This window comes from Prinia subflava, chromosome 23 (assembly GCF_021018805.1).
Source record: "Prinia subflava isolate CZ2003 ecotype Zambia chromosome 23, Cam_Psub_1.2, whole genome shotgun sequence".
In the NCBI taxonomy this organism is placed as follows: Eukaryota; Metazoa; Chordata; class Aves; order Passeriformes; family Cisticolidae; genus Prinia; species Prinia subflava.
Window position 1 is genome coordinate 2,900,775 of NC_086269.1, and position 134,597 is coordinate 3,035,371.

Genomic DNA, 134,597 nt, shown 5'->3' on the forward strand with positions numbered 1-134,597 from the left:
TCATTTTGGGCCTTGGCTGTTCATATTTCACATTTTAATCGGAATATTAGACCTGCTGTTTGTTCATCTGGGTTATTTTTTTTTAAATGATGGAAAATATGAGGATTAAAAGAAAAAAAAATTCATTTTTCAGGCAGGGAAGTTCTCCAAGTGTTTTCTCCTCCTCCGTTTTTGCTCCTTTTGTCTCATCAGATAAACACGAGCTGCCAGCCTTGGTTGTTGTGGGAGAAAAGCTCCCAGATCCTGCTTTTTCCTGGGAATTTGAACCTCCTGTCCTTGAAAAGCCAACAAAAAACTTGGATTGTGTCAGAGAAAAATTCCCATTTCCCATGTTCTGCCCAAGATGCTGCGTCCTGAGCCTAAAAGAAATGTCCTTATGAAAAATTAAATATCATTTTGGGGTCATAATTTGGTTTTTTTTTTGGAGATCAGGCAGTTTGCAGCAATTCTGATAAAAAAGTTTGGTTTTGTTTCCCTAAATGCAGCAGGATTCTGGAAGGATTCCTTGGGAGGGAATTTTTGATGCTGCCAATAAATCAAATTAATCCCAATACAACGGGATAAACCAAGATCCAGGGAGAGCAAAATGAGCTCAGCCAGGGAAAAGTTGATATTCCTGAAAGAATTAGAAATGTTTGTGCTTTGTGGATTAATCCTGGAGCGAAGCAGGTTCTGGGAAAGAGAGAAAATTAAAATTAAATTCAATTTTTCCCCATTGTGGGATCCTGGCAAACAGGAGGGATGGGATTCCTTGGGAAGAGCAGCCAGGCTGGAGTTTGGGTGGGTTCCACAAATTCCCATTTTTCTGCAGTTTTTCAGCAGTTCTAAATCAGATTTTTCTGGATTTTCCCAGTGGTTTTATATCAGAATTTTTTCCTGCAGTTCTTTCAGCTGTTTCAAAGCCGATTTTTCTAGAATTGTTTTCCTCCCAGCAGTTTTAAAGCAGATTTTTCTGGAATTTTTTCCTGCAGTTTCAAATCAGATTTTTTTGATTTTCCCAGCAGCTTTAAATCAAATATTTCTGTATTTTTCCAATGCTTTTAAATCAGATTTTTCTGGATTTTTCAGCAGTTTTAAATCAGATTTTTCTGGATTTTTTTCAGCAGTTTTAAATCAGATTTTTCTGGATTTTTCAGCAGTTTTAAACCAGATTTTTCTGGATTTTTCAGCAGTTTTAAATCAGATTTTTCTGGATTTTTTTTCAGCAGTTTTAAATCAGATTTTTCTGGATTTTTCAGCAGTTTTAACTCAGATTTTTCTGGATTTTTTCCAGCAGTTTTAAATCAGATTTTTCTGGATTTTTCAGCAGTTTTGACTCAGATTTTTCTGGATTTTTCAGCAGTTTTAAATCGGATTTTTCTGGATTTTTCAGCAGTTTTGACTCAGATTTTTCTGGATTTTTCAGCAGTTTTAAATCAGATTTTTCTGGATTTTTTTTCCAGCAGTTTTGACTCAGATTTTTCTGGATTTTCCAGCAGTTTTGACTCAGATTTTTCTGGATTTTTCAGCAGTTTTGAATCAGATTTTTCTGGATTTTTCAGCAGTTTTGACTCAGACTTTTCTGGATTCCCCCCCAGCATTTTAAATCAGATTTTTCTGGATTTTCCATCCATTTTAAGTCAGAGCAGCCCCGAGTTTGTGCTCCAGGCTCATTCCTGGTGTCACTGCCAGGCCTGCAGTGCCCTCCTCAAGGACAGCACCCAGCGACACAAGAATCCAATTAAGCAATTAATTAATTAAGGGCTACAAATGAAGGGCCTTGAGGAGCAGGGGGGGCTCATTGGGCTCCTCCCCAGGGCTGATCCCTGTGGGTCCCTTCCAGCTCAGGATATTCCAGAATTCCTGACAATTCCTGAGGATTCCTGAAAATTCCTGAAAATTCAATTCCTGACAATTCCTGACAGACAATTCCTGACAATTCACTTCAGTTCAATTCCTGACAATTCCTGACAATTCCTGACAGACAATTCCTGACAATTCCTGACAATTCACTTCAATTCAATTCCTGACAGACAATTCCTGACAATTCCTGATAATCCCTGAGAATTCCTGGCAATCCCTGATAATTCCTGACTGACAATTCAATTCCTGACAATTCCTGACAATCCCTGACAATTCCTGAAAATTCAGTTCCTGACAATTCAATTCAATTCTTGACAATTCCTGACAAACAATTCCTGACCATTCCTGAAAATTCCTGACGATCCCTGACAATTCCTGATAATTCCTGACAATTCCTGACAATTCCTGAAAATTCAATTCCTGACAATTCCTGACAATTCCTGAAAATTCAATTCCTGACAATTCCTGACAATTCCTGACAATTCCTGAAAATTCAATTCTTGACAATCCCTGACAATTCCTGATAATTCCTGACCATTCCTGACAATTCCAGACAATCCCTGACAATCCCGGAGAATCCCTGACAATTCCTGACGATTCCTGACAATTCCTGACAGACAATTCCTGACAATCCCTGACAATTCCTGAAAATTCAATTCCTGACAATTCCTGATGATTCCTGATAATTCCTGACAGACAATTCCTGACAATCCCTGACAATTCAATTCCTGGCAATTCCTGAAAATTCAATTCCTGACATTTCCTGACAATTCCTGACAGACAATTCCAGACAATCCCTGACAATTCCTGACAATTCCTGACAGACAATTCCAGACAATTCCAGACAATCCCTGACAATCCCTGACAATTCCAGACAATCCCTGACAATCCCTGACAATTCCTGACAATTCCAGACAACCCCTGACAATTCCTGACAATTCCTGACAATTCCTGGCAATCCCAGACAAACCCAGGATTAACTCCAGGGGCTGGAACACCCTCAGGAATTCCCTTTCCCGCAGGATCTCTGCGGGGCTGGGATGATCCATCCCCGGGATTTCACAGCTTGGGAGGAGCAGCTTGGAGGGAAAACTTTGGAATTTTGGGGTTTGAGGGAGCAGCCCCGGGGTCCCCAGGGCTGCGGGGGCGGCTCTGGAACATTCCAGGCTCAGCCCTGAGGGCAGGGACTGCAGGGCTGGGAGCTGCTGCTGCTACACTGTGAGTAACCTGTGAGTAACCTGTGAGTAACCTGTGAGTAACCCACAGCCTGCGAGTAACCCACAGCCTGTAACTCACAACCTGCGAGTAACCCACAGCCTGCGAGTAACCCACAGCCTGTGAGTAACTCACAACCTGCGAGTAACCCACAGCCTGCGAGTAACTCACAGCCTGCGAGTAACCCACAGCCTGTGAGTAACCCACAGCCTGTAACTTACAACCTGTGAGTAACCCACAGCCTGCGAGTCAATCACAACCTGTAACTCACAACCTGCGAGTAACTCACAGACTGTGAGTAACCCACAGACTGTGGGCAAATCACAACCTGTGAGTAACCCACAGCCTGTGAGTAACTCACAACCTGTGAGTAACTCACAACCTGTAACCCAGAGTCTGCGAGTAACCCACAGCCTGTGAGTAACCCACAGCCTGTAACCCACAGTCTGCGAGTAACTCACAGACTGTGAGTAAATCACAACCTGTAACTCACAACCTGCGAGTAAATCACAACCTGTGAGTAACTCACAGCCTGTGAGTAACTCACAGACTGTAACTCACAACCTGTGAGTAACCCACAGCACCCCCTGTGCAACCTGTAACTCACAGCAGCCACTGTGGAACCTCTGAGTAAATCACAACGTGTGAGTAACTCACAGCAGCCCCTGTGCAACCCCTGAGTGACACAGCAGCCGCTGTGCAATCTGTGAGTAAATCACAACCTGCGAGTAACTCACAGCAGCCCCTGTGGAACCTGTAACTCACAGCAGCCCCTGTGCAGCCTGTGAGTAAATCACAGCAGCTGCTGTGTAACCTGTGAGTAACTCACAACCTGAGTGAATCACCTGTGTGTGAAACACAGCAGCCACTGTGCAACCTGTGAGTAATTCACAACCTGTGAGTAACACAGCAGCTCCTGTGCAATGTGTAACCCACAGCAGCCACTGTGCACCCTGTGAGTAACTCAGAGTGGCCACTGTGCAACTTGCGAGTAACTCACAAACTGTGAATAACTCACAACTTGTGAGTAACCCACAGCAGCCCCTGTGCAACCTGTGAGTAGCTCCCTGGCTGTGAGTAACTCCCAGCTGTGAGTAAGTCCCAGATGTGAGTAAATCCCAGCTGTGAGTAAATCCCAGCTGTGAGTAACTCCCAGGCTGTGAGTAACTCCCCAGCTGTGAGTATCCCCCCATGCCCCCCAGGCTCTCAGTGCTATGCAACACCCACAGGCTCCTCCTCCTCCTCCTCCTCCTCCTCCTCCTCCTCCTCCTCCTCCTCCTCCTCCTCCTCCTCCTCCTCCTCCTCCTCCTCCTCCTCCTCCTCCTCCTCCTCCTCCTCCTCCTCCTCCTCCTCCTCCTCCTCCTCCTCCTCTTCCTCCCGTCCCAGCCTGGATTCCCCGGCAGGAGCAGCTGAGGGTGCCGGGGCTGGGCTCGTCCCCCTGGGCTCTCAAACACAAATCATGGTTTTATGATTTTTTGGGGTTTTTTTTGTAAATCTTTTACTCTTTTTACACCTTGTTTTTTGTAAGCTGAAGTTTCTTATTAAAAAGAAAAGAAAAAAACAAAGGAAAAAAAAGAAAGAAATCTCGGTGAGCTGTGTTATTCCATAAACTTTATTTTATTTTATTTTATTTTATGTTTATTAAACATCTGGGGGTGAGGGGCACGGGAGGGAATTCCGTGCACATCCTCCAGGAAACAATTCCCAAAGGGATGAACGGAATTCAATTTTCCCTCTCAGTATTAAACTTTTGTCCTTGTCACTGCTCCAGGCAGGACAGGGGGGACCAGAGCAGCTCCAGAGGGATCAGAGGAGCTCCAGAGGGACCAGAGCAGCTCCAGAGGGATCAGAAGAGCTCCAGAGGGATCAGGGCAGCTCCAGAGGGATCAGGGCAGCTCCAGGTGGGATTAGAGCAGCTCCAGAGGGATCAGAGCAGCTCCAGAGGGATCAGAGCAGCTCCAGAGGGATCAGAGGAGCTCCAGAGGGATCAGGGCAGCTCCAGAGGGATCAGGGCAGCTCCAGAGGGATCAGAGGAGCTCCAGAGGGATCAGGGCAGCTCCAGAGGGATCAGAGGAGCTCCAGAGGGATCAGGGCAGCTCCAGAGGGATCAGAGGAGCTCCAGAGGGATCAGAGCAGCTCCAGAGGGATCAGGGCAGCTCCAGGGGGATCAGGGCAGCTCCAGAGGGATCAGAGGAGCTCCAGAGGGATCAGGGCAGCTCCAGAGGGATCAGAGGAGCTCCAGAGGGATCAGAGCAGCTCCAGGTGGGATCAGGGCAGCTCCAGGTGGGATTAGAGCAGCTCCAGAGGGATCAGGGCAGCTCCAGAGGGATCAGAGGAGCTCCAGGTGGGATTAGAGCAGCTCCAGAGGGATCAGGGCAGCTCCAGAGGGATCAGAGGAGCTCCAGAGGGATCAGAGCAGCTCCAGGTGGGATTAGAGCAGCTCCAGAGGGATCAGGGCAGCTCCAGAGGGATCAGAGGAGCTCCAGGTGGGATTAGAGCAGCTCCAGGAGGGATCAGGGCAGCTCCAGGTGGGATTAGAGCAGCTCCAGAGGGATCAGGGCAGCTCCAGAGGGATCAGAGGAGCTCCAGAGGGATCAGAGCAGCTCCAGGTGGGATTAGAGCAGCTCCAGAGGGATCAGAGCAGCTCCAGAGGGATCAGGGCAGCTCCAGAGGGATCAGAGCAGCTCCAGAGGGATCAGAGCAGCTCCAGGTGGGATTAGAGCAGCTCCAGGGGGATCAGGGCAGCTCCAGAGGGATCAGAGGAGCTCCATGGGGATCAGGGCAGCTCCAGAGGGATCAGAGGAGCTCCAGAGGGATCAGGGCAGCTCCAGAGGGATCAGAGGAGCTCCAGAGGGATCAGAGGAGCTCCAGAGGGATCAGGGCAGCTCCAGAGGGATCAGGGCAGCTCCAGGGGGATCAGGGCAGCTCCACAGCTCCGGTCCTGGTGGGAGGGCGAGCTCTGCTCCCGGCAGCTCCGGCTCCTTCCTGGGACAGGGATTCAGCACCGTCAGGGGAGGTGGTTCTGCTCTAAAATCTGTGTCAGGAGGGGTCCTGAGGGGTTTGGGGTGGGCTCTCCCCCGGTTTGTGTCACCTCACGTGGTGCCAGCGCTGTCCTGAGGGGTTGTTCAGCCTCGGGGGCAGGGACAGCACCCAAGGAAGGGCTGGATTTGGGAGATTTGGGATGGATTTTGGGAAAGGTTCCTCCCCCAGAGGCTGCTGGCACTGCCCAGGCTCCCCAGGGAACGGGCACAGCCCCAGAGCTCCGGGAGCGTCCGGACAGCGCTGCCAGGGGTGCCCAGGGCAGGATTTGGGGGTGTCTGTGCAGGGCCAGGGTGGGATTTGGGGGTGTCTGTGCAGGGATGCCCAGGGTGGGATTTGGGGTGTCTGTGCAGGAATACCCAGGGCTGGATTTGGGGTGTCTGTGCAGGGATACCCAGGGTGGGATTTGGGGTGTCTGTGCAGGAATACCCAGGGCTGGATTTGGGGTGTCTGTGCAGGGATACCCAGGGTGGGATTTGGGGGTGTCTGTGAAGGGCTCCCAGGGGCTCCCAGGGTGGGATTTGGGGGTGTCTGTGCAGGGCCAGGGCTGGATTTGGGATGTCTGTGCAGGCTCCCAGGGGTGCCCAGGGCGGGATTTGGGGTGTCTGTGCAGGCTCCCAGGGGTGTCCAGGGTGGGATTTGGGGTGTCTGTGCAGGGCTCCCAGGGGTGCCCAGGGCGGGATTTGGGGTGTCTGTGCAGGGGTGCCCAGGGCGGGATTTGGGGGTGTCTGTGCAGGCTCCCAGGGTGGGATTTGGGGGTGTCTGTGCAGGGCCAGGGCGGGATTTGGGGGTGTCTGTGCAGGGGTGTCCAGGGTGGGATTTGGGGTGTCTGTGCAGGCTCCCAGGGGTGCCCAGGGCTGGATTTGGGGGTGTCTGTGCAGGGCTCCCAGGGTAGGATTTGGGGTGTCTGTGCAGGCTCCCAGGGTGGGATTTGGGGGTGTCTGTGCAGGGCCAGGGTGGGATTTGGGGGTGTCTGTGCAGGCTCCCAGGGTGGGATTTGGGGGTGTCTGTGAAGGGCTCCCAAGGGTGCCCAGGGTGGGATTTGGGGTGTCTGTGCAGGCTCCCAGGGTGGGATTTGGGGTGTCTGTGCAGGGCCAGGGCTGGGTTGGATCTCTGGGGGTCCCCTCGCGCTGAGCCCACCCCAGGGCGCCCCCGGCCGGCACTGACCGTGCTAGGGCACGGGCTGCGGGGCCATCAGGTCGATGTCCGTCAGGTTCCGGGCCACCCAGACCCCCGCAGCAAACAGCCCCAGGTTCACCAGCAGGTTCCTGGAAATGTGAAATCCCACAAAAACTGAGGGTGGAAAAGACTTGGGGAAAATCCATCCGAGTCCCAGCTGTGCCCTGAGCACTCGGTGCCACCTCCAGGACGGGCACTCCAAACCTCCCCGGGCACTTCCAAGGCCTGAGCGCCCTTTCCATGAGGAAATTCCTGCTGCTGCCACCCTGAGCCTGCCCTGGCACAGCCTGAGGCCGTTCCCTCTCCTCCTGTCCCTGTGCCCTGGGATGAGATCCCAAATCCCCCCCGGCTGCCCCCTCCTGTCAGGAGCTGTGCAGAGCCAGAAATTCCCCCTGAGCCTCCTTTTCTCCAGGCTGAGCCCCTTCCCAGCTCCCTCAGGATCCTCCAGACCCTTCCCCAGCTCCCTCAGGATCCTCCAGACCCTTCCCCAGCTCCCTCAGGACCCTCCAGACCCTTCCCAGCTCCCTCAGGATCCTCCAGACCCTTCCCCAGCTCCCTCAGGACCCTCCAGACCCTTCCCCAGCTCCCTCAGGATCCTCCAGACCCTTCCCCAGCTCCCTCAGGATCCTCCAGACCCTTCCCCAGCTCCCTCAGGACCCTCCAGATCCTTCCCCAGCTCCCTCGGGATCCTCCAGACCCTTCCCAGCTCCCCCAGGATCCTCCAGACCCTTCCCCAGCTCCCTCAGGACCCTCCAGACCCTTCCCCAGCCCCCTCAGGACCCTCCAGACCCTTCCCCAGCTCCCTCAGGATGCTCCAGACCCTTCCCCAGCTCCCTCAGGACCCTCCAGACCCTTCCCAGCTCCCTCAGGATCCTCCAGACCCTTCCCCAGCTCCCTCAGGATCCTCCAGACCCTTCCCCAGCTCCCTCAGGACCCTCCAGACCCTTCCCCAGCCCCGCTCCCTCCCCTGGACACGCTCCGTGTCCTCCCTCCCGGGCTGAGGAGCCCGAACGGGACGCAGGGAGTGAGGGACAATCCCTGCTCCTGCCGGACGCGCTGCTCCTGATCCAGGGACAAACACCGGGATCCCGATCCCGGTCCCTGTCCCGATCCCGATCCCACCTCCGACCCCTGTTCCCGTCCCGGCCTCAATCCCGACCCTCACCGTGACCCTGACCCCGTCCCTGACCCCTGTCCCGCTCCCGCTCCCGGCGCGGACCTGCGGAAGTCGTTGCGGTCGGTGGCGAAGCGGAAGGCGCTCCGCAGCCAGGCGCGGATGCCCCGCGGCGGGGCCGCCACCGGCGCCGCTCCCGCTCCCGCTCCCGCCGCCGCCATCGCTGCGCCCGCCCGCCCGCGCAGTGACGTCAGCGCGCTCACGGGATGTGACGTCACCGCCGGCGCGCGGAGCGCCACGTGCGGGCGGGGAGCGGGACCCGGAACTGGGAGCGGGAATGGGAATGGAAATGGGAACGGGAATGGGAACGGGAATGGGAACGGGAATGGGAACGGGAACGGGAATGGGAACGGGAACGGGAATGGGGATGGAAATGGGAATGGGAACGGGAATGGGAACGGGAACGGGAACGGGAATGGGAATGGGAATGGGAATGGGAACGGGAACGGGAACGGGAATGGGAACGGGAACGGGAATGGGAACGGGAACGGGAACGGGAATGGGAATGGGAATGGGAATGGGAACGGGAACGGGAATGGGAACGGGAATGGGAATGGGAACGGGAACGGGAACGGGAATGGGAATGGGAACGGGAACGGGAACGGGAACGGGAACGGGAACGGGAACGGGGACGGGAATGGGAATGGGAATGGGAATGGGAATGGAAATGGGAATGGGAACGGGAACGGGAACGGGAATGGGAATGGAAATGGGAATGGGGATCGGGAATGGGAATGGGAATGGGAACGGGAACGGGAACGGGAATGGGAATGGAAATGGGAATGGGAATGGAAATGGGAATGGAAATGGGGATGGGGATGGGAACGGGAACGGGAATGGGAACGGGAACGGGAATGGAAGTGGGAATGGAAATGGGGATGGGGATGGGGATGGGGATGGGGATGGGAACGGGAACGGGAACGGGAACGGGACTGGGAATGGGAATGGGACTGGGAACGGGAACGGGAATGGGGATCGGGAATGGGAATGGGAATGGGAACGGGAACGGGAATGGTGTGAAATACAAAGTTCTGTTTCGTGTCAGGGAAATGAAGAAAATCTGTGTGATCATAGTGGTGGAACAGAGCCATGGGACAGTTATAAAGATGAGTTCTAATAAACAGCTGAGGAAAGCATGGAAGGAAGTTTTTGAATAAATCTTTTGCTTGCAATTATCTATTATAAGTCTCAAGCTATTCTGCAATAAGTGTCCTTTAATTATAACTTTAGAAGCTTGCTTTGTATTAAAGAATTTTAAACTGTAGTTTTAGAGTGCAAAAAGGGTTTTTTTAGACAAAAGAAGGAAATAAGGAGGGGGCTCAGGCCTCACACAAGGTGGGAAAACATCCTGGACATGAAGATATGACTTCAGCTCACTGATTTATGGCTCCTGGAGAGGAAAACTGGACATTGGAGATTGATGGACTTGAAAATAGAGATGGGGGACCCCACATCTGGAAGCCAGATCCCACCACCTGGAAAAACATATCCTGGAAGTACATCCTGGAGTATTGAAATATCAGAATAGATCACAATGGTCTATAGAATTATACAGGACAATCTATAGATTTATGGCTGTTAGGTATTGAATTGTGACGTTAAAACTAGAAATGGAAACTGCTGAGAAAGCTTATGAATATGTATGAATATAGCAAATAAAATATCATCAAATCCAGCAATGGGCGTGCAGTTGGAAGGGAAAACTCCTACCACTGTACCCAGCGCTGCCTCTTTGCTCACACTTTACCATGTTAATTAATTAATTATTAAATTGCTGCTTGATATATTGGCCGTGTCAAGCGTCTTATTTTTAACACATGGGACTGGGAACGGGAACGGGGATCGGGAATGGGAATGGGAATGGGAATGGGAATGGGAATGGGGATGGGAATGGGAATGGGGATGGGGATGGGGATGGGAATGGGAATGGGGATGGGAATGGGAATGGGAACGGGGATCGGGAATGGGAATGGGAATGGGGATGGGAATGGGGATGGGAATGGGAATGGGAATGGGAATGGGAATGGGAATGGGAATGGGAATGGGGATGGGAATGGGGATCGGGAGCGGGACCGGGATCAAGATGGGAATGGGCACCGGGATTGGGATCGGGACCAGGATTGGGATTGGGACCGGGATCGAGATGGGGATGGAAAGCGGGACCGGTACCGGGATCGGGAGCAGGATGGGAATGCTGATGGGGATCGGGATCGGGACGGGGATGGGGACCAGGACCGGGATCGGGAGCAGGATGGGAGTGGGGATGGGGACCGGGATCGGGACGGGGATCGGGACCCGGATGGGGACCGGGATCGGGATCGAGAGAACGACCGGGACCGGGCCCGGGAGCGATCTCGGGGTGCCGGGTGTGCCACGGTGCCGCGGGAATGAAGGAGCGACTTCAGGGATCCCTTGTGGGATGAGGGGGTTACAGTCGGGTTTATTACCATTACTGTGGTAGGAATGTCAAACAAAATCCAATCCAAACAATTGATATAGCAGCAAATAAGTTTAATTGCATTAATCAAGCAAAAGCATATATTCAAATAAAATGTATTCCATCCTTTATAAAAGTATTTTAGCAGTGATAAGGCAATAAGTCTAAAACAAACATCTGAATTTGTCTCACTTTCTCTGGACTCATCCCAAACCTGTTTTTAGCAGCTCAAGGACACCACTACTCCCTCCTAGCAGAAGTTGCTGACCTTTGGTCTTGTTCCATCCTGTTTCTCACAATATTTTACCAAAGAAGGGGGGACCCTTCTAACACTCCACCTTTATTACTGGAGTTAGTTTTACTAATTCTGTTAATATTGATTAAATATAAAGTTACAATTTAGCACTAACCTGTTAATATTAAATATATAAAGTTACAATTTAGCACGAACCACATCCATTTATCACACAATGAGGTTTATTACTATTATTATGTAAAGCTTTTAACAATAAAAGTAACTTATCCTTGCACAGAATTTCTGGAATTGGCAGAGTTCTGTCATTGCCATTTCCCTCCTCCTCTCCGGGGACACACAGGTCACCAAACCAGGCTTGGGTAAGATCCGTGGGGACATCGTGCCACCCTGCCACTGGGTTCTCTCCCCAAATCCCAGCCAGCTAATTGATTTATGGCAATTAGAGACACTCATTAAGGGACCAGCTGGACAGCCAGGCCTTGGGGAGCAGCTGGATCCCGGGGGAGACCCCCACGCCCTGCTTGGAGTTTGGGAAGGGTTTTCCCCCCTTGGCTTTGGGTTTTCCCCGCTCACCCCTTTCCTTTGTTGACATTCAGGATCAGCGCGTTCACCCCGAGCCTCCCTTTCCCTCCTTTTCCTTTTTAATTCACATTTGTGCTCAGCCAGAGCCTCCCTTTTCCTTTTTTATTCACATTTGTGCTGAGACGGGGCCTCCCTTTCCCCCTTTTCCTTTTTTACTCACTTTTGGGCTCAGCCGGAGCCTCCCTTTTCCCCTTTCCCCCCTTTTCCCCCTTTTGCCCCTTTTCCTTTTTTATTCACATTTGGGCTCATCCCAAGTCTCCCTTTTCCCCCTTTTCCTTTTTTATTCACTTTTGGGCTCACCCCAAGGCTCCCTTTCCTCCCTGCCCAGGTCCTGGAAGGTCACGCCGCGCTCACCCCGTGGGGACCCGCATGGCCGGGCGGACCAGTTCGGACCAGTTCAGACCAGTTCGTTATCGGAGCGTCCCGGCCAAACCCCCAGCGCGGCCGGGGCTGTCCCCTTGGGAAGGCGACAAATCCCCCGGGGGCACGGCCGTGCCGTGAGCCGGCCCCGCGGCCCCGGGAGCGCCGTTCCCGGTGGGAATGCGGGGGGAGGCGGCGCGGAGGGGATGAGCAGCGATTTTGGGAGACCCCGCTGGGGCGTGCCGGGCCCCAAAGCCGGGAGGTGACACCCGGACCCGCTGGGAGGTGACAGCCACCCGCAGCTCCCCCCGGCATGGCAGCAAAGGTGGGTGCGGCGGAGCCCGGTCCCGCCGGGGGTCTCCGAACCCTCCCAGCCCTCCCTGCCCCCTCCAGCCGCGGGAACGGGCGTCCTGCTCCCCCGGATATCCCGGCACAAGCTGGGAGCGCCCCGGGGACGGAGCGGGATGGTGCTGGGGGGGAGGGGATGGATACCCTGGGGGTGCCGGGAGCCCCAGTTTGGGCAGATAATCCATGTCCTGGGGGTGCAGGACCCCCTTTTTCGTGGATATTCCATACTCTGGGGGTGCAGGGACCCCCTTTTCCATGGATATTCCATGTCCTGGGGATGCGGAACCCCCTCTTCCATGGATATCCTATGCCCTGGACCCCCTTTTCCATGGATATTCCATGCCCTGGTTCCCCTCTTCCATGGATATTCCATGCCCCGGGGTGCAGGACCCCCTCTTCCATGGATATTCCATACCCTGGATCCCCTTTTCCATGGATATTCCATGCCCTAGATATCCTCTTCCATGGATATTCCATGCCCTGAGGATGTGGGACCCCCTTTTCCATGGATACCCCATGCCCTGGGGGTGCAGGACCCCCTTTTCCATATCCATGGAAAATTCATTCAGGAATTTCATACCCTGGGGGTGCAGGACCCCCCTCCCAGGGGCACTCCGGCTGCTGCTGGGTGCAGTGTGCGGGTCTTTGATCCCACCTCGCCGATGGCTCCGGGATTCCCGCAGGAATTTGGATAGCCCGGGGGAGGAGGGGAGCGGCGCCGCCCGGGGTCTGCGCGCTCCCGCCGCGCTCGGGGGCGGAATCAGAGCCGGGAGCCGGATGGGAAGAGGAAGGGAAACTGCCGGGGGGAGGGACGGGAGAGCTCCGGGAGAAATCCGGGAGAGCTCCGGGAGAGCTTCGGGAGAAATCCGGGTGAGCTCCGGGAGAGCTCCGGGAGAAATCCGGGAGAGCTCCGGGAGAGCTTCGGGAGAAATCCGGGAGAGCTCCGGGAGAGCTCCGGGAGAGCTCCGGGTGTGCTCCGGGAGAGCTCCGGGTGAGCTCCGGGAGAGCTCCGGGAGAGCTCCGGGTGAGCTCCGGGAGAGCTCCGGGAGAGCTCCGGGTGAGCTCCGGGAGAGCTCCGCAGGAGGGATCGGCTCCCGCCGGATACTGGTGTGGAAGGAGACCCGGGAGCGGGGCGGGAGGGCTGGGCTGCAGGACTGGGGTGCAGGATTGGGGTGCAGGACTGGGGTGCAGGACTGGGGTGCAGGGTTGGGGTGCAGGACTGGGGTGCAGGGCTGGGGTGCAGGATTGGGGTGCAGGACTGGGGTGCAGGATTGGGGTGCAGGACTGGGGTGTAGTTGCAAAGTTACAGGTTTGGGGTGCCAGGCCCAGGTGGTGGGGGTCAGGATTGGGGTGCAGGGAAGGATTTGGATTCAGGATTGGGGTGCAGGATTGGAGTGCAGGGAAGGATCAGGATTCAGGATTGGGGTGCAGGGGTGCAGGGCTCTCCATCCCACTCCCCAGTGCTCCAGTGCTGCTTTGCAGGACCTGAGGCTGTCACCCCGCAGTTCAGGGACAAGAGCGGGGGTTCAGCCTGGCGGGGTTGGGGTCACCCTTATCCCGACTCCGGCGTCCCTTGGGGACATCGCGGGGTGACTTGCGGGGTTGGCGGTGACACGAGGCAGGGACAGGCAGAGCCTCGGGCGGGCAGAGGAGGTGCCAAGGCATTGCCAGTCCCGTGTCACCCCCAGGGGACAGCGAGATGGTCTTTGTGTCCCCAGCTCTGCCGTGTCCTCGCTGGTGACCATGCCAGTGGCTCTGGGGGTGTCCCAGTGGATCTGGTGGTGTCTCATTGACTCTGGGGGTGTCCCAGTGGCTCTGGAAGGGTCCCAGTGGCTCTGGAGGTGTCCCCATGACCCTGGGGGTGTCCCAGTGACCCTGGTGGTGTCTCATTGACTCCGGGGGTGTCCCAGTGGATCTGGGGGTGTCCCAGTGGCTCTGGAAGGGTCCCAGTGACTCTGGAGGTGTCCCAGTGACTCTGGAGGTGCCTCAGTGTCCCTGGCATGTCTCAGTGGCTCTGGAGGTGTCCCAGTGTCCCTGGCGCTGTCCCAGCGCTCCGGGCACGGGGCTGGCAGCACCACGGGTGTCACCTGGCTGGCAGCGTCCCCAGGCCGGCAGTGACGTCCTGTGGGCCGTGCTGACCCGGCCTCTCCCTTCCAGCGGATCCCGCAGCTCCGGGAGCCCCCGGCGAGCCCGGGCCCGGGCAGGATGTTCCCCCGGCGGGGCCGCAGGAGGGGCGTCCCCAGGGAGGTACGTGGGGCTGGGGAGGGGGCGCAGGAGCTCCCCGGGACCACCCCGGGGATGCCGAGGGGGCAGGAGGGCAGCGGCGCGGTCTGGGGAGGGATTGGGGATGGGGATTTGGCCGGGTGAGCTCGGTGAGCTCCGACCTCCCCATCCCTGCGGGGCTCTCTGCTCTCTCCACAGCCCGGGCCGTGGTGGGACGGGCCACGGCCGTGTCCCCCTCCCGGCCACGAGGACACCTGGGACGGGCCACCCTGGGACGGGCCACCCTGGGACGGGCCACCCTGGGATGAGCCACCCTGGGAGCACCAGGACAGGATGGGTCAGGTAAGGGACAGGGCTGGGGGAAATGTCCCCGGGGTGTCACAGGCACGGGGGGAGTGCCCGGGTTTGTCAGGGAGAGCCCCCCAGGGACCCCCCGGGCACAGAAAGGAGCCCCTGGCTCCCCAAACTCCTTCCCCAAAATGAGTCCTGGATCAGGTCGTGCACCTTCAAGTGCTCTGAATTCCCAAAAGGAGTCTGGAAACATCTGGATCCAGCTGTGGAGCTGGCCAGCAGTTTGTGTCTAAAGGGTTCCCTTAAATCTTTACCCCCCAGGATTAAGAGTGGCAAAACAAATATATTTACATAGCTTAAATGAGTTATTTATTTTGGTGGATGGTGAAGCTTGGGTGAAAGGATCTCGACCAGATCCTTTAGTGTGAATGGTGATAGCCAGGATGCTGTTTATTAATTCAATAGTTTCAAAGTTAATTAGCAGTCATGAAGTTTAAATTGATGTTGCTCACCCAGACCCACCCAAACCTCTTTGGCTCAGCCTCCAGGAGTGACCCTAAAGGTCTCCACAAAGGAATGCACACTCACTCCCGGGAGGAAAGCTGGAAATTCCCCTGTTCAAAGTGGGCTGGAGGTTTTACAGCCTGCAGTGAGGGGGGGTTTTGGACCATTTGTCCTTAAAAAAGCAACTGCTGCCCTCCGGTTCCTCCCAGGGAACATCTGCCCCCGGTTCCTGCCGGTGCCAGTTGCTCAAGGGGTTTCACATCCTCGTGGGGTTTCGTGCTGGCATTTTTGGGTGGGGCTGCTCTCGGTGCCCTCCACGGCTGCTCATTTTCACAATTAGGTGAAATCTGAGCTGCTTCCCCCTAATTACATCCCGCAGCCAGGAGGGATTCACCGGGAAACCCAGGGCAGCCCAAAGCAGGGGCTCCCCCCGGGGCAGGACAGGCAGAAAGGGCCGAGGGGGAAGAGCAGGAAAACCTGAAAATCCCAGAAAATCCTCATCTGTGGCTGTCCCCATCGCAGCCCAGGGGCCCCGGACATTTCCCGTGGAAGGAGGAGGAGGACAGGAGCTGGGGACCCCACGAGTGTCCCCCACGGCCGCCCTGGGATGACAGAGAAGACTTCCAAGGATTTCAGGACGGCTTTGAGGAGTGCTGGTACCTGGTGAGGATTGCTGCCCTGGGGCTGGTGGCTAAAATGGGCCAGGGGCCACTCGCTGGTGACAAGGACGGTGTGTGGGGACCCTCTGCAGTCACAGCGGGTCCTGTTTTACCCTGTCCCGTTCCCTGCAGGATCCGCCGCCTGATCCCTGGCCAGAATTCCCCGAGGAGGAGCAGCGCCCACCCTGGCCCCCCGCCGGCCCTCCACGGTGGGTGCCGCGCTCGGGGGGCTCGGGGGTGACACTGAGGGACACCAGGAGCGGCGGAACTGTCCCTGCATCGCACAGGGACCCCTCCCAACCCAACCCCGCACCCCGGGGCTGTGCTCCCGCAGGAATCCCGGAGCTGTCCCGCCCTGGAGCCAGCCTGGCAGACGCCGCCCCCGCAGGAGCCGCCCCCGGCAGCTGACCCAGATCCCGCGGGCGTGGTGCCCCCGAGCCCCCCGAGCCCCCCGAGGTCTGTGCTGAGCCCGGCCCCTCGGGGCTCCCCAGCCTGGCCCGGGGCAGGCTGAGGAGCCTCTCCCGCTGTTCCCCACCCCGCAGGGCACCGGCCGCACTCCAAGCCATCTCCTGCCCCCTCCAAGCGGAGCCAGCCGGCGGCCGGGAAGGAGCTGCAGCCCCCGGGTGCCCCCCAGCCCCCCGCTGCCCCCCGAGGTGCTGCGGAGGGGCCGGAGCAGCCGCAGGTTGGGGGTTTTACCCATCCCTCGCTCGTCCCAGGGCGGGTTGTGGGGTTTTACCTGTCCCAGGGTGGGTTGTGGGGTTTTACCTGTCCCTTGCCCGTCCCACCGCAGGTTGTGGGGTTTTACCCGTCCCTTGCCCGTCCCACCGCAGGTTGTGGGGTTTTACCCGTCCCTTGCCCGTCCCACCGCGGGTTGTGGGATTTTACCCGTCCCACCGTGGGTTGTGGGGTTTTACCCATCCCACGGCGGGTTGGGGGGTTTTACCCGTCCCTTGCCCATCCCACCGCGGGTTGTGGGGTTTTACCCGGGCCTGGGCAGGTTGGGGGGTTTTACCCGTCCCTTGCCCATCCCACCGCGGGTTGTGGGGTTTTACCCGGGCCTGGCACGCTGTCCTGGTTCCTGCAGGATGTGCCAGCGGGCAGTGGGGATGTCCTGGAGCCCCCCGGGCTGGCTGGGAGCCCTCTGCAGAGCCCGGCTGACGACCCCGGCGCCGCGGAGCCGCCGGTAGGAGATCCCCCCGCACCCAGGGGTGCTCCCACCCCCGGAGCTGCCGGGCTCGGGGGTCTCCTTGGCTGCTCTGGCATCTCCTCTCTCATCCAGCCCTTCCCCTCTCCACCTCGCTGTGTCTTTGCCAGGCGTGGGATCTTTCCAGGCTCTTCTCCATGATCTCCTTTGGGTGTTGGCGCCCTGTCTGTCCCTCCCTGGGGTGGACACGTGTCCTCACATTTCCATTGCCTGTCCCCAGGTGGAGCTGGACGCTGTGGGCAGCCAGGAGCAGGATCCCTGTGCCTTGGGAACAGATCCAGCCCCTCCTGAGATCTCCACCGAGGAGATCTGCAGCTATCCTGAGATCCAGGAGCCCCTGGAGGTATGGGGCTGCTGGGAAGTGAGCAGGACCAGCTCCAGGCTCCCCGAATCCTCCCCAGCAGCAGCACAGCTTCCCCAGGGGACGTTTTTTATTCCCACCCTAAGGCAGAGCCTGGAGGGAGGCACAGGGGGACAAACCCTTTGTCCCCTGTAACGCTGGCACAGGTAGAGCCGTGCAGTCCCGGTGTCCCCAAGGCTGGCACCGGTCACGGGTCACATCCCCAGAGCCTGGCAGCCCCTCCAGAGCCTTCCACGAGGGAGCTGCTGGGATCCAGCTCCTCTGGGGAGGCAGGGGCTGAGCTCAGCCCACACTCCTGGGAGCAGCCTCCGCGTGGAGCTGGAGAAGGCGAGGCGGAAGCTGCCCGGGATGGGGTGAGTTTGGGATGTGGGGCAGCTCCGTGCCGTGTCCCCACCCCGTGTCACAGCCCCCTGAGGCCACTGCTGCCAGTGGGGCCGTGCTGGCAGCGCTGTCCCTGTGTCCCAGCACAGCCACAGCCACTCTCTGTCCCTCAGCCTCCACAGAGCCTTCAGCCACCCCAAAACCCTCAGGTCTCCCCGGGATCTGCAGCAGAGCCCGAGGCCCAGCCCAGCCAGGCTGCTCCTGCTGCCAGCACCACACCAGAGACATCCCCGTGCCCCCAGTGCCCGCCCGGCTCCGGTGAGACAAACCCGGTGGGTGTCCCCCGGGTCCTGGGGGTGTCCTGGGGGTGTCCTGGGCTTGGGGACACCGCCGTGGCCACGGGGGGATCCCTGTGGCCTGCAGGCTCCCGGGCTGGGGTTAGAGGGCAGCTTTGTTCGGAGGCAGAGCCCGTGTCAGCCCCGCTGCCGGAGGTGCTGGTAAACGGGAGAGGGCTGGGAAAAGAGCCAGGGAGGAACCAGAGGCTGGGGAGTGCTGGAGCGTGAACAGCCCAGCACTGGAGCTCTGAGGGAGCCGAGGAGAGCCCTCCAGAGCAGCTTAATCACTGCCTAACGAGGGAGAGAAATTGGGGCAGAGGGGGAGCGGAGGCAGCTCTGGCACCCAAGGGTGACAAACCAGTGGCTCCTTCCACAGGGTCCCGGGCTAGTGACCAGCACTGCCAGCCCCAGTTTGGCTCAGCCCCTTTCCCCTCTGACCCTGCCTTGCCTTTTCCACCTCCCAGGCTGGCATCGATTTCCGCTCGGCCGTCGTCCTCGCCAAGACGGCAGAGATCGAACTGGTGAGCGCTGGCAGCCCCTGCTGGAGCACCTGGGGGTGGCTGCAGGATGGGGAATCTCACCTGGGGAGCTTTGGGAGCGACGCTGGGTGGTGGGAGCTGTGAATTTGGGATTTTGGGGGGCTGTGGGGAAGGTGCTGTGGGCACTGGGGGGTTTGCAGGTGCTCAGGTGATGCTGGGGGGTTGTGGACTGGAAGCAGGGGTTGTTTGGTGCTGGTTCTGGGGTGCTGACCCACCTTGCAGTCCTACCAGCAGTTCAGCCTGATGGTTGCCGTGGTGGCCACGATGCTGCTGCAGAAGGAGCCCTCGATGGAGGCGGCGCTGGGGCTGGCACTCAGGGCCAACCTCCGGCAGCGCCGCTTGCACCACCTGCAGGAGCTGGAGGAGTTCATCAACAGCTACGACCTGGCCACCGCCAGCCTCTGAGGGCAGCCAGCCCCTCCTGGGGGCGCTGGGGGCTGTGACAGGGCAGTGACGGCGCTTTGGGGTGCTCGGGAGGACGCTGGGACGAGGTGGGAGGTGTTGGCAGCCCCGCTCTGTCTCAGGGAGAAGGAGGGTGAGCAGGGTGTGTTTGGTTTTAGCCCTGCCCAAAGCCCTGAGTGCAGCAAAGGTTTTATTGGAAGGCAGCAGTGCCTCTCCTCAATGGAGAGGTGGCTTTAGGTTTGAGGGGTGTCCGCAAACCCCAGCGAGTGTTTTTGGGTTTAAATCTGAAATAAACCTTGTTCTCTTTGCAGCCACTGTTCTGTTCCTGTTCGGGGTCCCACAGTGAACCCCGGCTGTGGCAGAGGGCAGAGGCCACCCCTGGGGACCTCCCTGCCCGGGTGACATTGTCAGTGTCACAGCGGGCCGGGAAGGAACGGGGCACACCCTGCGTTCAGATTTCAGCTGAACTTTATTGGAGCTTCGTCAGTGGCAGCAGCAGAGCTGCGCCCCAGGTCCCCTCCCCGCGGTGGCAGCGGCACCAGGTGCCACCAGGGGTGGAGAGGAGGTGGCAGTGGGGCACGGAGGGGTCCAGGGAAGGATCCCCAGCCGTGGGGTGATGCGGGCAGTGCCCTTGTCCGGAGCTGCCGCCCTGTGGGAGGTGCCGCCGGCCCCGCTCCCTTCCTGCTTTACCTGTTCCTAATTGCGGGAGGGGCTGGCAGGAACGGCAGGCTCTGCTCTGCCAGCAGCCCCCGGGGGAACCATCCCAGCAGCTTCTCCCACCGGCCTTGGGCCGCGTCCAGGACGCGCTCGGAACGTGTTGAGGCCCTGGCAGGACCTGGCAGGACCTGGCAGTGCCACTCAGGGTCCCCGCTGTTAGGACACGCTGCAGTGCTTGGCCGTCCTGCCCCTGCCCCTGCCTGCGGGCTCCCTGCCCAGGGAGTTCATCCCGGGCTTGGGGATGGGCTTCCCGAAAAAGAAACCCTCCTCCTCCGAGTCTGAGTCCGAAGATGAGGAGCAGGTGGGACACCAGGAGTCCTCCTCCTCCTCCTCTGTGCCGTGCTCTGCCCGGGGGCCGTTCCGGGGAGGGGAGGTGCCCGCTTGGACGCGTGGGTTTCCATTGCCTGCTGCCGTTTGGGGGTCAGGGCCCCCCAAAAGCGGGTGACCCAAGGCTCCAGGCTCGTCAGGCCGCTCTGGGCTGGGCTGGGGGGCCGGGGGGTGCCCGCCTGGGGGTCCCGGCACCCCTGGGTGCTCCTTGGCAGCATCGCTGCTCCTCTGCCGTGCGGCCCCCCCGAGATCCTGGGGGCTCCTGAACGCGGGGTGCACTGGGGCCGCATCCGAAAACGCCTCTGGAAGGGGAGAAATGGGCGTGAGGGAGGAAGGACAAGCTGAGCCTGCCCTCCCACAGCCGGGGCTGCCTTGGCACACCACGGCTGGCACCGAGCTCCCACCGTGGCGGGTGCACTGATGTCACACTTCCCACCGTGTGACACCCCCAGGAAAGTCCCCAGGGCTGTGCAGAGCCTGGGTTTGCCCCGCTCCCCTCCCACCCCACGGCAGCAGGACCCTACCAGCCCCTTCCCCGCGGCCCCTGCCGGCTCGGGCCAGCGGCGTGGCGTCGGGGGACGGCGCTGAGGCGAAAGCCGAGTCGGAGGAGTCGGAGGCGCTGGAAGGGGCGTCCTGGCCGCGGCTGCAGGTGTCGGAGCAGAAGAGGCGGCCGCGGCGGCAGGTGAGCGCCCGGCCCCGCAGCGGCGTGCGGCACAGGCTGCAGCAGAAGCAGGCGGCCCGGGCGTGCCAGTGCAGCCCCTGGTGTGTGACCTCCTCTCCGTCAGCTCCTGCGGGGCAAGCAGGGGTGAGGGGAAGGTGCCCAGATCCGCCCTGGCGGCGCCCTGAGTGTGGTATCCCCTGAAAAATGGTTTATTCCCCCAAACTCCATCCATGGTTCAGCGCCCATGTCTGTCAAACCCAACTGTTATCCCATCATCCCAGACCCACCTCCCAGTTCTGGAATGTTCTCCCCAACTCTGTTCCCCATTTGGCAACATGTTCAAATCACACCTTCGTGTTTTCCCTGATTTGTTCTCTCCCTATGGGGTGATCCCATACCCCACCCCTGAAAGTTATTGGTTCCTGATTTTTGTATCACCCCTCTTTAAAAAGGCTCGCATTTCTTTGTTCTGGGTCTTCTGTCGTTAGCTCCCTTTGGACAATGAAGTGCTCTGGAACTGCCAACCCTTAAGACCCCGCGTGGTCCTTTATCATCCCTCTGTCACCACCCCACTTCTTTTAGACCTTATCACAATCCCCTCCACCGAGCCTGCCGGGGTTTAGGAGTCCGGGATTGTGACTGGACATGGCACTTAAAAAGACTGGACATGGCCCTTAGTGCTATGGTCTAGTTGAGGTGTTAAGGCATAGGTTGGACTTGATGATCTTAGAGTTCTCTTCCAACCTCATTATTCTGTGATTCTGTGATTCTGTGACACCCGAGGGTGGCCGTACCGATGGGGTCCCCGCACGCCTGGCACGGCTCGGCAAAGAGGCTCTCGAAGCAGCCCCGGCAGCAGGGCCGGCCGCTCCTCATCACGTAGCGCTGCCCTCGCAGGGGCTCGTCGCACTCCAGGCAGCAGAAATGCTCCAGGTGCCAGCGCCGGCCCTCGGCCTCGATGCACTCCTCCATGAAGATCAGCTGGAACGGGAAGAAGGGCGCCCACCCTCTCAGCAGCCCGCTGGAAAAGCCGCGGTGCTTTGCTGAGGAGGAGCCCCCCCAGCCCCTGGGGCTCTCTGCAAGGCTCAGGAGGGAATATTCCTCCTCTCCTCCAGGGTGGTTCTGATGGATTTGGAGCCCCCAGCCGAGCTCGGGGGCATTTAAGAGCCAAAGGGAGGTCAAAGCCTCCCCCTGGCCGGCACCCACCTGGTCGCAGGAGGCACAGCGGGGTCGGAAGAGCTCGGCGTGGTGCCGGCCGCAGTAGATCCTCCCATCCTGCTGGAAGTAGATGAGATCCACCAGCTGCTGGTGGCAGAAGTGGCAGGAGAAGCAGGACGGGTGCCAGAATTGGTCCCCCAGGCGAGACGCCGCAATCCCCGGGTCCCCTTTGTTCAGCCTCCGGCCGCACTGCAAGGCAGAGGGACACCGGGTTTGGGGCCGGGCCGGCTTTTGGGGACGGGTCCCTGCCAGGGAATGGACGCTGGAGGGGACACCTCACCTTCCTGCAGGGACAGCCGTGGCACGGACCCGGCACGGGACACGCCAGGCCCTGTCCCAGAGCCTCCTGCCTGCGGCGGGCGCTGAAGGCTCGGAGCTGCCGCCGCTCCTCCTCGGCGAGGTCGGGGCAGAACCGCTCCTGTGGGGCACGGGGGGTCAGGGGGGCTGCGGGTGATGCCCCAGGGTTTCAGCTTTTCTGTCTTTTGTACATCTAAAATCCTGCAATTCTCACAGTGTGAGCTGCTGCTTTCCCGTTTTGACAATTCCCCTCCGGCCCTGGGAATCAAGGACACCTCACTGCCCCAAGCCCCAAGAGATGGGAGCAAAAGTGAGTGGGGGGGAGCAAACTTGGGTTAAATTACTTCATTACCTGAAGATGTAATTAAAAAATTAATCCCCAGCATGCAAATGGACCAAACTTATAAAAGTATCAAAACCCAAGTCCTCAGTTTTTGGGTGAAGCCCCTGGGGGGCTTTACTGCCCAAAATACACCTGAAGGGCCCCCAATAAAACCAACTGCTTTTTATTCTCCTAACTCTGTCTGGCCTCTGTTTTTAGGGAATCCCAAAAAGGCACGAGGTGAGAGTGGGGAGGGGGCAGCACCCGAAGGAGAGGGGTCTTACATCGCAGTCCTGAGGCGGCAGCTGCTGCAGCAGGGCCCTGGCGCGGAGCCGGCTCCGGTCCGAGGGAGAGCCCGGCTGCGGCGCCAAGCACGGCAGGACCTTGGGGGAGACAGGAGGGATTTCAGGGGGTTAAACTCAGCTCTGAGCTGCTGGAACGTGCGTTTGGGGATGGGGGAGTGTGGTGCTGCCCACCTCGGGGGGCGCGGGCTCGGCGGAGGGCTCCAGGTACTCTTCCAGGGCACAGCCGGAGTCGCTGTCGGACGAGGCCGGGGGCAGAGCGGTGGTGGCACTGCAGGGGGAGGGCTGGTCCCGCTGGGGCCATGCAGGGCTCGGCAGGGACATCAGCTGGGGACAGAGAGGCGCTCAGACAGGGGCAGGGGCAGGGATCCATCCCTGGACACGTGGCAGCAGGACAGGCAGCCCCTGGTCCCTGAGGCACGCCCGGCTGGGGTGATGCTGCAAACCAGCGCCACCTCGAGACCTTTGGCTGGACCACTGCAGGAGTCCAGGGAGTTTTGGGGAGCTCCTTTTGTCTTTAGGGGTTACAGCAAACCCACGGCGAGGATATGGGCACTCGGCAGGGCTGGGGCTTTGTGTGCTGAGCAAGGAAGGGATGGGATGGGATGGAATGGGATGGGATGGGATGGGATGGGATGGGATGGCATGGGATGGGATGGGATGGCATGGCATGGCATGGCATGGCATGGCATGGCATGGGGATGAAGCCAGGCATGGCAGACCCCAAATGCCCAAGCTCAAGCTGAAATGGGTTTTATTGTTTCCCACAACACCCACAGCAGGAGCTTTCCCACCAGCTCGTTGCTGGCTAACCCCGGGTCTGGTGGCCCATCCCTGAGTGGGAACAGCCCGAGGCTGAGCCCAATTCAGTGGAAAATAATTCCCTGCCCTGCGGCTGCCATTGTTCTGCCCGGGGCTGTCCCAGCCCACAGCGCACGCCTGGCTCGGGGTTAGGCACTGGAAATTCATCCAGTCCCGTCCCTCCTCCCCACGGGCGCTTCCCACCGCGCTTCCTTCCTGCCCTGGCTGCCCAAAACAAAGGCGAGATGCTGATGTGGTGGCTCCTGGGGTTCCCTGGATGCCAGCCCAGAGCCTGACGCCCTCAGCCCGCGCTTCCTGCCCTGGCACGGCCAGCCAGGGTGGGCTGGGGCCGAGCTGCTGCTCCCCGGGGAGGAAATCACGGGGCTGTGACCGAACCCCCCCAGGGATTCGCCCCTGCAACGCCCACCATGGATGGATCAGCCCCTCTGGAAAATGTTCCATGCCTGAAACGGTCTCAGGGATGAGGGGTGAGAACGCCCAGGCCACGAAATTTTGGTCCTGCTACACCTCTGCCTCCACGAGGACCCGATCCCAGCTCCACAGTGGGATGGAGATGGTGTGTCTCCCCTGTCAGGGACACCCCAGTGTCCCCGCCACGAGGACCTGATCCCAGCTCCACACTGGGATAGAGCTGCTGTGTCTCCCCTGTCAGGGACACCCGAGTGTCCCCCCTGTCAGGGACACCCCAATGTCCCCACTGCTCCCACCAAACCCCTCTGACACCCTCAGCTCGGCCCTGCTCCCCGTGTGCCCCTTCCTGGGCAGCAGCACCCCGGGGTGCCGGGATGTGGCACCCAAAGGGGGCAGCCCCGGGGGCGGGGGCAGGTGGGATCGGCGGGGGCAGCTCGGGTTTCCCTGCCCTGCTGCCGGGTCAATGATTAACGCTGCGGGTCGGCAAATCAGAGAGATAAAACAAGAGGCTGCTGGCTTTTTCCTGGCGTTTGGGGTCTGGAAGCCCGGGGGGACGCAGGGCTGCTTGCAGGGTGTTGTTCAAAGCTCTGCTTTGGGGTAGGGGTGAAATTACCTGGCTTGGCTGCGAGTTTGCTGCCCAAAAAGAGCCCTGGCCTCGCTGCTTGGTGAGGAGCCACGGCTGGGCCAGGAAGCAGCCCTGGCTCTGGAGGAGGAGCAGGGTTTGTGTGACACCCCGGGGATGCTGACAGGACCCTCGTGCCCAGCCCCACTGCTGCTCCCGCTTTGGGAACGGCGTCCCCGTTTCTCCCTCCCCTTGGGATGTGGGTGGCATTCCCAGGCTGTGCTTGGCTCATTAAGCCTCCAAGCTGCATTTGTGTAATCTCTTGGAACTTGGCTGTTAATTAGACCCCTCCGACGCTCCGGGGGCTCGGCAGGGCTGGCAGTACCAGCCTGGTCCTCACCCCACGAGCACAGGGACCCCATCCAAGGGCCACCAGCCCGGTGGGGTGACACCGAGGGACAGCGGCTCGGGCAGGGCTCCCGGCCGCTGTGAAGGCAGGGGATGTGCCACAGAGCCCGGCCCAGCCCGGTTTGATGTGATTAGCCCGGCTGGCAGCCGTCTGGGCTGTAAACAAGTCCCTGTAATTAGCCCCAGACGGTGACAGAGGTACGCGCCTCCCATGCTAAAGAGCCAGGCAGCCCCGACAGGTCTGGCTCCTCTGCTCGCCGGCCCTGTCCCCTCTTCCTTCCTGCCCTCCCTCGCTGCCTCCAGGCGCTGCTGCTGCTGCTGCCCTTCCCCGCTGGCCTGCCCAGGGATGCTCCAGCCTGCCTCAAACCCGGCCATCAGGCGGGGGGAGGTGGCACCGTGGTGGCACTTTGGAGGAGCTGCTTGTCCCTGCCAGCGTGTCCCCGAGAAGGGACGGGTGACAGACCAGTCGGGCAGGCTGGGTGGCACTGGCTGTCGTTTGCCTTGGCTGTAAATCCTTTTGTCCAGCCTGTGGGAGCTCCTCTGGATGCGTTCGAGCTCCTCTTGCCCTCCGAAGGATCTGAAGCTGCTGCAGCTCCGCGGGTGCAAGAGGCTGAAATTCCTGGGATCACTAATCTGATTTGGCTCCCCAGGAGCAGCCCCTGCCTCCAGCTGGCTGTGGGAGCCCGTGTGGGCTCGCAGCCCTCTGCTGCCAAGGTCACACATTAACCTGGAGCTCAGCCACCCCCAGCTCGCTCGGAATTCAGCACAGGCTCCCTGTTCCCAGCCAGGGAACTGCATCCCCACCTCTGCTTCTGCAGAGTCCCCGGGGAACACAACGCCTCCAAAAAAGCCCCTCAAAGCACCCAGCAGCGCTGGCAGCTCCGCGCTGGCCTCACCCACGGGATAACCTGTTTGTGCTTGAGCTCCCGTCAACACAGCTGCGCCGGAGGAGCGCGGAACGGAGATGTAAAAATGCAGAGAGGTGAAGATGTAGAGAGGTAAAAATGCAGAGAGGTAAAAATGCAGAGAGGTGAACATGCAGAGAGGTGAAGATGCAGAGAGGTGAAGATGCAGAGCAGTAAAGATGCAGAGGTAAAAATGCAGAGCAGTGAAGATGCAGAGCAGTGAAGATGCAGAGAGGTAAAGATGAGAACAGTAAAGATGCAGAGCAGTGAAGATGCAGAGCAATAAAGATGCATCTTTTGGGCTGAGATAAGCCGAGGTCTGGCAAGGAGAGCCGGAGCAGCAAGTCCTGCCCGACCTGGAGCCGGTCCCACCGAGGAGCCCACGGCGCCTCTTGGACCCGGGGTGGCACCAGGTGGAGCAGCCCTCGGTGCTGGGCACAAAGAGAGGGACCCTCGCTTTCAAAAAGGCCTTTGCAGCCCCCCAAAATATGGGGAAGGGGCTCAGCGCCCTGCTCTGCCACACAGCGCCGTGTCACCGGAGGGGACGGTGGCCTGCTGGCTCTCCAGGGGATGTGCCAGCGCTGCAAAGGCTTTTCCTGCTGTGTTTTCCCTCCGTCGCGCAGGGAGCGGTCACCCATTAACCCAGCCCGGCTCAGCCGTTCGTACATCCGCAGGTACGGAGCGAGACCCCCGCCACCCCCAGCCACCGGGGCGAAGATCCGCGACCCCTCCTCTCCCCGTGACCACCGGGATGAAGCCCCCCACCCCTCCCTGTGACCACCGGGATGAAGATTCTCGACCCTTCCTCTCCCCGTGACCACCGGGATGAAGCCCCTCAATCCTTCCTGTGACCACCGGGATGAAGATCCGCGACCCCTCCTCTCCCCGTGACCACCGGGATGAAGCCCCCCACTCCTCCCTGTGGCCACCAGATTTAATCCCGGCACTGTCCGAAGGGGCCCAGCTCCATCCCCAATCCCGACACATCCCATTCCCGGGGAATCCCCGCTGGAGCAGGGCTGGTGGGACCGGCCCCCCTTCCCGGAGCCCCCGGTGCCCCGGGCGCACCTGCCCGCTGCGGGCTGGCACAGCCTGGCACCATGGGACACGCGTCACCTCCTGCTCTCGGGGGACATTTTCCCGAAAACAAAGACCGCTGGGACAGCGACATTATCTCCCCGTTCAAAAAACCCCAAAAAATCTCCAAACAGCCAAAATCCCCTTGCTCTGCCTCATTCCCTTCCCCTGGCAGCAGCTCCCGGGACCCTCCCGCTGCCCCCTCCTCTCGATCTCCCTCTCCCCCACCTCCACTTCCCCACGGAGCAGGGGGAGCGGAGCCCGGGATCCCTTCCAGCCGCACGTACCTGCCCTTTCCCGGCGCTCCGGGCCCCGCGCTCCGCCGCTCCGGGCTCGGCCGCCCGCTCCAGCCCCGCGCCGGCCGCCGCCGTCCCGCCCTGCTCCGGAGGACGCCAGCGAACGGAGCCTGGGCTGGGAAAACTTTGCAAAGCGAAAGGAAAACATCCAAGCTCAGTCGGGGAAACACTCTTTTTTTTTTTTAGGTTTTTTTTTCCCTTTCCTCTCTGTCTTTTTTTTCCCCCCCTGCCTGCCCAGGCACTGGCTGCGCGGCAGCCGGGGTCCTAATTAGAGGCTTTTTAGCCTAAACCTCGGGAGCCAGCCAATGGCTGGAATTCCAGGGCAGGCAGGGAGGGGAAGGCGGGGGGGGACATTAACCCTACAGGGGAAAGAGCTGCCGATGACATCTGGCTCGCTCCTACCTCTCATTTTCCGAGCGCCCGCGCCCTTCCCTCCCTCCGCGGCTCGGTTCACCCCAGGTTGCCGTTTGATGACTTTTATGATCCCGCGCGGTGATTTATTTCCCTGCCGAGATCAGAAAGAGTTGAAGCATCATGAAAGAGGGGGAAGTGTCATTACACCCCAATTTAGAGGTGGAGAAACTTTGGCTGGGCTCTCACAAAGGAGTTAGCCAGCGGCAAGTCAGGATGTCCTAGTTTCCACAAGCCCTGAACACCTGACGAGGCTCCTCCAAGCCATTCCAGACCGGCTCCGGCTGCAGCAATTCCACCCGGGCGGGAGTCAGGGGAAAAATTTAGCAGAGCCTGACGCGAGGCACAGCGTCCTGCTTGTGTTTCCGTGGATTTCTCAGCGTGCTGTAAGATTTTCCTGTCATTTCCTGTGGGGATGAGAAGGGACACAGCATCCCCAAAAACCCCCCACATCCACGGGGACCGGGCTGGATCTCGGCCACCGGCTCATTTTGGGAGCCCCGAGGGGTGGAGATGGCTGGTGGAGGTTCAGAATCAGCGTGGGGAGTGCAGCCAAAATTCACAGGGCTGGTGATTTGGCAGAGGAGGTGCCAGGCTCCGTGACAAGGCCGTGGCACCGCTGGGCGAGGCTGGGCAGGGCCGGGTTGGGGCACAGGTTGTTGTGGTTGCCCCATCCCTGGAAGTGTCCAAGGCCAGGTTGTTGCGATGCCTCAGGATTTCAGCTTTTCTATTTTTCATACCTCTGTAATCCTGCAGTTCTTCGGTGTGTGGCTCTAAACTCCACACACAGTGTGAGCTGCTGCTTTTCCCAATAATTCCTCTCCAGGCCTGGGAATCAAGGACACCTCCCTGCCTCAGGCCTGAGAAGTGCAAACAAAAGTGACTTTTGGGGGGAGCAAACTTGGAGTAAATTAGTTCATTACCTGAAGAGGTAATTGGAAGATTGACCCCCAATATGCAAATGGACCAAACTTATAAAAGTCTGAAAGCCCATGACCTGTGATCCATTTTTTTGGGTGCAGCCCCTGGGGGCTTTGTCTGCCCAAAGTGTACCTGGAGACCCTTCAATAAACAGAGCTGCTTTTTATTCCCTTGATTTTGTCTGGCCTCTGTTTTGGAGCAACCTGGGACAGTGGGAACTGTCCCAATCCATGGCAGGAATGGGATTTTTGATGTCCCTTCTATCCCAAACCATTTGAGGATCCCCTGCAAAATCCCCTGAGCAGGGGGAGAAGCAGGAGGAAGAGGAGGAGGGATGAGCACCTCCACACTTGGCTGCTCTCCCTCCCGGTCCCACCGGGGCTGGCACTGCCCGGGGTCCCTTCGAGGTCCCCGATGTCCCCTCGCTGTCATTCTGGCTCCGCTGGGAGCTTGGTCCCTGCAGCTTTATCTTGGCGCGGCTGCTGCTCCGGACTTTGTCCCCGCGGGTGGTGACAGGGCCCCCCCTCGTCCCCTGCTCTCCCCAGGGTGCTCCATCCCTCCCCAGGGCGGAAGGATTCACGGCCAAAGTCCTCCTCGGGCACGGGGACAGAGGGGTCACTCGGGGCTTTCCCGGGGTGGCAGCGGCGCGGTGGCACCGGCGGTGTCCCCGCAGAGGGCAGGGGACAGCTCGGGAGGGCAGGGGACAGCTTGGAGGGGCAGGGGACAGCTCGGGAGGGCAGGGGACAGCTCGGGAGGGCAGGGGACAGCTCGGGGGCTCCGTGCGGGAGCACTGGCATGAGGAGCCAGGTCCCAGCCGGGGTTGGGACTGGAACTGTAAAAGCTGGGATTGCAGAATTGAAATTGTAAATAAAATCTGCAGCTGGGATGAACTCTCCCCGTGGGCTCTGTGTGTGCCCTGGGCCCTGCCCTGGTGTTCCTGGCTGGAGGTTGTGCCCCGTCCCGGGTCAGGGGGGGCATTCTGGGCTCAGTCAGGATCCGGCATGGGCAACCAGGACCCCCCCGATGGCTTCCATCCCAGACCCTGCAAAATCCCCCTGCACCGACCCCCGAGGGCATCCTTCCATCCCAGACCCCACAAAATCCCCCTCCACTGACCCTTCCTTGAGCAACCCTCCAGCCCAGATCCCCCAAATCCCCCTGCCCGACCCCCAGCCCCTCTCCCTCCCCAGATCCCTCCCCAATTCCCCTCCATTGATCCCCCAGGACCATTCCCTAACCCCAAATCTCTTCCACTGCCCCCCCCCCGCCCCTCTCCTGCCCCAGAGAGAGGGCGGGGCCCTCCCCAATTCCCCTCCACTGATCTCCATCCCCAGACCCCTCCCCAATTCCCCTCCAGTGATCTCCCTCGAACGTCCCCCCAAACCCAAATATTCCACCCATCCCCCAGCCCCTCTCCTACAGACCCCTCCCCAATTCCCTTCCACTGATGCCCCTCGAGCTTCTCCTGAACCCAGACCCCCAAACCCCTCTGTGCTGACCCCTCCCAGCGTCCTGTCCTGTCTCAGACCCCCAAACCCCCCTGTGCTGACCCCTCCCAGCGTCCTGTCCTGTCTCAGACCCCCAAACCCGACCCTGACCCCCCAAACCCCCCTGTGCTGACCCCTCCCAGCGTCCTGTCCTGCCTCAGACCTCCAAACCCGACCCTGACCCCCCAAACCCCCCTGTGCTGTCCCCTCCCAGCGTTCTGTCCTGTCTCAGACCCCCAAACCCAACCCAGACCCCCAAACCCCCCTTTGCTGCCCTCTCCCAGCGTCCTGTCCTGCCTCAGACCCCCAAACCCGACCCTGACCCCCAAAATCCCCCCTGTTAATCCCCTTACCCCGACCACGCCCACTCTGTGACCACGCCCACCCCAGGCCACGCCCCCTCGCTCAGCCACGCCCCCTCGCTCAGCCACGCCCCCTCGGCTCAGCCACGCCCCCTCGGCTCAGCCACGCCCCCTCGGCTCAGCCACGCCCCCTCGGCTCGGCCGCGCCCCCCTGGCGCCCCCTGGCGGCCGCCGGCGCTGGCGGTGTCGCTGCTCCGCCGGGCCCGGCCCGGCCCCGATCGCTGCGGGCCCGACCGGGGACCCCCGGACCCGCCGGGCCGGGCAGGGCCAGGGCCGGGCCGGGGGCCCCGACACGCTTCGGGCCCCGCGAAAGGCCGGGCCGGGAGCCTGGACACGCTCCGGGCTCCGGGGGCCCCGGGCCGCAGCTCCCGGACGGCGGAGCCGGGAGCGCCTCAGGTACCGAGCCCCGCCTGGAGCGGGGCCGCGGCATCGCCCCCGTCCCCCGCCCCTCGGGCGCTCCCCGGGCTCCCCCGGCCGCCCCTCGCGGCCAGTTCCCCGGTACCCCCGGGATTCAGGCCCCTCGTTCTCTCCCGGGCTCTGCAGGCCCGTCCTCCTCCCTCCATCCCCTTCCTCATCCCTCCATCCCCTTCCTCATCCCTCCATCCCCTTCCTCATCCCTTCATCCCCTTCCATGTCCCTGCAGCCCCGTCCTCCTCATCCCTGCAGCCCTTTCCGCCTTTCTCCATCCTTTTCCCCATCCCTCCATCCCATTCCCATCCCTCCATCCCTTTCCTCCTCTCTCCATCCCCTTCCCCATCCCTACATCCCCTTCTTCATCTCTCCATCCCTTTCCTCCTCTCTCCATCCCTTTCCTCCTCTCTCCATCCCCTTCCTCCTCCCTGCAGCTCTCTCCTGACTCCCCCATCCCTCTCCTCTTTCCTCCAGCCCCTTCCCCTCGCCCCCTGCCCCCAGAGCTGCCCTCTGCTCCCTCCTTTTCCCAGGAGGATGTGTTGGGTCTGTCCCTGCGTGTCCCGGAGGGGTTGATGCGGGACCGGGCGCTTTTCCACCCGAGTGTGTCCCTGTGCAGGGGTCTCAGGGTGTCCCGATCCTTTGGGATTAGGGGGAGCTGCTGCTCCAGCTCTGGGGTGAAGGGAAGGGCTGGCAGGAGGAGCTGGGGGTTTGGGAGGACGGGAACAGCCTGGCTGGAAACTGGGGAGAGCCTGGTCCAAACTGGGCTGATTTGGATTGGGTTGGGATCCTGGGGGTCTGGAGGGGCTGGTGGCCTTAGGAGGGACCCAGTCCTGCTGTGGGGAGCGTGCTGGGCTTTGGGGTGGTTTTAGTGCCTGGCTGAGCTCTGAACTGTGGAAATTGAGTTGGGAGTGCAGAGCAGGAGCCTGGAGACTCAGTGTCTGTGTGGAAGGGATGCTGATGAAATATTCACCAGCGAGGAGCAGTGGGAAGCGCCCAGGGAGCCTTCAAGGAGCTCGTGGTGTTTTTTTAGTCCATTTGCTCAGTTCTCAGTCAAAACTGTCCTTGCTAAGCCAAAACACCTCAGGCAGACCCCTCTGAGAGGGGTGTGGAGGCAGGGGAACAAAGAAAGAGGCAGCAAAGGCAGAATGTGTTCTCCCAGCTGTTATTCCTGAGGGAATTGCTGAGGTGGGAGTGGGAGATCACAGCCACAGAGGACACAGCCCCATGCCCAGATCAGACAGAGCAGGATCTGTGCTGGATCACTGTCCAAAGCCTGGCAGGGGAATAAATCCTGCTGAGCCTAGGAAAACAAGCAGCCTGGCAGGGTGAGGGTGGCACAGGGAAGGTGTGGCGGTGCTCTAGGGCTGGCAGGTGTGTGCAGGAGGGCAGCTGGCACCGCCTCTGTTTGTTCTCAGCTTGCACAGAAAGAAACTTTTCCTCTTCTGGGCGCTTGGCAGGGCTGGGGGCACGGTGGGGAATTCTCCAAGGGCCCAAGTGGAGGCACAGAGGTGCAGTGGGAGGTGATTTATGGGGTGCTTTGATGTGAGAATGGAATGGGACCCTTGGGCAGCTCGAGCGTGGCTCTTCCCCCTCCCTCCACACTGGAAGGGGCCTGGGGCAGCTCTGCCACCCCACGATCCGGGGGTTAATTTGGAGGAGGGGGGAGGCAGAGCCCGGCATGGCAGAGGGAGAGGCTCCAAATGGAAAGAGGTTTCCAAAGGAAAAGAGTTTCCAATTAAAAGAGGTTTCCAGTTGAGAGAGGTTTCCAATGGGAAGAGGTTTCTAATTGGAAAAGGTTTCCAATGGGGAGAGGTTTTCAATGGAAAGAGGGTCCCAAGGAAAGAGATTTCCAATGGGAAGAAGCTCCAAAAGGAAAAAAAAATCCAATTGAAAGAGGTTTCCAGTTGAGAGAGGTTTCCCATCGAAAGAGACTCCCAGTGGAAAGAGGTTCCCAATGGAAAGAGGCTTCCAATGGAAAGAGGTTTCCAAATGGAAAAGGTTTCCAGTGGGAAGAGGTTTCCCATCGAAAGAGGCTCCCAATGGAAGGGAGTTTCCAATGGGAAGAGGGTCCCAAATGAAAAAAGTTTCCAATGGAAAGAGGTTTCCAATTGAGAGAGGTTTCCTATCCAAAGAGGTTTCCAATGGGAAGAGGTTTCCAATTGGAAAAGGTTTCCAATGGGAAGAGGTTTCCCACTGAAAGAGACTCCCAAAGGAAATAGGTTCCCAGTGGGAAGAGGTTTCCAACAGAAAGAGGCTCCCAAAAGAAAAGTTTCCAATTGAAAGAGGTTTCCAACTGAGAGAGGTTTCCCATGGAAAGAGGCTCCCAATGGGAAGAGGCTCCCAATGGGAAGAGATTTCCAATGGGAAGAGGCTCCCAAAGGAAACAGGCTCCCAAAGGAAAGAGGTTTCCAATGGAAAGAAGCTCCCAATGGAAAGAGGTTTCCAATGGAAAGAAGCTCCCAATGGAAAGAGGTTTCCAGATGGAAAAGGTTTCCAGTGAGGTTTCCCATCGAAAGAGGCTCCCAGTGGGAAGAGGTTTCCAATTGGAAAAGGTTTCCAATGGGAAGAGGTTTCCCACTGAAAGAGGCTCCCAAAGGAAATAGGTTCCCAGTGGGAAGAGGTTCTCAAATGAAAAAAGTTTCCAACTGAGAGAGGCTCCCAAAGGAAAGGGGCTCCCAAATTGCCATTTACTGCCCTGGAGCTGGGCTGGGGATCCTGCTGGATCAGGTGGAAGCACTGGGCTGCTCTCAGGGCACACCTGGCATCATCCCCTGTTACCTGCCCGAGTTCCCATCAGGGACAGCAGAATTTCACATTTCTCAATACAATTAAAACAAACACAGGAGTATTTCTTACTACAAGTGCAAAACCCGGGATTATTTCTCACTCCTGCTGCGTGCAACTCCTGCCTGCCTGATCCTCACACTGCCTGGGTCAGATATCAGAATTTTTGTGTTTTCTGGGTCAGATATCAGAATTTTTGTGTTTTCTGGGTCAGATATCAGAGGTTTTGTGTTTTCTGGCCTTTTTTTTTTTTTTGCTTTTCCTACTCCAAAGCAGCTGACCCTGAAGGACCTTCCCTGCAGTGAAGGCACCTTCACATTCCTCAGCAGCAGCTGCCCCACCACCTCTGGCTGCTCAGCTTTATTTTCTTCACCCTGGTAAACTAAACCCCACTCCTCTGTAGGATCCCAAAGCCAGGAAATGAAATAGCTCTTATTTAATTTTTTAAATTATTATTTTAGCTGTGTATTTTTCATTGCCGTGCAGGGTTTTCTGCATTGATATAAATGTAATTAATTAAACACAAAACGCACCCGCTTTCCTTGGGATGTTTGAAGGGAAGTTCAGTCACTCTGCCACCCCCTGCTTTTTGATTTTCTCTGCTTTTATCGTTGTTTAATTGTGTTCTCCTTGCCAGGTGGAAGATGGGAGTGTTCCCCTCGTGTTTTAGGTGAAACCTGCTCGCCATGAAGTCCCGAGGGGGGTAGAGGGACTGCAGTGGGAATTCCTTCTCACTCCTCCACAACAAATCCAACAACTGCCTGATGGTGAGAAACCTGTTGGTTTTAATTAGCGTTCCACTCGTTAATCAAGGAGCAAAGAGCTGGAGCTCCAAACCCACTGGGATTGGGGAGGGCACAGCTGGGAGAGAGTGGGAGAGCTGGGAGTGGGATTGTGCCCAGTTTGTGTCCTGTCCCCAGGGATTGCCTCTCTGCCCGGCGTCATGGGGAGCTGCTGCAGCTGTCTGTGCACAGACAGCGTCCCAGACAACCACCCCACCAAATTCAAGGTAAATTCTTGCCCTTCCAACCCTGCCAGAGGGTCTGGGACAGCTCTGACTGCACCAGGGGGGAGCAAACCACGCAGACATCCCTGCAGAGCATTTGCAAATTCATCACTTCGGGTTTGGGTTGGGGTTTTTTTTCCCCTTTCTTTAAGAAACTCCTGCTGCAAATGTGTTTGTATTTGCTGCTCAATTGCCTCTGCTTGGGAAATGCAAGGAAATGGGGGACTGGAGAGAAAAAAACCTTTTATTGCTCAGGGCTGTGTTCCAGAGGCTGGGCTCAGCCACAGCAGCTGAGCTGCCAAGCTTGTGGGCTGCCAGCTCCTGCCAGCCACGAATCCCTGCTCTCAGCTGGGAAAAAGGCAGCAGGAAAGGGAGGGGAATCCAGGGAATTGCAGGGCTTGGAGGCTGGGCTGGGCTGGGCTGGGCTGGGTGATGCTCAAAGCACCTGGAGGGACCTCACAGCAAGGGAGACATTGAGGGGCTGGAGCATGTCCAGGGATGGAAACAGAGCTGGAGCAGCTGGGGAAGGGTCTGGAGGGTCCTGAAGGAGCTGGGGAAGGGTCTGGAGGGTCCTGAGGGAGCTGGGGAAGGGTCTGGAGGGTCCCGGGGGAGCTGGGGAAGGGTCTGGAGGATCCTGAAGGAGCTGGGGAAGGGTCTGGAGGGTCCTGAGGGAGCTGGGGAAGGGTCTGGAGGGTCCTGAGGGAGCTGGGGAAGGGTCTGGAGGGTCCTGAGGGAGCTGGGGAAGGGTCTGGAGGGTCCTGGGGGAGCTGGGGAAGGGTCTGGAGGGTTCTGAGGGAGCTGGGAAGGGGCTCAGCCTGGAGAAAAGGGGGCTCAGGGGGATTTTGTGGCTCTGCACAACTCCCTGACAGGAGGGGGCAGCTGGAGGGAGTCAGTTGAGGAATCAGCCTCAAGGGACAGGAGGAGGAATCAGCCTCAAGCTGCACCAGGGGAGGTTCAGGCTGGAAATCAGGGGGAATTTCCTCATGGAAAGCTTGGTCAGGGCTTGGAACTGCCCAGGGAGTTCTCCACCCCTCGGTGTCCAGCCAGCAACCGAAGCAGAGATTTGAACTCAGAATCCCAGAATTCACAGAATTCACAGAATTCCCAGAATTCCCAGAATTTACAGAATTTACAGAATTTACAGAGTCCCAGAATCACCAGGTTGGAGGAGACCTCCAAGATCATCGAGTCCAACCCAGCCCCAACTCCTCAATAAACCCTGGCCCCAGTGCCACATCCAGGCTTTGTTTAACACACCCAGGGATGGTGACTCCAGCACCTCCCCGGGCAGGGCCATTCCAGGGCTTTGTCACCTTTCTGTGAAAAACTTCTTCTGATCTCCAACCTGTGTTTCCCTTGGCTCAGCTGAGGCTGTGTCCTCTCCTCCTGTCAGGGCTGATTTTCCTAAATATGAATTTTAGTCTTTGTAACCCCTGATGCTGACACCAAGGCGCTGGTGTAAATTGTGGGGTCACTTCTTTGGATGAGGAGATTTTCCAGTCACAGAGCCCAACCCCACCCGAGCACAGGCACCTTCCAGGGGGATGTGAGAGTGATAAAATCATCTCTGAGTCTCCTTTTGGATAAACACCCCCAGCTCCCCGGGTTGTTCCTCACAGCGTTTGTGCTCCCAGCCCCTCTCTGCTGCTCCTTCCCATCCTCACCCACCCCGTGGCTCTGATTTTCCCCGTGTCCCCTGCCCAGGTGACCAACGTGAACGACGAGGGGCACGAGCTGGGCTCGGGGGTGATGGAGCTGACGCAGAGGGAGCTGATCCTGCACACGCACAAGCGCGACGCCGTCAGGTGGCCCTACCTGTGCCTGCGCCGCTACGGCTTCGACTCCAACCTCTTCTCCTTCGAGAGCGGCCGCCGCTGCCACACCGGGCAGGGTCAGTGCCTGGGGGGCTCCTGGGGGCTCCCTGGGGGTTCCTGGGTGATCCCTGGGGGCTCCTGGGTGATCCCTGGGGGCTCCCTGGGTGATCCCTGGGGGCTCCTGGGTGATCCCTGGGGGTTCCTGGGGATCCCTGGGGGCTCTTGGGGATCCCTGGGGACTCCTGGAGGCTCCCTGGGGGCTCCTGGGGGCTCCTGGGTGATCCCTGGGGGTTCCTGGGGATCCCTGGGGGCTCTTGGGGATCCCTGGGGACTCCTGGAGGCTCCCTGGGGGCTCCTGGGGGCTCCTGGGAGATCCCTGGGGGCTCTCTGAAGGCTCCTGGGGGCTCCTGGGGATCCCTGGGGGCTCTCTGGGGGCTCTCTGGGGATCCCTGGAGGCTCCTGGGGGCTCCTGGGGGCTATTGGGGGATCCCTGGGGGCCCCTGGGGGCTCCTGGGGGCTCCAACCCTGAGATTTCTCTCCTCAAAGGAGCAGATCCTCGTGTCCCCCTCAATTCTGAGCTCTCTGCAGCCTCCTTGCCCACGGTGTCTGGGCAATGCCCTGATTCCTCCATCCTGGCTTCCATTTAAAAACCCCAAATTCTACATTTTCACCCTGTGACAAACTGAATTTCTATCTATTTCACACTCTTGTAGTTCTTCATGCAGTGTTGGTTGTTTTTTTCCATGGGCTGAGATCAAAGACAGGGTTATTTTGGGCTCTGTGCCCTTTTACCCAGAGCACCCACAGCTCGGGGTTAAAAGGGTTAAATGGGTCTGGTGGCCTCGTGTCCCTGTTGGACACGGAATAAAAACCCTTTGGCTCCAGTTCAGCAGGCAGAAGAGAATCAGGAGGCTTCATTTACAATTAATTCAGCCTTTTTAGAACCCCCTGTGCTAAAAAAGCAAATTATTGGTCCACGGGATGGACACCTCTCTCCATTGGTCACAAACAACACCTGGGAGAGAGGTTGTGCTGGGAAAGGAATATTGTTTACTTGGAAATATTTTATTGTTTACTTGGAAGAATGTTTTTTTACACAGAGTTGTCTGGGAAAGGACAAACTGCTGAAAAGTTTCCCTTGGAAAAGCCAGCAACCCTCAGGCTTCAGAAATATCAAGCCCACAGCCTCACCTTGCTGGTGCTTGTGGAGCATTTTTGGGGTTCTTGCTCCGTGCTTTGGTGCCCCAGCTGGGACAGGAGGGGTTGCTGGGCCTTCCTCAGGAGCTTAAATTTATTTGCAAGACATTAAACATCTTTCAACTCAGGACAGAGCAGCGCCTGCACCTTCCCCAGGTCCCCTTTAGGATTATTTATCCCACAGAGCAGTTTTGGTTTGAGTTCTGCTTTGAGCTTTGTTTTCCTCGGTGCTGGTTCTGCTCAGAGCTCTGATTTTGGGGCTGGCAGCAGACAGAGGAGAAGGAATTCCACGATGTTGTGAGCACGGGTGGGAAGTGACTCAGCCAGGAGCTGACGCCAATTCCCCAGCAGCACTGGGAATAGTCTGGGGACAGAGGAGTGACACTTTTACAATGGTGTCTCTTGGTTCCTTCCCCACTCTCTGGTGCTTTTAAAAAGAGCTGAACATTTCCTTGGCATCTGCATCCCCTGGGAGGAAAAAAAAAATTTGTTTCCTCATTCTGTTAATGTGTTTGTAAACTCCAAAAGGACTCGTGTGAGTGCTCAGGGTCTGTGTGAATCTGCAGTGGCATCTGCTGCTCTTTAATATTTATTTCAGTGGGGTTTTCCTCTCCTATCAGGGAATCTGTCCTTTGGTTTCTGCTTTGCCTTTTGCAGGGTGGGGAAAATTTAATCCAGGGATAAAAATTCTGCCCTGGTTCTGTTCAGGTCCAGGCAGAGGGGATGAAGCAGAGCTCTCACATCCTGCAGAATTTTTATCAGGCACTCGTTAAGCAGAAATGAGAGGGGTGATGAGTTTTGTTGAGTTCTCTCCTTTTCTTGTAGGATTTTATCCTGCACAATTTTTATCAGGCACTCCTTAAACAGAAATGAGAGGGGTGATGAGCTTTGTTGAGTTCTCTCCTTTCCTTGTAGGATTTTATCCTTCAGAATTTTTTTCAGGCACTCTTTAAGCAAAGAGGGGTGATGTGCTTTGTTGAGTTCTTTCCTTGTAGGATTTTATCCTGCACAATTTTTATCAGGCACTCTTTAAACAGAAATGAGAGGGGTGATGTGCTTTGTTGAGTTCTCTCCTTTCCTTGTAGGATTTTATCCTGCAGAATTTTTATCAGGCACTCCTTAAACAGAAATGAGAGGGGTGATGTGCTTTGTTGAGTTCTTTCCTTGTAGGATTTTATCCTGCACAATTTTTATCAGGCACTCTTTCAGCAGAAATGAGAGGGGTGATGTGCTTGGTTGAGTTCTCTCCCTTCCCTATAGGATTTTATCCTGCACAATTTTTATCAGGCACTCGTTAAGCAGAAATGAGAGGGGTGATGTGCTTTGTTGAGTTCTCTCCTTTCCTTGTAGGATTTTATCCTGCAGAATTTTTATCAGGCACTCCTTAAACAGAAATGAGAGGGGTGATGAGCTTTGTTGAGTTCTCTCCCTTCCTTGTAGAATTTTATCCTTCTTATTAATTTTACCTGGAGCCCTCCTTGCTGAGGCTGCTCCCCACCTGATGCAAGGCAGATCCAGCTGTTTTTTGGGGTGCAGAACGTGGAAAACGTGGCTGTTTTGGAGCAGCCCTCGTTGCCAGGCTGCTGCTGTTGCCATGGCTTTGGTGTGTGCGTGTGCCAGCCTGGGATTGGCTCCTGGGCTGCTCCTTTGGGGAGAAACTCTTCAATCCCAGAGATTTCTAAAATCGTCACCTTCCCGTCCCTCCCGCCCGTGCACGGGGCCCAGCCCAGCTTGGAGGGGTCACTGCCTGGAATTTCCCCTGGAAAAGGATGGAGGGGAGTTCTTAGGACAGGTGAGAGGTTCACCTGGCCCTCCACACCTGTGTGGGTGAGAAACCACAGCCCTGAGGGGGTTAAAGCCAGGCTGGATGGAGCTCTGAGTCCTGGCAGGTTGGGTGTGCACCTGGATGATCTTTAAGGTCTTTTCCAACCCAAACCATTCTTTATTCCATGATTGCTGCTGTTATTTCCTGAATAACCCACCAGGTTTCTTGTTTTCCTTGTTAAACAACCACAGAAGAAATCAGAATTCATCTCAAAGTGACAATAACACATAATTTAAAACCAGGATCAATTCCTTGCTGCTCTGACCCTCCTCTCTATCCCCAACAGGGATTTTTGCCTTCAAGTGCTCCCGAGCAGAGGAAATCTTCAACCTGCTGCAGGAGCTGATGCAGTGCAACAGCATCAACGTGGTGGAGGAGCCCGTGGTGGTCACCAGGAGCAGCCACCCCTCGGAGCAGGAGCTGGCCCGGAGCCCCCAGGGCCCCCCCAGTAAGAGCCCAGCAGGGTGGGGGGGTCTCAGGGCTGGTTTTCCCTGAGGTTTGAGGGGTTTTTTTGTGAGGTTTGAGGTTTTTTTCTTCCTGAAAGCCTGAACCAGAAAAGAAGGATGGAGTCTGCAAGCTCAGGTTTCTAATTTGGTTTATTGTTCCTGATCTCTCTGTCCTCTCTCTGCCCTTCAGGAGGTCCCAGACCTTTTCCTGCCAGGTCTCTGACCCAGCCACCTTCTACAAAGTATTTTTAATTTCACACCAATTAATTCATACCTATCTAAACTCTAAAAGAGTGCTACCTAAACCAATCTCGTGTGCCCTGTCACAGCAGATGGAGCTGGAGAAGAAGAGGAAGGAGGACAGGACAATGCCCTGATTCCTCCATCTTGGCTTCCCAACCTCCATTGTGAAAACCCCAAATTCTACATTTTCACCCTGTGACAAACTGAATTTCTATTTATTTCACACTCTTGTGGCTTGTAATTCTTCATGGAATGTTGGTCATTTTTTCCATGGGCTAAGATCAAGGACAGGGTTGTTTTGGGCTCTGTGCCAGGGTCCCAGAGGAACGCCCTGGACTCCCAAAGTGTGGGGACAGGCCAGGGGACACAGGGGGTGACATCTGCAGTGCTGCCATCAAACTGCCCCTGGCTCTGTGCCCTCTGTGCTCCTGCTTTGTGGGGTTTGGTTTCTGAGGAAACAAAAAACAAAACACAAAACACAAAAATCCCCTGGAGCACTCAGAGCTGTCACCCCCAGCCGGGTCCCTCCAGGCCACCACTGCCCTGTGGCCTCTCCTGAGCAGCACCTGCTTGGTGGTTTCTGCAGGAATGGCTCAATTCCTGTCTCCATGAGGAATTCTGTGGAGTTCTGATCTTCTTTTCTGTCAGAGCCAGGATTAAATGCTCAAGAGATGGTGTTCCTGTTCAGACTGAGATGTTTATTAATTCTTATTTACAGCACGGTCTCACAGGTTGTGAGTTCTGGCTAACAAAGTAGAAAATGGCTCTGTCTTTATCTCACTACAAAGTTTTTTAAGAATGAATTGTCCAGTTATGAAATGGCACCTGAATTATTTTTACTTTTAACCCAATGACCAACCACCCCTGGTTGGGATGGTTGGTTATTGGGTTAAAAGTAAAAATAATTTAGGTGCCATTTCATAATTGGGTTAAAAGTAAAAATAATTTAGGTGGATTTTTCTACCCAGTTACAAAAAACCACTCAAACCCATGGAGAAGCAGGTGAAAAGGAAGGACTGGCCAAAGCCCTAAATCCTCTATCTTATTTATATATATATTACTATATTCTAAAACCCTTAAACTTCAAATTTTCCACCCTGTGATATTACACACCCCTATTCAAACTCCACACCCACAATCCCAGTTCTATAATTCAATTTTGGAAGCCTGTTCCATGGCCTCAGGTCAGTGCAGTGTTTTCTTGGGGGTCAGTGCCTGTCAGCACAGAAAGTCTGAAATTCTCAGTGCCCAGGGTTCCAACAGAATTCCTTAAATTTTTTGCCCTTGTGTGTGCTCTGGTTTTACCTTCCAGCGTGTCCAGAAGAGCCCAGCTCGCTCTGAACATGCAATAATTTGATTTTGTACCAATTTTTTGCTTCCCTCCTTGATTCCCTCGCAGGTCTGGGCTACACTGGACTTCCCAATGGATTTCACAGCTTCCCTGGAGAATCCCTGTCCCGCTCTGCAGCCCGGCCCCCCTCAGTGAGCAGCCTGAGACCTCCCTCCGTGGGGGAGGACTCCACCCTTCCCCTCCTGGCGCCAGACGAGCAGGTAAAGCCACCCTAAACTCTGCTGGGTGCAGTTCTGGGTTTCCCTCAAAGCTCAGGGGATCCTCACTCCTTGTCTCTCTTTTTATTCTCCTTCATTTTGCTCCTGCTCTTTGACACTTTACTAGAACTTCTGGCAAAAAAATCGGAGTTCTGTCCTCAGCCCACTGGGGTTTTTGGGGTTTTTTACCTGCCAGCTGTCACACAACGCCCTAAATTCAGACCCTTTTTGGGTTTGTTCTTGAGGTTCAGCTCTTTGCTCTCAGCTGTAGAATTTTTAAATCTTTTCCTACAAAACCCAGCAGGTTTGGAGGTTTTGGAGGAAAAGGGAGGAACTCAGGGAGGCCTGGGCAGGCTGTGGGACCCCCTGAGAGCCACTGGAGGAGACAATTTGTGAGATGTGCATGACACAGAGCCCCAGAACCACGGAGAAAGATTAAACCCAAGATTAATCCCTACCCAGAGCCCTCAGGTGACACCTCCAGGGTGGGGACTCCAAACCCCTCCCGAAGCCTGACCACCCTTTCCAGGAGGAAATTCCTGTTGTCCATCCATGTGGACACACAGTGTGTATCCACATCTGGACTCCTTTTGTCTCTCCCCCCACAAAACCCAAACCAACTTTCCCATTTTTACTCCAAACCCAGCTCTAGAATTTTTAGATCTTTTCCTAAAAAACCCAGCTGGCCTGAGGCACCCCCAGGGAGGCCTGGGCAGGCTGTGGGACCCCCCGAGAGCCACTGGAGGAGACAATTTGTGAGATGTGCATGACACAGAGCCCCAGAACCACGGAGAAAGATTAAACCCAAGATTAATCCCCACCCAGAGCCCTCAGTGCCACCTCCAGGTGACACCTCCAGGGTTGGGGACTCCAAACCTCCCAAAGCCTGACCACCCTTTCCAGGAGGAAATTCCTGGTGTCCATCCACGTGGACACACAGTGTGTATCCACATCTGGACTCCTTTTGTCTCTCCCCCCACAAAACCCAAACCAACTTTCACATTTTTACTCCAAACCCAGCTCTTTGGTCCCAGCTGTAGAATTTTTAGATCTTTTCCTAAAAAACCCAGCTGGTTTGGAGGTTTTGGAGGAAAAGGGAGGAACCCAGGGAGGCCTGGGCAGGCTGTGGGACCCCCTGAGAGCCACTGGAGGAGACAATTTGTGAGATGTGCACGACACAGAGCCCCAGAACCACAGAGAAAGATTAAACTCAAGATTAATCCCTACCCAGAGCCCTCAGTGACACCTCCAGGGTGGGGACTCCAAACCTCCCGAAGCCTGACCACCCTTTCCAGGAGGAAATTCCTGTTGTCCATCCATGTGGACCCACAGTGTGTATCCACATCTGGACTCCTTTTGTCTCTCCCCCCACAAAACCCAAACCAACTTTCACATTTTTACTCCAAACCTTCCCAAACTCCCTAAAATCCTTCTTTTCCTCACCAGCCACTGCCTGATTCCCCTCTCCTGCTGGTTTCTCAGCTGTTTTGCTCTGGTTCTCTGCTGTCTCCTCCTTTCACTGTCCCTCTGCTTCTCTCCTTGCAGTCCCACACCTACGTCAACACCGGGGAGCCGGAGCCGAGGGGCCGGCACCGTATGCACTCCTTGCCTGAAGCCCACCCTCCTTTCCCCCCTAGGAACCACAGCTGCTCCCTGGAAGACCGAAACCCCCAGGTCTTCCTGCAGCCAGGGGAGGTGAAATTCGTGCTGGCTCCCACCTCCGGCTACCGCCGCCTGTGCCGGCAGCCCCGGCAATGCCGGCCTCACCTGTGCCCCCACAACAACAACAACAACGAGTGCCAGGAGGGCTGCCCGTCCCCTCAGTGCGTCTACGAGAACCTCAACGGGCTGGTGGCCCCCAGCGCCTCGTCCCTGTGCCGGGCCGGCTGCCCCAAGGACGACGGGAGCCGCTCCCATCGCCGCTCGGCGCTGCTGCACTACCAGAACCTTCCGCCGGTGTGGGAGCTGCAGCCGGCCCGGCACAGGGACGAGGACGCCGGCACGGCGCCCACGCCATCCCCAAATGGCTTCTCCGAGGCGGGCGAGGAGGAGCCGCTGCAGAACGCCGGGAGCGCGGCCCCGCAGCCGCGCCGCGCCTTCCTGCCCCGCGCCCGGCGCAGCCGCCTGCCCAGCGTCTTCAGCTTCGACTTCCCCCGGCCCTGCCCGGAGCCTCCGCGCCAGCTCAACTACATCCAGGTGGAGCTGGAGCCTGAGCCGTGCCCGGGGCAGCAGGAGCCCCAGCTCTGCCAGCACGGCAGCCCCGGCGCCCGCCGCACCGACTCGTACGCCGTGATCGACCTCAAGAAGACGGCGGCCATGTCCAGCCTGCAGCGGGCCCTGCCCAGGGACGATGGCACCTCGAGGAAAACGCGGCACAACAGCACCGACCTGCCCCTGTGAGGGCCCCAAGTGCCAGCCCCGTGTCGTGGCTTCGGTCCTGCCCCAAGCTGTGTCCTGCCCCGTGTCAGCATTCCCCTGTTTGCCCATCCCCTCTTTGCCCATCCCCTCTTTCCCCATTCCTTTTTTTCCCCATTCTCTCTTTGCCCATTTCTCATTTGCCCATTCCCTCTTTCCCCATCCCCATTTGCCCATTCCCTCTTTGCCCATTCCCTTTTTTCCCATCCCTTCCCTGCCTATCCCCTCTTTCCCATCCCCTCTTTCCCCATCCCCTCTTTTCCCATTCTCCTCTTTGCCCATTCCTGATTTGCCTATTCTCTTTTCCCATTCCCTCTTTTCCCATTCCCTCTTTTCCCATTCCCTCTTTTCCCATTCCCTTTTTTCCATTCCCTCTTTTCCCATTCCCTTTTTTCCATTCCCTCTTTGCCCATCCCCTCTTTTCCCATTCCCTTTTTTCCCATTCCCTCTTTTCCATCCCCTCTTGCCCATCCCCTCTGTCCCAATCCCCTCTTTTCCCATCCCCTCTTTTCCCATCTCCTCTTTTCCCATTCCTTTTTTTCCCATCCCCTCTTTGCCCATTCCCCGGGGGCCCAGCGTGGCTCCTGCAGCTGCTGCTGTTGAGGCTCGTCCGTCTGTCTGTCTGTCCGTCCTCCCCTCTCTGTGTTGCTCCTTTTTCAAGCCTTGTGGGATGTTTGGTGGCTCGGAGCGTTGAATTCCGGGCGGGAGGTGCCAGCAGTGAGGTGGCACAGCCTGGGGTGAGGCAGGGCAGAGCCAGGGAGTGCTCCCAAAACTGAGCTGCTTTGGGAGCTCCGTGCAAATCGAGCCCGTTCCCCGTGGATTTTGCATCTCCAGGAGATCTCTGCCACTCCAGGGCTGGGGTTTCACATTTCCAGGAGAGCTCTGCCACTCCAGGGCTGGGGTTTCACATCTCCAGGAGATCTCTGCCACTCCAGGGCTGGGATTTGACATCTCCAGGAGATCTCTGCCACTCCAGAGCTGGGGTTTCACATCTCCAGGAGATCTCTGCCACTCTGGAGCTGGGGTTTCACATCTCCAGGAGATCTCTGCCACTCTGGAGCTGGGGTTTCACATCTCCAGGAGATCTCTGCCACTCCAGGGCTGGGATTTCACATCTCCAGGAGATCTCTGCCACTCCAGAGCTGGGATTCCACATCTCCAGGAGATCTCTGCCACTCTGGAGCTGGGGTTTCACATCTCCAGGAGATCTCTGCCACTCCAGGGCTGGGGTTTCACATCTCCAGGAGATCTCTGCCACTCTGGAGCTGGGGTTTCACATCTCCAGGAGATCTCTGCCACTCCAGAGCTGGGATTCCACATCTCCAGGAGATCTCTGCCACTCTGGAGCTGGGGTTTCACATCTCCAGGAGATCTCTGCCACTCCAGGGCTGGGATTTCACATCTCCAGGAGATCTCTGCCACTCCAGGGCTGGGATTTGACATCTCCAGGAGATCTCTGCCACTCCAGAGCTGGGATTCCACATTTCCAGGAGATCTCTGCCACTCTGGAGCTGTGCCTGGATTTGCCTCGTGTTTCCAGTGGTGCCTGGAGAGGAGGGAGCTCACGCCGTGGCCTTTCCCCCCTCAGCTCACTGTCTGCTCCTGAAGCTTTTTCTCCTTCTGTCCCTGTCTCAGATTCAGTTTCAATTGGGCAGCTGCAATTAAACGAGGAGGACACAGAGCCATGGGCACACACTGTGATCACAGAAACCTGATTGCCTAAATCCTTAAAATTCCCTTCCCTGCTTTAGAAGAGGAGGGAAAGGCCACAACCATGAGGGACATTGGAGGTTTGGTCTAGAAATCTTCACTTGTGCCATATCCTGCTTTGTTTTTTTTTTATGAGGGTTCTTTTTGGCAGCTGCTGAGAAGTGCTGTGGGTTTATTTATTAATTTCCTTATTTATTTATGAGCTGCTCCTTCGCATCCCAGCTCGTTGCCAAACCGGTGCCAGTCCCTGGGGCTCGCTCCAAGCCCCAAAAGAGCTTGGTGGCTTTGCTGAGCCACCAACTGGGAGGAAAACACTGTGGAAAAGAGCAGCTGGGAAGGGAGAAGGGATGAACTCGGGGCTGGGCGGGAAATGGAATGGGAGCCGTGGGAGTGGGAGCGGAGCCGCGGGGCAGCCGCGCCTGGAGCGGCATCAAAGGCGTCGCCTGCACCCACGAGCCCGGCTGGGGCCGGGAGCGGCCCCTGCTCGGTGCCAGGAGGGAATGTGCAGTTTGTTCCCTTCACTACGGGCCTGGAAGGGCTGAAATTCCGGGTAAATTCGTGGCCTTTAGCTGTGGGGTTTTGTCTCGACGCCGGGGTCGCGCTGAGCTGCCCCGGGGTGTCCCCTCGCCCCTCCCTGCGGAACACGTGGCCTTTCCTTGGATTTCTCTGTGCCTGTTCTGACGGGGAGCAGCGCTCTGGGTGCTCTGGGATGCCCTGGGATGCTCTGGAATGTACTGGGATGCACTGGGATGCTCCAGGATGCCCTGGGATGCTCTGGGATGCACTGGGATGCTCTGGGATGCACTGGGATGCTCCAGGGTGCTCCAGGATGCTCTGGGATGCTCTGGCATGCACTGGGATGTACTGGGATGCTCTGGCATCCTCTGGGATGCTCTGGCATGCACTGGGATGTACTGGGATGCTCTGGCATCCTCTGGGATGCTCTGGCATGCACTGGGATGTACTGGAATGCACTGGGATGCTCTGGGATGTACTGGGGTGCTCTGGCATGCTCCTGGATGCTCTGGGATGCCCTGGGATGCTCCAGGATGTTCTGGAATGCTCTGGGATGCACTGGGATGCTCCAGGATGCCCTGGGATGCTCCGGGATGCCCTGGAATGCCCTGGAATGTCCTGCAGCCCCACCTCCCTGCTGGCCGTGTCCCTGTCCCTCCTGGGACAGGAGCTGGACCCCGAGCCCAGCCAGAGGCGCTGCCGAGCCTCGCGCCCGCCTTTCCTTCGACGTTTCCCGCTGCTGACGTCCGTGGAAGAGGGGAGAGCCCCATCCCGCAGCTCCGAGGGCCGGGAGCTCCAGTGCCAGGATTTGAAATTCCTTTTTTTTTTCGGTTTTTTGGTGCTGTCATGTCCTGTTGAGCCGTGACCCTGTGGGGAGCAAGGCCACGTGTCCCAAGTGTGAGTGGTGCCATGTTTGTGTCGCAGAACGTGCAGTTCTTGGCTTGCTGTTGCACTATAAATTCCAAGTGTGCCACACGCTTCAATCCACTGGTTTTTCTTTTCTCTTTTTTGGTTTCCTCGTGCTCGTCTTCCATTCTTTGGTCCGTCCCGTCCCTTGTGTCACCTGTAACTGAAAGGAAACCCAAGTAATATATTTTTATATGTATAACAAATGACTTTATTTGAAGGAAAAACAAACAAACAACCCACACCCCAAGTAATGTATCCCCCTAAATCCAGCTTTCATTTAGGGAAGTGAGAGAATAAATTGTTTATATCTATCTATATCTATATATATATATATAAAAGTTAACTGCGATAAGCTTTAAATAAAGTATTTAAATAAAGAGTTTCTAAGCTGTCGGTGTCACCCTCACCACAACTCCCTCTGGAGCCTCTGTAGGAGCTGAGGAACACAAAATCCCTTTCTCCCCTTTTTCCCCTTTTTCCCCTTTTTCCCCTTTTCCCCAGAGGATGAAATGTTTTCCATTTCCATGGAGGAGGAGGTGAGGGCCCTTTCCAGGCGGGTTAAATTCCAGGGGAGGTGCTGGGTGGGCTCTTCGTGCCTCCGGTGGCAGCAGCTCGGGGCTGGGGCTGTCCTTGGGTGCTGCCACGTGTCCCTGAGGCCACGTGTCCCTCTTTTTCACCTTCTCCTTCATGAGTTTGGGTGGTCTTTTGTAATTGGGTAGAAAAATCCACATTGTGGGCCAGGGATGGTTGGTTATTGGGTTAAAATTAAAAATAATTCAGGTGTCATTTAATAATTGGAAAATTCGTTCTTAAAAGATCCTGTAGAGAGATAAAGACAGAGCCGGGGTGGCATTTCCAGCTCTGTTTTGTCACTGTCTCTCTGTGTGATGCTGCTCAGCCCTCTCAGGTTAATTAATGAATGATCGTTAATGAAGCCATTCCCTGATCCCAGCCTGTGGGAGGGCTGCCCTCAGCCCTTCTGGGAATTCTGTCTTTTCCCCAAACTTGGCTGGGCTGGAAATGCTGCTCACAGGCAGCAGAACAGGTTTGGGTTGCTGTTGCTGGAGCTGAATTCATTAGGGAGAGCCCTGGCAGCTTTGAACTTGGCAATTACAGGCCAGGGGATGGAAAAGGCTCCTTGAAAAGATGGGATTTGATTTGTTTTCCTTCCCTAGCGAAGGGAATTTTCCAGCTGAAAGGCCCCGGATGCTCCGGTGTCACCTCGAGCTCCTCCTGTGTGACTCCTGTCCCTGTCACCCCTCGTGCACTGAACATTTCTGCCGTGGCAGGGAAGCAGAGGCGCTCTGTGGAATTGTTCCTTTGGGTTATTCCCAGGGAAATCCAGGCAGGGCCCCTCTGGAGAGCAGCTCCTGGTTTGCCTGGAGTGTGGAATTGAACAGAACAAACGGAATGGGATGGTGGCCCAGACCTGTACAAGACAATTCCTGGAGCTGCTTCCCCTCTGTCAGTTCAAAGCCATTTCCTTCGTCCTGTCTCTCCATCCCCTTGTCCAAAATCCCTCTCCAGCTCCCTTAGAGCCCCTTTGGATTTTGATCATCAGGAAGGGGCTGATCCTCACCTGATTTGGGAATTCAAATGCCTGACCTGGAGCCCAACCAGGTATTTACAGTTTATTTACCCATCTTTCGCTCACAGGAAGAAGAGGAATCTTTATTTTGACGTGATGGAAGCTGTCCCTGTGGATTGTGGCCTCTGTTTTGGAAATAAAACTCTAAAAGCAGCTCGTGAGGGATCCGAGGGCGTGTGTGGGTTCACAAACACAGCTGCTCCGGGGGCAGAGCCGTGCAATCCCAGACTGGTCTGGGTTGGAAGGAACTGAAAAATCATCTCATTCCACCCCTGCCATGGGCAGGGACACCTCCCACGACCCCAGACTGCTCCAAGCCCCGTCCAACCTGGCCTGGGACACTTCCAGGGGTGGGGCAGCCACAGCTTCTCCGGGAATTCCATCCCAGCCCCTCCCCACCCTCACAGGGAAGAATTCCTTCCTAATGTCAACCCTAAATTTCCTCTCTTTCAGCCTGAACCCGTTCCCCCTTGTTCCTCACTCCAGTTCCTGATGGACACCTCTCTCCAGGTCCTTGCAGCCCCTCCAGGTCCTGGAAGGGGCTGTGAGCTCTCCGAAGAACCTTCCCTGCTCCATGGGCTCACCCACTGCAGAATCCCGGGAAGGGCGGTGGGGAGATGGAATTCCCTGAGCTGGAATTCCCTGAGCTGGAATTCCCTGAGCTGGAGCTGGGCCACCAAAGCAGCACAGGAGAGGAAACTGAAAGCGAAGGAGAGGGAATGCCCCGAGCCCGAGGGCAATCCTGGGTGCGCCATAGGAAGGACACGGAAATGAGCTCAAGGCCTGGAGTGAAGGTCTGGGATGCTGAGGAAGAGGAGGAGGCAGGAAAGCACTGGGGGGAAAAGCAGAGAAGGAACGAGGGAACCACCCTGGAGGAAATGAGGGAAGGAACCTGGGGACTGCCTTGGAAAAACCAAGAGAAGGAACCTGGGGAGCACCCTGGAGGAAAAGAGAGAAGGAATGAGGGAACCATCCTGGAGGAAATGAGAGAAGGAACGGGGGCACTGCCTTGGAAAAACCAGGAGAAGGAACCTGGGAACCAGGGTGGGGACTGCCTTGGAGGAAATGAAAGAAGGAACCTGGGGACCATCCTGGAAAAAGTGAGAGAAGAAACCTGGGGACTATCCTGGAGGAAAAGAGAGAAGGAACCTGGGAACCAGGCTGGGGACTGCCTTGGAAAAACCAAGAGAAGGAACCTGGGGAGCACCCTGGAGGAAAAGAGAGAAGGAATGTGGGGATCACCTTGGAGGAAATGAGAGAAGGAACCTGAAGAATGCATTGGAAAAAGCAAGAGAAGGAAGCTGAGAACCAGGCTGGGGACTGCCTTGGAGGAAATGAAAGAAGGAACCTGGGGACCATCCTGGAAAAACTGAGAAGGAACCTGGAGACCACCTTGGAAGAAAAGAGAGAAGGAACATGGGGACTGCCTTGGAAAAACCAGGAGAAGGAACCTGGGAGCCAGGTTGGGGACTGCCTTGGAGGAAATGAAAGAAGTTTTCCATTCTGGAAAAACTGAGAGAAGGAACCTGGAGACCACCTTGGAGGAAAAGAGAGAAGGAACCTGGGGACTGCCTTGGAAAAACCAAGAGAAGGAACCTGAGGAGCACCCTGGAGGAAAAGAGAGAAGGAGTGTGGGGATCACCTTGGAGGAAATGAGAGAAGGAGCCTGAAGAATGCATTGGAAAAACCAGGAGAAGGAAGATGGGAACCTGGCTGGGGACTGCCTTGGAGGAAATGAAAGAAGGAACCTGGGGACCATCCTGGAAAAAGCGAGAGAAGAAACCTGGGGACCATCCTGGAGGAAATGAGAGAAGGAATGTGGGATCACCTGGAGGAAAAGAGAGAAGAAACCTGGGAACCACCTCAGAAAAACCAAGAGAAAGAACCTGGGGACCACCCTGGAGAAAAAGAGAGAAGGAACCTGGGAACCAGGTTGAGGACTGCCTTGGAGGAAATGAAAGAAGTTTTCCATCCTGGAAAAACTGAGAGAAGGAACCTGGAGACCACCTTGGAGGAAAAGAGAGAAGGAACCTGGGGATCACCTTGGAAGAAAAGAAGGAACCTGGGAACCAGGGTGGGGACTGCCTTGGAGGAAAAGAGAGAAGGAACCTGGGGACCATCCTGGAAAAAGCGAGAGAAGGAACGTGGGGACCATCCTGGAAAAATCGAGAGAAGGAACCTGCTGGGCTCCATCTCCTCGCCGGTGTCCCGGGCAGTCTGTCCTCTCCATCCCCGCTCTCTCGGCGGAAGCAGGGCAGACAAAAGCCTTTCCCTGCCTGGCCAGGAGCCTTTCCCTGCCTGGCCAGGAGCCTTTCCCTGCCTGGCCAGGAGCCTTTCCCTGCCTCCCTTTGTCCCGGGGCGAGCTTGGCGTGGCTTTTGGCGAGCGCAGCCGCGGCCCGGCGCGCTGACGGCGGGTGCCCGTCCCCGATAAGCGCTGCCCCCTTATCGCATCGCTCCCCTTTGATGTCGCCGCCGGTTCCGCAGAATCCTCGTGGCCCGCAGCACAAAGCGGCCCTTGAGGCTGCCGGAGGTGACAGAGGTGACAGAGGTGCCAATGGAAAGCGGAGGTCGGCACATCAGAGCCGGCGCTGCTCCCGGGATAAAAGCGGGAGCCCGGGCCGCGCCGCGTCCCCGAGGAGTGCTCGGCACCATGAAGTGGCTCCCGGTGGTCCTGGCGTGCCTGCAGCTGGCCCAGGGGGCGGTGAGGTGGGCGAGAGGGCGGAGAAGGGAGCCCGAGGATGCTGAGCCCGATGGGAGCGCGGGGTCTGCGGGGTCTGCACCGGGAGGGACAGCCCGGGGAGTGACAGCCCGGGGCACCGAGAGGGACAGCCCGGGGAGGGACAGCCCGGGGAGGGACAGCCCGGGGCACCGAGAGGGACAGCCCGGGGAGAGACAGCCCGGGGAGCGACAGCCCGGGGAGTGACAGCCCGGGGAGAGACAGCCCGGGGAGAGACAGCCCGGGCAGGGACAGCCCGGGGAGGGACAGCCCGGGGCACCGCTGGGCACGGGGAGCTCCGGGGACATGGAGAGCAACTCCTGGGCATGGAGAGCTCCTGGGGATCTGGAAAACTCCTGCGGCATAGAGAGCAGATCCTGGGGCATGGGGAGCTCCTGGGGCATGGGGAGCTCCTGGGATCTGGAAAGCAGCTCCTAGGGCATGGGGAGCTCCTGGGGCATGGGGAGCTCCTGGGGCATGGAGAGGTCCTGGGATCTGAAGAACTCCTGCAGCATGGAGAGCAGATCCTGGGGCATGGGGGAGCAGCTGCTGGGGCATGGAGAACTCCTGGGATGTGGAGAGCAGCTCCTGGGGCACAGGGAGCTCCTGGGGCATGGAGAACTCCTGGGCATGGAGAGCAGCTCCTGGGGATCTGGAGAACTCCTGGGGCATGGGGGAGCAGCTCCTGGGCATGGAGAACTCCTGGGATCTGGAGAGCAGCTCCTGGGGCATGGAGAGTTCCTGGGGCATGGGGAGCAGCTCCTGGGGCATGGAGATCATTTCCCGGGACCTTTGGAGCAGACCCTTGGGCATGCAGAGCAGCTCCTGGGGACCTGGAGAGCTCCTGGGATCTGGAGAGCAGCTGCTGGGGCATGGGGAGCTCCTGGGGCACAGAGAGTTCTTGGGGCATGGGGAGCAGCTCCTGGGATCTGGAGAGCTCCTGGGTCATGGAGATCATTTCCTGGGACCTGTGAAACAGATTCTTGGGCATGGAGAGCAGCTCTTGGGGACCTGGAGATCTTCTGGAATGTAGAGAGCAGCTGCTGGGGCATGGGGAGCTCCTGGGGCACAGACAGCAACATCTGGGGACATGGAAAGTTCCTGGGGATCTTCAGAGTTCCTGGGTCATGTAGATCATTTCCTGGGACCTGTGGAGCAGATCCTTGGGCATGGAGAGCAATTCCTGGGATTGGGAGAGCAATTCCTGGGACTGGGAGAGCAATTCCTGGGACTGGGAGAGCAATTCCTGGGACTGGGAGAGCAATTCCTGGGACTGGGAGAGCTTCTGGGATGTGGAGAGCAGCTCCTGGGACTGGGAGAGCAATTCCTGGGACTGGGAGAGCAGCTCCTGGGACTGGGAAAGCAATTCCTGGGACTGGGAGAGCAGCTCCTGGGACTGGGAGAGCAATTCCTGGGACTGGGAGAGCAATTCCTGGGACTGGGAGAGCAATTCCTGGGACTGGGAGAGCAATTCCTGGGACTGGGAGAGCAATTCCTGGGACTGGGAGAGCAATTCCTGGGATTGGGAGAGCAGCTCCTGGGGCTGCAGAGCTCCTGTGGTGGCTCAGAGGAGCCCAGAGAACAGAACCTTTGAAAACGCCCAAATCTCCTCATTTCCTGCTGCCTCCTGTCGTGTTCCGTGTCCCCCTGGGCAGGATCAGCCTGAGGAAGGGCCTGTCCATCCGGGACAGGATGAGGGCAGCCGGGGTGCTGGATGATTTCCTGAAGCACATTAAATACGATTCGGTGAAGGGACACCGGCCCAGGCAGGGCTCCGTGGTGAGGGAGCCCATAACCAACCACCTGGACGTGAGTGCCACACTCCTCCTCCCCTGCCCTTCCTCCCTCCCCGCTGCCACACCCCGAGCCTCCAGGAGCGAGAATTTGCCTTTTTCCCATTCTTAAATTGCTTTTTTCCCTATTCTTAAATTGCATTTCCCCCCCCCCCACACACTTTTAAATTGCTTTTATTCCCCACTCTTAAATTGCTTTTCCCCCCATTCTTAATTTGCTTTTTTCCCCACTCTTAAATTGCTTTTTCCCCATTCTTAAATTGCTTTTTCCCCATTCTTAAATTGCATTTTTTCCCCACTTTTAAATTGCTTTTTTCCCCATTCTTAACTTGTTTTTTTTTCCCCACTCTTAAATTGCTTTTTCCCCCCACTCTTGGATTGCTTTCCCCCCCATTCTTAATTTCCTCTTTTCCCCACTCTTAAATTGCTTTTTCCCCATTCTTAAATTGCATTTTTTCCCCATTCTTAAATTGCTTTTATTCCCCACTCTTAAACTGTTATCCCCCCATTCTTAATTTCCTTTTTTCCACACTCTTAAATTGCTTTTTTCCCCATTCTTAAATTGCATTTTCCCCCACTCTTAAATTGCTTTTATTCCCCACTCTTAAACTGCTTTTCCTCCCCATTCTTAATTTCCTTTTTTCCCCACTCTTAAATTGCTTTTTCCCCATTCTTAATTTGCTTTTCCCCCACTCTTAAATTGTTCTTCCCACTCTTTTAAGCTCCTGTTTTTGAACCTCAAGGAAGTTTGCCCCAGCCACAAAGAGCGAGGCTTTTCCCTACCAAACAAACCCACAACAATTATTGAATATTTCATTTTTTGGGGGGTAGTAAAGCAGGGTGAGAGCTCAGATGGGGCTGCCAGGGGGGATCCTGGTGTGTCCCTGAGCCCGTGGCCGATGGAAAATCCGTTTTTTTTTCCAGTCCTCCTATTTTGGGGAGATCAGCATCGGGGAGCCCCCCCAAAAGTTTTTGGTGCTCTTCGACACCGGCTCCTCCAACCTGTGGGTGCCCTCCAAGGACTGCAAGAGTCCTGCTTGCTGTGAGTACCCCCGGGAGCTGTGAGCGGAGCTGTTAGTGCTGCTGGGAGTAATTAGTGCTCGCTAATTAGTGCCAGCTATGGCAGCACTGCGGGGCTCGGGGCGATTCAGAGCATCCCAGAGTGACCAAGCCGAGAGGGGTTGAGGGGGCAGTGGGTGCCAAAGCCACGTCCTGGTCCCTGTCAGGCTGGGGTTAGGGTTAGGATTAGGGTTGGGATTGGGTTAAAGTCAGGGTTTGGGTTAGAATTAGGGCTGGGATTTGGTTTGGGTTAGGGTTAGGATTAGGGTTGGGATTGAGTTAAAGTCAGGGTTTGGGTTAGGATTAGGGTTGGGATTGAGTTAAAGTCAGGGTTTGGGTTAGGATTAGGGCTGGGATTGGGTTAAAGTCAGGGTTAGGATTAGGGTTGGGATTGGGTTAAAATCAGGGTTGGGGTTAGGATTAGGGCTGGGATTTGGTTTGGGTTAGGGTTAGGATTAGGGTTGGGATTGGGTTAAATTCAGGGGTAGGGTTGAGGTTACAGTTGGGGTTCGGTTTAGGGTTAAGGTGTGGTTTAGATTTAGGATTAGGGTTAAGTTTAGCATTAAGGGTTAGGGTTAGGTTTTAGGGTTAAGGTTAGGGTTAGGGTTAGGGTTAGGGTTAGGGTTAGGGTTAGGATTAGGATTAGGATTAGGGTTGGGATTGGGTTAAAGTTAGGGTTAGGGTTGAGGTTACAGTTGGGGTTTGGGTTAGGGTTAAGGTGTGGTTTAGATTTAGGATTAGGGTTAAGTTTAGCATTCATGGATAGGGTTGGGGTTTGTGTTTTGGGTTAGGATCAGGGTCAGGGTTAGGGTTAGGGGGTTAGGGTTAGGGTTGGGGTTTGAGTTAGGGTTTGGATTAGGATTAAGGTTAGTGTTTTTATTAGGTTCTCGGTTTAGACTTAGTTTTAGGGTCTAGAGTTACGGGTAGCCTTTAGCTTTAGATGCCCACTGGTGCCCAAAGCCACATCTTGTCCTTGTTCTTCCACGTCCTTCTCCTCTCATGTTGGGGACATGACGATGCCAGATGAAATCTCAGCCTGGTTTCATTGTAAAGCAAAACTCCTGCTGGACTCCAGCTGCTCCTGTGACCCTGCTCTATCCTGTCATTCCTGCAGGGGTTAAATGCAGAATTTTAACTTCTATAATGAACCACTTTAGGAGGTGAAATGGGTTTGTAGACAACACATTTTCACCTGGAAAAGGCCCTTTCTTTTTTCAATAATTTGGAAATATGGAGTTTAGTTTACAAAGCAGTCCCAGTAGAACATCCAGCAGTGAAATCCCCCTGCAGCACAGGACCTGCTCCTTGGGATTATCCCAGTGGAAAATCCAGCAGTGAAATCCCACCACAGCCCACACCCAGGGCCTTTCCCTCTCCTCTCTCCCCAGTCAACCACGCCAAGTTCAAGCCCGGGGACTCGGCCACCTTCTCCCCCGGGGATGGCTCCCACACCGTGTCCTACGGCAGCGGCGCTGTCACCATCGTGCCGGGCTCCGACACGCTCCGGGTGAGTGCTGCCCGTGCCAGCCCTGCCCTCCTGCCCTGTGCCCAGCTGTCCCCAGAATGACCCAGGAGCAGCCTAAGGGCCGATCTCACCCTGTGTTGGACAAGCCCTGGGCAGATACAAAGCATTTATTGCCACCCTCAGTCACCCACCCGGCCTTTGGCTGGGTTTTAACCCAATTCCTGGTTTTTTCCCCTCTGCCTGGTGCTGTTGGCACCAGCTGTGACCCTGCACTGCTCCCCGTGCCAGCCCTGCCCTCCTGCCCTGTGCCCTGCCCGGCTGTCCCCATGGAATGACCCAGGAGCAGCGTAAGGGCTGATCCCACCCTGTGTTGGACAAGCCCATGGCAGATATAAAATGTTTATTGCCACCCTCAGTCACCCACCCGGCCTTTGGCTGGGTTTTAACCCAATTCCTGTTTTTTTTCCCCCAATTTTCCCCTCTGCCTGGTGCTGTTGGCACCGGCCGTGACCCTGCAGTGCCTTCAGCCACCCCTCAGGTCTGACCTGAGATCTCCTTGCCCTGCAGATCCAGAGCATCACGGTCACAAACCAGGAGTTCGGGCTCAGCCAGGACGAGCCCACCCAGCCCTTTTACTTCGCGGATTTCGACGGGATCCTGGGCATGGCCTTCCCCTCCCTGGCAGTGGGAGGGATGGCCACGGCCCTGGAGGGGATGCTGGACCAGGACCAGCTCGCTGAGCCCATCTTCAGCTTTTACTTCTCACGGTAAAACCCTCCAGGGCGCTCTGCACGTCCTGGTGTGCCCAGGAGGGTTCCTGGGGGATTTATCCCTCTCTATCCTGTGTTTATCACCCAGATTTCCTGATATCTGCTGCTGTGACTCTGTTTTTTTGCAGCCAGCCCACCTACGAGTACGGGGGAGAGCTCATCCTCGGGGGAGTGGACCCTCAGCTCTTCCAGGGGGACCTGACGTGGGCGCCGGTGACACAGGAGCTGTACTGGCAGGTGGCACTTGAGCAGTGAGTGGCGTTTGCAGCTCTGCCCGTGGCTCCTGGGTTCAGCTGCAGCTTTGCAGGGCTTGAGGCTCGATGCTTTGGGTTTAGGGGCCAGCAGGAGCCCCAAGCCGTGTCCTTGTCCCCGTCCTCCCGGCAGGTTTGCCGTGGGGCAGTCAGAGAGCGGCTGGTGCAGCCAGGGCTGCCAGGCCATCGTGGACACGGGGACATTCCTGCTGACTGTGCCCCAGGAGTACCTGGAGAGCATCCTGGAGGCCCTGGGAGCCCAGGAGACCAGCTACGGGGTGAGTGGGGGGTTTGGGGGGCTAGAGCAGTGGGGAGCCTGTGTGGAAATGGGAGACCAGCTATGGGGTGAGTGGGGGGGTTTTGGGGGCTGGAGCAGTGGGAGTCAGAGCCCGGGTCCCACAGAACTCCTGTGGCACCTGCAGGACAAGGATGAGGGGACATCAGGCTGAGAAAGGCGGGGATGTTCAGCCTGGAGGAGAGAATTGTGTGGAATTGCTCACAGCCCATTCCAGGATCTGAAGGGGCTACAGGGAAGCCAGAGAGGGACTTGGGACAAGGGCCTGGAGTGGCAGGACCAGGGGGGATGAGTTCAGAAAGAGAGGAAATTCAAGTTTGATACAGGGAAGGAATTCCTCCCTGTGAGGGTGGGAAAGCCCTGGAATAGATTTCCCAGAGCAGCTGTGGCCTCCCCTGGATCCCTGCGAGTGTCCCAGGCCAGCTTGGAGCACCCTGGGACAGTGGAAGGTGTCCCTACCCATGGCAGGGGTGGCACTGGGAGCTTTACTGTCCCTTCCAACCCAAACCATGTCCTGGTGTGGCATCGCCAGGGGCTGGCAGTGTTTGTCACCCCAGCCCATGATGGCATCACCAGGGGCTGGCAGTGTTTGTCACCCGGGCCCATGGTAGCACTGCCAGGGGCTGGCAGTGTTTGTCACCCCAGCCCATGGTGGCTCTGCCAGGAGCTGGCAGTGTTTGTCACCCCAGCCCGCGGTGGCTCTGCCAGGAGCTGGCAGTGTTTGTCACCCCAGCCCATGGTGGTGTTTGTCACCCCAGCCCACGGTGGCTCTGCCAGGGGCTGGCAGTGTTTGTCACCCCAGCCCATGGTGGTGTTTGTCACCCCAGCCCGCGGTGGCTCTGCCAGGAGCTGGCAGTGTTTGTCACCCCAGCCCGCGGTGGCTCTGCCAGGAGCTGGCAGTGTTTGTCACCCCAGCCCATGGTGGTGTTTGTCACCCCAGCCCACGGTGGCTCTGCCAGGGGCTGGCAGTGTTTGTCACCCCAGCCCATGGTGGTGTTTGTCACCCCAGCCCGTGGTGGCACTGCCAGGGGCTGGCAGTGTTTGTCACCCCAGCCCATGGTGGCACTGCCAGGGGCTGGCAGTGTGTGTCACCCCAGCCTGTGGTGGTGTTTGTCACCCTGGCCCGTGGTGGCACTGCCAGGGGCTGGCAGTTTGTCACCCCAGCCTGGGGTGGCCTCTGCCCTGTCCCTGCCACCCCTCCTGTCCCTGTGTCCCCACAGTACGCCGTGGACTGCAATGACACCCAGAGCCTGCCCCCGCTCACCCTGGGCATCGGCGGCGCTCAGCTCCCGCTCTCCCCCTCCGCCTACGTGCTGAACGTACGTGTGGGCTCATCCCGGGAATCCCCGGGAATTCCCAGAGTTCCCGCTGTGCCCGCTGTGCCCGCTGACCCCGGATTCCCCCCGCAGAGCAATGGGTACTGCACGCTGGGCATCGAGGTCACCTACCTGCCCCCGCAGGACGGGCAGCCCCTCTGGATCCTGGGGGACGTGTTCCTGCGGGAATACTACACCGTCTTCGACATGGCCAACAACCGCGTGGGCTTCGCCCCCTCCGCCTAGAGGAGGGGGGAGGAAATTCCAGCCCCTCTCCTGGCCCATGGAATGGCACAGCATTCCCAGGGACTTCTGTGTTCTCCTGTGCCGCAGCATCCCCAGGGACTTTTCTGTTCTTCCAGCCCCTGGAATGCCACAACATTCCCAGGGAATTTTCTGCCCTCCTGTGCCACTCCATTCCCAAGGACCTTTCTGTTCTCCTGGTCCTGGAGTGTCACAGCATTCCAAAGGACCTTTTTGCTCTCCTGTCCCTGGAGTGCCACAGCATTCCCAGGGACATTTTTGTTCTTCCAGCCCCTGGAGTGCCACAGCATTCCCAGGGACCTTTCTGTTCTCCTGGCCCCAGGAATGCCACGGCATTCCCAGGGACTTTCCTGTTCCCTTCTGTCCCCATCCCTTGGGATTTCTGTGCCACCTCATCCTCGCCGCCTCCTGTAACAAATAAACCCTGAATCCCGAATGGTCTCTGAGCTCCTGGCTTTGTTGGGAGCAGCCTGGGGGGCTCTGTCACGGTCCCCTTCTCCAGCAAGGTGAGTGCTGGGATGAGCTCCAGGCCCTGGGATAAAGCGCCAGGGATGGGCAGTCCCCACCTCCAACCCTCGGGAAAGCTCGGGGGGGACGCCCCTGACTTTCCCTGCGGCTGGAAAAGCTCTGCCAAAGCCCTGTGGTTTATCCAAGCGGGAATGAGGTGAGTCAAAGGTGAGGTGAGTCACCCAAATGACCCCTAAACCGCGGAGTGGGGCTGCTCAGCCTGGGAAAACCGCACTGGAGGATCGGGAATTGGGGGTGGTGTGGCCCAAGGAACACCCTGGGCCGGGGCAGGGTGGGTGACCCCGCTCCTTCCCGGGACACAGAGGGGTTCCTCAGAAGTTCTTTATCACCGGGGCTCGTTCTCAGATGCGTTCACGGCTCTGTCACTTCCCGAGGGAAGGACACAGAGTGCTCCGAGCTCTGGGTCAAAATATTGACACAGGCTGAGCGCTGAGAGCGAGATTAAGTGGGCTCGGACAGCAGGGAAGGGCATTTCCCCTTCTTCCTCCTTCTCTTCTCCTCCTTCTCCTTCTCCTTCTCCTTCTCCTTCTCCTTCTCCTTCTCCTTCTCCTTCTCCTTCTCCTTCTCCTTCTCCTTCTCCTTCTCCTTCTCCTTCTCCTTCTCCTTCTCCTTCTCCTTCTCCTTCTCCTTCTCCTTCTCCTTCTCCTTCTCCTTCTCCTTCTCCTTCTCCTTCTCCTTCTCCTTCTCCTTCTCCTTCTCCTTCTCCTTCTCCTTCTCCTTCTCCTTCTCCTTCTCCTCCTCCTCCTTCTCCTTCTCCTTCTCCTTCTCCTTCTCCTTCTCCTTCTCCTTCTCCTTCTCCTTCTCCTTCTCCTTCTCCTTCTCCTTCTCCTTCTCCTTCTCCTCCTTCTCCTCCTTCTCCTCCTTCTCCTCCTCCTCCTCCTCCTCCGGGAACAGGGTGGTGGTGGCAGGAGGGGACAAGCCAAGGCTGGCCGTGTCCCTGCTGCCCTTTGCTGTCCCCTTTGCTCCCTGCAGGACCTGCCCAGGCCAAGGCAGATCCATCAGGGTGCGATGGAGGAGCAAGGGAATCGTGGGACCTTCTGAACATTCCAGGCATCGTTCCATGCCCAAAAACTCGGACGGGAGCAGCCAGCAGGTCCGCGGGCACCTGGAACACCTGAAGCGCTGCTCCTGCCCATTCCCAGAACACCGGCAGCTGGAATTTCCATTTGCTGGAAAGGGTGTGTGTGGTTTTTTGTTTTCCGGAGAGCTCCAGCCGGGGCTGAAGGCGCGAGGAAAAGCCTTTAACTGGGTGATAATGACCGCGTTTTGGTTTTTATCAGAGGTCTTGTGTTTGGTCTCGGGATCAGAGGCGCTGAGCCGGGGCAGGAGGGAAATCGGGGATGTGGTGACAGAGCCCGGGGTGGGAGCAGGGATCGGGGCAGGAGGAAGGAGCTGGGCACGGGTCTGGCCGCGTCCCGAGCTGCCACCGAGCCACTGCTGGGGACATCGGGGACATGGGGGGGCTGGCACTGGCCCTGCTGTGCCTCCTGCTCGGGGAGGGGATGCTCAGGTGGGTCTGGGGGCAGGTGGGGGTGAGGATGAGGGGTCTGGGGGTGTGGATGAAGGGTCTGGGGGTGAGGATGAAGGGTCTGGGGGTGAGGATGATGAGTCTGGGGGTGAGGATGAGGGATCTGGGGGTGAGGATGACGGGTGTCTGCCAGGGAAAGCTGGTGCTTCTCTTGAAATGGAGAATGTAAACCTCTCTCTCCCTCCAAATTATTATAATTTTGCAGTTAAAGGGCTTTCAGGCAAAGATATGGGGATAGGAGTAACAGTTCTTTACTAGGAATATTAAAAATACAAATACAGTAGTACAAAATAAATCCAAGTAACAAAAACATCCTGGAAACGCTGTCAGAGTCAGAACACGGCCTGAGCCCTGCTGGTCAGGGTGTTGGGATCAGCCCAGTCAGGCCCTCCTGCAGGGACAGGGGTGGTTCTGTTGGAGCAGAGAGGATCCTGCAGAAGGGTCCAGTGGAGGTGGGATGGGTCTGGTTTTCCTCTGGGAATGCAGAGCACACAGGCTGTGCTGGGTTCTGAATCCCAGGGTTTATCCAGGTGGGAATGCTTGGGAACAGGCTCTCCTGGTGTTCCAAATCTCAGATTTTATCCAGGTAGGAATGCTTGGGAACAGGCTGTGCTGGGTTCTGAATCCCAGGTTTTATCCAGGTAGGGTCCCCACTGCCCCCTCCTGCTGCTGCCCCTGTTCCCAATCCCTCTCAGCCCAAATCTCCTGGCACAGCTTCCCTGGCACACCCCGGAGCCCGAGAGCCCCCAAAGAGGGAACAAAGCCCTCCAAGCCTCGAGGCCATTGCTCCCCTCCATGGGAACCAGCTGTAGGATCCTGCTGCAAGGAGAAATCCTGGAGCAAGGAGCTGATGGATCCCCGAGTGATCCCAGTGCAAGGGGATGCAGGATCCAGGTGTGATCCCAGTCCAGAGGGATGCAGGATCCCAGTGCAAGGGGATGCAGGATCCCAGTGTGATCCCAGTCCAGAGGGATGCAGGATCCCAGTGTGATCCCAGTGCAAAGGGATGCAGGATCCCAGTGTGATCCCAGTGCAGAGGGATGCAGGATCCCAGTGTGATCCCGGTCCAAAGGGATGCAGGATCCCAGTGTGATCCTGGTGCAAGGAGCCGCAGGATCCTGGTCCAAAGGGATGCAGGATCCTGGTCCAAAGGGATGCAGGATCCCGGTACAATGAGCTGCAGGATCCCGGTACAGGGGGATGCAGGATCCCGGTACAGGGGGATGCAGGATCCCGGTACAGGGGGATGCAGGATCCCGGTACAGGGGGATGCAGGATCCCGGTACAAGGAGCTCCATGACCCCTGGTGTTCCCGATAAAAAGCGATGCACCATCCTGCTTCACGGGACTGCACACCCCGAACACAGCGCTGCCTTCACCTCCCGCCCCATCCCTCCTCTCCCGACCCGTTTCTGGGGAGGAAAAGAAGCGTTTTTGGGCAGGAACCTCCCCGTTTCAGGGCAGGAAAGCACCAAGCCCAAACTCTGCCGTGGCCCGGGCGGGACTACAAGTCCCGGCAGGCGCGGACTGCAGCTCCCGGCGTGCCCGGGGCCGGCGGAGCGCAGCGAGGGCAGCGGAACGGGCCGCGCCGGGCCGGGCGGGCGCTGCTGCTGCCCTCCCTCGGCACGGGGCCGAGCCGGGCCGAGCCGAGCCCAGCCGGGCCGGACTGCGCCCAGCCGAGCCGAGGAGCACAACCGAACCGAGCCGAGCGCGGCCGAACCCGGCCGAACCCAGCCGAACCGAGCCGAGGAGCCGAGCTCAGGCGGGACGAGCAGAGCCGAGTGGAGCCGAACTGAGCCGAGGAGTCGAATCGTGCGCAGCCGAACCGACCCGAGCGGGGCCGAACTGAGCTGAAGGGAGCCGAGGAGCCGGAGTGAGGCCGAACAGAGCCGAACCGACCCGAGCGGAACCGAACGAGGCTGAACCGAGCCGAGGAGCGGAACCGAGGCGGGCCGAGAGCAGCCGAGTGAGGCCGAACAGACCGGAACCGAGCCGAGGAGCCGAACCGAGAGCAGCCGAGCGAGGCCGGGCAGACCCGAGCGCAGCCGAGCGCGGCCGAACCACTTCGTTTCCTCGCCGCTCCCCACGGGTGAGTGCAGGGGCGAGGGGTCCCGGGGGTCCCGGGGGTCCCGGGGGTCCCGGGGGTCCCCGGGGCAGCGGGGGCTCAGCAGCCGCGCAGCGGAGCCCCCTCGCTTCGGAGCCCCCCTTGAGGGGGTGATATGGGGGTGTTGGGGTGCTCCCCCCTCTCCTGCGCCATCCCGGGGCGCTTTGAACTCGTAGTTGCCTTTTTTCCCCTTATTTTGCTGTAAATAACACGTCCCCCCTCCCCGTGCTCCCCTCGCCCCCGGGAGCGGCTCCCGGGAGGCTCCAGCCCGGCTGCTTGTGGGGCGCGGGGGTTTGGGGCAGCTCATCCCGGTGCCCCCTCCCAAAACCCGGCGGTCCCGGGGGCTGCCAGACCCCCGGCAGCTCGGGGGGGACCTGCCCGGGTCGCCTTTCCCATCGGGAACCCCCCCGACCACGGTGCTCCACCGTGGGGAAACTGAGGCACGGATGCTCCAGGACACCCGGGGGGGGTCCCGGGCACCCCCCGGTTTGGGGGACACAACGTGGGATCCTTATGGGGTCTGAAAAGATGGGAAAAGTTGGGATACCTCGTGTCACACGGCTTTTAGGGGGTCACCAAGAGGACACAGCGTGTGTGTGTGTGTCCCCCCCCCCCCCCGGGGAATTTGGGGGGCTGCCCCGATTCAGCCGCCGATTAATTAATATTCATGAATTAATTGCGAGGCAGGAAAAGATTACGCGGCCCCCCCAGAGCTTCGGGCAGTCAGATGATGGGGGGGAAATTTTCTTAAAAAAAAAATAAATCCCAAAACACACACACACACACAAAAAAAAAAAAAAAAAAAAAAAAAAAAAAAAAAAAAAATAGAAACACGAAGAAAATCTGGTGGTTATTGTGCTCTTGGAAGATAAATAAATAAGTGAGTCCGGGGAAAGCAGGGCCCGTTTCCAGGAATCCCAGCGCTCCTGCGTGTTCCCTTGGGGCATGGGGGGGAGTTGGTGTTTTTTATATAACACAGCCCGGCAGGCAGCGAAGGGAGGGTTTCGGGGGGTTATTTTTTCTTCCCCTCCCTCCTTGCTCTGTACTTCCCTGCCCTGTTTGCTCGGCTTCATGCACGGCTGCTCCGGCCGGAGCTGGGGATGGGGCTGGTTTCTCCCAGCCTGCTCTCGCTCACCTGCCGCGGGAGGGATCCAAACCGCGCTGGGAAATTTGGGATTTTGGGGTGGCTGGAGCTGGGGAAGAGCCCAGGTTCGGGTGGGGATGGTCAGGCCAAAGCAGCAGAGGTGAGCCCGGTGTTTTCCGAGGGATGCTTCGCTTCCTGAGGGATTCTGGATTCTTTTTCCCCCTAGGGATGCCAGCCCCGCGTGTTTTTCCGTATTTTTCCGAGGGATGCCAGCCCCGCGTGTTTTTCCATGTTTTTCCGAGGGATGCCGGCCTTGCCTGCCCGCCCTTATCGGTAGGAAGCTGCTCCGGGGTGGAGCTGGCTGCTGCGGGGCCATCCAGCATCCGGGCGTTTGGGATGGAGCCCAAAATCCCAATTTTATGGCTTTTTCTGCGCTTCTCTGCGCCGAGCTCGCGGCACGTGTGTGCCCCTGGTCCCCCCTGCCCTGCCCTGGGCTCCGTTTCCCTGGAAGGGCCGTGGGGAAAGGGAAGAGCCCCTTGGGCAGCACAAGGAGCAGGGGAATGGGGCTGGGGAGGTCACGCTGGGGGTGTCCCCCTCAAAAAATCCACAGTGAAAAAACATCCTGTGGCTCCTCCCGTGGGGTGGAGTGTTGGAGCTGCAGGTCTGATGGGATCTCATCCCTGGATTGATGTTTGTCCCTCCTTTCCTGGCGTGTGTGGAGCTGCCACATCCCTGTCCCCTCTGTGGGGACAAGAACTCCCACCTGGAGTTTTTGGGGTGGCTTTGGAGGGCACCTCAAGCTGGGAGCTGTTTTGGCACTGCCCTGTGTGGGGTTATCCCATATCCCAAAGAGGAAGCGGGCAGGGGGAAGCAGCGGTGTCCTGGGTGTGGGGCAGTGCCACCACATGTCCCCGTGGTGGCCGTGCTGGTGGTGGCTGTTCCGTGACAACCTCCCGGAGCCCCTGTTCGCTGTGAGGGATCCCGGGAGGATCCCAGGAGGATCCCAGGAGGATCCCAGGGAGCCAGCGCTGGGTGTTTGACAACCCCATAAAAGAGCAGAGGGTGCTCGGAGGTGCCAGCTGTGCTGTCACCGCCCTGTGGTGGCTTTTCCCGTGGTGGCACCAGCTCCATGAGCTTTTCCAAGCTGGGATCGCACCGGTGATTCCGTGGTCACTGTCCCCGGCGCTGTGACCCTTGGCAGGGTGGAAGGGGCATCTCTCCCTGACCACACAGGGATTATGTGCCCATCTTTTTTTCCCTCTTGCTGGCACAGGAGCAGCCCCGATGGCTCTTCCCTGATCCATTCCAAGGATTGTCCCTGCTCCTGGCACCTGGCTTGTGGTCAGAGCGGGTTTTCCACACAGATTTTCCCTGATGTGGAATTCCTGGGAATGCCAGGGTCCTGTGCTCCAGGATGAGCTCTGGGTGCTGCTCCTCTCCTTCTCTGGAGGCTGAGGAAAGCAGGACGGGGGGATGCTCCACTTCTGGGGGCCTGGGGGCAGTCTGGGGGTGTTTTAGGGAGGTGGGTGCTGCTCCCCTCCTTCCCTGGAGGCTGAGGAAAGCAGGATTGGGGGATGCTGCACCTCTGGGGGTGTTTTGGGGACGTGTGTGCTGCAGATCCGCAGCAGGAGCGTTGGGATGGGCACCGTGGGATGATCTGGGAAGGGCTCAAGGTCTCTCAGGTCCTTACAGGTTGTGCCACTTTATCTTTAAAGCCCCTTCTAGGAATTGCCCCCGGAGGTTTTGTCACCTTTCCTCCTTCTGCTCCCAACAAACTCCCCACGCCCTGAGCTCTGCCTGCCTGCCCTCCTTTGGTTAAATGGGTGCAAATTCCGGATTAACCTGAAACTCCCAGTGCGGGCACGGCCAGGGGAGTTCTTGGAGCCTGAGGGACGAGCGAGGGCAGCAGCGCTGGCTCCTGCCCAGGCTGTGCCCTCGGCATTTTGGAGGAGCCACACGAGGTGGGAATATTTGGAGGGAATAAACGAGGAGGGGGCTGCACCCACCTGGCACACACGGGAAGCATTTCCCCGCTCCAGGATTGCTGGAGGGACCTGGGTGCCAACAGGTTTGGTTGGACATTTTTGGAGGGGCAGGAAAAGGAGATACCCCAGCCTGGTGGGAAAAAAACCAACAAAAACCCCTCTGGGCTCCTTCATGGGCCCAACCGGAGCAACGTGCCCGGGAGAGGCGGCACCGTGCCAGGGCAGGGGGCACCGTGCCAGGCCAGGGGCTGGGTTGGCAGCGGGGGCTCCGGAGAGACCAGTTTGACCTTCAGGGAGCAGCAGAGTGGCGGGCTGAGCCTGGCAGGAAGGAGGGCACGGCACAAACCTCTCCTGAGCGGGTAAAGCGGCGCTGGCCGGGCACGGGAGGCGCTGCCAGGGCTGGTTCGGGAGGGCTGTCCCGGGTTTGTTTATTCCCGGGGCTGTTGGCCGTGGTTACCCGAGCTCTGCTGGGGGCTGGACACGGTATATTTATAAATGTTACCTCCCTGCAGCACCACGGGGCTCCAGGGAGGGGTGGAGGCGGCGCTGGGAGCGCCTCTGGCGCTGGAGGGGACAGCGGGTGGCCGCTGTCACCTGGTGCTGGTGGCAGGTGGCACCCTGAGCTCGGGGTGCCCGGGGCAACGGGGCTGGTTTGGCAGAGCATCACCAATTTCTGGGATGGCTTCTCCCACCTTCGGGGATGATTTTCCTCAACTTTCTGGGATGGTTCCTCTCCGCTTTCAGGGATAGTTTCTCTCCACTTTCTCGGTTGATTTCTCCCCCTTTCTGGGTTGATTTTTTCCCCACTTTCTCAGTTGATTTCTCCCCACTTTCTGGGATGGTTTCTCTCCCCTTTCTGGGATGGTTTCTCTCCATTTTCTGGAATGATTTCTCCCCACCTTTTGGGTTGATTTCTCCCCACTTTCTTAATTGATTTCTCCCTACCTTCAAGAATGATTTCTCCCCACGTTTTGGGTCGATTTCTTCCCACTCTCAGGGATAGTTTCTCCCCACTTTCTGGGATGGTTTCTCTCCCTTTTCAGGGATGATTTCTCCCCACTTTCTCAGTTGATTTCCCTCCCCTTTCTGGGATGGTTTCCCTCCCCTTTCTGGGATGGTTTCTCTCCCCTTTCTGGGATGGTTTCTCTCCCCTTTCTGGGATGGTTTCCCTCCCCTTTCTCAGTTGATTTCTCTCCCCTTTCTGGGATGGTTTCCCTCCCCTTTCTCAGTTGATTTCTCTCCCCTTTCTGGGATGGTTTCCCTCCCCTTTCTCAGTTGATTTCTCTCCCCTTTCTGGGATGGTTTCTCTCCCCTTTCTGGGATGGTTTCTCTCCCCTTTCTGGGATGGTTTCTCTCCCCTTTCTGGGATGGTTTCCCTCCCCTTTCTGGGATGGTTTCTCTCCCCTTTCTGGGATGGTTTCTCTCCCCTTTCTGGGATGGTTTCTCTCCCCTTTCTGGGATGGTTTCTAGGATTTTGGAGTGCCTGGCGGTGCTGTCCCAGCCCCTAGAGCCGTGTCTGCCCGCCTGCATCCCAGTGCCGTCCTGCCAGTTCCCCTGATTGCTCATTTATGCGGTTATTTAAAAAAAGCCAACACCCAAATCGCCCGCCGTGACCCCGAGCCGGGGTTTTCCTTCAGGGCTGTGCCCTCTCCTTTCCCGGGATGTGGAGCAGGACCTGGAGCCTGCCCGTCCCCTCCAAGGTCACCGCTGTCCCCTCCTCTGTCCCGGTTTATCACCGCTCCAGGGGTGGTGGCTCAGCCCGTCCTCCTGCCTATTCACACTTTTATTTTTAATTGCTGCGGGCGGAGGGGAGGCGGTGGAGGGGACAGGGGCTGTGAATTCCCAGCCCGGTCAGTCGGACAGTGATGTTTCAATCGGGGCTCTGCGGCTCCTGCCCGGCTCTGGAGGCTCTGGCAGCCCAAAACTGCTTCGGCTGCTCCTGCTCCATCTCAGGGCTGGGGGCTCGGGTGCAGGGAGGGATTCTCTGGATGGGGCTGGGATGGATCCCAGGAACTGCCCCACACAGCTCCAGGGTGGGAAGGAGCCTCTGGATGGGGTTGGGATGGATCCCAGGGATCCCAGGAATTCTCCCCACACAGCTCCATGGTGGGAAGGAGCCTTTGGATGGGTCTGGGATGGTTCCTAGGGATCCCAGGAATTGCCCCACACAGCTCCATGGTGGGAAGGAGCCTTTGGATGGGGCTGGGATGGATCCCAGGGATCCCAGGAATTGCCCCACACAGCTCCAGGGTGGAAAAGAGCCTTTGGATGGGGTTGGGATGGTTTCCAGAGATCCCAGGAGCTCTGCCCCATGCAGATCCAGGGTGGAAGAAACCTTTGGATGGGTCTGGGCTGGTTCCCAAGGATCCCAGAACTCTGCCCCACACAGCTCCTGGCTGGAAAGGGTTCCAGGGATCCCAGGAATTGCCTCACACAGCTCCTGGCTGGGAAGGAGCCTTTGGATGGGGCTGGGATGGTTCCTAGGGATCTCAGGAATTGTCCCACACAGTTCCTGGATGAGAAGGAGCCTCTAAATGGGTCTGGGATGGTTCCCAAGGATCCCAGGAACTCTGCCCCACACAGCTCCTGGGTGGGAAGGAGCCTTTGGATGGGGCTGGGATGGTTCCTAGGGATCCCAGGAATTGCCCCACACAGCTCCATGGTGGGAAGGAGCCTTTGGATGGGGCTGGGATGGATCCCAGGGATCCCAGGAATTGCCCCACACAGCTCCAGGGTGGAAAAGAGCCTTTGGATGGGGTTGGGATGGTTTCCAGAGATCCCAGGAGCTCTGCCCCATGCAGATCCAGGGTGGAAGAAACCTTTGGATGGGTCTGGGCTGGTTCCCAAGGATCCCAGAACTCTGCCCCACACAGCTCCTGGCTGGAAAGGGTTCCAGGGATCCCAGGAATTGCCTCACACAGCTCCTGGCTGGGAAGGAGCCTTTGGATGGGGCTGGGATGGTTCCTAGGGATCTCAGGAATTGTCCCACACAGTTCCTGGATGAGAAGGAGCCTCTAAATGGGTCTGGGATGGTTCCCAAGGATCCCAGGAACTCTGCCCCACACAGCTCCTGGGTGGGAAGGAGCCTTTGGATGGGGCTGGGATGGTTCCTAGAGATCCCAGGAATTCTCCCCACACAGCTCCTGGGTAGGAAGGAGCCTTTGGATGGGGCTGGAATGGTTCCCAGGGATCCAGGGATCCCAGGAACTCTGCCCCACACAGCTCCTGGCTGGGAAGGAGCCTCTGGATGGGGCTGGGATGGTTCCCAGAGATGCAGAGATCCCAGGAGCTCTGCCCCACACAAGTCCTGGATAGGAAGGAGCCTCTGGATGGGGCTGGGATGGTCCCGGGGGTCCCCCTGCCTCTCTCCCTGCACCCCAAACCTGGCCTGGAGTTACCAACCTCCCCCTGCCGTGCCCAGCTGGGTGATGATCAGCACCCCCCTCACCCATGTGGGTTTTTGGGGTGAAAGAGAGGAATTTTGGTGTGGAGAGACACCAGAGCAAGGCTGTGTGTGTATCATTAACCCTTTAACAGCTGCCACACCCAGCCAGGCTCTCCTGGCACCACAAGGGGGTTTTGATGGACCCTGCTCCTCCGGTGACACGGTGACAAAGGCCACACAGCCCTGCGTGGCACCAGAGCCTGCTGCTTGTCCCTGACCCCTCCTGGGTGGGCCAGGCTTACCTGGGCATTTGGGGCCGGCCCTTTTGATGTTTTTTTCCCCATGCTGGATCCCTCAGCCTTTTCCAGGCTGGGTGTTTAACGTGGAGCAGGGAAAACATTTGGCCTCTGACCCAGCGCTGTTAACAGCGTCCTGCCGCACGTTGCTGAGATGCCGGCGCTAAAAACGGCGCCGGTGACTCAAACCCTGCTGCTGCTGCTGTCAACTGACCCCAGGCTGCCTCTGCCAGCGCCTCCTGCGCCTGCTCCTGCTCCGAGTGCGGGGAGGGAGCCCCTGGATGGGGCTGGGATGGATCCCAGGGATCCCAGGATCTCTGTCCCACACAGCTCCAGGGCAGGCAGGAGCCTCTGGATGGGGCTGGGATGGATCCCAGGGATCCAAGGAACTGCTCCACAGAGCTCCTAGATGGGCAGGAGCCTCTGGATGGGGCTGGGATGGATCCCAGGGATCCCAGGAACTGTGTCCCACACAGACCCAGGGTGGGAAGGGTTCCAGAGATCCCAGGAGCTCTGTCCCACACAGCTCCAGGGTGGGAAGGAGCCTCTGGATGGGGCTGGGATGGATCCCAGGGATCCCAGGAACTGCCCCACAGAGCTCCTAGATGGGCAGGAGCCTCTGGATGGGGCTGGGATGGATCCCAGGGATCCCAGGAACTGTGTCCCACACAGCTCCAGGGTGGGAAGGAGCCTCTGGATGGGGCTGGGATGGTTCACAGGGATCCCAGGAGCTCTGCCCCACACAGACCCAGGGTGGGAAGGGTTCCAGAGATCCCAGGAACTCTACCCTACACAACTCCTGGGTGGGAAGGAGCCTCTGGATGGGGCTGGGATGGATCCCAGGGATCCAAGGAACTGCTCCACAGAGCTCCTAGATGGGCAGGAGCCTCTGGATGAGGCTGCAATGATTCCCAAGGATCTCAGAACTCTGCCCCACACAGTTCCTGGCTGGAAGAAGCCTCTGGATGGGGCTGGGATGGTTCCCAAGGATCCCAGAACTCTGCCCCACACAGCTCCTGGGTGGAAAGAGTTCAGGGATTCCAGGAGCTCTGCCCCACACAACTCCTGGCTGGGATGGTTCCCAGGGACCTCAGGAGCTCTGCCCCACACAGATCCTGGATGAGAAGAGTTCCATGGATCCCAGAATTCTGTCCCACACAGTTCCTGAGTAGGAAGGAGCCTCTGGATGGGGCTGGGATGGATCCCAGGGATCCCAGGAGCTCTGCCCCACACAGGTCCTGGGTGGGAAGGGTTCCAGGGATCCCAGGAACTCTGCTTTACACGAATCCTGGGTGGGAAGAGTTCAGGGATCTCAGGAGCTCTGCCCCACACAGCTCCAGGGTGGGCAGGAGCCTCTGCATGGGGCTGCCATGATTCCCAAGGATCCCAGAACTCTGCCCTACATGGATCCTGGGTGGGAAGAGTTCCAGGGATCCCAGGAATTGCCCCACACAGTTCCTGAGTGGGAAGGAGCCTCTGGATGGGGCTGGGATGGTTCACAGGGATCCCAGGAATTCTGCCCCACAAAGTTCCTGAGTGGGAAGGAGCCTCTGGATGGGGCTAGGATGGTTCCTAAGGATCCCAGAACTCTGCCCCACACAGCTCCTGGGTGGGAAGAGTTCAGGGATCCATGGAGCTCTGCCCCACACAGATCCTCTGGATGGGGCTGGGATGGTTCCCAGGGATCCAGGGATCCCAGAACTCTGTCCCACACAACTCCTGAGTGGGAAGGAGCCTCTGGGTGGGGCTGGGATGGATCCCAGGGATCCCAGAATCTGTCCCACACAGCTCCTGGGTGGAAGGAGCCTTTGGATGGGGCTGGGATGGATCCCAGGGATCCCAGGAGCTCTGTCCCACACAGATCCAGGGTGGAAGGAGCCTCTGGATGGGGCTGGGATGGATCCCAAGGATCCATGGATCTCAGGAATTGCCCCCACAGCTCCTGGGTGGGCAGGGCCAGGTGGGTCCAGCTGCATCCCTGGACCCGGTGCAGAGCAGCCTTGGGGTGTCCCTGGCGGTGTCACACTGGTGTCCCTGTGGCACTGCCACTCTGGGTGCCAGCTGGGAGTGCTGGAGGGACCCAGCTGTGAGCTGAGTGGTCCCAGAGTGGTTGGGGACATTAAAGCTCAGCTCATTCCATGGCCAGGGACACCTTCCCGCTGTTCCAGTGGCCTTGGACGCTTCCAGGGATCCAGAGGCAGCCGCAGCCGCTCTGGGAATTCCATCCCTGCTGCCCCCACCCTCCCAGGGAACACTTCCTTCCCAATATTCCATCTCTCCCTGGCAGTTTGAAGCCATTCCCGCTTGTCCTGGCACTCCAAGCCCTTTTCTCTCTCCATCTTTTTGTCATCTCCCTAACCTTGGTCTTTTCCAGCCTCTTTTCCAGCCGTAATCCACTCTGGGCACAGGGAGGGTGAGGGATCCCTGCCACATCCCCTGGAGTGCCCAGGGACAGCTTTTGCCCCTCTGCATTCACAGAGGTGTCCCTGCAGCCCCCAGGGGACACACCCAGCCCTGTCCCCGTCTCCTGTGCCTGGTGGCAGTGGCTGCATCACTTTTTCCACAATTTTTCCATGCTTTTTCCACCCTTTTTCCATGCTTTTTCTCAGCCCCGTTGCTCCACTCCTGTGCTGCAGTGACAAAAACAAGCAGGTTTGGAGAGGGGTTTTGGCAACTTCCCCCCCGCCCTGCAGCCCACGAGGCTTCTGAAAATGAGGAACACGGGGCTGGCCCAGAGTGAGAGGGAACTGTGACCTGCTGGCCCTGCCACCTGCAGGGTCCCCAAACCCCTCTGTGGCCTGCAGGGTCCCCAACATCCTCTGTGACCTGCTGGCCCTGCCACCAGCAGGGTCCCCAACCCCCTCTGTGACCTGCAGGGTCCCCAACATCCCTCTGTGGCCTTGAGGGTCCCCAACCCCCTCTGTGACCTGCAGGGTCCCCAAACCCCTCTGTGACCTGCAGGGTCCCCAAACCCCTCTGTGACCTGCTGGCCCTGCCACCAGCAGGGTCCCCAACCCCCTCTGTGACCTGCAGGGTCCCCAACATCCTCTGTGACCTGCAGGGTCTCCAAATCCCTCTGTCACCTACAGGGTCCCCAAATCCCTCTGTGGCCTGCAGGGTCCCCAACCCCCTCTGTGACCTTCAGGTTCTCCAGCCTCTCTGTGACCTGCAGGGTCCCCAAGCCCCCGTGTGACCTGCTGTCCCTGCCACCTGCAGGGTCCCCAACCCTCTCTGTGACCTACAGGGTCCCCAAACCCCTCTGTGACCTGCAGGGTCCCCAACCCTCTCTGTGACCTGCAGGGTCCCCCAGCCCCTCTGGGACCTGCAGGGTCCCCAGATCCCTCTGTGACCTGCTGGCCCTGCCACCTGCAGGGTCCCCAACCCTCTCTGTGACCTGCAGGGTCCCCCAGCCCCTCTGGGACCTGCAGGGTCCCCAGATCCCTCTGTGACCTGCTGGCCCTGCCACCAGCAGGGTCCCCAACCCTCTCTGTGACCTTCAGGGTCCCCAAACCCCTCTGTGACCTGCAGGGTCCCCAAATCCCTCTGTGGCCTTCAGGGTCCCCCAGCCCCGCTGTTCTGCCCCCCAGCCTCATTGTCCCCTGTCCCCACGCAGCAGGGTGACAGCAGAGCCCGTCCCCAGGCTGGGGCACACACGGGGTGGCTTTGTGGGTGTGTGGCGAGGTGACAGCTCGGTGACATCGGAGCAAACCCTGGGCTCGGGGCTGCCGGGACCCAGCTGTGCCTGCCCGGGCTGGGGTCCCTTGTGCTCCCTCCGTGCCACCCCCGTGTCCCTCCCTGCCACCCCCGTGTCCCTCCCCACCCCACGGGGGTTTGAAAACGAAAAACGAGGAAGGAAGGAAGGAAGGAAGGGAAGGCTGGGCCGGCCCGGGGGCGAGCAGCAGAGCTGTTTTCACTTCTTTCTTCTCCTTTTCCTTTTGACCGCCCCTCGCTTGGGGCTCGGGGTGGGGGGACAGTCCCTGCCCTGTCCCCCCTCCTGTCCCCGGGGGTCCCCGCTCCTGCCTGCAGCTGCTGATTGATTTTTCCGCTCGTAAAACGGCCACGATCGACCGGGAAATAAAACACAGCAGGGAGTGGGGGGTTCTCAGCTGGGCAGGGGTGGCAGCAGGCGTGTGGCACTGGCAGGGGCTGCCACCTCCCCTGGGAGGGTAACGCGATCCCCCGGGGCTAAATCTGGAAAATGCCTGCGGGCAGCTTGGATTTCTCACCCACACCTGAGCCCGGGGACACCTGAGCCCGGGGACACCTGAGCCCGGGGACACCGCAGTGTGTCACCGACATCTTCCCAGGTGTTGTGTCCCTGCGGTGGCGCTGGCTCTGTCACCAGCGTTGCGGGGCAGCAGCCGATGTCCCCGCAGCGCTGTTGCTGAGCAGCCACCCCCGTGTCACCAGGGCTGTCACCGTGGGGCTGAGGGACACCTCGGGGTGCTGTGAAGCTCTGGAGGGGCTCAGGGAGAGCTGGAGCAGCTCTGGGGATCCTCCAGCTGGAGCCACCCCCGTTGTGCCATCCCGGGACGGCGGGTTCTGGCTGAAATAACACCCGCAGAGGGAAAGCGAGGCAGGGCCAGAAATAACCGCAGGGATGTTTGGAAGGGAGCTGCATTCCCTGGCCCCGGCCCCGCCGTGGGGCTGCGGGGTGCTGATGGAGCACGGCTGCAGCCTGCATGCCCTGTGTCCCTCGGGATAGGAAAAGCGGAGCTGGGATGTGGAGAGGGGCTGGGATCATCCAGATTTTCCTTCCCTTTCGACCCCTCCATCCCCTTCCCGACTGCTCCATCTCCCCCTCCAGGCCTCCCATCACTGTTGTGCCGCCCTGGGCATCAGGACGAGCCGGGGAAACCTCTCCTGGTTTTCCTGTCTCCCCACCCTTCTCTCCCTCCATGTGCCTCTCTCCCGCCTCTCCAGCTTTTTAAAAGGTTTCCCAGCTGTCCTCGAGGGGGAAAAAAGCCGGAGAACTGATTCTTGTGGCTGCTGCAGCCTCCAGGGACAAGGCTGGCTCGGGTTCTCCCAGCAGGGACCAGTCTGGGGCTCCCACTGGTGCTGGGATGGCTCTGCCTCAGAACCACTGGAACCAGGACCTCACAGGAATACCAGGACAGAGCTGCGGTTCCGTGTGCTCTTCTGGCTGTCCCCGTGGCTGGGATGTGTCCCCAGGGTGGGACGTGTGCCCCGTGTCCCCACCCCGTCCCGCTGCCGCCCTCCTGCCGGGGCTGACTCAGAGCGAAAGCAGAACTGCTCAGCATTTTGGGGGGCGGGGGGGGAGCCAAGCAGAACCAAAGGGGTTATTTTAAACCTGACCTAATTTCCCCCACCTCTCTCCTCACCAAGCCAAGCCCTGGCCACCCTTCCTCATCCTCATCCTCATCTTCTGCAGCTTTTGGCTCTCCCACCCCTCTTTTCTGTAAGGGGGCAGCTGGGGTGGGTCCTGCAGCCTGGGGCCAGCAGGGTGCAGTGGGTGCTGTGCTGTGGGTGGCCCTGGCACCCTTCCTGTGACACCCACGGGTGCCAGCCCTTCCTGAGGGAAAGCCTCTTGCCCTCCCCTTCATGTCTGGGGGTTGTGCATCCGCCGTGGGCCTCACCTGGGGCTTTCCCCCTAAATTCAGCCTTGGTTTGGGGTTGTGCATCTCCCATGGGCCTCACCTGGGGGTTTTCCCCTAAATTCAGCCTTGGTTTGGGGTTGTACATCCCCCCGTGGGTCTCACCTGGGGCTTTCCCCCTAAATTCAGCCTTGTTCCATCCTCTGGGGGCTCTCACTGGGGTCTTTTCCAGGGTTCTGCTGTTTCCCATCCCAAGTCCCCCCCGTATCCCCCTGCTCACACATCCCCCCTGAACGAAGCCCCAGCGGATCGCTGTCCCCGGCCCCGGGCTCCCATCCCCCTCGGGCCAGGCCACCGTGGCTAATTAATTCCCTTCCCCTCGCCGCTCAATAGCCGCTCTAGAGCTGTGGGATCGGCGCTGCCTTGATTGAATCTCCCCTCGGGGCAGCGCGTGGCTCCGGCTCCTGGGTGGCTGTCACCTCCTCCTCCGAGCTTGCCATTAACACCAAAACCCTCCGGATCCGTCTGAACTTGCAATTAAACACCAAAACCCTCCGGATCCGTCTGAACTTGCCATTAACACCAAAACCCTCCGGATCCGTCTGAACTTGCCATTAACACCAAAACCCTCCGGATCCGTGTAGTTCCCCCTTCTGTCCCTTTTCCCTTCTCCATCCCCGGGGATGCTCCGGCACCTCCCGCATCCCCGCCCCGCGTGGGAAAGCGGCCCCGCGGAGAGCCCCGGCGGCCGTGGGCGGGCCGGCTCCCGGTGCCCCGGCATCCCGCACCCTCCGCGGGCCGCCGTCCCCTTTGTCCGGGGGAACAAGGGCCGCTCTGTGCCGGGCGGGGGCCGCCGGGTCCCCCCCGTGCCCGCGCTGGCGTGCGGGCCCCGCACAGAGCTCGCCTTGTTCGCCCCGCGCCGGAGCCGCGCTTTGGCACGGGGGGCTCGGCCTGCCCCCGGCTCCTGGCACCCGCAGGCCTTTTCTTCCTGCTCTTCCCTCTGCTTTCTCTTTCCCTTTCGCTCCCGGGCTCGCTCGGGGCTCTGCGGTGGCTGCGGTGTTCGGGAAGTGGCTCTGGGGTGAGTGGCTCCATCGGGGTTCCCTTCCTGCCAGAATTCCCCCCCTCTCCTGCTCAATCCCAGCTCTGGCCGCCCTTCCCCATCCTCATCCTCGGCAGTTCCCCTTCTCCAGAGCTCCCGGGGTTGCTTTTTGACTTTCACACCTCTGTTTTGCAGGGGGGGTGTCTCACAGCCAGGCTGGGTGGTGGGACCAGAGAGAACCACCCAGCCACCCTGGGGCGCTCGGGGCTGCCCGTGCCTCAGTTTCCCCCGCAGTGCAAGGCTGTGACGTGCCGTGTCCTCCCTCCAGGGTGACCTCTGTGCCGGGCCGGTGGCCGCCAGCGCCGCGCCGTCGCCATGGCGTCCCGCATCGGGCTGCGCATGGAGCTGATGAAGCAGCAGGCGCAGCAGGAAGCGGAGCGGGAGCGGGTGCAGCAGCAGATGATGATGAGCTACATGCAGCAGCAGCGCATGCCCGTGGCCTCCAGCCCCGCCATCAACACCCCCGTCCACTTCCAGTCCCCGCCGCCCGTGCCCGGAGAGGTGCTCAAGGTACCGTGGTGTCCCCACCGTGTCCCCGTGTGTGGGGACAGCCCGCAGGGTCCCTGATGGGTTCTGTCCCCGCCGTGTCCCCGCGTGTGGGGACAGCCCGCAGGGTCCCTGATGGGTTCTGTCCCCGCCGTGTCCCCGGGTGTGGGGACAGCCCGCGGGGTCCCTGATGGGTTCTGTCCCCGCGTGTGGGGACAGCCCGCGGGGTCCCTGATGGGTTCTGTCCCCGCGTGTGGGGACAGCCCGCGGGGTCCCTGATGGGTTCTGTCCCCGCGTGTGGGGACAGCCCGCGGGGTCCCTGATGGGTTCTGTCCCCGCGTGTGGGGACAGCCCGCGGGGTCCCTGATGGGTTCTGTCCCCGGGTGTGGGGACAGCCCGCAGGGTTCCTGATGGGTTCTGTCCCCGCAGGTCCAGTCCTACCTGGAGAACCCCACCAGTTACCACCTGCAGAAGTCTCGGGATAAGAAGGTCCAGGCTTACCTGTCCGAGACCTACGGGAACAAGTTCGCCGCCCACGTCAGCCCCGCCAGCCACTCTCCCAAGCCGCCGCCGGCCGCGTCCCCCGGCGTGCGGCCCGGCCACGTGCTGTCCTCCTCGGCGGGCAACAGCGCGCCCAACAGCCCCATGGCCATGCTCAACATCGGCTCCAACCCCGAGCGGGAGGTGAGGGGGAGTCACCGCCCTGCTGGGGGTGCACGGGGTGCTGGGCAGGGCGGAGGAGCCCACCCATGGGTGCCTGTGGTTTTCCCTTGCAGTTCGATGAGGTCATCGATGACATCATGCGCCTGGATGACGTTTTGGGCTACATGAACCCCGAGGTGCACATGCCCAACACGGTGAGGGAGGGGTGACACAAGGGGGGGTCTCACAGCCCTGTCCTGGCAGGCAGGAGGTGGCACAGAGGGGACCTGGTGCGATGTCCCCGCAGCAGTGCCTTGGTGGCAGCCCAAGCCAGCCTTGTCCCCAGAGAGTGACACCCACGAGAATCAGTTCTCCAGCTTTTTTCCCCCTTGAGGATAGTTGGGAAGCCTTTTAAAAAGCTGGAGAGGCGGGATGGAGGCACAGGGAGGGACCAAGTGTGGGGAGATGGGAGAGCCAGGAGAGGTTTCCCTGCCAGGACCCTCCCCAGAGCAGCGCCGTGTCCCAGCTCAGACCCATGGGGCAGCTCGTGCCTCCCAGTGGGGTCCATCCTGCCCAGCCCTGCTCAGATGTGATTCCCCTGCCCTATTTTCCATGTTGGCCATGGCAGGGGATCAGCTGTGCCCTTTGAGGTCCTGTTTTCCGTTCTGCTCTGGTGAAAACCGCTTTAAGGACCTGGGAGGACAATCCCACCTGCCCGGGCTGTGCACTGCCATCCCCGCTGGGCGTGACCCCGGTCCCCAGCCCTGCCCGGGGCTGACCCCGCTGTCCCTCTGTCCCCTCCAGCTGCCCATGTCCAGCAGTCACATGAACGTCTACAGCGGGGACCCGCAGGTGACAGCGTCACTCGTCGGTGTCACCAGCAGCTCCTGCCCCGCCGACCTCACCCAGAAGAGAGAACTCACGGGTACGGTGACAAAAAGGGGGCTGTGCTGTCCCCGTGGGGTGCCCGGGGACGCTGGGGGGTGACGTGCAGCCTTGTCCCCTGTGGGTGACACCGTGGGTCTCTTGCAGATGCCGAGAGCCGAGCCCTGGCCAAGGAGCGCCAGAAGAAAGACAATCACAACCTGAGTGAGTTCAGCTCTGCCTTCCCTGTCCTGACAGCCTTTCCCCTTTCCTCTTCATCCTCATTCCTGTTTTCTCTGAGCTGGGTCCCCTTTCCCATCCCAGCTGACCCTCAGGACAGACCCCCCTGGGCCCCTCCTTCCGTGCAAAACGGGTGCAGGAGCACCCCAGGGCCCTCCCTGAGGGGAGGGGAGACCTGCCGGGCCAGGGATGGGGCAGGGGGGGCTCATGCTGAGCTCCACAATTCCAGAGGGTGTGGCTGGGGAATGACAGAGGGATGTGGGACAAGAGGGACATGAGGGACAAGAGGGACTTGAGGGACATGAGGGACATGAGGGACATGTGGGACATGGGGGAGATGTTGGACTTGTGGAACATGTGGGACATGAGGGACATGAGGGACAAGAGGGACATGAAGGATATGAGAGACATGAGGGACATGAGGGACACGTGGGACATGAGGGACATGTGGGACATGTGGGACAAGAGAGACATGTGAGACATGAGAGATGTGGGACATGAGGGACATATGGAATGTGAGGGACATGAGGGACATGGGGGACATGAGGGATGTGATGAGAGACATGAGAAACATGAGGGACCTGTGGGACAAGAGGGACACGTGGGATGTGATGAGAGACATGAGGGACATGAGGGACGTGATGAGGGACATGTGGGACATGAGGGACATGGGAGACATGAGGGACCTATGGGACAAGAGGGATGTGATGAGGGACATGAGGGACATGTGGGACACGTGGGACATGAGGGACATGAGGGATGTGATGAGGGACACATGGGACACGAGGGACATGTGGCAGGGACACAGATCCTTCCCTGCTCTTGCCCCCTCCTCACCCCATCCCTCTCTGCCCTGCAGTCGAGCGGCGCCGCAGGTTCAACATCAACGACCGCATCAAGGAGCTGGGAATGCTGATCCCCAAAGCCAACGACCTGTACGTACCCAGCCCTGCAGCCCTGGGGCTCGGGGGCTTCCTGCTGCTGCAGGAGGGCTTTTCTCCAGGAAAAACAACACCCACCGTGCAGTCTGATACATAAAAAACCCCACTGCAACATGAGAAAAAGATTGAAGAGAAAAACAGAAATAGATTTTTGAGTAGAATCATTCATACCTTTGAGTTAAATTATGTTTTAGTAGTCGGTCAGTGTTAAGGTTGATTTCTGTGAGGTTTAGTTTAAGTGTAAGCTAAATATTGCTCAGTTAGATTGTGTTATTTTGAGTTCAGTTGAGTTTGAGCCTCCAGGCCCATCTGATTTTCCCTCCTGGGTGACAGGGACGTGCGCTGGAACAAAGGGACAATCCTGAAGGCGTCCGTGGATTACATCAAGAGGATGCAGAAGGACCTGCAGAGGTCCCGGGACCTGGAGAATCACTCGCGGCGCCTGGAGATGACCAACAAGCAGCTGCTGCTGCGCATCCAGGTGAGCTCCCCCGGGCCCTGCCCTGCCCCTGCTCCACCCCAGCCCCTCCAGCCCCTCACCCTGCCCTGCCCAGGCCGTGCCCAGGGCGGCTCCTGCCCTTTTTTTATGGCTGGGAAGTCACCAGGAGCAAAGTCCCGGTGTCTGAGGCTCACTGCAGTGTGCTGAGCTTGGCGTGGATCACCATGGATCTTCCAGGGCCTCCTTCCCTGGGAGTTTCTCCATCCCTGCCACCTCCATAAACGTCCCCGAGTGCCACAGCCCCGCCGTGTCCCCCTTGGCAGGAGCTGGAGATGCAGGCACGCGTCCACGGGCTGCCCACCTCCTCTCCCTCGGGCGTCAACGTGGCCGAGCTGGCTCAGCAGGCGGTCAAGCAAGAGGCCGGAGGGGACGAGGGGGGCCTGGAGCCGCTGCTGCCGTCCCTGGACCCCGAATCGCAGCCGCCGCCCGCGCCGCCCGCGCCGCCGCAGTCCCCCTACCACCAGCTGGACTTCAGCCACAGCCTGAGCTTCGACGACGGCTCCCAGGGCTTCCCGGACAGCCTGGAGCCCGGCCACGGCTCCTCCTTCCCGGCGCTGTCCAAGAAGGAGCTGGACTTGATGTTGATGCAGGACACGATGCTGCCGCTGGCCGCTGACCCCTTGTTCTCGGCCGTGTCCCCCGAGGCCTCCAAGGCCAGCAGTCGCCGCAGCAGCTTCAGCATGGAGGACGCGGACATGCTGTGACAGGGACCCCGGGGCAGGGGCTGGGCGAGCCCCAGGACGCTCCTGGCAGCAGGAGGAGCCCGTCCTGCCACGCACTTGAATCTTCCCAGGAGTTCCTTTCTCTATGCAACGGGGGCTCGGGGTGGGTTCTTCCAGGGATGGACCTTCCCGGCTTTGCCGTGCCGCCGGTCTGACTGCAGGTTCCACAGCCTGGGAGCGAGGTCTGGGCTGATTTTTGCCTTTCAGCAGAACCCCCCTGGCCCCGGGGCTTTCCCCGGGGTGGTGCCTCGGAGCCTCGAGCCGCCGGGAGCTTCGTGTCCGCTTTGGTGTCTCCTCGCCTTGCTCTGGGATCCTTTGTCCCCAGCCCCTGGAGCCTGCCCCAGCCCCTGGATGCTTCCCAGTCCATCCAGTTCCTCCTTTCCGGGAGCAGCCGCTGCCTCTGGGGTCACAGGAGGGTGACGAGGTGTTAATTAGTGCGTGTTCGTTAATAGGGCGTCACTGGGGGTGTTGTCTGCAGGTGGGTGCCGATGGAATCTGGAATGGGGGGGGTTCGATGCTCCACCAACCCCCTGCTGTCCCCCCCAGCCTTGTGGGGCAGCAGCCGCCACCCCAAAACCTCTGGGCAAGGCTGCCAGGTGACCCTGAGCATCCTCGAGGTGGCCCTGAGCTCCTCGAGGTGGCCCTGACCTCCTCGAGGTGGCCCTGACCTCCTCAAGGTGTCCCTGACCTCCTCGAGGTGGCCCTGACCTCCTCGAGGTGGCCCTGACCTCCTTGAGATGGCCCTGAGCCTCCTCGAGGTGACTCTGAGCCTTCTCAAGGTGTCCCTGACCTCCTCGAGGTGGCCCTGAACATCCTTGAGATGGCCCTGAGCCTCCTCGAGGTGGCCCTGAGCCTCCTTGAGGTGTCCCTGAGCCTCCTCGAGGTGACCCTGAGCCTCCTCGAGGTGGCCCTGAGCATCCTTGAAGTGACCCTGAGCCTCCTGGAGGTGTCCCTGACCTCCTCGAGGTGGCTCTGAGCCTCCTTGAGGTGACCCTGACCTCCTGGAGGTGTCCCTGAGCCTCCTGGAGGTGTCCCTGACCTCCTGGAGGTGTCCCCAGTGTCCCTGCCCCGTGCCCCGAGCCCCGGCTCTTTCCTGGGAGGATAAAAGGCTTTCACACTCCTTTTTTGGGGGATACTTGCTGAAAGTCCTGCCCCACGTGAGGGTTTGTGCTGTGAGCAGGGAATGGTCTGTGCCAGCTTGGAATCTGGGGGTGGCTTCTCTTCCCAGTGCCACCAGTTTGGTGCCCAGCTCTGCACTGGGGAGCTGCTTTGGGTTCTGCCTCAGGTCCTGAATCCCCAAGGGGCTGGGAGGGGCAGGGGGACGCTGATCACAGGGAAAATCCTGGGATCAATCCAGGGATTGATGAAGGGAGAGGAGAGGAGAGGGGAGCCCCCGGTGATTGTCCCCCCCGGGCCGGGGGTGGGGGTCACTCTGTGTCCCCCATCCCTGACCTGGGTGTCCTGGGGGGGACACAGGGGCTGGATTTGGGATTGAGGTGATGGAGAGGGCCCGGTGGGATGTGAGGGTGCGGGGAAGTGAGGAAGGTGAGGAGGAAGAAGGGAGGAGGAGGAGGTGGAGTAGGGAGGGACCTGAGGGGACACTGGGTGACCAGAGAGGGGCTCCAGGAGCTCACCTGGAGAGGAGAAAGATCCAGAGGAGACCCCAGAGCCCCTCCCAGGGCCTGGAGGAGCTCCAGGAGCTCACCTGGAGAGGAAAAAGGTCCAGGAGACCCCAGAGCCCCTCCCAGGGCTTTGAGGGGCTCCAGGAGCTCACCTGGAGAGGAGAAAGGTCCAGCAGACCCCAGAGCCCGTCCCAGGGCCTTGAGGAGCTCCAGGAGCTCACCTGGAGAGGAGAAAGGTCCAGGAGACCTCGGAGCCCCTCCGGGACCTCAGGGGGCTCCGGGAGCTCACCTGGAGAGGAAAAAGATCCAGAGGAGACCTCAGCCTCTCCCAGGACCTGGAGGGGCTCCAGGAGCTCACCTGGAGAGGAAAAAGGTTCAGAGGAGACCCCAGAGCCTCTCCCAGGGCTTTGAGGGGCTCCAGGAGCTCACCTGGAGAAGAGAAAATTCCAGAGGAGACCCCAGAGCCTCTCCCAGGGCCTCGGGGGGCTCTGAGCTGCAGCTCTGGGGGCGTTCACAGGAGGCCTTGGCACCCTTGGTGTGCTGCCATCAGTGCCTGGAGAGGGAATTGTCCCCACCAGGGTCACCCCTGGCCGTGCTGGGGACCCGTGGCCGTGGGAGAGGCGCGGATCTGAGCCCTGCAGAGGGGCTGGCAGGGCAGGGGCACAAAATCCCACGGGAAATTGGGATTATTGTGGCTTTAGGGTGTCCTTGCGCACCCCTGGCCACTGCTCAGCACGATTTGTCTCCCCTGGCTGTGAGTAAACAGTTATGGATTAAAATTACTTTTTGTTTTTTTGGTTTTTTTAAAATCTTTTTGGGAATTTTGTTTGTTTTTTCCTTTTTTTTTTTTTTTAATGCACTGTGCTCTGATTAAAAAATTTTACTACTGTTTTATAAATAAATGTATAAAAGGATGAACTGGAATGGAAGAAGAATCATTAAAAATATATTTATTTACGACATCCTGGAGCGTGGCAGCTTCTTCTTTGTCCTGGATCAGCCTCACCTCTTCTGGGTGCTGGGACTCCTGGTCCAGGTGGGTTTTGGGGATTCTCCTGACCAGTGGAAGGGGGAAAAAAAAAATAAAAATTTACTTTTTAAGTGTTCTGCTGAGCCTGTGCCTGGCAAAACTTATCCCAAGCCACGTCTGCAGCCCCCAGCCACGTGCCAGCTTCCCACTCCCCTCGGTGCTGGTGTTAAACACACACAGGAGGGGGAAAAAAGCAAGGAAATCCACCTTAAATTAGACTTCCCAAGCTGGAAAATCACAGGGGCTTATCTGGGAAACTTTATTAAAAGGAGAAGGAGGGGAAAAAAGAGCGAGAAGAGGCTGAAGGTGGCAGGAGGGGCGAGGAGCGAGTGGTTCCAGACACTTCAGAGAGAAAAAAAATTAAAAAAAAAATTAAAAAAAAAATCCCTGATTTGATTTATCAGGGGAGTGTGAACACTAAATAGAGAACAACGCCTGAAGTGTGAATTATTTCCTATATTAACACAGAGAAAAACTGATAGCCTTTTCATGTCAGGAGAATAGCGGGCGGGGAGGGAGGGGAGCCAATGACATTGTTCAGCCCGGCCTCGGCTCACTCTTTATCAGACTGAGATCAAAATTTATTCCCAGGATGAGGCCTGCGGCCCGGCTGAGGCCCTAGAGATTTTTAAGGGCCTAATTAAGAAAACAGGATGAAAATGGCGAAATAAGAGGGCAATTTACTTCTCGCGGAATAGGGAGATCAAATCAACTTATGAGCAATTAATGTGCACAAGGAGAGAATAAAGGGATGCCGGGATGTGGGAGAGGGGCCTCATTTTAATGACATGCTCTGGTGTTGGCGTAGAGGATTATTCTGAAGGTCAGATGGAGATTGAAACGACCTTGCAGATTCTTAACCCTCCTTCCAATTAACAGAACCAACTCAGAAATGCAAAAGAGCTCCTGGCTCGGAGCGCTGTCATCGCTTTATGTGTGCGGGGAGGGGGAAAAATCAAATTGTAAGGGGGAGAGAGAGGATGGAGAGGGGGAAAAATCAAATTGTAAAGAGGAGAGAGAGGATGGAGAGGGGAAAAATCAAATTTTAAAGGGGAGAGAGAGGATGGAGAGGGCTTTCCTGGGCTTGCAGGGCCGGGGATGGAGAGGAGGCTCCGAGTGAGAGTGTGGGAGGCACCCATGGAAAACCGAACTGGGCAGGGCTGGGAGGGGGAGACACGGGAGGGAGAGGGGCTGGGATGGGGGAGAGAGGGTACAGGGCTCTGCCTGCGGACTGGGACGGGCTGGGGTGGACTGGGAGGGAATGGGATGGGCTGGGAGGGACTGGGATGGACTGGGATGGACTGGGATGGACTGGGATGGGCTGGGAGGGACTGGGGTGGAATGGGATGGGCTGAGATGCACTGGGATGCACTGGGATGGACTGGGAGGGACTGGGATGAATGGGATGGACTGGGATGGACTGGGATGGACTGGGAGGGACTGGGATGGACTGGGATGGAATGGGATGGACTGGGATGGAATGGGAGGGACTGGGGTGGAATGGGATGGATGGGATGGACTGGGATGGACTGGGATGGACTGAGATGGACTGGGACGGACTGGGATAGGCTGGGACAGACTGGGACGGGCTAGGATGAACTGAGACAGACTGGGATGGACTGGGATGGACTGGGACAGACTGGGATTCCCTGGGATTCACTGGGATTCCCTGGGACTCCCTGGGATTCCCTGGGATTCACTGGGATTCCCTGGGATGGACTGGGATTCACTGGGATTCACTGGGATTCCCTGGGATGGACTGGGATTCACTGGGATTCACTGGGATGGACTGGGATGGACTGGGATGGATTGGGACGGACTGGGAGGGCCTGGGATTCCCTGGGATTCCCTGAGATTCCCTGGGATTCCCTGGGATTCCCTGGGACTCCCTGGGATTCACTGGGATGGGATGGGAGGGACTGGGATGGACTGGGATGGACTGGGATTCCCTGGGATTCACTGGGATTCACTGGGATTCACTGAGATTCACTGGGATTCACTGGTATTCCCTGGGATGCACTGGGATTCACTGGGATGGGTCGCAGCAGGGGTGGCCCCGCAGCGGGACGGAGGTGCCTCTGTCCCACCGCCCGCTCCCGCTGCCCGCGGGGCTTTTCCCAATTTCGGGAAATGCTGTTCCCGCGGGAAGGAGGAGCCGTGGGGACCCCGGGAGCGCCGTGGGGACCGCGGGCGGGCCGGGGGTGGCCGGGGCGGCGGGACCCCGGCGAGGCTGCAGCGGGGCCGAGCAGCCACAAGAGAGAGCCCGAAGGTTGCGCAGAGCCGGGGCTGCGAGGGATGCGCGGCTCCCGACGCTCGGGAACGGGAACAGCGGGGCTCCCGGCGCTCGGGAACGGGAACAGCGGCGCTCCCGGGGCTCGGGAACGGGAACAGCGGGGCTCCCGGGGCTCGGGAACGGGAACAGCGCGGCTCCCGGGGCTCGGGAACAGCGGGGCTCCCCGGGCTCGGGAACGGGAACAGCGGGGCTCCCGGGGCTCGGGAACGGGAACAGCGCGGCTCCCGGGGCTCGGGAACGGGAACAGCGCGGCTCCCCGGGCTCGGGAACGGGAACAGCGGGGCTCCCCGGGCTCGGGAACGGGAACAGCGCGGCTCCCGGGGCTCGGGAACGGGAACAGCGGGGCTCCCCGGGCTCGGGAACGGGAACAGCGGCGCTCCCCGGGCTGGGGGGCTCCGGGTCCTGCCCACGGCCGTCCTGAACACTTTGGGGGCTCTCGGCCCCCCCAAAGCCATCGAGGCCCGCCTGCGGAGCTGCCGCCAGCCCTGGGGCCCGGCAGGAGCTGGAGCGAACCCAGAGCAGGCACCAGGATGCTCCGAGGGCTGGAGCCGCTCCGGAGCTGGGCTGGGACACCTGGGGGGGTCACCTGGAGGGGAGAAAGCTCCAGGGAGAGCTCCGAGCTTAAAGGGGCTCCAGGAGAGCTGGGGAGGGACTGGGGCAAGGGATGGAGGGACAGGGCACAGGGAATGGGTTCCACTGGCAGAGGGCAGGGATGGATGGGAGATTGGGAATTGGGAATTGGGAATTGGGAATTGGGAATTGGGAATTCCTCCCTGTGAGGGTGGGCAGCCCTGGCACAGGGTGCCCAGAGCAGCCCCTGGACCCCTGGCAGTGCCCAAGGCCAGGCTGGAGCACCCTGGGGTGGCGGGAGGTGTCCCTGCCATGGAGGGGTGGCACTGGCTGAGCTTTATGGTCACCTCCAACCCATTTTAGGATTCTGCGTGGGGACTGCACACAAACCCCAGCTCTCCCGGCAGCTGGTGCTGGAATTCGCTGGGAATTTGCTGCTCTGACACCTCCCCAGGCAGGGGCAGGGGGTATGGCAGCCCCTGTGCTGCTCCAGGTGACAGCTGTGGGATCTGGGTTTAGTTCTGTCATTTTGTGCTCAGACTGGAACCAGAAATCCATGGAAAGGGAGCTGGGACCTCCCAGCACCGGCCTTTGGATGTGTATCCAACCCCTTCACAAGTGCTTGTGGCAAGTTGTTTCTCCAGCCCCCTCACAAATCCTCACTTCCAGTTGTTTCCCAAATCCCAGAGAATTTTTTGCAGGAACTTTTCTTGGGAAGGGGAAAAAAATGTTTAATAGAGGACAGGCTTGATCCTGAAGGAAGAAGGAATGAGCACGAGCCAAGCCACCCCTCAGCACCTCCGGAGATGTGTGGCTGAGCAGGATGGAGGGCAGAGGAGAGGGAAAATCGAGGGGTTTCACCCCAAATCTTGGACTCCCTGAACTCATCCCCAGCGGCCCCGTGGCACCCCTGGCACCCCTGAGACCTGGAGCCGCTCCCTGCCTCAGCTCTGGCTGGGTTTTCCCTCTCCCACCCTCTCCCCTCATTTCCCACCCGGCTCCCTCCGAGCCCTTCCTGCCATTTCAGCCGCTCCTGCTGCTCCCTCCCCACCTGAAGCCCAAACCCCGGGCCCAAGGCCTCTCCCGGGGCTGTTGTGGGATGAGGTCAGCAGGAAGGGATGGATTTTCCAGGAGGAACATCCACACAGCTGCCTCGGCTCCCAGAAACCAGAGCAAGGAAACCTCTGCAATAAAGAGAGGCTGGAAAACCTCTGATGCCTGTCCAGACATTTATTCCAAAGAGAAGGGGCTCGGTGGGTGCCTGGCTGGGAAAGGTCTCTCCCTGCCTGTGTCTGCCCTTTTTCCAGCAGCAGCTTTTGAAGGCTGCAGGACTGGGGAGCCCTTGGGGGAGCTCCTGGTGTAAGGGGGAGCCCCAATTTTTTTGGGGAGCCCCAATTTTTTTGGGGAGCCCCAATTTTTTGGGGGGAGCCCTCGCTGCTGGTGTAAGGACTAGGAGGATTTCTGGAAGTGGCTGTAAACCAAAGAACTGCAGGGTTTATTGATGGTGGAGCTGGGAAGAGGGCATGGATGTGCTGGGGGAAAAAAAACCCTGGGAGGGGGAATTGAGGTGCAGGTGGAAGGTTCCTGCCTCAGTTTCCTCAGCACCCAGGTGAGGGTGACACAGGGTGGCACAGGGAAGGGACCTGGACCTTTCCCATGGGATTCAAACTCCCTCAATGAGCAGAACCCCTGGGCTGCCCCTGTGTGTGTCAGACCCAGGTGGGGCCGTCCCGAGGTGCTGGAGAGGCTCAGTCCTGCCTCCCCCTCAGACCTGCAGGAATCTGCACCCCCAAATCTCCTCTGGAGCCACCAGGCCTGGCAGGGCTGGGATCTGTGCCAGGGCAGCTCTGGCTCCACAGCCTCCCCAGCCCAGCTGGATTTTCCGTGCCTGCCGCTGGAATTCCAGCCCTGCACGCTGGAGCAGCTCCTGGCTGGGTGTTGGAGCACGGAGCTCCGGCTCTGCCACCAGGAGAGGGGACAGCGAGCACCCGGCGTGGCCCAGGGGACAGCAGGGCAGGGGCTCAGGGGGTGTGGGACCCCAAGGACAGCCAGGGACTCCATTGTCCCGGTGTTTGCAAATCCCGCCGGGAATTCGCTCCTCTGGCACTCGCCGTGCCTCAGGGACACCCAAAGAGGTTTTATAGGACATGCAGAGACCCCTGCAGCCAGCAGGCTGCACCCCAAATCCTGGCAGTGTGCCTGCGACCCTGAATCCCAATCCTGGGATTTTCCTCCCAGCTGGATGACCCCAGGAATGTGGGATTCCTCACCTTGAACCCCCTCAAGCTGCACCCCAAATCCTGGGAGCCTGAATCCCAATCCTGGGATTTTCCTCCCAGTTGGGAATGTGGGATTCCTCATCCTGACCCCCCTCAGGCTGCACCCCAAATACCCAAATCCTGGCAGTCTGCTCCCTCTGCCTGGGACCCTGAATCCCCATCTCTGGATTTTCCTCCCAGCTGGAAATGTGGGATTCCTCACCTTGAACCCCTTCTCGCTGCACCCCAAATCCCCAAATCCTGGCAATCTTCTTCCTCTGCCTGGGACCCTGAATCCCCATCCCTGGATTTTCCTCCCAGCTGGAAATGTGGGATTCCTCACCCTCAGGGCCCTGCTCTGCGTTTGTCCCTCTCCCACGCCACCGTGGAGTTCTTTTCCCCTCTTTCCCCCCAGTGCTCTGGAGCTGGTTTAATCAGCTCGGAGTTTTCATTTCATGCCTTCCTCTCTCTCCTTTTTTTGAGGGGGCAGTGAAATTTATACAATATTTAAGCAGCACAGTGGAGTCCTGGAAGATATTATTAATGTAAAAGGGACAGGCTGGAAATGCACTTGAACCTGGTTACAATTAGAGGGTGATTTTTCTAAAGGTCAATGAATTCAGATAATATCCACAGGGGGGAAAAGAAATTTAATACCTTTTTAGTGAATTAATTAATTATAATATTATATCAGCTTGGGGTTCTTTTCCAGAATGATTAAGGGAACGATCTGTCTTCGGAGAGGCTGGGGGAAGTCAGCGAGAGAAGGAGAGACTGACAGAGGGAAAGGAGCGAGGGGGAGACTTTAATGGGAGAATAATGGAGCCTTTTCTTCCCTTTAAAAACTTGCTGGATTTCCAGGCCACACGATCCCTGCCTGCCAGGTGCAGACCCTTCCTTTCCAGCCTCCTTCTGCAGGGATTATTCTGAGTTTTCACCTTTCCAAAGCAGCTCTGGACACTTTTAGCATCTCCAAGATTGAACGTGGTGCCAGCTCCATCCCTGGTGCCACCAGCACCGTGCCCGGGGCTGGCACAGCGGGGTTGTGGCCACCTGGGGGGACACAGAGTCCCCAGCAGCCACCAAAAGCCGTGGCCTTGGCTTTGCTCCAGCCTGGGGGAGCGCTGAGGCCCCAGCCCTCAGCGGTGTTGGTTTATCCGCAGCCCGAGCCCAGGCTGGAATTTACACTCTCTGCTAATCCAGCCGGCCCCAGAAATTAATTACGGCCTTGTACATTAAAAATTAACATAACCTTTCTGGATATATGTTCTTATGGCGCAGGAGTGGGCCAGAGTCCCTCGGCTGCCTGTAATTGGAGCTGCTTTGCTTCTAATTCTTCTCCCCCTCCCCGCCCTGTTTTTCAGAGATGTGGACATTTGAACTCATTAATCACCAGCCTGGTAGCTGGTAAAGTTTAAGGGGTTTGTAATTGCCTCTGCTGCTGGCAGAGTTTGCAGGGAAGGGGGAGATGGGGGAGTCTCCTCTCACCTTCCTTGGGGAGGTTTAAAGCAGCACCCACGGGCTGGGGTGGGCTGGGGTGGGCTGGGCCCCCCCAAAACTCAGCAGGGAGGGTCTCGGGGCTTGGCTGGAGGAGGGATGGGCTGGAAAAGGCTTTTGCAGAAGTTGTTCTGCCGTTCCAGGAGCTACTTTTACACTAAAATAAAAGCAGTTTTTCTTTTTTTCTTTTTTTTTTTTTTTTTGGGGTGGGAATTACAGCTCGCCCTTCTGCTGAGCTCCCAGCAGCAGAGATCCCAGTCCAGCACGGGGGATGGATCCGGAGCTGGACGGTTTGGGGGTGCCCCAGGGTCTGGGGGTGCCGTGGCTGCTCTCACCCAGGAGTGGGTGATGGGATTGGCATTGCCAGGGGTGGTTCCTGCATCCTGAACCCAAACGTGTCACGGGCACCCAGAGCCTCTTCCTGCAGGGATTTGCTCTCTGCTGCTGCAGCATCACAGCCCTGGGCTCCTGCCCCTCTGGGATCCACCTCTTCCCAAAAAAATCCACCCAGTGCCCAGCCCTGGGTGGTGGAATCGTTGGGTGGTTTGGGTTTGAAGGGATCCCATCCCATCCCATCCCATCCCATCCCATCCCATCCCATCCCATCCCATCCCATCCCATCCCATCCCATCCCATCCCATCCCATCCCATCCCATCCCATCCCATCCCATCCCATCACATCCCATCCCATCCCATCCCAGCGTGGCCTTGGGCCCTTCCAGGGATGGAGCTCAGGGGATCCCAATCCTGAGGAAGGGGATTTGGAAGGGCCAGGCTGTGGTGCCCCAAAATTCGGCAGTGCCCCCATCCTCCTGCTCCTCCCAGGAGATCTTCATCCCCCAGCGCTCATCCCTCCTCCTCCTCCACTGCTTCCAAGAGGATCGAGAACTTCCCAGGCCTCATCTCCTTTTCCCTCCTTCCCCATCTCCCCTCAAAACCTCACCATCTTTTTATCAAACCAACCCTTTCATTCCTCCTTCCTCCCCCTCCAACCCCACCACCTCCACCTCCCTCAGCCAGCGAGAGAGAGAGAGAGAGAGAGAGAGCGCCAGCTCCTCTCCCATTGTGCTATCTTTGGGCCCTAAATTAAAATTTATGACATCTTGAAATGAGCAGTGAGGGTAATTTTGCTTCTGAGCGAAGATGCTAATGAGCCCCCTTAATGGCGTGAATAAGGAGTTGACGGGTCGTGTGTCACTTTGCGCAGCCCGTGCTGGTGGTGTAATGGCCGCAGTAAGTGTCTGTAATTATACCCTGTCTCGCTCTATTTTGGCAGCCGTTGTGGGAGAGCAGCGGCTCAGCCGCGGCCAAGGCAGGGGGGAGGGAAAAAAAAAAGGGAAAACGGGGGAAAAAAATCCCGGTCCCTCCTGGGTGTCCTCTGTGCTCCTCATCCCTTCCTTGTGCCTCCTGGCTTTGCCAGGTTTGGCTCCAGGTGTGATGGTTTGGAATGTTTGAGGATGAGCTGCTCCATGAAAGACAGGGGAGAAAAAGGGAAAATGGGGAAAAAAAAATCTCAGCCCCTCCTGGGCATCATCTATTCCCCCTGGACTCCTTGTCCTTCTGTCGGTGTGACTCTGGCTTTGCCAGGTTTGGCTCAAGTTGTGATGGCTGTGGTTGTTTGAGGATGAGCTGCTCCATCCAGGGCAGTGGGGAAAAAGGGAAAAAGGGAAAAAGGGAAAAAGGGAAAAAGGGAAAAAGGGAAAAAAATCCCGTCCCCTCCTGGGTGTCCTCTGTGTCCCCCGGACTCTTCGTCCCCTCCTTGTGACTCCTGGTTTGGTGACAGCCAGGTTTGGCTCCAGGTGTGATGGTTTCGGCTATTTAGGATGAGCTGTTCCATGAAAGACAGGGGAGAAAAAGGGAAAATGGGGAAGGGGAAAAAGGAAAAAATGGGGAAAAAAATCCCAGCCCCTCCTGGGTGTCCTCTGTGCTGGCCGGACTCCTCGTCCCCTCCTTGTGACTCTGACTTTGCCAGGTTTGGCTCCAGGTGTGATGGTTGTGGCTATTTAGGATGAGCTGCTCCATACGGGGAAAAAGGGAAAAAGGAAAAAAGGGGCAAAGGAAAAAAGAAAAAAAGGAAAAAAAGGAAAAAGGAAAAAAAGGAAAAAGGAAAAAAAGGAAAAAGGAAAAAAAAAGGAAATGGGAAAGAATCCCAGCCCCTCCTGGGTGTCCTCTATGCCCCCCAGACTCTTCATCCCCTCCTTGCAACTCCTGGCTTTGCCAGGTTTGGCTCCTGTGGGATGGCTGTGGCTGTTTGAGGATGAGCTGCTCCATCCAGGGCAGGGGGGAAAAAGGGAAAAAGGGAAAAAGGGAAAAGAATCCCGGCCCCTCCTGGGTGTCCTCTGTGCTGGCCGGACTCCTCGTCCCCTCCTTGTGACTCTGGCTTTGCCAGGTTTGGCTCCAGGTGTGATGGTTTGGAATGTTTGAGGATGAGCTGCTCCATCCAAGACAGTGGGGAAAAAGGAAAAAATGGGGAAAAAGGAAAAAATGGGGAAAAAGGAAAAAAAGAAAAAGGGAGAAAGGGAAAAAGGGAAAAAGGGAAAAAGGGAAAAAATCCCAGCCCCTCCTGGGTGTCCTCTATGCCCCCCAGACTCTTCATCCCCTCCTTGCGACTCTGGCTTTGCCAGGTTTGGCTCCTGTGTGATGGTTGTGGCTGTTTGAGGATGAGCTGCTCCATCCAGGGCAGGGGAGAAAAAGGGAAAATGGGGAAAAAGGGAAAAAAGGAAAAAGGGAGAAAGGGAAAAAGGGAAAAAGGGAAAAAGGGAAAAAGGGAAAAAGGGAAAAAGGGAAAAAAATCCCAGCCACTCCTGGGTGTCCTCTGTGCCCCCCAGACTCTTCATCCCCTCCTTGCGACTCTGGCTTTGCCAGGTTTGGCTCCTGTGGGATGGTTTTGGCTGTTTGGGATGAGCTGCTCCACCCAGGGCAGGGGATGTCCCCTTGTCCTTATTCCCAGGAAGCAGCTCCGTGCCAGGCCAAGGGACCAGCCTGGAGCATCCCTGGGGGATGGAGCATCCCTGGGGGATGGAGCTCTCCAAACTTCTTCGAGGCCAAAACCCTCCCAGCCGACGCTTGAGTTGTTATTTTCCTGTGAATTTTTGCCCGGGAAGGGGTGGGATGGTTGGGGAAGGTGCTGAAGGTGTTTGTGGGATGATGGGGATTTCGGACGTGCGTGGATTTTCTCTGGGATTGCTTGAGGCAACAACCTGGTCCCAAACCAAGCCCAAAACCTGAATAAAATGAATTTATACCCAAATTAAGTGGCAAAGAGCTCCCAGAGCGAGCCAGGCTGCTTTTCCCACGCTGGCTCTGCAGGAGTGTGTTCCTGGATTTACACACGGATCATTCCCGGGGGTTTTCTGGAGGAGAACACAGCAGCAGCTCCCGGAGCCACCATGGGATGATGGAACAGCTCCCAGGGAATGTGGAGCTCTTGTCCCATCCCGTGGCACGTCCAAACTGCTCCCTGCAAAAATCCCAAAAATCCCAAAATTCTCCTTGGAAAATCTCAACCTCTGGCCCTACTCTGTCCCCGGGCTCGCAGGGGGCGATTCACAGACTGCCGAGGCTCCCTTGGCGTGGCTGAGGAGGTGGATTTTGGTTTTTGTGTCCCTTGAAGCCTCGATGGAGGTGGATTTTGGTTTTTGCATCCCTTGAAGCCTCAATGGAGGTGGATTTTGGTTTTTGTGTCCCTGGGAGCCTCCAGAGCCCTCCCTGTATTTCATCCTTTCCTCCTCCTGCCTCAGCCCACACCATTCCCAACATGAGGAATTCCTGGGGGATCCCGAGGGGCACGGGCAGGGACCAGGGGAGGATTTTCCCTGCGCTGCTGTGGGGTTGGGGTGGTTGTTATTCCCCTCCTCCCTTCTCTGCCTGTGCTTCCCAAGGATTTTTGGGAACTTTTCTTGTCCCACTTGGTGCCTGGAGCTTGGGGCAGCTTCGGGCACAGCCCTAAGGTGTCCGTTTGGGGACGTGGGGTGATCCAGCTGCTCCACTCCTACCCAGGCTGGAACAACACAGATTTGTCACCTTTGTGCTTTGTCACCTTTGTGATTTTTGGGAACTTTTCTTGTCCCACTTTGTGCCCGGAGCTTGGAGCAGCTTCGGGCACAGCCCCAAGGTGTCCCTTTGGGGACGTGGGGTGATCCAGCTGCTCCGCTCCTGCCCTGGAACAACACAGATTTGTCACCTTTGTTCTTTGTCACCTTTGGAAGCAACAGGAATGATTTTAAGGATAAAAACCTTTTGGATGTACAAACTCCTCTTGTTGAAGGTGTCACACCTCGGCTTTGGGAATCGAGGGAGCTCCCTGGGGGTGTCCTTGGCTTGTCCAGAGCTGCTGAGAGGTGCAGAAGCCCCAGCCAGCCCCGTGTCCCCAGCACCAGGGCCCTGCAGGTGCTGCTCCCACAGGTGAGGGATGCTCCACACCCACCTGGCACATCCCTGGCACCCCAAAATCCCCGGCACCCCAAATTCCCCAAGCACCCCAAAATCCCCAGCCTGGTAGGGAGCTGAGGTCTGCTGTGCCCCCACCCGCCTGCAGAGCCCACCTAGGTGTGTGCTAGGGCCCTGCAGGTGCTGCTCCCACAGGTGAAGGATGCTCCACACCCACCTGGCACATCCCTGGTACCTCAAAATCCCCGGGCACCCCAAAATCCCCGGGCACCCCAACATCCCTGTCCCGGCAGGGAACTGAGCTCTGCTGTGCCCTCAGCTGCCTGCAGAGCCCACCCAAGTGTGTGCCAGGACACTGCAGGTGCTGCTCCCACAGGTGAGGGATGATTCACACCCACCTGGCACATCCTGGGCACCCAAAATCCTCGGGCACCCCAAAATCCCCAGCCTGGTAGGGAGCTGAGATCTGCTGTGCCCCCACCCACCTGCAGAGCCCACCCAGGTGTGTGCCAGGACACTGCAGGTGCTGCTCCCACAGGTGAGGGATGATTCACACCCACCTGGCACATCCCTGGCACCCTAAATCCCCTGGCACCCCAAAATCCCTGTCCCGGCAGGGAGCCAATCTCTGCTGTGCCCCCACCCACCTGCAGAGCCCACCCAGGTGTGTGCCAGGACACTGCAGGTGCTGCTCCCATGGGTCAGGGATGCTCCACACCCACCTGGCACATCCCTGGCACCTCAAAATCCCCGGGCACCCCAAAATCCCCAGCCTGGGGGTGAACCGAGCTCTGCCATGCCCGCAACCACCTGCAGAGCCCACCCAGGTGTGTGCCAGGACACTGCAGGTGCTGCTCCCATGGGTCAGGGATGCTCCACACCCTCCTGGAACATCCTGGGCACCCCAAATTCCCCGGGCACCCCAAAATCCCCTGCCTGGCAGGGAGCTGAGCCCTGCCGTGCCCCCACCCACCTGCAGAGCCCACCCAGGTGTGTGCCAGGACACACCTGGCAGGTTTTAAAGGCCCTTTAAATGAAAATATCAGTGAAGTCGGGGCTGCCGTTCCCAGGCTCCCCTGATCGCCACTGCTGAAATATTGAAGTGCTCTCCTACAAACGGCGCTTTCAAGCATTTTTGACAAGGGTACTAATTAAATCTTAATTGACACCGCACTAATTAGCTTCTTAATTACATGGAACCACATAATTAGCAGCGCACTCTGTGCTAATTGTTAATTAGGAAAACCAGGCTTCCCCCTATGCCCACCCCTCCTTTAACTAAAGAGGCTCTGGTGGGAGGAGGAGGAGGAGGATGAGGGGGGGTTGTGGTGCCAGCACGTGGCACGGGGGTCCTGCGGGGCTCCAGGTGGGATTTGGGGCAGGGGTGGGGGGCAGCCACACCTGTGGGGGGGATGGGAGCTCTCCCTGGCCTTGTTGGTGATGCCAAATCCTCCTCTGGAGCCAGCCCCATCCCAGCTCCTTCAGAGAGAGCCCCAAACCCCCTCAGGGTTTGATTTGGGGGCTTCTTTGAGGGGATGAGGGTCAATCCCACCCCTCCATGGACACCCCAGGGTGGCTGGGTGCTCTCACCGGCCTGGGCTCCTTTGGGTGAGCCCCAAACCCTCTCAGGGTTTAATTTGGGGGCTTCTTTGCGGGGCTGAGGGTCAATCCCACCCTTCCATGGGCACCCCAGGGTGGCTGGGTGCTCTCACCGGCCTGAGCACCTTCGGGTGAGCCCCGAACCCTCTCAGGGTTTAATTTGGGCGTTTCTTTGAGGGGCTGAGGGTCAGTCCCACCCCTCAGTGGGCACCCCGGGGTGGCTGGGTGCTCTCACCAGCCTGGGCACCCTGGTTTTGCTCCCGGGGTGGATTTCACCCCTCCACGGGCACCGCAGGATTCCGGGATCGTGGATCTGCGTGGCTCCGTGCCAGCGGTGCCTGGCACCGTGTTTAACCCCCAAACCTGGATTTGGGGAGAGGAATTGCCCAGATCCAGCTGTGCCACTGCCACGAGGGACTGGGAATGCTCCATCCCAGTCCCTGCCGCCCAAAACCCACTGGGAATGGCAGCTATGGGGTGACACCCACCTTTATCCACCTTTATCCACCTTTGTCCACCTTTGTCCACCTTTGTCCACCTTTGTCCACCTTTGTCCACCTTTGTCCACCTTTGTCCACCTTTGTCCATCTTTGTCCACCTTTTTCCACCTTTGTCCATCTTCATCCCATCCCAAAATCTGCTCCAGCACCCTCCTCCCCACCCCAGCCCACAGTGCCCATCCTCACAGAGGAACAAGCCTGAAGTTTTCCAGGTCTCTCCCTCTCTGTTTCTTCTTTATGTATTTTTTATATATTTTTTTTAAATTGTGCCGTTTTCCAGTGAATTTAAAAAATAAAAGTGGCCCAACACCTGCTGCAGAGCCTGTGTTTCCCAAGAGCCTGGAGGAACGGGATGTGCAGCTGGGATTGCAGTCCCGTGTTTATGGAGAAAGAGGTGGAGGGGGAAAAAATATCTGTATTTTCACCAGGGGGAGAAGAGGAGGAACAGAAAAGGGGGGAGGGGAAAAAAAAAAGAAAGAGAAGAGGTGAGAAAATTGTGCTCATTTGACAAATCTTTCTAATTAGGGGCCAATTATGTCCTCAGATTCCTAATTGGGATTCCGGCAGGTTTTCAGGCTTGTAGGGTAATTACAGGCTCGTAATTCTATTAAGATGGAAATTTGGGAGAAATACCTTATCATAACATTTAGATTTTGCCATCTGTGTTGATGGGGCTGCAGCTCGGGTGGGAAGGGGGTGCTTCGCTCCCAGGCTGATCCTGATCCAGATCCTCGTCCTGATCCTGATCTTCCTCCTCATCCTCGTCCTGATCCTTATCCTCACCCTTATCCTCACCCTCATCCTCACCCTCATCCTCATCCTCACCCTCATCCTCACCCTCATCCTCACCCTCATCCTTACCCTCATCCTCACCCTCATCTTCATCCTCATCTTCATCCTCATCTTCATCCTGATCCTGATCCTTGTCCTGATCCTGATCTTCATCCTCATTCTGATCCTCATCCTGATCCTGGTCCTCATCCTGGTCTTTGTCCTGGTCCTCATCCTCATCCCTATCCTTGTCCTGATCCAAATACTGATCCTTGTCTTGATCCCCAGCCTGATCCTCATTCTGATCCTGATCCCGATCCTGATCCCAGTCTTGATCCTGATCCTTATCCCAATCTTGATCCTGATCCTTATCCCAATCTTGATCCTGATCCTGATCCCAATCTTGATCCTGATCCTGATCCCAATCCTCATCCTCATCCTGGTCCTCATCCCGATCCTTATCCCGATCCTGATCCTGATCCTGATCCCGATTCCCATCCTGATCCCAATTCCCATCCCTATCCCAATCCCAATCCTCATCCCGATCCTCATCCTCATCCCGATCCCAATCCTGATCCCAATCCTCATCCCGATCCCGGTCGTCCTCCCTTCCCTCAGCCGGTGCCGTTGGTGTCACCTCGGGCAGGAGGGGACACGGGGCTGGGGGATCTGAGCCTGGCCCAGGTTTGTCGTGTCCTCACCGTGCTGGGACTCCGGATTTGGGTGGAGATTCCCAGGAATCTGCAAGGCTGGACGGCCCCAGGCCCATCCCTGCCCCATCCATCCCCAGCAATCCCAGTCCCAGTCCCAATCCCAGTCCCAATCCCAGTCCCAATCCCAGTCCCAATCCCTGAGGTGTTTCCAGCCAGGAATATCCATCAGTGACCTGCAGGATGGAACAGCTCCCTCATCTCCCTTGGATTTCTCTTGTCACCTGCGCTTGTCCCATCCCTGGGATGTGCTGGGACACTCCTGGCCCTGTCCCCGCCATGAGCAACTCTAAAATTTAGGGCCCCCAAAATCCCTGATGTTAATTTATTTTTATTTTTATTTTTATTTTTATTTTTATTTTTATTTTTATTTTTATTTTTATTTTTATTTTTATTTTTATTTTTTGTTATTTTTATTTATTTTTATTTTATTATTTTAATTTTCATTTTTATTTATTGTTTCATTTTTATTTATTGTTTTATTTTTATTTATTGTTTTATTTTTATTTTATTATTTTATTATTTTATTATTATTTTATTTTTATTTTTTATTTTTATTTTTTATTTTTTATTTTTTATTTTTTTATTTTTTTATTTTTATTATTTATTATTATTTTTATTTTTTTATTTTTAATTTATTTTTAATATATTTTATTATTTCATTATTTTATTTTTTATTTTAATTTTTATTTCTCCCCCTCCTGGCTAATGAAACCAGCTGCGGGCAATTATTTTAATCTGCATTCCTGGACGGGAATGCAGCTTCTCCTTCTGGATCTGCAAATTTAGAATTTTTTTAAAAAAACCCAAAAACCAAAAAACACACACACACACACAAAAGAAAAAAAAAAACGGGAAAAATAATAAAATTTTAAAAAGCAAAATCTCCTCTCCATGAGAGTCTGGCTGCCTTTGATCTTTTGTGTGAGGCCTCTTATCGGGACGGGGCAGGGTTTTCACTCCGGAGAAGTGGGAACGCTCCACGAGAGGAGCTGCAGCCCCGGCTCTCCTCTGTGTGGAAAACTCGGCAGGACTGGAAAAACGTTACTGGGAAAATCTGGGAGAGAGAGAATCCCCAGCACAGCGAGAGGAAAATAAAAATTGCTTTTTGTGGGGTGATTAAAGGTGGGGGCTCAGCCCTGGGATGGGTGGGAGCAAAGGGTTGGTTTGCTGGGAAAATCCTTGGATTTGGGGCTGGATGTGGTGGATGGGATTTGTCACTTCCGTGGCCACCAGGACCTGTAGTGGGGACACAGGAATTCCACAGGTGCCAGATGTTCAACCACTGGATTATTTTATTGGGATGAGCATGGAAACGGCAGCAGTGGGGTTAAAGGAGTGACCCTGGGGAGCTTTTGGGGTGACAAATTTTAGATCTTGGGGAGTCACAAATCTGAGCTCTTGGGGTGGATCAGGAGCCAGAGCATCCCTGACACTCGAGAGCATCACTTGGAGGGGAGGGAGAAGATCTGGATCGGGAAAATTGGGAAGATCCTTGGATTTTTGGGGCCAGACGTGGTGGATGGGACTTGTCACTCCTGTGGCCACCAGGACCTGTGGTGGGGACACAGGAAATTCCATGGGGCACATCCAGAGGTGCCAGATGTTCAACCACTGGATTATTTTATTGGGATGAACATGGAAACAGCAGCATCGGAATTAAAGGAGTGACCCTGGGGAGTTTTGGGGTGACGAATTTCAGCTTTGGGGTGGATCAGGAGCCAGAACATCCCAGAGGCTCAACAGCATCACTTGGAGGGGGGAGAGGGGACCAGGATGGGGAAAACTGGTGGAAAACCCCTTGGATTTTGGGGGCTGGATGAGGTGGATGGGATTTGTCACTGCCACAACCACCAGAGCCCCTGGTGGGGACACAGGAATTCCAGAGGTGCCAGATGTTCAATTGTTGGATTATTTTATGGGGATGAGCATGGAAATGGCAGCAGTGGGGTTAAAGGAGTGACCCTGGGGAGCTTTTGGGGTGACAAATTTCAGCTTTGGGGTGGATCAGGAGCCAGAGCATCACTTGGAGAGGATGAAGGAGACCAGGATGGGGAAAACTGCTGGGAAATCCCTTGGATTTTTGGGGCTGGATGTGGCAGGTGGGACTTGTCACTTCCGTGGCCACCAGGACCTGTGTTGGGGACACAGGAAATTCCTTGGGGCACATCCAGAGGTGCCAGATGTTCAACCACTGGATTATTTTATTGGGATGAGCATGGAAAAGGCAGCAGTGGGGTTAAAGGGGTGACCCTGGGGTGATTTTAGGGTCACAAATTTCAGCTTTGGGGTGGATCAGGGCCAGAGCATCACTTGGAGGGGATGGAAGAGACCAGGATGGGGAAAACTGCTGGGAAACCCCTTGGATTTCTCCTTCTGGAGGAGTTCTGGATTATTTTATGGGAGTGAGCATGGAAATGGCAGCACCAAGGTTAAAGGGGTGACCCTGGGGTGTTTTTGGGGTGACAGATCTCAGCTTTGGAGTGGATCAGGCACCAGAGCATCACTTGGAGGGGATGGAAGAGACTGGGATCAGGAAAACTGCTGGAAAAACCCCTTGGATTTCTCCTTCTGGAGGAGTTCCCCAACTCCTACAGGTGCCAGCAGGAATTTTCCAACTTTTCCACATCCCAGCCCCCCTTGGGTGCTGAGCAAGGACATTTCCCCCTCCCAGGGCCCACCCCGGGGTGGCCCCGGGAGCAGCCCCCACCTCCCGCCTCTCCGGAATCGCTTTCCTATTAATCCCATTTTTATTATTATTATTATTGTTATTATTATTAAACATCTCTCTTCTCCCAAATCATCTCAGAGCCGTGCTGAGGTCCCCGGTAATAGCTCCATAAATTTCAGCCATAAAAAGTAATGGAGGGAGACAAATGAGATAATTAGGAATAAATCTTGGCGAGGTCTCTATTCATCAACATCCCCCAGAACCGGCCAATATTCCAAATCATTAGCAAAGCCCGTAATTAACAAAGAGCCGAGGCTTCCAACCTTAATAAAGCTCGCTCAACTCGAGATTATCAGGTAGCAGCTGACGAATCAGCCCTGCTAATATTATGGCCTTTGTTAAGGATCTTCTTGATTTTTTTTTAAAGCTAAAAACCCTGTGTCGGTTTTTTTTTTTCACCCTCTCTCCTCTCCTCTGCTAAATTTTAATTAGATTTTTTTGCGTCTGTAGAGGGCAAGGGAGGGGACAAAGGGACAGGGGATTTTTTTTTTTCTTTTATATTCGGGTATGGGGGCAAAGGAAGAACCTGAGAGATTATTTTATTTTATTTTATTTTATTTTATTTTATTTTATTTTATTTTATTTTATTTTATTTTATTTTATTTTATTTTATTTTATATTTTATTTCTTTAAAATTATTTTTATTTTATTTTTTAGTATTTTAAATTTTTTAGTATTTTTATTTATTATTTTTATTGTTTTAATCCTTTTATATTTATTTTATTTTATTTTATATTTATTTTATTTTATTTTATTTTATTTTATTTTATTTTATTTTATTTTATTTTATTTTATTTTATTTCTTTAAAATTATTTTTATTTTATTTTTTAGTATTTTTAATTTTTTAGTATTTTTATTTATTATTTTTATTGTTTTAATTCTTTTATATTTATTTTATTTTATTATTTTATATTTTTTATTCTTTTTAAGTATTTTTAATTTTTATTTTTATTTTTGTTTTTTGTTTTTTGTTTTTTCTTTTTTATTGTTTTTTAATTTTTCTTTTTTACTTTTTTTTACTTTTTACTTTTTTATTATTTTTATTTTATTTTATTTTAATTTAATTTAATCCCCCCCCCCACCATTTCTCACCACTTTCATTCATTCCTCCACATTCCACTGCAGGGAGCTCTCGAGGCTGGCACCAATTAACGGCCAACTTTAATTTATTCTTTCCCAAAACCCCTCAGGAATTCTGGAATATTTGCGGTGCCAGCTCAGCTCTGTGACCGCCACCCCCAGCACCGTTTGGGCTAAAAGCAGAAGGAATCAGCCAAAATCCACGTGCAGGGATCATTTTCTTACCATGGATTGGGAATTTTGGGGAATTTTGGGGATTTCTGTGGAGTTTTCTGCACCCCAATCTCACCCCCCATATCCTCCATCCTCCCCAGCTGGCACTGAGTGTCCTGATCATTAAATTTTAACTTATTTAATTAAAAACGAAGCACTTAAAAATAACTTTTAAATTATTTTAGAGCTATGAGGCTGCTCAAGCCACTTCAAACCCAGGGAACCCCAGTTTGGGGCTCTCACTGCTCCCACTGCAGCCTCTTTAAACTCTCCTAAAATCGCTTATTTGGGGTTTTTTAAAGTTAAAAACTGCTTTAAATCAAGCTGGGAGAAATCTTTGCTGTGCCAGAGGAGGTGCAGCCCCTTTCTGGAATGACCCTCGTGTCTTCATTGTCTTTGATTTTTTTATTTGGTTTTTTCCCTTGATTTTGCTCTTGATTTTTAATTGGATTTTTCCTTGATTTTTTCCTTGATTTTCCCTTGATTTTTCCTTCATTTCCCCTTCATTTCCCCTTGATTATTCCCCTGATTTTTCCTTTATTTTTCCCCTTGATTTCCCCTTAATTTTTAACTGGATTTTGCCTTGATATTTTTCCTTGGTTTTTTCCTTTATTTCCCCTTGATTTTCCTTTTATTTTACCTTGATTTTTCCTTCAATTTTTCGCTTGATTTCCCCTTAATTTCGCCTTGATTTCCTCTCGATTTTTCCTTGATTTCTCCTTGATTTTCCTTTTATTTTACCTTGATTTTTTCCTTGATTTTTCCTTCAATTTTTCGCTTGATTTTCCCTTAATTTTGCCTTGATTTCCCCTTGATCTTTCCTTGATTTCTCCTTGATTTCCCCTTGATTTTTCCCTTGTTTTTCCCTTGATTTCCCCCCTCGATTTCCCCTTGATTTCCCCTCTAATTCCCCTTGATTTCCCCTTGATTTTTTCCTTGATTTCCCTTTTATTTCCCCTTCATTTCCCCTTGATTTTCCCTCGATTTTTTCCTAGATTTTTCCTAGATTTTTTGCCTCTCGTTTTTTTTTTTCTTTTTTTCTTTTTTTTTTTTTTTTCTTTTTTTTTTTTTTTCCCCACCTTTTTCTCCTTTTCCCCTTTTTTTCCCCCCTGGATTTTTCCCGGGACCCCTCAGTCGGGTTTCACTAGAGGGCAGCATCCTGCCTGGAATAACCCCGGGAACTCCGGGAATTTGGGATCGCCAGGGTGGGAGCACCCAAAGGCCTCAAGGGTGACGCTGTTTGGGAATGCCAGGACTGGGATCCCAAAATTAACCCCGGGTTTGGGATTTGGGATTTGAGATTTAGGGAATGGCCCCTGCAGGAGCCGCTTTTCCCCAAAATCTGGATGGGTTTTGGGAATGCCAGGGCTGGGATTCACGGACAGCCTCGGGTTTGGGATTTGGGATTTGAGATTTAGGGAACAGCTCCTGCAGGAGACGCTTTTTCCAAAAATAAGGATGGGTTTGGGAATGCCAGGGCTGGTATCCCAAAACCAACCTTGGGTCTGGGATTTAGGATTTGAGATTTTTGGGAATGGCCCCTGCAGGAGCCGCTTTTGCCCAAAATCTGGATGGGTTTGGGAATGCCAGGGTGGGGATCCCAAAATTAACCCCGGGTTTGGGATTTAGGGAATGGCTCTTGCAGGAGCTGCTTTTCCCCAAAATCTGGATGGGTTTTGGGAATGCCAGGGCTGGAATCCCAAAATTAACCCTGGGTTTGGGATTTGGGATTTGAGATTTAGGGAATGACTCCTGCAGGAGCCACTTGTTCCCAAAATCTGGATGGGTTTTGGGAATGCCAGGGCTGGGATCCACGGGCAGCCTCGGGTCTGGGATTTGGAATTTAAGATTTTTGGGAATGGCCCCTGCAGGAGCTGCTTGTTCCCAAAATCTGGATGGGTTTTGGGAATGCCAGGGCTGGGATCCATGGAGTCACAGATTTGGGATTTTAGATTTAGGGAACGGTTCCTGCAGGAGCTGCTTGTCCCCAAAATCTGGATGAGTTTTGGGAATGCCAGGGCTGGAATCCCAAAATTAACCCTGCGTTTGGGATTTGAGGTTTTTGGGAATGCCTCCTGCAGGAGCTGCTTTTCCCGAAAATCTGGGTGGGTTTTGGGAATGCCAGGGCTGGGATCCCAAAACCACCCTCGGGTTTGGGATTTGGGATTTGAGATTTAGGGAATGGTTCCTGCAGGAGCTGCTTTTTCCCAAAATCTGGATGGGTTTGGGAATGCCAGGGCTGGGATCCACGGAATCATGGATTTGGGATTTGAGGTTTTTGGGAATGGCTCCTGCAGGAGCCGCTCGTTCCCAAAATCTGGGTGGGTTTTGGGAATGCCAGGGCTGGGATCCACGGACAGCCTCAGGTTTGGGATTTGGGATTTGGGATTTTTGGGAATGGCTCCTGCAGGAGCTGCTTGTCCCCAAAATCTGGATGGGTTTGGGAGCAGCTCCTCTTCCCGGCTGGCACAGGAAGGTTTGGGAAGCTCCAGGAGGGATAAAAATGTTTGGGAAAAGCACAACTGGAAAATCTGTGGGGTTGCACACCCGGCAGGGCGGGAATTCCCAAGAATTCCCTCAAAATCCTCAGGAAAACCCCAAATCCGGGGTGCACCTGCCCTTGGACTGGGAGCACAAAATCGGGAAAAACTCATCCCAAATCCCAGCAGGGATTCCCTAAGGACAATTTATGGGGTGTGCTGTGGGACGGATTTATGGGATTGGGGGATGAGGCTCTTTAAAGAGCTTAAATTCGAAAATTAAATTAAATTAAATTAAATTAGATTTAAATTTAGAAATTAAAAATCTTTCCTTGGATTTCACTGGGAATGGGATGGGAATGGGTTGGGAGCTGCCAAGATCCCTCCAGAAAATCCCAAATTGCAGCTCCGGGATTGCCCAGCCTGGAATGGGACAGGAGGTTCCGTTTTCCATGGAAATTCCAGGGAATTTCCTGGAATTTCCAGGCATTTCAGAGCCAAGACAAACCCACATATCCATAGGGAAAAGGATCCCAGAGTGGATGGAGCTGCTGGAAACAGGGAATGCAGAGAGCCAGGGTGGGAAAATAGGGATTTGTGCGAAATAAATAAAAATAAAAATAAAAATAAAAATAAAAATAAAAATAAAAATAAAAATAAAAATAAAAATAAAAATAAAAATAAAAATAAAAATAAAAATAAAAATAAAAAATAATAAAAAAATATAAATACAAATATAAATACATAAAATATAGAAATAAAAATTATTAAATATGGATATATCTATATAATATAAATATATTAAATATATTAAAAATACCACTGGGTAAACATAGAAAAATTGATATTTGTGCAAAATATATAGATCTATAAGCCAATCTATAGATAAATGTCAATACATCTTTAGTTTGTAATATATATTATATTATAAATGTAATTCTATAATACATTTTGATATATTTATTTTTATATACTTGGGTGTAATATATTTTAGAGAATATATATTTAATATCATGTTTTATATCATATATTTGACTTGTAAATATTTTAAATTTCATTAAAATATGTTAAAATATATTAATAAAATATATTATTAAATATATTAATATACTATAAAATATATTAATATAAATTAATGAAATATTAAAGATAAATACATTATAAAATACATTAAATCTACTTTATGTTGAAATTAATGATACTTCAATATCATATTTCGAGAAAATATTTAATAGAATATTTTAATAATATATTTTAATATTACATTTTGATGTTATATTTTATTATAATATTTTTTAAAATAGAATATATATTTTTAATATGTCTTTTTTCACCCTATAACTCAGTTCAACCCACGCAGGGCTAAAATCAGGGCTGAATTTCCCCAAAAATATTCCCTTTAATTCCCTTCAAATGTTGGCACCGTCAGCTCCCAGATATTCCCGAATCCCAGCCCCTCTCCAGTTTCCCAAAGAAAACACCCGAGGCAGGAAATCGCTATTTGGGTTTGGGAGGCTCCTCTTCCTGAGGGGCTGCCTGGAAAAGGCTCTGGAAAAGCTGGAAAAGTTCTGGGCAGGGAAAAAGGAGGAGCTGGAGCTCAGGGGGTTCACATCGACCCCAAAGGTAAAATCGGGGGGTGTTTGTAAAATCAGGTATGAAAATGGATTAATGATAGGAGAAATGGTTAATCAAGCGAGAAATTCAGTAATTAAGTAAGAAATGCCTTAATTAATTGAGAAATTCCTTAATAAACAAGAGATGCCTTAGTAAAATAATCAATGTCTTACTAGAACAAGAAATACTTTAATGAATCAAAAAATTCCTTAATTAAATAATTTATGTCTTCCCTTCCCTTCCCTTCCCTTCCCTTCCCTTCCCTTCCCTTCCCTTCCCTTCCCTTCCCTTCCCTTCCCTTCCCTTCCCTTCCCTTCCCTAACCTTCCCTAACCTTCCCTAACCTTCCCAAACCTTCCCTTCCCAAACCTTCCCAAACCTTCCCAAACCTTCCCAAACCTTCCCTTTCTTTCTGTCCCAGTTTTTTGGGTGACAACAAACAGGACAAAGTGACAACAAACAGGAGCCACCAAACCCTTCCCTTCCCTCTCCCGCCCTCCCTGGGTGTTTGTCCCAGTTTTTGGGGACAAACCCCACAATCAGGGAATGGGGTGGGTGCGTTCACCCCAAAGTGACAACGAACACGGCCAGCAAACCCTGCCCTGCCCTTCCCTGGGTGTTTGTCCCTTCCCTGGGTGTTTGTCCCCTCCCCACCCTTCCCTGGGTGTTTGTCCCTTCCCTGGGTGTTTGTTTGTCCCTTCCCTGGGTATTTGTCCCTTCCCTGCCCTCCCTGGGTGTTTGTCCCTTCCCTGGGTGTTTGTCCCTTCCTTGGGTGTTTGTCCCTTCCCTGGCCACACTGTCCCTGGAGCAGGGGGCCGAGCGGTGCCACCCTGCCCCGAGAGCCACCTGGCAGTGCCACCGTGTCACCACAGCCCCGCAGGACACGCCAGGGCCACCGCAGGCCCCGGGGTTTCCATCCAGAGGATGCTCACGCTCCTGGCAGGTTCGGGATTAAAGGAATCGGCCCCAGACAGAGATTGTGGGACACTGGGGAAGGGGAAAAAATGATGCTGCAGCCTCTGGCCTGGGGCTGGGGTTTGGGGAAGGGTGAGAGCGAGGAGAGGAGAGGAGAGGAGAGGAGAGGAGAGGAGAGGAGAGGAGAGGAGAGGAGAGGAGAGGAGAGGAGAGGAGAGGAGAGGAGAGGAGAGGAGAGGAGAGGAGAGGAGAGGAGAGGAGAGGAGAGGAGAGGAGAGGAGAGGAGAGGAGAGGAGAGGAGAGGAGAGGAGAGGAGGACCTGAAATTCTAATTCCTTCCAGCTGCTGTCAGCCTGGCAGCCTCTCAAAGGAAGTTTCATAGACTGCAGCCGTCTCCCCTCGGCCCCGTCCCCCAGCCCGCCAGAACCCGGGATTACATGAGCTGCTCTGCCTTCCAAAAACCCGCGTTTGTTTTATTTCATTTTATTTTATTTTATTTTTTTCCCTTTGGCTCTGGGAGTGTTTTCTTTCCTGTGTGTGTGCGCACGCACGTGTGCGAGGCCTCGCTCCCACCTCCCGGCTGAACCTGTCCCTGGGGGTGCAGGGGATTGCAGGGGAGTTTTGGGGTGGCACAGAGCAGGAGGGGGGGTTGTGTCAGCATGAGGAGGAGGAGGGTGAAGAGGAGGAGGATGAAGAGGAGGAAGGGGCCCTCCTTGCTGGAGCTCTCCCCAGCCCGCCGTGTGAACCGAGAGGAAACAGGATGGAGAGAAAGAATTTGGAGTGGAAAATAAAAATCCTCTCCCGCTTTATTGATGGTGATCGAGGACAGAAATAGCCCGGGCTGCTGACAGCCCTCCCCGCCGAAGGAGCAGCCAAACGTGGGGCTCATCCCCGGCTGCTCCAGCCCTGGAAAAACAGGGAGTGCGGGGGGCTCGGGGCAGCTCCGGATCCCAGGGATTCCAGAATTCCCTGCAGAATTCCCGAGCCTCCCATTGTCCCCCTTGCCCTGCTCTGGCTGCACCCCCGGACAGGCTCAGCAGCCCCTGGAATCCGTCAGCAATTAAACAACGAGCTCCTGTCATTAACACCTCCAAAATCCCGGGAATTATCAATCCCCAGCAGGGACTGGAGGAGAAGGAAACCCCCGTGGGCAGCTGGGATCAGGCACTGCCCACCCTGGGGGACCCTGCACCAAAATCCCAGCGAGGCTGATTTGAGTGACTGGAATTTTAATGGATTTTAGCCAATTTCTTTGAATTGTTTCACCCAAAACATCAAACTCGGGGCTGGCCAGGCTGGGGAAGCCCAGGGTGCCCAGGAGAGCCCAGCAGGGTCAACACCGATGTGGGCACGGTGCTCCAACTCTGAGAAAACCATAAAAACCAAGTGCTGGCAGAAGAATAATTAGTTAAAACCAAGCACATCTGTTGTTAATTAATTCCCAGGCAGGAGGGTTTAACTCTTGCCTCACCCGGTGTTTTGCAGCCTGGATGGGCAGTGCCAACCTGCGTCCGGAGGAAGGGTTGAAGTCGGGTTTTCGAGCCCTGCCAGGGACTTGAGTTTGCTCTGGTTGGCCATTCCCTGCTCTGGGCCACCATTCCCTGCTCTGATCCACCATTCCCTGCTCTGATCCACCATTCCCTGCTCTGGGCCATCATTCCTTGCTCTGGGCCACCATTCCCTGCTCTGGGCCACCATTCCCTGCTCTGATCCACCATTCCCTGCTCTGGGCCACCATTCCCTGCTCTGGGCCATCATTCCTTGCTCTGGGCCACCATTCCCTGCTCTGGGCCACCATTCCCTGCTCTGATCCACCATTCCCTGCTCTGGGCCATCATTCCTTGCTCTGGGCCATCATTCCTTGCTCTGGACCACCATTCCCTGCTCTGGGCCACCATTCCCTGCTCTGGGCCACCATTCCTTGCTCTGATCCATCATTCCCTGCTCTGATCCACCATTCCCTGCTCTGGGCCACCATTCCCTGCTCTGGGCCACCATTCCCTGCTCTGATCCATCATTCCCTGCTCTGATCCATCATTCCCTGCTCTGGGCCACCATTCCCTGCTCTGATCCATCATTCCCTGCTCTGGGCCACCATTCCCTGCTCTGATCCATCATTCCCTGCTCTGATCCATCATTCCCTGCTCTGATCCATCATTCCCTGCTCTGGGCCACCATTCCCTGCTCTGATCCATCATTCCCTGCTCTGGGCCACCATTCCCTGCTCTGATCCACCATTCCCTGCTCTGATCCACCATTCCCTGCTCTGATCCATCATTCCCTGCTCTGATCCACCATTCCCTGCTCTGATCCATCATTCCCTGCTCTGGGCCACCATTCCCTGCTCTGGGCCACCATTCCATGCTCTGATCCACCATTCCCTGCTCTGGGCCATCATTCCCTGCTCTGATCCACCATTCCCTGCTCTGATCCACCATTCCCTGCTCTGGGCCACCATTCCCTGCTCTGGGCCACCATTCCATGCTCTGGGCCACCATTCCCTGCTCTGGGCCACCATTCCCTGCTCTGGGCCACCATTCCCTGCTCTGGGCCACCATTCCATGCTCTGGTCCACCATTCCCTGCTCTGATCCATCATTCCCTGCTCTGATCCATCATTCCCTGCTCTGATCCATCATTCCTTGCTCTGATCCACCATTCCCTGCTCTGATCCACCATTCCTTGCTCTGATCCACCATTCCCTGCTCTGATCCACCATTCCCTGCTCTGGGCCACCATTCCCTGCTCTGGGCCACCATTCCCTGCTCTGATCCATCATTCCTTGCTCTGATCCATCATTCCATGCTCTGATCCACCATTCCCACATCCCAGAACCGCCCCTGGGATTTTCGGGAGCTCCTGGGGCGGGCGCAGAGCAGCCAGCGCTGCTCAGGGCAGCGAGAGCGCCTCAGGTTTGGGGTCAGGGCTGAAATAAATCTCTTTGTCCCTTCCCATATCGAGCCCTGAGGAGCCCCTGCAGGAGGTGGGAATAATTCTCTGCGGGAGGGTTTGCAGAGGTAGAGATCTGCCAGCCCTGTGCTGATTATTGATCTTTTATTTGCATTTTTTTGGAGGCAGCTCTCGCTGAGGAGAGAAAACAAGCGAGGATCCCATCTCTGCTCCCCACCTCCAGCCCTGGATCGGGACCTGCTCCCTCGGGAGCAGCACCCAAAGGGCTGCAGGCCTGAGGAGAGGCAGGAGGGGGGCTTGGGGTGTGTGTGACCCCCACCGCACCCCGGCCAGCCCGCAGGGCCCTCCCGCACTGGGGGAATCTGTTCCCCATTAAGCGGCCGCGGCTGGTGGGAGCAGCCCTGCCAGCTCCAGCCTCCCTAATTAGCAGCAGAAGCGAGGCCAGGCTGGGGAAGGCCAGCGCCTCCGGGCCTCCGTGCCAAGGATGCGGAAGGCTTTGGAGCAGAGCCGGAGCCTGTGGAAACGCTCTGAGCCTGCGAGCGCCGGGCGGGGCCCCGAGCCCGCTGCTGCCGGGGCGGGCAGGGATGCTCATCCCCCCGCCGCTCCTCCCTGCTTTACCGAGGGGTGAAACCCAAACCCAGCGCCCCCAGCCCTGCCGGGGGTGGAGGAAGGCTGCCCGCACCATCCTCGCCCCCTCGGTGTGTTCACACTGTGCCGGGCTCCTGCTCACCACTAAAAATAGGATTGCCGGCCGAGCGGCAGCGCCGGAGGGCAGCGAGCCCAGATCCCAGAGCAGCGCCTGTCGCCGTGACCAACTGACCCATTTGGCCCCGGTTTTAAAGAGCTTTTCCCTCCTCGCTCAGCTTCAGCCCAGGCAGCAGCAGAGCCGGGCTGGCCGAGCCTTCCCAGGGCCAGTGTGGGGTGGTGGCCCCTGGCCCTGATGGTGGCTCCTGGCCCTTGTGGTGGCCCCTGGCCCTGGTGGCAGTCCCCAGCCCTGGTGGTGGCCCCCGGCCCTGGTGGTGGCCCGTGGCCCCGGCCCTGGTGGTGACCCTTGGCCCTGGTGGTGACCCTTGGCCCTGGTAGTGGCCCCCGGCCCTGGTGGTGGCCCCTGGCCCTGGTGGTGGCCCTTGGCCCTGGTGGTGGTCCCCAGCTCTGGTGGTGACCCTTGGCCCTCGTGGTGACCCCTGGCCCTGGTGGTGGCCCCTGGCCCTGGTGGTGGCCCTTGGCCCTGGTGGTGGTCCCCAGCTCTGGTGGTGACCCTTGGCCCTCGTGGTGACCCCTGGCCCTGGTGGTGGCCCCTGGCCCTGGTGGTGGCCCCTGGCCCTTGTGGTGACCCCTGGCCCTGGTGGTGGCTCCTGGCCCTGGTGGTGGCCCCCAGCCCTGGTGGTGACCCCTGGCCCTGGTGGTGGCCCCCGGCCCTGGTGGTGACCCCTGGCCCTGGTGGTGACCCCTGGCCCTGGTGGCATGGCCTGGCATGGGTGGGGGTCGCACCCAGGGCTGGGGGGCAGCAGGAGTGGCCAAAGACTCCCAAATTCCAAGGGCTGCAGCCCAGCCAGCCCACAGCCCTTCCGCTAGGAATCCACACAATTTATTTTCTCCTTTGGTGGAGTTTGTGTCCTGGGGCTGGTGGAGCAGCCAGGAGCAGGTGACACCCCAGGGGTGTGGGACAGTGGCCCCAGGGTTTGTCCCCGGGGAGCCTCAGCCTGTTCCCTGGAGCAGGGATAGAGTCCTCTTGCGTTTTCCTTGCAGCACAAGGAGCCATCAGGAGCACCCTGGGGCTTTCACTGACCTGTCCCATGTCCCCAAAGCCAGCTGGGAGCAGGACAGGCTGCAGGGACAGGGGACACGGAGCCTCTGTCCCCAGGGAGCGCCCTGCAAAGCACGTGCTGGGCCAGCCGCCAGTCAGAAATGAAGAAAGACCTTTATTTACAGTAAAAAGGAACAAAAAAATTATATAAAATACCGTGACACTTCCCGTCTCCCCAGCCCTTCAGCCACCCCCTCCCAGCCACCACCCCTGTCCCTGGGATGGTGGCAGGGGCCAACCACTGCTGGGGGTCATTTGTCACCAACCGAGCCACCGTGCCCGACCCCTCCCGGACACACGGGGGACACGCGGGGGTCGGTGACAGCCAGGCACAGCTCCGGAGGGGCACAGGCTGCAGGTATTGCACTTGGGCTGAGCACCGGGGGCAGGGGGACCTGGCAGGACACATCCCCTGGGGGGGCTCCAGCAGCTCCCGGGGTCACCCAGCCTTGGAGGTGTCCTGGGTGCTGTCCCTGGAGGGGGGATGCTCCGTGCCACCCCCTGTAACCCCCCAGAGCGCTGTCCTGGGGTGGTGACAGCTGGACAAGCTGTCCCCAAGGCCAGGACTCGGGGTGACTCTGTGGAGCGTGCTGTCCCCAAGGCCAGGACACAGGCTGGGTCTACGGGCTGGGCTGTCCCCAAAGCCGGAGTGTCTCTGAGGGATGGGATGTCCCCACAGGATGGGCTGTCCCCAAGCTGGGTGTCCCCATGGGACAGGCTGTCCCCAAAGCCAGGTGACCTCGCAGGCCGGGCTGTCCCCAAAGCTGGGTGTCCCCAAAGTCGGGTGTCCCCGCAGGCCGGGATGTCCCCAAGCCGGGTGTCCCCGCGGGACGGGCTGTCCCCAAGGCAGGCTGTCCCCAAGCCGGGTGTCCCCACGGGACAGGCTGTCCCCAAAGCCGGGTGTCCCCGCAGGCCGGGCTGTCCCCAAAGCCGGGTGTCTCCCTGGGCCGGGCTGTCCCCAAAGCCGGGTGTCTCCCTGGGCAGGGCTGTCCCCAAGCCGGGTGTCCCCGCAGGACGGGCTGTCCCCAAGCCGGGTGTCTCCCTGGGCCGGGCTGTCCCCAAAGCCGGGTGTCTCCCTGGGCAGGGCTGTCCCCAAAGCCGGGTGTCCCCGCAGGCCGGGCTGTCCCCAAAGCCGGGTGTCTCCCTGGGCAGGGCTGTCCCCAAGCCGGGTGTCCCCGCGGGACGGGCTGTCCCCAAGCCCGGTGTCCCCCGGGCCGGGCGCTCCTGCTCTCGGCTCAGGTGGCAGGAGGCTCCCGGTCCCCGGTGCGGGCAGAGGTAGAGCGGGGCGGGAACTGCCGGAGCCCCCGGGCTCGCCCGGGCAGCGTCCTCCGCCTCCAGGGATGAGGATTCCAACGAGGGCTTCTCCCTCCTCCTCCTTCTCCTCCTCCCCCGCGGGGTTTGAGGGGCCGGCCGGGCCCGGGGCGGTCCCAGCGCGGCTCCCCCGGCCCAGAGGGGCCTCAGGAGGAGAAGCAGAGCCCGCAGCACTCCATGCAGATCTCCAGGCAGTCGGCGGACTCGCAGCACGCGTCGATGATGCCGCAGTCCATGTCGCAGGGCAGGTCGCAGTCCGCGCACTCGCCCGAGTTGCAGCAGCAGCAGCAGATGCAGGAGTCCTCGGAGGTGCAGGAGCCGCAGGTGGCACAGTCCAGCACGATGTTGCAGAGGGTCAGGAACTCGCAGAAGAGGCAGGAGAGGATGCAGTGGACGCAGCAGTCTGGGGAGACAGAGCCCGGCACGGGGGGGGATGCTGGGGGAGCACCACCAGGGGGGAAATCCCCCCTCAGGAATTCATGGAAGGGAGGGAAAAGGGGTCGGGAGGCAGCCGCTGCCCCAGGGGCTCCCTCAACTCCCAGCCCTGCAGAGAGGCCGATTTTGGAGGACAGGAGAGGGCCCCGCCCAGCACCCGCCTGCAGAGGCTGCCAGGAGGGTCCGGGGGTCCTGCTGGGCTCGGGGGGTGGCACCCGAGAGATCCCAAGGGATGAGGGGCCCTGTAGGAACCCTGAGAATTCCAGACTTTCTGTGCTGACAGGCAAGCAAACACTGCATTGATCTGACTCCTTAAAAAAGGCTTCCAAAATTGAGTGATAGCACTGGGATTGTGGGTGTGTAATTTGAATAGAAATCTGTGATGCCACAGGGTGGAAACTCAGAGTTTAAGGTTTCAGAATACAGTAATATATATATAAAGTAAGATGGAGGATTTAGGGCTTTGGCCAGTCCTTCTTTCACCTTCTTCTCCATGGGTCTGGATGGTGTTTTGGAATTGGGTAGGAAAATCCGCATTGCAGACCAGAGGTGGTTGGTTATTGGGTTAAAAGTAAAAATAATTTAGGTGTCATCTCGTAATCAGACAATTTGTGCTTCAAAGGCCTTGGAAAGAGTTAGGGACAGAGCCATTTTTCACTTTGTTAGCTGGAACTCACAACCTGTGAGATTATGCTATAGATAAGAATTAACAAACATCTGAAAACTGCCTCTCTGAATATTAATCCTGTCTCTAATGGAGAAAAGGATAAGAAACCCACAGGGCCCAAAGAGAACGGCTGGAAAGACCCCCGGGGGACCCCCCAGTACCTTCCTGCGCCTCGATGGGGATGTGGGAAGAGGGCGACTTGGAGCTGCCCTTGCTCTTCTTGCTGCCCTGGCTGTTGATGGAGTGGTGCTGCTGCAGCTTTCGGTGCGGCCTCTGCGGCGCGGGCGGCGCCCGGCACTGCCCGTTCCCCGCCTCGCCGTTGGGCAGGGGGAGGGTGCAGGGCCCGGGGGGCTGCGAGCCCCGAACCGGGGGCTGGCCTGGGGGGAGAGAAGGGCGTTAACCCCTCCCTGCACTGCCCGCAGGGAGAAACGCGGGCACGGAGACCGGGGAGAAAGGGGAACCCGCAGATGGACACGGGGAGAGAGGGATGGAATGGATGGATGGATGGAGGGATGGATGGATGGATGGATGGATGGATGGATGGATGGATGGATGGAGGGATGGATGGAGGGATGGATGGATGGATGGATGGAGGGATGGATGGAGGGATGGATGGATGGATGGATGGATGGATGGATGGATGGAGGGATGGATGGAGGGATGGATGGATGGATGGATGGATGGAGGGAGGGAGGGAGGGATGGATGAAGGGATGGATGGATGGATGGATGGAGGGATGGATGGACGGACGGATGGATGGATGGATGGACGGATGGATGGATGGATGGAGGGATGGATGGATGGATGGATGGATGGAGGGATGGAGGGATGGATGGATGGATGGATGGATGGATGGATGGATGGAGGGATGGATGGATGGATGGAGGGATGGATGGATGGAGGGATGGATGGATGGATGGAGGGATGGATGGATGGATGGATGGAGGGATGGAGGGATGGATGGATGGATGGATGGATGGATGGAGGGATGGATGGATGGAGGGATGGATGGATGGATGGAGGGATGGATGGATGGATGGATGGAGGGATGGAGGGATGGATGGATGGATGGATGGATGGAGGGATGGAGGGATGGATGGATGGAGGGATGGATGGATGGATGGAGGGATGGATGGATGGATGGAGGGATGGATGGATGGATGGAGGGATGGATGGATGGATGGATGGATGGAGGGATGGATGGATGGATGGATGGAGGGATGGAGGGATGGAGCAAGAGGATGGAGATGGAACAGGAGGTGTGGAAAAGGTGGCTGGAGGAAGGAGGCAAAATCTCCGGAGAGAGGAAGGGATGAAAAAACCCCAAGAAATGAAGATTTATCATGAGGGATGTGCTGAAACTCATCAGAGGACTTGAAGGAGGAGATCTCCCTGCACAGCCAGGAGGGATGGAGCCCCCGAGGCTTCCAGACAGAGCTCCTGGATGTCCCCACCGCCCTCTGTGAGGCCAGCGGAGAAGAGGCCCCACTGCAGAGCCAGCCTGCTCCCCTCCCCAGCCCCGCAGCCACTTCCTTAAGGTCTCCCCAACCTCTGGCTGAACTGCCCTGCAGGAGGAGGAAAATAACTCAGGGCTGTGTCTGCGCCTCCCTCCAGGCTCTCCCAGAGGGGCGGCTCAGGCCCTGGCTGCCGCCCAAGGTCCCCACGCTGCCTCCTCACCCGTGGTGCTCCGGGAGAGGACAGAGGTTCCAGCACCCATCCTCCTCCTCCTCAGCAACGCCACAAATAAATCAAATCAAGCCCTGTCTGGCGCTGCTTCGGCCAAATTTTGCTTTTCCTCCCCCGTGGCAGTAAACAAGGGATGATTCAGGAGAGAGGCTCGAGGGCAAAGGCACCTCCTGGCACCGGGGAACAGGAGCTGCTTTCTGAGCAGGGACACAGGGCTGGAGCGGGCACGGGCGGGCCCTGCCCTGCGTCCGGGAAAACGAAACAGAGGGAAGGTGAAAATAAAGTGGGTGGGAGGTGAAAATAAAATCAATGGAAGGCAAAGGGCACAAGTGGATGGTGCCAGCGCTTGGTTTTACCAGGCTGAGCTGGGCTCAGAGGGAGGTTAAACTGGGAGCTGGGAAAGGGAACTTAAAATAACCAGAGCTGAGCGGGAAGAGTGGGCTGAACGCAGGGGAGATGGGAGGCTGGGGAGACAGAAAACAGGCCTTGGATAAAACAGGAATGGTCTCCCCTCCCTAAAAACCTCACGGAGCATTCCCTTCCTGTGCACCCTTGTCCAGTGCCCTCTCCTGCCTCGTGAGGTGGCACCGGGGTGACCTCAGGGCTGCCCAGAGCTGTGACAGGAGGGGCTGAGCCCGCAGGGAGCAGGGCAGGGGCAGGAGGAGCAGCAGCAGCTCCGCAGCCGGGGATGGACGGCAGCTGGATTCTCTGGGATTCCAGCAGGATGCACTTGGCGCTCCCCATCCCGCTGCATTCCTCAGATTAAACTGTTTGTAAATCAAAATCACGCTCTGGCTCCGGCAAGGGGCAGCCAGAGGCAGCCAGGAATCCCCCCACTCAAAGCTAAGGAAAACAGCTCCCATTTTTTTAGGATGGCCTTTAAGACACGAGGTCAGAGCTCTTCTGGAAGAGGCACCTCCAGTAATGGGGGAGTCCAGGCAGGAGGTGGGGAACAGCCCTGGAAAACCAGGATTTGGGGGGAAACTGCCTGGCTACAGCTCTTCAATAACCAAAATCCTCCTGGGTGTTCACTTGGGGATTTCCAATGAGCCGAAGCTCCTGGATCCCCTCAGGCTGTCCCAGGGCAGCATCACCGGGGTTCCCCTGCTGGGACCCTCCCCGAGCCACTGCCAGGGTTTGGAATATTGGAATATTGGAATATATAATAACACTTGGATCTGCTGATCCTGCCCGAAACTCAACACCCTGAGTCCCAAACCCGCAATCCCAACGTTCCAAAATGCTGGAAAATGGGATTTGAGCACCAGCGCTGAGCCTCGGAGGGGGCCAGCCCTGGCACTGGGGGGCAAGGACAGGACCCCACAGCCCCTTCTGCCCGCTCCCTCCTGAACCTGGCACGGGAATGGGAGAGCCCAAATGTCACCCCCAGGTCCTGCCAAAAGGGAAATCACCCCCAAAAACCAACGGTGACACCTCCAAGAGCAGCGCAGTGAGGAGTGGGGGACACCAGAGGTGACGCTGCTCCTTTCCCGGCCGGGAGAGGGGACGATCCCTTCACCCAGCAGCAGCAGGAGGGTGCCCGAGCCCCTCCCAGCCCCGGGGCCCGTGGGGGGCGGCCGGGGGGCTGGGCTGGGGAGGGGAGGGGGCCGTGCAGCGGCTGCGGTGTGACTCAGGCGTGCAGAATGTCTGTGGGCAGCGGGCCCAGCTCCCAGATGCTCCGCCGCGGGAAACGTGCGCTCTCCCCGCCGCGGTTCGCCCTCCTCTCCCCTCCCCTGCCCGCTCCCCGCAGGGGCAGCCCCGATCCCACCGCCCTCATCCCGCTGGGAAGGGCCCGTCCACCCTTGGGAAGGGGAGCTGCGCGCCTGCATCCAGCAAAAAAACCCCAAAACCAAAAACCAAAACACACACACACACACAAAAACCCAAAAACCAAAAAAAAACCCCAAAAAACCACACCACAACCCCAAAAAACCAAAAAAAACCCCAAAAAACAAATCAACACCAAAAAAAGCCCCCAAAAAACTCCACCAAAAAACCCACCCAAAAAACAAACAAAAAACAAAACAAACAAACAAAAACCACTCTCCCCAAAAAACCCAAGAAACCCCCCAAAACAACCCAACCCCCGCAAAAAACCCCTCCCCCCCAAAAAAAAAAAACCAAACCAAAAAACCCACAACCACAAACAAACAAACAAACAAAAAAAACCAAACAAAAAACCTTCCAAACAAACAAAAAAAATATAAGACAGGGAATGGCAGCCTTGGGAAAGAACCCCTGGGATCCAGGCAGGGACGGCTCCAGGAGAGGCTCCCGCATCTGCCGGCTCGGCTGTCCCAGCCCCGCACCGGGGAGCGGAGCAGGGGCAGCCCGGCCCGGCCCTCGGGAGGTGCTGCCCGGCACCTGCAGCCACCGCAGCCCGGCCCGGCCCGGCCAGGCTCGGCCCGGCTCGGCACCGGCCTCACCCCTGCCCTGGACTCGCCCAGGCCAGCGCTGCCCAGCGGGACGCGTCTGCCTTTGCTCCAGAAACTGCCCGGGCCGCGGCGGGACACGGGGGTGTGCCCAGGGGAACACTCCGGGGCTGTGCCCATGGAAATACCCCAGGACTGTGCCACAGATACACCCCAGAGCTGTGCCACAGGGACATCCCGGGGCTGTGCCCATGGAAATATCCCGGGACTGTGCCCACAGAAATACCCTAGGGCTGTGCCCATGGAAATACCCCAGGACTGTGCCACAGATACACCCCAGAACTGTGCCACAGGGACACCCCGGGGCTGTGCCCATGGAAATACCCCGGGATTGTGACACAGGGACATCCCAGAGCTGTGCCATGGGGACATCCTAGAGCTGTGCCCATGGAAATATCCCGGGACTGTGCCACAGATACACCCCGGGGCTGTGCCACAGGGACATCCCAGAGCTGTGCCATGGGGACATCCCGGGGCTGTGCCCACGGAAATACCCCGGGGCTGTGCCGTGGGGCTGTGCCCATAGAAATACCCCAGAGCTGTGCTCATGGAAATGCCCCAGAGCAGTGACACAGGGACATCCAGGGACTGTGCCCATGGAAATATCCCACAACTGTGCCACAGGGACATCCCAGAACTGTGCCATGGGGACATCCCGGGGCTGTGCCCATGGAAATACCCCGGGGCTGTGCCGTGGGGCTGTGCCCATAGAAATATCCCATGTCTGTGCCACAGGGACATTCCAGAGCTGTGCCCATGGAAATATCCCAGGGCTGTGCCCACAGAAATACCCCGGAGCTGTGTCCATGGAAATACCCCAGGGCTGTGCCACAGGGACATCAGGGGCTGTGCCCACAGAGCTATCCCAAAGCTGTGCCCGTGGAAATACCCCAGGGCTGTGCCCATGGGGACATCCCGGAGCTGTGGCAAGGGGACATTCTGGAGTTTTGCCCACGGAAGCACCCCAGGGCAGTGCCACGGGGACATCCCAGAGCTGTGGCCATGGAAATGACCCCCAGCTGTGCCATGGGGACATCCCGGGGCTGTGCCCACGGAGCTATCCTGAAGCTGTGCCCATGGAAATGACCCAGGGCAGTGCCACGGGGACATCCCGGGCTGTGCCCACGGTTCTTTGTGGGTCTCCTCTCTCCCTCTGGCCTTTTGGGGGATGCTCCATCCCGCTCCTTTCCCTCAGGCTCATCCCTTTTCCCACCGCGGCACTCCACGATCCCAACCCTTCCCAGGGCAGCTCCGAGGGCACCGCGGCCGCCCCGGGCACCGCCCTTCGCTTTCGCCTCTCCAGGTGACTCAGGCTCGCTCGGAGCTTTGATGTGGGGAGGAGGGAAGCGAGGAGGGGCCGGTTCCCACCTCTGCCCGGCTTCTGACGAGTCCCGCCGCTGCTGAGGTGGCACAGCCCGGGGCACGGGCACCGCGGGAAACACTCACATGTCACAGCCTCGGGAGCGCCGCGCTGCTCGGCCCGGCCGCCTTTCCTCAGGGATTTGGCATCTTCCAGGGGTTTCTCCTTCGCTGGCACCGCGGGGCGGGCGGGCTCGGCCGGGGGCAGCGCTGGGATCGGCCTCGGGGCAGGGAGCGAGGGCTCAGCCGGCTCTGAGAGAGAAACGGGGTTAGAGCTGAGCCCCCCGGGTGGGCTGAGCCCCCAGACCCTGCTCGGGGTTTTGGGGCTCTGATTCCCGAGCCACATCCCTGCGGCGCGGGGGATTCGGGGCACCGGGGCCGCATCCCTGCGCTGTGCTCACCCCGCCGCAGCGCCATCCCAAAAACCCTCCCAAGCTCTCACATTCCTTCTCCGAAAAGCCGAAGGATCTGGTTACACTCAGCAGCCCAAGCTGGATTTTTCATCCCCAGTTCCCATGAAAGGGCCACTGTCCTCCCCGCGGGAGCTGCCTGCCACCTTCCCTCATCCCCCGGGACCCCGGGGCGGCAGCGACCCCCGCAGGACCCCCGGATGGGGAGGGAAAAACCCGAAAGGAGCGGAGTTATTCCCCAGGGGAGAAACCGCGGTGCAGAAAACCCCCGTGCAGAAAGCCAGGAGGAGGCAGGGCCACCCTCAGCGCTGCTCCGTCCCGTGGGGAGCGTGGGGTGCCCGGGGGTGCCCGGGGGTGCCCGGGGGTGCCCGGGGGAGGGGGCTCGGTGCGATGCCCCCCTGCCCCAGCCCCCTCCCCGCCGCCCCAGGCCTCTGCCCATCCCCCGGAATGGCAGCGTCTTGCACAACAAGGGCTGAGAGCACTTTTTATAAAACTAAATTATAGTTTAGGGCAGAGGGAGGGAGAGCGGGGAGCTGTAATTGCCCTGGCTGCAACAGGAGCCCTGCGAGGAGGGGAGGGGAGGGGAAGGGAGGGGAGGGGAAGGGGGGAAAGGGACCCGGGACGCTTCATTTTCCTCAATAAACCCAGGGTCCCACACGCCAGAGCCGAGGAGGAAAGAGGGCAATTATGGATAATTAAAAGGAGCATAATGAGGGAATTCTGGGGGTTCCCGGGATCAGCAGCAGCCTGGAAATGCTGCCCGGGGGCTGCAGCTGGTTTGGGGTGATGCTGATCCCCTCCCAGCTCCACAACAGCCCCCAAGGCCAGCCACGTGCCTCAGTTTCCCCGCTCTGCCCTCGCCAGGGTGCAGATCCAGCCTGGGGCCCCCTGACACGGGCGGGGGTTTGTGGGAAGGAAAATTCATCCTGGCACAGAGAGAGCTCACAGCTCTCACAGGTGAGGCGATTTTGGGGCTCAACCAAGGGAAATAAAACAGCTCCAGCTGAATTTTGCTCAACAGCGTTGGCTCCAAATCCCAACGGAGTGGGAGCACGGGAGCCCCAGATGGGAGAAAAGCTGTTCCCGTGCCTCTGGAAAGCCAGGGAGAGGTGAGGAGAGCAGGCTGTCCTCTCCCCACGGGCGTGGGGGTGAATAACATCCACACCTTGCTGCATCCACAGCCTCTGTCAAGGCCCAGGTCAGCCCTGATCCAAAGCCAGACACGAAATCCTGTGGGATGAGGAGCCCTGAGTGGAGCCAGGGCAGGGCACAGAGGGTGAAGCTCCCACAGAGCCCCTGGGAAGGAAGCAGAGCTCTGGTTTCTGCTGTGAGATGCCCAGAGCGTGTTCAGGGCTTAAAACACCCCCAGGGCTGCCCAGAACAGCCACAGCACCACCAGAGCCCCTTCCCTGCAGGTCAGGGATTGGGAAGAAGAGCTGGAAAATCAGGTGGCACAGGGAGAGCTCCAGCAGATCCCCATCCCTGCCCCTCTGTGCTGCCTCCAGAGCATCCCTTGGCCCCTCTGTGCCCGTTCCTGGGGATGTCTGGAGCTCCGTGGGACAGCAGCAGCCCTGGCTGGGTGGATCCATGGGGATATCCAGGCTGCTGCTCCCGCTGGGATGGAGCCCAGGCTCGGCCCTGCTGTGTCCACTTCACACTCGTAATTACCCTCACACACAACCACAGCCACGCAGGGAGGAAGGTGGCAATTAAATTAACTCCCCCGGGAACAAGCTGGCCCAGAGAGGGACAAAAATAGACGGGAATGGAGTTTGGGGTTGAGCTGATCCTTCCCTGCCTCGCCTGGCAGGGCCACGGGGATGTGGGGATGGTGCTGACCCCCAGCTCCCCCCGGAATGGGGTGGGAGAGGGCCCTGTCTGCCCTCGGGGTCACAGCCTGGCCCCAGGGAGGGGCTGGGGGCAGCTGGACACGCATGGGGTCGGCACAGACCCCACAGGGTCCTGCCCCACGGCTCCCTGTCCCTTGGGATCCACGGGGAAATGCAGAGGGAATGTCCTGGGAAATGGAGAGGGAATGTCCAGGGAAATGCAGAGGGGATGCTCCAAGAAATGCAGAGGAAATGTCCCAAGAAATGCAGAGGGAATGTCCAGGGAAGTGGAGAGGGAATATCCAGAGAAATGGAGAGGGAATGCTCCAAGAAATGCAGAGGAAATGCCCTGGGAAGTGCAGAGGGAATGCTCAGGGAAGTGCAGAGGGGATGTCCTGGGAAATGGAGAGGGAATGCCCCAAGAAATGCAGAGGGAATATCCAGGGAAGTGCAGAGGAAATGTCCAGGGAAGTGCAGAGGCAATATCCAGGGAAACGCTCGAGCAGCAGCTCCCAAAATGCCCCCAAGGAGAGGCAGCAGCTCTGCTGGCACAGGAGGAGGTGAGCAGACACCTCCATGCCTGGCACAGGCTCATCCCACAGCTCCCTCTCCTCCTTTAAATCCCCCCAGGCCCTGCTCCGGGGGTGCCCTGCCAAGCTGAGCCCCCCCGGCTCCCTTCTCCCTGCTGCCCCCAGAGCAGGACCAGGCTTGACCTGAATCCATCACGTTTAAAACCAACCATGAGCCCAGGCAAACCCCTGAGGCCAGCCTGCCCTTGGGATGGGACATCTCTCACTTCTCCCAAAAATTCCTGCACCTCCAGACCCTTCCTGGCCAGGGCAGATCCTCCTGAGAGCCTGGGATGAGTCCAGGGCTCTGCTCCCTGAGGAGCAGCACGAGGGGGAGGTGGAGCTGCCCTGGCACAGGGAGGGCAGCTCAGATCTCTGGGTTTGGGAACAGACTTATCCAAAAAAATAATAATTCCAATTTCAGTAAATCACAGCACTGCCCTGAGGTACCAGAGATCAGGAAAGGGATAGATGTGGAGCTACTCTCTTCTTTTGCCAAGCCCAGGACGTGCACATGGAGCCGGTTTTCTGATTATTCTCCCCGATCCCAAAGTCCAAATCCATCCGTCATGGGAGTCCCGAGACATCAGCGAGCTCCAAAGTCCACCAGGGATGTGGGAAAATAGGAGAGGAGAGAGGAAAGATGCAGAGAAGCTGGAAAACTTTGTGGCTGTAAGTGAGGATCCAGTAAAATTCCTGTACCAACATCCCTCTGGGAATTCAGGGAGGCCCCGGGGAGTGCAGGAGCTCCTGGGGCCACCCCTGGCTCTGAGCAGGGGGAAAAGTGCACGGGAATCCTGAGGAGCTGAGCTGGGGATTCCTGATGGGCTGAGCTCGGGATTCCTGAGGAGCTGAGCTCGGGATTCCTGATGGGCTGAGCTGAGGATTCCTGATGGGCTGAGCTCGGGATCCCTGATGGGCTGAGCTCGGGATTCCTGATGGGCTGAGCTCGGGAATCCTGATGGGCTGAGCTGAGGATTCCTGATGGGCTGAGCTCGGGATCCCTGAGGAGCTGAGCTCGGGAATCCTGAGGAGCTGAGCTCGGGAATCCTGAGGAGCTGAGCTCGGGAATCCTGATGGGCTGAGCTCGGGATTCCTGATGGGCTGAGCTCGGGAATCCTGATGGGCTGAGCTCAGGAATCCTGAGGAGCTGAGCTCGGGAATCCTGAGGAGCTGAGCTCGGGATCCCTGATGGGCTGAGCTCGGGAATCCTGATGGGCTGAGCTCGGGAATCCTGAGGAGCTGAGCTCGGGATTCCTGATGGGCTGAGCTCGGGAATCCTGATGGGCTGACCTTGAGATTCCTGAGGAGCTGAGCTCGGGATCCCTGAGGAGCTGAGCTGAGGATTCCTGATGGGCTGAGCTCGGGAATCGTGATGGGCTGAGCTCGGGAATCCTGGTGGGCTGAGCTCGGGAATGGGCTGAGCTCAGCATTCCCACAGAGCCGGACAAACAAAAGGCGGGAGCAGCATCCTGGAGGGCGCCGGGATGAGGCAGAGCTCCTCCAGCAGCAGCAGCAGGAGCTGCACCGCAGCCAGCACAGCTCCCAAACCCCTGTGTGTTCCCTTCCCCAGCTGCCCAGACCCCCAGGGGATGTGGAAGAGGCAGAGCTGGGGCCGTGGTTTGGGGTCAAACCCCCCCGGGTGTCCCGTGGCTCCTGCTCAGCGTTCCTGGGCTGTGCCTGGTGACCCACGCCGCTCCTGGGGCTCATTCCTCTCTCCCTCTTCCTCCCGAGTGCCTTTGGCTCCCAGGGAAGGAATCCGGGGGCAGGAGAGGGACGGGCACATCCCCAGGCTGGCACGTGCCCATTCCCAGTCCCAGGGAGGGGCAGAAAGGGAAGGAAAACTTCTCCAACCAGGAGCTGAAGAGAGGCTGGATGGAGGAATGTGGAAATAAATCCCATCCCTTCGGCAGGCAGATGTTTGGTGGGAGGGAGAAGGGGGTCTGAGCACATCTGGATCCACATCTGAGCTCTTGGGGAGCATCCAAACACCACGGGGTGTGACTCCTGCCAGCGTGGGGACCCCCAGGAGACCCCTTCTCCCTGCCTCTGATCCCTTGGGAATGCTGGACAGGGAGCAGGGAATGCTGGATGGGGCCTGGCTCTGCTCGTGCCCTCTGCTCTCCTTTTCGTGCAGGTAAAACCAGCCTGGGGTCTCTCCTGGCCCACCCAGGTGCCTGCCTGGCCCATCCCAGGGATATTCCAGGGATATTCCAGGGATATCTCAGGGATATTTCAGGTTTCCAGTGCAGAAGAGACGGCACCAGAGCAAATCCTTCCCATGGCCGGAGCCAGGCAGGAGCAGAGGGAAGCAAAATCCTGGTTTGGAAGTTTGCTCCGCTGGGAAAAATCCCAAAGCCTTATTTACAGTCTGAAATGAATGCACTGAGGCTGCCTCGGATTCTGGGCTAGGCAGGGAAAGGAAAAACAGGGAGGGGAGGGAAGGGGAGATGCCCAAAGCACGGCCAGGACAGATCCAGCACAGCTTTTCTTCCCACCTGGAAAACCTTTGGCCTCTTTGCTCACCTGGGCAAAGCTTTGGATAAACTCTGGGACAATGAGGTCGAAAAACAAAGCGGTTTCCATGAGAAGTGACTTCCCAAATGCACAAAAAGCAAAACAAAGCAGAAAAAAACACCAAACCCGCAAAAACCCCAAGCAGCTCAGCGGGCTGGGAGTTGTTGTTATTTGTTATTTATAGAATTTGGGTGGGAAGAGAGGGAGGAATTTTGGGGCCAGACAGGCCAGGACCAGCGTCTGTCCAGTCCATCCCTGCTGGGAGTTTGACCTCGGTGACAAAACCCCGAGTCCAGGTCGGTGTCCCCACAGATCCCATCCCTCCGAGGCCCTCGTGGCTCCAACCAGCTCCTCCAAACCAAATTCATGGAAGAATTGCTCCTACGAGGGGTTTCAGGGAAGATAAAACAGAAATTCCCTGCGAGGAGCACCTCTGGCATTGCAGCGATTCGGGACGAATTATTCCTTACCCAGCAAGAATCGATTTAACTAATTAATTAATTAATAAATATATTTACATTTTGTGGGTGTTGAGGCACCATTCCAGTGTGGAGCTGCAAGGGGAGAAGGGATTTTTAAGCCTGGACTGGAAAAGAGGGAGAACAAAACTTCCCAGGACACAAAGAGGGAAGGACCAGGCTCCTTTCCTCATCTGCAGGTCTCATCCCAAAACCACCATAAAACACCCCAAAGCCACTGTGGGGGCAGGGAATGGGGGAAAAAGTGGGAAAAAATCAGGGAAAAAACAGGGAAAAATCCAGCTTGGGATTGAATTCGAGTTTGAGCAGCACCTGGGGTGGGATAACTCCCCAAAAACTGGAAAATTTGGGAATTTAGGGAAGGAAATCCTGGGTGTCCTTAAGGAAAAGCAATTATCCCTGAAGCCTGGAAAGCAATGAGGGCGATCAGATCCAAGGAGATTCTGGGAATTACAGACCAGGGAGAAACTCTGGAGGGAGTAATTAAGGCCCGAGCCAGGCTGGTAATTGGGTAACCTTTGGGGGTTAAACCAGCACAGGTCCTGGCAGGGAAAATTTGTGTCTTCCCGAGCTAAGTCCTTAAAAAAAAAAAAAAAAAAAGAAGTTAATTGAGGAGGGGATCAACGGGAGCTGCTGGGCACTGTTATTAACCAGGATAATAATTTGCATTTTTCCAGCACAGATTGAAGTCAGTGCCCATCACACCTTCCCTGAGCTCCGGGGATTTTCCTTAAAAAACTGAGGCACAAAAATGGGATTTTTTGGAGACGGAGCCCCAAACTTCTCCCACGCACAGATCCCAAAGGAAATTCCCAAAACCAGGACAGGGGAAGGGATTTTGGTGCCCGTCCCGCAGGAGGGGGAACTCCAGGCATGGAAAATTCGGGGAGAAATCACCAGAAATTCAGCAAATACCCCGAGGAGGGCTTGGGTTTCTGCAGCTCCCAGGCAGGCGCTTTCCAAGGAAATTCAATCAGGAGCTGGAGCGGGAGCAGGGGCGACACAGCCCCAAGGCCTGGCTTTGTTCTGCTCAAACCCAGAAACTTGGAAAAAAAAGCCAGAAATCTGCCTCTTTTTTAGGTTTTTTTGGTTTTTTTCTCTTGGGTTTCTTTTTCTTCGTAAGCTTCGCTGTTTGTTCAAAGAACAAACATGAGCGAAGCGTTTTCGGGTGCTGACAAGAAAAATTCGGGAAGAAAAAACAGAAATGCTGTAAAAAAGTCTTTTTTGGGGGGTAAAATAATTCAGTTTTGTTGCTTTCAGGGCTTTTTTTCAGGCGGGGTTTTTGCACTTTGAGGATGGCTGCGTGCAACTCTGCAATCCTGCATTTAAATCAGTGCTGAGGAAAGAAAAAATCTGTTTATTTTGATTTTGGATGGGGTTTTTTTTGTTCCTACCCCCATCCCAGAGCAGGACAGTGCCAGAAAAGGGTTCCTGGGTGAGGTGGCCCCGATTCCTGCTGAGAATTCCCTGCTTGGGGCACCTCGTGCAGGCCCCCAGGGCTGGTTTGGGTCTGAATGTTTCGTGTTTGGGGCTGAGCACGAAACAGCTTTTTCCTTTTTCCGCCTCCTCTCACACCTCGGGGCAAAATCGTTGGGAACAGGCAGAAAGAATTAAGGAAAAATGTGTGTCCCAAGCTGGGACAAAGGCAGGGATTGGGGATGTGGAGAGGGGCAGGAGGGTGGGAAATGGGAAGGGAAAAAGGAGTGGGAATGAAAAAACCTCAAGGGGGTTTTGCTGCTGGGGAGGGATTTGTCTCCTTCTTCACCAGGAGGAGGAGGAGGAGGAAGAGCCTCTCCTCCTTCCCACTGTCCCTGTTTCCCCCCAGTGAAGGAAGGATCATCTCACCACGCAAAAAAATCTTGTTTTTTCCTCCTGTTTTCTGTTAATTCCTCTGAAAAAAAAAAAAATTACCAGGGCAGACAGAGGCCTCTTCTCTCTGCAAACTGCCTGTGGCTATTTCAGGGCCATGGTTTGCCGTGCCCCTGTCCCTGCTGGGTGGGACCGGCTGTGGTGGCACCCGGCCCATCTCCAGAGATGCCAGGGGACAAAATTCCAGGGAAAAAAAAACTCTGTGTGCATCGGGGGAACAGCAGCAAACCCAGTGAGCCGGGCCAAAACAGCCTGGAACCCCAAATTCCCTGATTATTCCTCAGAGTGGGAGTATAGAAATTGTAAAATGGGGAGGGGAGGGGAGGGGAGGGAAGGTTTGGGAAGGTTTGGGAAGGTTTGGGAAGGTTTGGGAAGGTTTGGGAAGGGAAGGTTTGGGAAGGGAAGGTTTGGGAAGGTTTGGGAAGGGAAGGGAAGGTTTGGGAAGGTTTGGGAAGGGAAGGTTTGGGAAGGGAAGGTTTGGGAAGGGAAGGTTTGGGAAGGTGGGAAGGGAAGGTTTGGGAAGGGAAGGTTTGGGAAGGGAAGGTTTGGGAAGGGAAGGTTTGGGAAGGTTTGGGAAGGTTTGGGAAGGTTTGGGAAGGTTTGGGAAGGTTTGGGAAGGTTTGGGAAGGTTTGGGAAGGTTTGGGAAGGGAAGGGAAGGGAAGGGAAGGGAAGGGAAGGGAAGGGAAGGGGAAGGGAAGGGAAGGGAAGGGAAGGGAAGGGAAGGGAAGGGAAGGGAAGGAAGGGGAAGGGAAGGGAAGGGAAGGGAAGGGAAGGGAAGGGGAAGGGAAGGGAAGGGAAGGGAAGGAAGGGAAGGGAAGGGAAGGTTTGGGAAGGTTTGGGAAGGTTTGGGAAGGTTTGGGAAGGAAAGGAAAGGAAAGGAAAGGAAAGGAAAGGAAAGGAAAGGAAAGGAAAGGAAAGGAAAGGAAAGGAAAGGAAAGGAAAGGAAAGGAAAGGAAAGGAAAGGAAAGGAAAGGAAAGGAAAGGAAAGGAAAGGAAAGGAAAGGAAAGGAAAGGAAAGGAAAGGAAAAGGAAAGGAAAGGAAAGGAAAGGAAAGGAAAGGAAAGGAAAGGAAAGGAAAGGAAAGGAAAGGAAAGGAAAGGAAAGGAAAGGTTCCCAGGCTCGGTGCTGCGTGACAGAGCCGCTGGCCCCAGCCCAAGCCACCAGGGCTCTGCACCCAAATGTCACAGGGACAGCACGGCCCGGCCTGGCCGCTCCTCCCTCCCCAAAATCACACGGACACGAGGATTTGGGGTGGGGCAGCACCCAGCTGCTCCCCGAGGAGGGGCAGGGATGGAACTGAGGCTCTTCCCACCGGGCAGGTGGGAATTCGGGGCCTCCTCGTGCTGCAAAGGAGGAGAAATTGGTCTGGCTCTGCTCAGGTTCGCACCGTGGGTGTCCCTTGGGAGGAGCTGGGGAAGAGGAGGGGAGGTTTGGGGAGGTTTGGGATGGTTTGGGATGGTTTGGGGTGGTTTGGGGTGGTTTGGGGTGGTTTGGAATGGTTTGGGATGGAGGTGAGACCCCTTCAAATTGGGAACATGGAACTGGGCACTCATGGATGCCTCTCAAACATGGGAACACCAAACTGGGCACTCATGGATGCCTCTACAACAGGGAACAGGGACAAGAGGTCCCCAACTGGGACACACCAAACTGGGCACCCACAGATGCCCCTCCAACACAGAAACACTGAACTGAGCAATGATGGATGCCCATCCACGATGGGAACACTGAACTGGGCACTCACAGATGCCCCTCAAATGTGGGAACACCAAATTGGGCAATCATGGATGCCCCTCAAATATGGGAACAGGGACAACAGGTCCCCAACTGGGACACACCAAACTGGGCACTCACAGATGCCCCTCCAATATGGAAACACTGAACTGGACACTGATGGATGTTCATCCAAGATGGGGACACTGAACTGGGCACTCACAGATGCCCCTTAATTGTGGGAACACCAAATTGTGCGCTCACAGATGCCTCTTAAATGTGGGAACAGGACAAGAGGTCCCCAACTGGACACACCAAACTGGGCACTCACAGATGCCCCGCCAACCTGGGAACACCAAATCGGGTGTTCATGGACGCCCCTCTAAGACAGGAACACCAAACTGGGCACTGATGGGTGCCCACCCAAGATGGGAACACCAAACTGGGCACTCACAGTTGCCCCTCAAACGTGGGAACACTGAACTGAGCACTCACAGATGCCCCTTAAACTTGGGAATACCAAACTGGGCACTCACAGGTGCCCCTCCAACGTGGGAACACGGAGCTGGCACTGGTGGATGTCCCCTCAGCCAGGTCCCAGTGCTCCCCGCTCAGGCCACCAGCACACCAGGGAGCTGAACCACTCCCTACCCACCCACAGCTCCCTGCAGCCACAGGGCAGGCAGAAAAATTCCCCAAACCATTTCCCCCGACGCATTTCGCAGATTTTTAAGCTGCTCTTTAAAATGCCCGCCCCAGCTGCTGGTACAGGAGCTGTGCTGAGCCGGGCTGGGGACAAACCCCTGGCAAAAAGCTCTTTGCATTCCCAGCTCGCCATTTCCCACCTGGGGAAGGAGGGAAAGCCGGGAAACCCATCCCCCTGCAGCTGCCCTGGACACGGCTGCAGGGGGCTGCAGGGGCTGCAGGAGCTGCAGGAGCTGCAGGAACTGCAGGGGCTGCAGGGGCTGCAGGGGCTGCAGGGGCTGCAGGGGCTGCAGGGGCTCAGGGGCTGCAGGAGCTGCAGGAGCTGCAGGAACTGCAGGGGCTGCAGGGGCTGCAGGGGCTGCAGGGGCTGCAGGAACTGCAGGAACTGCAGGGGCTGCAGGAACTGCAGGGGCTGCAGGGGCTGCGGGGGCTGCAGGGGCTGCGGGGGGCTGCAGGGGCTGCAGGGGCTGCAAGGGCTGCAGGGGCTGCAAGGGCTGCAGGAACTGCAGGGGCTGCAGGGGCTCAGGGGCTGCAGGGGCTCAGGGGGCTGCAGGGGCTGCAGGGGGCTGCAGAACTGCAGGGGCTGCAGGGGCTGCAGGAACTGCAGGAGCTGCAGGGGCTGCAGGGGCTGCAGGGGCTGCAGGGGCTGCAGGGGCTCAGGGGCTGCAGGGGCTGCAGGGGCTCAGGGGCTGCAGGAACTGCAGGGGCTGCAGGGGCTGCAGGGGCTGCAGGGGCTGCAGGGGCTGCAGGGGCTCAGGGGCTGCAGGGGCTGCAGGGGCTCAGGGGCTGCAGGAACTGCAGGGGCTGCAGGGGCTGCAGGGGCTGCAGGGGCTGCAGGAACTGCAGGGGCTGCAGGGGCTGCAGGGGCTGCAGGAACTGCAGGGGCTGCAGGGGCTGCAGGGGCTGCAGGGGCTGCAGGGGCTGCAGGGGCTGCAAGGGCTCAGGGGCTGCGGGAGCTGCAGGGGCTGCAGGAGCTGCAGGGGCTGCGGGGGCCCTTTGGGGAGATTCTGGGGGATTCTGGGGGATTTTGGGGAGATTTTGGGGAGATTTTGGGAGATTTTGGGAGCTGATCCCGCCGTGGATTTGGCCCCTTTTGTGTGTCCCTGCAGCTCCTGCCCTGCTGGGTTTCAGCCTCCCGTGGGGTTTTTAAGGCCGTTTTTAATTTTTTCTCTGCACGAGAAGCTTGGCGGGGACAGCACCGGGGGACGCCGAGCCAGAGGGGCTCCGGGGGGCTCGGAGAGGATCCCCCCAAGTTTTCCATCCCCTTCTGCAGGGCCTGGTCCCCGTGAGGCTCCCGGAGCTGCCCCAGCCCCTCGATCCCCCGGGGGGTTTCACTCGCACCCCCCCGGCTGCTCCCCGCGCTTGGCCCCGGGACAGGAACTGCCGGAGAGCTCGGGATGAGAAATCCCGGCGGGATCCCGGCAGCTGCTGAGCTCACACGGACAGGAAAACACGGCCGGGGCACCAGCACACGCTCAGACATTCACAATCACACAGAAACACGGGCTCGGATATTCACAAACACAAACACACACTCAGATATTCAAAATCACACAGAAACACGGGCTCGGATATTCACAAATACACACTCAGTTGTTCACAATCACACACAAACACGGGCTCGGATATTCACAATCACACAGTAACACACACTAACACGGCCAGGGGCACCAGCACACGCTCAGACATTCACAATCACACACAAACACAAACACACACTCAGATGTTCACAGTTGCACATAAACACACACTAACACGGCCAGGGGCACCAGCACATGCTCAAATATTCAAAATTACACACAAACACACACCCAGATGTTCATAGTCCTGCACAAACACGGCCAGAGGCACCAGCACACTCTCAGACGTTCACAATCACACTCAAACACGAGCTCAGATCTTCACAAACACACACACACACTCAGATATTCACAATCGCACTCAAACACACACTCAGATGTTCACAACCCTGCACAAACTCTCAAATGTTCACAGTCACACTCAAACAGGCTCAGATGTTCACAAACACACACACACACTCAGATATTCACAATTGCACTCAAACACACACTCAGATGTTCACAAACACACCCCCAGGTGTTCACAGCCCTGCACAAACACCCAAACACTGCCAGGGGCACCAGCACGTGCTCAGACATTCACAATCACACGCAAACACACACTCAGATGTTCACAATCACAAACACACTCTCAAATGTTCACAGTTGCACACAAACACAGGCTCAGGTGTTCACAGTCCTGCACAGACACACTCAAACACTGCCAGGGCACCAACACATGCTCAGACATTCATAGCCCTGCACAAACACATGTCCAGATGTTCACAATCACACTCAAACACACACACCCCCAGATGCTCACAATCCTGCACAAACACACCCAGAAGTTCAAACACACCCAAACCCTGCCAGGGGCACCAACACACGCTCAGAAGTTCACAATCACGCACAAACACACCCAAACCCTGCCAGGGGCACCAACACACACTCAGATATTCACAAACACACAGAAACACACACTCAGATGTTCACAATCACACACAGTCACTGCCATGGGCACCAGCACACACTCAGATGTTCGTAACTCTGCACAAACACACTCAAATGTTCACAATCACACTCAAACACACACTTAAATGCTCACAATCCTGCACAAACACACACCCAGATGTTCACAGGCCTGGACAAACACACACTCAGAAGTTCAAACACACCCAAACCCTGCCAGGGGCACCAGCACACACTCAGACATTCATAACCCTGCACAAACACACTCAAATGTTCACAATCACACTCAAACACACACTCATATGCTCACAATCACCCACAAACACACACTCAGATGTTCACAAACACAAACATACTCCCAGACGTTCACAGTCCTGCACAGACTGCAGGAACTCAGAAGTTCAAACACACCCAGACTCTGCCAGGGGCACCAACACACACTCAGAAGTTCAAAATCACCCACAAACACGTGGTCAGATGTTCACAGTCATAAACACACTCTCAAATGCTCACAGTCACACTCAAACACACACTCAGATGTTCACAGTCCTGCACAGACACACACTCAGAAAATCAAACACAACCAAACCCTGCCAGGGGCACCAACACACGCTCAGAAGTTCACAATCATGCACAAACACACACCCAGATGTTCACAGTCCTGCTCAAACACACCCAAACCCTGCCAGGGGCACCAGCACATGCTCAGACATTCATAACCCTGCACAAACACACTCTCAAATGTTCACAATCACACTCAAACACACACTCAGAAGTTCAAACACACCCAAACCCTGCCAGGGGCACCAACACAGGCTCAGATATTCACAAATACCCCCCAGATGTTCACACCCCCCCAGATGTTCACAGTCACACACTCAGCCAGACACTCCCTGCCTGTCCCCCCTCCCCAGCCACGCTCCCCCTGCTGCCCCCCAGCCCCGGCCGTGCCCTCCCGCTCCTCCCTCCCCTTCCCCTCTCACCCGCCGTGTCCAGAAATGGACCCCACACCCCAAACTCTGAACCAATCCCCCACAAACGCCCCCTCGGCCCGGGCAGAGCCCCCAGCCCTGCACACACACAAACATTTATTGATTCACCCCTGAGAGCCCTGCACACACCTACCGGGATCCCACAGCCTTTCCCGGGATCCCACAGCCTTCCCCGGGATCCCAAAACATTCCCCGGGATCCCACAGCCTTCCCTGGGATCCCAAAACGTTCCCTGGGATCCCAAAACATTCCCCGGGATCCCAAAACATTCCCTGGGATCCCAAAACATTCCCCAGGATCCCACAGGCTTCCCTGGGATCCCAAAACTTTCCCGTGGCACAGAGCAGCCCCTGCTCTTGCACACACACACTCAGCGCTCCCCAGCCGCGCCCCCCCGTCCCCACCGTGTCCCCACCGTGTCCCCACCCCGCGCTCCGCTTTGTCCCCTCCGTGTCCCCCCCGGGCCAGCACCCCCCGTACCTGGCGGCGGGACCGGCTGGGCCCGGGGCTGCTCCGGGGGGCCGGGCCGGGGGCTGCCGGGCCGGGACATCGCTGCGGGGGCTGCGGGGCTCGGAGGGAGCTCGGAGCGGGCTCAGTGCAGGCTCGGTTCGGGTTCGGTTCGGGATCGGACCGGGCTCAGTGCGGGCTCGGTGCTGGCTCGGTTCGGGGCTCCGTTCGGGCTCGGTGCGGGCTCAGTTCGGGCTCGGGGCGAGTTCGGTTCAGGCTCAGTTCGGGGCTCGGTTCGGGCTCGATTCGGGCTCGGGGCGGGTTCGGTTCAGGCTCAGTTCGGGGCTCGGTGCAGCCTCGGTTCGGGACTCGGAGCGGGCTCGGTTCAGGCTCAGTTCGGGGCTCGGTTCGGGCTCTGTGCTGGGCTCGGTTCGGAGCTCAGTTCGGGGCTCGGTTCAGGCTCAGAGCGGGTTCGGTGAGGGCTCGGTCCGGCTCGGTTCGGGCCCGTCCCGCCGCGCTCACCTGGGGCCCCGCGGGGCTCCGCGCCCGCCCCCGCGCCCGCCCCGCATCCCCCGGCCCCGGCGC

At 57.3% G+C, this 134,597-nt stretch overlaps 8 protein-coding genes across 23 annotated transcripts in view; 5 read left to right on the plus strand and 3 right to left on the minus strand.

The window, feature by feature from the left end:
* Positions 1 to 4,649: 4,649 nt before the first annotated feature.
* Positions 4,650 to 5,801, plus strand: LOC134561512 (SUMO-interacting motif-containing protein 1-like). Of its 5 annotated transcripts, XM_063418610.1 has the most exons (4): positions 4,650 to 5,319; positions 5,382 to 5,482; positions 5,544 to 5,587; positions 5,648 to 5,777. In XM_063418610.1, the coding sequence occupies exons 1-4, from the start codon at positions 4,692 to 4,694 to the stop codon at positions 5,775 to 5,777; spliced, it is 903 nt and encodes a 300-aa protein (XP_063274680.1). In that variant the 5' UTR covers positions 4,650 to 4,691. The 5 variants fall into 5 exon arrangements, 4 of the variants coding, with proteins under 4 accessions (XP_063274680.1, XP_063274677.1, XP_063274678.1 ...); XR_010082939.1 differs by lacking the exons at positions 5,544 to 5,587; positions 5,648 to 5,777 and adding exons at positions 5,524 to 5,543; positions 5,789 to 5,801 and having other exon boundaries at positions 4,650 to 5,482; XM_063418607.1 differs by having other exon boundaries at positions 4,650 to 5,401; positions 5,443 to 5,585; positions 5,647 to 5,777.
* Positions 5,802 to 5,884: 83 nt separating this feature from the next.
* TOMM6 (translocase of outer mitochondrial membrane 6) lies at positions 5,885 to 8,651 on the minus strand. Its single transcript, XM_063418652.1, has 3 exons — positions 8,495 to 8,651; positions 7,264 to 7,364; positions 5,885 to 6,042 (listed from the first exon to the last, which is right to left on the minus strand). Exons 1-2 carry the CDS (start codon positions 8,608 to 8,610, stop codon positions 7,268 to 7,270), a joined length of 213 nt encoding a protein of 70 aa, XP_063274722.1. The 5' UTR covers positions 8,611 to 8,651; the 3' UTR covers positions 5,885 to 6,042; positions 7,264 to 7,267.
* A 4,543-nt stretch (positions 8,652 to 13,194) lies between these two features.
* LOC134561481 (proline-rich protein 2-like) lies at positions 13,195 to 19,581 on the plus strand. Of its 4 annotated transcripts, none has more exons than XM_063418534.1 (13): positions 13,195 to 13,302; positions 14,590 to 14,679; positions 14,854 to 14,997; positions 15,973 to 16,113; positions 16,242 to 16,318; positions 16,444 to 16,565; positions 16,652 to 16,791; positions 17,194 to 17,292; positions 17,534 to 17,656; positions 17,761 to 18,027; positions 18,169 to 18,327; positions 18,795 to 18,851; positions 19,092 to 19,581. In XM_063418534.1, the coding sequence occupies exons 1-13, from the start codon at positions 13,210 to 13,212 to the stop codon at positions 19,272 to 19,274; spliced, it is 1,695 nt and encodes a 564-aa protein (XP_063274604.1). In that variant the 5' UTR covers positions 13,195 to 13,209; the 3' UTR covers positions 19,275 to 19,581. The 4 variants fall into 4 exon arrangements, with proteins under 4 accessions (XP_063274604.1, XP_063274605.1, XP_063274607.1 ...); XM_063418535.1 differs by having other exon boundaries at positions 18,205 to 18,327; XM_063418537.1 differs by having other exon boundaries at positions 17,821 to 18,027.
* A 140-nt stretch (positions 19,582 to 19,721) lies between these two features.
* On the minus strand, positions 19,722 to 29,013 carry PRICKLE4 (prickle planar cell polarity protein 4). Its single transcript, XM_063418559.1, has 9 exons — positions 27,999 to 29,013; positions 27,588 to 27,720; positions 23,290 to 23,442; positions 23,098 to 23,196; positions 22,475 to 22,612; positions 22,183 to 22,383; positions 21,771 to 21,957; positions 20,840 to 21,103; positions 19,722 to 20,617 (listed from the first exon to the last, which is right to left on the minus strand). The coding sequence occupies exons 3-9, from the start codon at positions 23,437 to 23,439 to the stop codon at positions 20,145 to 20,147; spliced, it is 1,512 nt and encodes a 503-aa protein (XP_063274629.1). The 5' UTR covers positions 23,440 to 23,442; positions 27,588 to 27,720; positions 27,999 to 29,013; the 3' UTR covers positions 19,722 to 20,144.
* A 1,930-nt stretch (positions 29,014 to 30,943) lies between these two features.
* FRS3 (fibroblast growth factor receptor substrate 3) lies at positions 30,944 to 47,983 on the plus strand. Of its 2 annotated transcripts, none has more exons than XM_063418566.1 (7): positions 30,944 to 31,173; positions 34,610 to 34,739; positions 34,893 to 34,981; positions 36,683 to 36,869; positions 40,101 to 40,262; positions 41,903 to 42,054; positions 43,597 to 47,983. In XM_063418566.1, the coding sequence occupies exons 3-7, from the start codon at positions 34,916 to 34,918 to the stop codon at positions 44,449 to 44,451; spliced, it is 1,422 nt and encodes a 473-aa protein (XP_063274636.1). In that variant the 5' UTR covers positions 30,944 to 31,173; positions 34,610 to 34,739; positions 34,893 to 34,915; the 3' UTR covers positions 44,452 to 47,983. The 2 variants fall into 2 exon arrangements, with proteins under 2 accessions (XP_063274636.1, XP_063274637.1); XM_063418567.1 differs by having other exon boundaries at positions 43,689 to 44,397.
* A 3,573-nt stretch (positions 47,984 to 51,556) lies between these two features.
* PGC (progastricsin) lies at positions 51,557 to 59,269 on the plus strand. The gene is made up of 9 exons (XM_063418580.1): positions 51,557 to 51,895; positions 53,561 to 53,714; positions 54,623 to 54,740; positions 56,146 to 56,264; positions 56,790 to 56,989; positions 57,121 to 57,243; positions 57,377 to 57,521; positions 58,759 to 58,857; positions 58,948 to 59,269. Exons 1-9 carry the CDS (start codon positions 51,744 to 51,746, stop codon positions 59,098 to 59,100), a joined length of 1,263 nt encoding a protein of 420 aa, XP_063274650.1. The 5' UTR covers positions 51,557 to 51,743; the 3' UTR covers positions 59,101 to 59,269.
* Positions 59,270 to 62,760: 3,491 nt separating this feature from the next.
* Positions 62,761 to 82,582, plus strand: TFEB (transcription factor EB). 5 transcript variants are annotated; one of them, XM_063418568.1, is made up of 10 exons: positions 62,761 to 63,263; positions 76,951 to 77,192; positions 77,598 to 77,852; positions 77,945 to 78,025; positions 78,615 to 78,735; positions 78,843 to 78,899; positions 79,774 to 79,849; positions 80,189 to 80,336; positions 80,618 to 81,980; positions 82,125 to 82,582. In XM_063418568.1, the coding sequence occupies exons 2-9, from the start codon at positions 76,998 to 77,000 to the stop codon at positions 81,056 to 81,058; spliced, it is 1,374 nt and encodes a 457-aa protein (XP_063274638.1). In that variant the 5' UTR covers positions 62,761 to 63,263; positions 76,951 to 76,997; the 3' UTR covers positions 81,059 to 81,980; positions 82,125 to 82,582. The 5 variants fall into 5 exon arrangements, with proteins under 5 accessions (XP_063274638.1, XP_063274639.1, XP_063274642.1 ...); XM_063418569.1 differs by having other exon boundaries at positions 80,618 to 81,917; positions 82,064 to 82,582; XM_063418572.1 differs by lacking the exon at positions 82,125 to 82,582 and adding an exon at positions 81,981 to 82,019 and having other exon boundaries at positions 80,618 to 81,713.
* Positions 82,583 to 113,503: 30,921 nt separating this feature from the next.
* The window catches only part of MDFI (MyoD family inhibitor), a 21,495-nt gene continuing 401 nt past the window's right edge, over positions 113,504 to 134,597 (minus strand). The window contains exons 1-4 of one of the 4 annotated variants that reach the window (XM_063418624.1): positions 134,046 to 134,597; positions 119,963 to 120,205; positions 114,638 to 114,853; positions 113,504 to 113,777 (exon numbers count right to left, since the gene is read on the minus strand). The exon at positions 134,046 to 134,597 is cut by the window's right edge and continues 401 nt beyond it. In XM_063418624.1, coding sequence (XP_063274694.1) covers positions 113,521 to 113,777; positions 114,638 to 114,853; positions 119,963 to 120,205; positions 134,046 to 134,115 — 786 coding nt within the window. In that variant the 5' untranslated portion in view covers positions 134,116 to 134,597 and the 3' untranslated portion in view covers positions 113,504 to 113,520. Of the gene's footprint in view, positions 113,778 to 114,637; positions 114,854 to 119,962; positions 120,535 to 134,045 lie in introns of those variants that run through there. The other 3 variants (XM_063418626.1, XM_063418625.1, XM_063418623.1) reach the window with 3 other exon arrangements.

Excerpts from the sequence above, each read along its gene's own strand:
- LOC134561512 (XM_063418607.1), top strand. The coding sequence starts at position 4,692 with ATGTTTATTAAACATCTGGGGGTGAGGGGCACGGGAGGGAATTCCGTG. Across the intron at positions 5,402-5,442 it reads AGGGATCAGAGGAGCTCCAG|AGGGATCAGAGGAGCTCCAG; the intron begins GTGGGATTAGAG and ends GGGCAGCTCCAG. Across the intron at positions 5,586-5,646 it reads AGGGATCAGGGCAGCTCCAG|AGGGATCAGAGCAGCTCCAG; the intron begins GTGGGATTAGAG and ends GAGGAGCTCCAG.
- TOMM6 (XM_063418652.1), bottom strand. The coding sequence starts at position 8,610 with ATGGCGGCGGCGGGAGCGGGAGCGGGAGCGGCGCCGGTGGCGGCCCCG. Across the intron at positions 7,365-8,494 it reads GACCGCAACGACTTCCGCAG|GAACCTGCTGGTGAACCTGG; the intron begins GTCCGCGCCGGG and ends TCACATTTCCAG.
- LOC134561481 (XM_063418534.1), top strand. The coding sequence starts at position 13,210 with ATGGGAAGAGGAAGGGAAACTGCCGGGGGGAGGGACGGGAGAGCTCCG. Across the intron at positions 13,303-14,589 it reads GAGCTTCGGGAGAAATCCGG|CGGATCCCGCAGCTCCGGGA; the intron begins GTGAGCTCCGGG and ends TCTCCCTTCCAG. Across the intron at positions 16,792-17,193 it reads AGGGGCCGGAGCAGCCGCAG|GATGTGCCAGCGGGCAGTGG; the intron begins GTTGGGGGTTTT and ends TGGTTCCTGCAG.
- PRICKLE4 (XM_063418559.1), bottom strand. The coding sequence starts at position 23,439 with ATGTCCCTGCCGAGCCCTGCATGGCCCCAGCGGGACCAGCCCTCCCCC. Across the intron at positions 22,384-22,474 it reads ACGGCTGTCCCTGCAGGAAG|TGCGGCCGGAGGCTGAACAA; the intron begins GTGAGGTGTCCC and ends TCTGCCTTGCAG. Across the intron at positions 20,618-20,839 it reads GGGCCGCGGGGAAGGGGCTG|AGGCGTTTTCGGATGCGGCC; the intron begins GTAGGGTCCTGC and ends CTCCCCTTCCAG.
- FRS3 (XM_063418566.1), top strand. The coding sequence starts at position 34,916 with ATGGGGAGCTGCTGCAGCTGTCTGTGCACAGACAGCGTCCCAGACAAC. Across the intron at positions 36,870-40,100 it reads CCGCTGCCACACCGGGCAGG|GGATTTTTGCCTTCAAGTGC; the intron begins GTCAGTGCCTGG and ends TATCCCCAACAG. Across the intron at positions 42,055-43,596 it reads TCCTGGCGCCAGACGAGCAG|TCCCACACCTACGTCAACAC; the intron begins GTAAAGCCACCC and ends CTCTCCTTGCAG.
- PGC (XM_063418580.1), top strand. The coding sequence starts at position 51,744 with ATGGAAAGCGGAGGTCGGCACATCAGAGCCGGCGCTGCTCCCGGGATA. Across the intron at positions 53,715-54,622 it reads CCATAACCAACCACCTGGAC|TCCTCCTATTTTGGGGAGAT; the intron begins GTGAGTGCCACA and ends TTTTTTTTCCAG. Across the intron at positions 56,990-57,120 it reads TTCAGCTTTTACTTCTCACG|CCAGCCCACCTACGAGTACG; the intron begins GTAAAACCCTCC and ends GTTTTTTTGCAG.
- TFEB (XM_063418568.1), top strand. The coding sequence starts at position 76,998 with ATGGCGTCCCGCATCGGGCTGCGCATGGAGCTGATGAAGCAGCAGGCG. Across the intron at positions 78,026-78,614 it reads AGGTGCACATGCCCAACACG|CTGCCCATGTCCAGCAGTCA; the intron begins GTGAGGGAGGGG and ends TGTCCCCTCCAG. Across the intron at positions 79,850-80,188 it reads ATCCCCAAAGCCAACGACCT|GGACGTGCGCTGGAACAAAG; the intron begins GTACGTACCCAG and ends CCTGGGTGACAG.